We start from the raw sequence: 144,179 nt of genomic DNA, 5'->3' as shown, positions 1-144,179 counted from the left end.
GACATAATGTCATTTCTCTGATGCTATGTCTTTATTCTGTTCAGTTTTTATTAACAACATGCTTTTTCAGTCAGAAGCCTGAAAGCACAGGCTGCAAAAGTGCCCTGAGTTTAACCACTTTAACTTTCCCTAACTGTCTGTGATCCATATTTACTTTCCTTTCACGAAGGACCCCTGCGATTGTAATTGTATTAGTAATTATTCACTTAACTCAGTTATAAGGAGCTAACTGCTCCCTCAGTGACAGCTTTCGTTGCTAAAAGGCAATTCATTTCTGAGATGAAATCTAATTAGAGGCAAATGCTTAGAAGAGAAATCCTTTCTGGTGATAATCTTATTTGCCAGCATTAACATCCCAGCTGTGGCTGATGTTTGCCCATTATGACAAAATGTTTGTACTCGCTTTTGTAGTAATAGGAAGTGCACACACACTTCTCTCAAGCGTTTGATTGCATCACCTGCTAGTCATTCACCCTTAAACATCTGTTCAGCGTTTCCAGGCTTGGGACAGGTTTGGATACTAGAGTTTCATGTTCTTATTAAAAAAGAGTTTCATTTATGGAATAATATTCAGTTCTGTAAATGGTTCTTGCACAATCCGAACGAAATATGGTACTCTTTTATATGATGCGTATAAGGTCTGGGTTTTGACACAATGATTTTTGACTCGATATTGATTATTTTTTGTATATATATCAGGTACAGTATGTGGCAAATTTTTTTCAAGGGAAAAATAAATCTCTCAACTAATGCTGTAAAATATACACTAGAGTCGGTACTACGTTACTATAATATTGAAGGTTAAAATTAACTGATTTTTATACAAAAGCTTAAGCTTACCAATTCGTTTTTAAAATATGAACTTTTAAATGATGGCTGTCTCTAGAGTAGGGTTGTCAAAAGGTACCAGGTTCGGTACTTTCGGTACTGAAATGTTAAAAACGTATATTTCCCGCTCACATTTGAGCGCTGTTGAGCCGATTTTTAAACATTGCGTCTATCAGCGGATCCGTCTATATGCAGATCTATTAGGGATCCGCTGACACACGTGGCTTTCAAACGCTCCTGTTGTGCTTATGTGTGAGCGCTCGGTGAGGAGCGTGAAGCACTTATCATTGTAGCCAATCACAGTCATGTCTGTTGAGCGTGTGAACACTATGGCCAATCAGCAATGTTTAAAAATCGGCTCAACAGTGATCAAAAGTGAGCGGGAAATGGATGTTTTCAGTACCAAAAGTACCGAACCCGGTACCTTTTGACAACTCTACTCTAGAGTTAATTGGAGTTAAGACTAACGAGTTTATGGTAACCGAATATGGTTTTTCTGAGGTAAATGTGACATTACCTAACATTTTTTACAAGCTGTTGTAATGACATCTTTCCATGGTTGCAATACTGATTGAGCGATTACATGATTTACTAAGATGACATACCTTCGGCTTCGGATGTTTATTCCTGTTTATTCCGTGTTGAAATTAAAATTAAACTGAGGAGCTACAGCAATCTGTCACTCCACATTAATCGGCATCAAAACTAATGGCTATTTATTGTTTGAATACTGTAGTAAAATAGACAAAATTTGTTTCATATTAACAGTAACAAAGCACAAAGCTTATTGCGATTTATTGGATGGGAGGAGTGCTACAATATTCCATTCATTAACTGAAAACAGGCCAGACTAATCGATTCATGGGATTTGAGAATCAATATCGTTTCGTAAAAATAAGAATCGATTAAAATCGAGAAATTTATTGATTTATTTTTTTTGCCCAACCCTAATACTTATTCATCAGCACTGCGAAACCGTGACTGAATCTAGAGCTTGAAACGGTCTGTGGATCTGGTTTTTATTTGCGAATCAAAAACATACAGCTTATTCCGATTCTCACATAAATTATTATTCCGAAAGTTAGTTCTTGGCAGCGAATCAAAAGTATACAGTACATTGCAACCAGTTTTGTCAGATTCTTAAATTAATGACTCTAATGAGTTGTGGTTTTTAGCAAATCAAAAGTCTCGATTATCGAGACTCCAGATCAAGTGATTCTAATGAGTCAATTCTTTTTAGTGAATCGAAAACATGTTGTGCAGCCAGTGTTGTCCAGTTCCCTAATGAATGTCTCTGAGTTGGCTATTTTTAGCAAATCAAAAGTCTGCAGTGTAACCAATGTATTCCGATTCCAGATTTTTTAAATTTTTCCAAATCTGATATTTCTAATGAGCCAGTTCTTTTTAGTGAATTATAAACATATAGTGCAACCAGTGTTGTCCGATTTTCGAATGAATGACTCTGAGTTCGATTACTGATTAAAGTTGATTCTTTTTGGTAAATCAGAAACATAAATTGCAACCAACGTTCTCTGAGACCATTTCCTGAATGATTAGTTCATTTTAGTGAATCGGTAGTATGTTGTGCAAGTATTTTTGTATATTTATTTTTTTCCCTAATATCTGTTCTTTAAAAGGACTGAAATAACAGTTAATGGAACCATTAATGAACTAGTTTTCAGGTCCTTCATGACTTTTTACATGTGAGTTTCTGTTAGTAAACTTGCATTTAAAAGCAAAGTGATAGTATGTTTGCTGAAATTAAGTTTGAACACAATGTACATGCTTTATGCATAAATCTCAGTCTTGGAAAAGCATCTGTGGCACATGTGTACAGTATCCATGTGATTAACTCAGTGACACAGATACGCTCTTCACACACAAGTAACAGCTTTTAAATGGAAGTCATCCATAAGAAACCAGGGCCATTGGGGAGGGCCAGCAGAGGGCTCTGATTAATTCAAATGTGTCCGGCGTGGCGGCGCAGATTGGAAAGTTCCCCAGCGTGCCGAAGGGGGCCGAGCCAATGTGGTCAGCCGGAACGGCCGGCCCAGCCTTCCCAGGACCCCCCGTTTCCTCTCCATCACTGTCAATAAGGCAAACTGCGGCCCCTTACATCATTTAATTTACTATTTCAATGATTACATACCTCATTGCCTTGCCATTGTTTCGCTGATTGATTTAATTAAGTTTGGATTAATCACGGCAGGTGATATTTAATGTTTCGGAAGAGTGTGGAGAGTGAGAGGCCCGAGATGGAGAAAATCACTCTATGACACTTCACTGAGCAGGAGGTCACGAGAAGATTAATACGCCGTATGGACAGGGGTTAAAAAATAAATTTCACTCATGTTCTGGCTCTTTGGTTTTCTCTGCTCTCTTCATTTTTCCCCATCTTGTGCCATTGGCCTCCCCACCCCATTCTTTACCTTTTGTTGATTAGTTCTCGCAGGATGTGAAGCGACGGTACGCACAGGTCAGATGAATTATGACGGCAGCCTTTCAAAGGTGACCCAAAGCACTGATCTTGTGATCTACATGTGAAGCGCTTTTCTCTCCGATCATCCTCCTGATGTCTGTCCGCTCTCTGCTGCTTCTGTCTTGATGCCCATATGATGTCTACATCACATGGGACAGGTCAAATAATGTGATAATGTGAATGCATTCCCGCATTTGACATGTGACAGTATGAGATATATGTTGAGATGACAGTGGAAGTGCTGCTAGAATAGCACAAAATGGCATCAAATCCACATGATGAGTACAGAAATAAACATCTACGGTAGATATTAATGCATTTTGTTAATATCCTAATTCCTTCACAGATTTGTTCCTGAGTTTCTTTTTTTAAAGCTATGAGAAGCCAAAACATCACCTATGATGGTTTATCACATTAAACAATTGCAGTTTTTGGAGTGGTATGGTTCACAAAGGACTTTCTAATATCTGTGCACTCTTAAAGGGATAGTTCCCCCAAAAATGACAATTCTGTCAATAATTGCTCACCCTCTTGTCGTTCCAATCCCGTAAGACTTTCGTTCGTCTTTGAAACACAAATTAAGATATTTTTAATGAAATCCGAGAGCTCTCTGACCCTCCAAAGACAGCATGGGTCCTATTACGTTCAAGGTCCATAAAGGTACCAAGAACATCAATAAAATTGTCCAAGTGACATCAGTGGTTTAACTTAGATTTTTTGCGCACAGAAAGTATTCTCATATTCTTCATAAAATTACGATTGAACCACTGATGTCACATGAACTATTTTGTTGATGTTTTTTGGGTGATCTATCCCTTTAAAATACAGGTTCTTTATTGGCATTGATGGTTCCATGAAGAACGTTTAACATCCATGGAACCTCTCTATTCCACAAAAGGTTCTTTATATTAGAAAAAGTTCTTTAGGTGATTCACATGTTCTACACACAAACGTTCTTTTAATAATTCTTCACTGAAAGGTTCTTCAGGAGACCAAAATGGTTCTTCTCTGGCGTCAGTGTGAAAACATACATTTTGGAACATTTATGTTCAGATGCAACTTGTACATGAATTACACTTTCAGAAAAAAATCTACAAAAATGTTTCACCTTCACCTTGTCAGTGGGGTAGTATTTCCCCTTAAATTTAAACCTTAAAGGGGGCATATTAGTAAAATAAGACTCCAATATACTCACTTAAATTAATAATATGCATCCTTAAAGTTGTAATTCAAACAAAAATTTAAATTAATTCGTTTCATTCCAAATTTCAGAATAGTTTTATCCACAGAGTGAAATTCAGTGGGGTCCACAACAACATTGGATCACACTGACTTGCATTGTTTGAACATAAACAAAACGTTAAATAATGTCAAAATATCTTCTTTTGTGTTCCACAGAGGAAATAAATAGTTAATAAAAAGAGGAAATAAAATGTTTGGAACCACATAAAAGTGAGTAAGTGATAAAGGAATTTTCTTTTTTGTTTGAACCTTTAAACGATTAGTTCACTTCTGCAATAAAATTACCGGATAATTTACTCACCCCCATGTCATCCAAGATGTTCATGTCTTTCTTTCTTCAAATGAAAAGAGAGAAAAGTTTTTTGAGGAAAACATTTCAGGATTTTTCTTCGTGTAGTGGACTTCAATGAGGATCAACGGGTTGAAGGCCCAAATTGCAGTTTCAATACAGCTTCAGGTTCCCAGCAGATGAATAAGGGTCTTATCTAATAAAACGATTGGTCATTTTGTGAAAAAAAAAAAAAAAAAAAGTATACTTTTTAACCACAAATGCTTGTTGTGCACTAGCTTTGCGATGCACTTTATGTAATCATGTTGGAGAGGTCACGTGCAGTTAGTTCTTTGTCTGTGTACATCCAGTTCAAAAAGGTAGGGTAGGATGAAAAACCCATCTTATTTTCTCTTTCAACTTCATAATTGTCTGACATTGCTGTTTTATCATTTTTTGTGAAGGGCTTTTGACTTTCTTTGCATGTTTGCTTTGTAAACACTAGGTCGGTATCACGTGTGCATGATTACGTAATGCGTGCGGTCAAACTAGTGCAAGATGAGCATTTGTCGTTAAAAAGGGTATAAATTTATTTATTTTTTTAGAAAATGACTGATTGTTATGCTAGATATGACCGTTATTCCATGGCTGGGATTGTGTAGAGTCCTTTGAAGCTGCACTGAAACTGCAATTTGGGCCTTCAACCTGCTGATCCCTATTGAAGTCCACTATATGGAGAAATATCCTTGAATGTTTTAATCAGAAACCTTAATTTCTTTTCGACGGAAGAAAGAGAGAGAGGTGACCATCTTGGATGACATGGGGGTCAATAAATTATGTCCAGTCAAAAAGAAATTAAGGTTTTTGAGGAAAACATTCCAGGATTTTTCTCCATATAGTGGACTTCAATGGGGATCAGCAGGTTGAAGGCCCAAATTGCAGTTTCAGTGCAGCTTCAAAGGGCTCTACATGATCCCAGCTGAGGAATAAAGGTCTTATCTAGCAAAAAGATTGGTCATTTAAAAAAAAGTATATACTTTTAACCAGAAATGCTTGTTATGCACTAGCTCTGCGATGCCCATTATGTAATCACGTTGGAAAGGTCACGTGCAGTTGGTTTTTCATCTTCATCCAGCTCAAAAAGTTAGGGTAGGGCGAAAAACTCATCTCATTTTTTTTTGTAAAGAGCATTTGACTTTCTTTTTGTGAACTCTGGGTAGGTACTACTTTAAAGCTGCACTGAAACTGCAGTTTGGACCTTCAACCCATTGATCCCCACTGAAGTTCACTATATGGAGAAAAATCCTGGAATGTTTTCCTCAAAAACCTTAATTTCTTTTAGACAAAAGAAGGACAGACATGACCATCTTGGAAATTTAAATTCTCAAATGAACTAATCCTTTAATATGCACCTCTTAGGGGTAGATAAGGGTCAAAAGTTGTACTATCTTTGAGGGTACTGTCTTTTTTTTTCTTCTGAATGTACATAAGAACGCTCCATGAATATCTTAAATATTCAGCACCTGCTAAATGCTTAAAAATGCTTTGCCTTGCAATGCACTCTTCCATTGGCATTAAATTACACTGATGTTTACAAAAATCCAGTTGAGATGCCTGTGCAATGCCACGCTGATGTTAACACAGCACCTGTTACCACAAATCGAGGGCAAGCCTATCCAGCGCAGAACAATGGGAGGAGTAGGACAATCAGGGCCAGAGGTAAATTAAAAGGTTTGCAATGATCCTTTGATGAGACCACATGGCACAGCTAAATGGAGCAGTCTCTCCCTTATCAGAGCCTAAATCAGCCTCTTCATGAGGCTCAGCGGCCCCGAGCGCACGCCGGACGTCAGACAATGGCTCTTGAGGTGTTGCTGAGGGAGTCCCTCGACTCGTGCCACATATGTCCCCAGCTGCGTTGCCCTCTCATCAAGAAAGTCATCTTCGGCGTGCCGCTCATTGTGGCTTTACAAGGGAAAGCTTTGAATGTAATTATTTGTCCAGGGTTCTGATATCATTAACATTGTAATAGGGCATCTGTCAGTGTTATACCCTGCTGCTCTAGTTAAACTTGAGCCTTGTGCTTTTCTATCTACGCGCGATTCAGTCCATTAATTAACCTGCGGTCTCGCTCGACCTCGAATTCCCTTTACGCGTCACGACACGCGGCGCGTGTGACACGCACGCCACTCATTAACTCCTAATTTAACCGTTATAATTTCTCATCCTCCCTTGTTTACCACAAACAGGCGTAAACATGATTCAGTGAAAGCAATATTGTGCTAATATTTACTAAAAGAGTCTAATGAGCCATGCAAATTATGTGTGTAATTTACGGTTACAGCAGCTACCTGTCATTTTTATGAGAATTTTGATTTAAAACCTTTCAATAGAGATACCATTTCCTGTTATGGATGTATTAGTAGAACAGCTGCATTTGTAAATATGAGAATAGGAGCTTGGTATACAAACAAACCGCCTCGGTGGGATTGTTGTTGACAGGGTTTCATGACTGACGAGCTCTGCATTTGACGTTCGTTGTTCAGCGGTGAAATATGGTTTTTCAGTTGATTATATGTCCATATAAATAATAGGTGAGGCCAGAATGATCATTAAATCATTACTAGGGTCCAAAATGTTCATTAAATCATTCCTAGGGTCTTTGTTTGTGTCCAGATGAACACACTTCTATGGGCCATCTGTTACTTGCGTCCTATCTATTTTCTCCTCAGACTGCTGAAACTGCTGAACCATGCACGGCTTGGCCCCGTCTCCTCATCACCATAGAGTCATTACAGATTTAATGTTCTCCAGACCATGCTGTGCTGTTAATAGTTTGCTAAACGTACAGTTGTGATTGCTGCAAGATGTGCCGTATTGTCATCGGGGTAAATAGACTGAAAGAAACTATTCAGTAGTAACTATAATGAAAGGGATAATTCCATAAAAGGTGATATTACTGTACATTTTATTTTATTTTATTTTAAAGGATCCACTAGACAAATAATGCTTATAATAATATATGTTATAATTTTAATATATGTTGATTGTTCATGGTGGAGGTATTACAAGCTTTGTGCTCAGGTTTTGCAACTACAAGGTTCTTTGACGACATAATTCTGATATTTCTACAAATATTTGGTTTTATTTTTCAGATTTTGTTGTGCAAAATGTCTAGACATAAACATAATCTCTAGAGCTGCTCTGCGAGTCACTTCATGTGCATTGTATCATATCTAGCAACCTGTCAAAATAAAAGTTCAGTTTAATTTGAAAAACTGACAGAAATATGTTACTTAATGTAATAATAGTATTACTACTAATAAACTTGTTATTAAAACATTATTTTTAAGGTATATTATTTACCAGAAAGATTATTTACTAGAATTTATTTACCAGAAAAATGTAAATACACAACACAGTATTTTGGGAATATATATGTATATATATATATGTGTATGTATTATTTTTATTATATGTATGTATTATTTTTATTATTATTATTATTATTATATTTTTATAAAATCAACTAATTAGAGATGGTTTTGATTATTAAAATTTGATGAAACCATTAAAATGGAATCCTGAAAAGTATTAGAAAACTGAATTTGGTCAAAATAAAAACTGATTTTGAGAGAAAAAAGCATGTTTCATAGAGGCTTACAAATATAATTTTTAATAAATTAAACATTTTTAATAAATTGTTGTTAAAACGTGTAAGTTTCCTGACATCATTTAATTAGACATGGATTTTGATTGATATATTTTACTTTAACCATTAAAAAACTTGGAAAAAAAATTGGAAAAAAAAAATTTGGAATTTTGGAATTTGGAAAAAAAAAAAAAAAAGTTGGAAAAAAAAAATAAAACGTGTTTAATAGAGGCTTAAAAATGTAATTTTTGTTTCATTTTTAATAAATTGCTATAAAATTGTGTAAGTTTCATGATTTTAAAATTCAAAAAAATGAAAATAAATAAATAATGGAAATTTGGGATAAAAAAACAGAATTTGGGCAAAAATAAAACAGATTTTATAAGTTATAGATTAGTTCCTTGTGTAGAAATTTGCACATATATAGTAAAGAGAAGAATAAAAAATAAATAAATGAACTCAATGTAATTAAAAAGACAAATAAAATATTTTATTTTTATTTTATTTTATGTATTATTATTATTATTATTATATAATTTGTATATTATACAAAATATTTAAAATGTTCCTGAAGTATACTTGCAATAGTTCCACTTAGCACAATCAAATATATTTAAGTATACCTTTAGTTGGACTTCAGCACTACTTCCACACAATTAAAGTGCATTTTAGTAGACTTTAAATATACCAGTTTAGTGTACTAAAAGTACAATTGCAGGATATTTTTTAAGTGCATAATATGTAATGTATTTGTAGTATACTTATGATGAAATAAATGTGTTTATTTTTCACTAGGGTACCTTTTTTTCCAGGAAATCATATGTAGCTGTATTTAACACAAAGTTTATGGTGTCAGTGGGATTAGAGACAGATCAAGGCAGAGGAGAGATGTCAGTGAGACTTCTCTTAGAAATGTGCCTACAGGCAAGCTAAAGGTCAAAAGAAAAAAAGTTATCCATTTTTTTCATTGCACCCCAAATAGAGACTGGAAACAAATTCCTCCCTGAGTTTAATCTCAAAATAATGATTATGCACCTGTGTGTGAATAACTTTGAATGTGGAATAGAGGAGGAGGATACATTTCGGGATTCATTTAGGCCAGGGGCAGGCGACGGCGCTCAGTGGCTCCGAGACAGCAGAAAACAGAGCATTTACGCAACACAGCCTGAGAGATTAGAATATATGTGTGCATTTATATTGCCTCCTTTGGTGTCTCCTAAATTATTCATATCATCCAGATCAATTCAGTCAAAATGTGTTCTGTGACGGAGGTCGTGCATCTAACAGGGGCTTTTCCTCTACCTTCATTTCACTGTAATACAGATCTCTCCGATCAGTGGCCGACGCACGCCAGAGCTGTTTCTAAATTACCTGCGGTTGTGTTGACATCAATATGTGGATATACTGCAAACGTCTTTGTTTTGCAAATACGCGAGGTGACGGTAGTTGAGTAGAGAAGGACCCTAAGAGGTTTCAATAACGTTTGATAGACATGAATGAGAGCAGTCGGGCAGAGGACTTATTTGAGATGATGTCTAATGGGGTGAATCGTTTAAATGGGGTGTAATGTGAGGTGATGGCAACCTGTGAGCTAGATAAATGTAATGGGATATAATAAACAAAGCTTAACATTTCAGCAGTCATGGAAGTATTAAAAAAAAAACTATTTTATACTATAAATGTTTTTTTTTTATTTTAAAACAATTAGATTATGTGGGTGATTTATTGTATCTGTAGGGCCTTATGATTTAGACACGGAATCCAGTCATAAAAGCTAGTACTACTATTACTACTAAATTATTTACCTGAATTTATTTACCTGAAAAATGTAAATAAGACAAAAAATAAATACATACAATAATAAATAAATTCTTTATAAAAATCAATTAATTAGACACTGATTATAAAACAAGCAAACAAACAACAACAACAACAAAAAAAAAATGGCATACAAAAAAATTAAAATGGAAAAAAATGGAATTTGGAAAAAAAAACTGAATTTGGGAAAAAATAAAGCAGATTTCATAGGGCCTTGAAAATGAAGTTTTTGTTACATGATTTCAATTAATTAGACGTGTTTTGATTATTATTCTTGTAATTTAACCATTGAAAGAGAATCTAGAAAAATTAAAAAAAAAAAAAAAGGGAAATTGAAAAAAATTAAAATTAAAACGGAATTTGGGAAAAAATAAAATGAATTTCATAGGGCCTTAAAAATGTATTTTTTGTTAAACTTTTAACAAGTTGCTATTAAATTGTGTAAGTTGCATGATTTCAATTAATTAGACATGCTTTTTGATTAAAAAAAGCATTAGAAAAATTAAAAAAAAAAAAAAAAAAAAAAAAAAAAAAACGGAATACAGAAAAATTAAAATGGAAAAAATGGAATTTGGAAAAAAAAAGACAGAATTTGGAAAAAATAAATCAGAATTTGAAAAAAAAAAAAAAAAAAAAAATAACACATTGCATGGGGCCTTAAAAATTCATTTTTTGTTAAATGTTTAACAAATGGCTCTTAAATTGTGTAAGTCTCATGATTTCAAATAATTACACATACTTTTTGATTAATATTTTTTTTAATTTAACCATTAAAACAGAGTCTAGAAAAAATTAAAACACACACACACAAAAAATGGAATACAGAAAAATTAAAAAGGAAAAAAAAAACGGAATTTGGAAAAAAAATAGAACAGAATTTGGGGGAAAAATGATTTAATAGTCTTAAAAGCAAATTAAATTTTGTATGTTTGCATAATTTCAATTAATTAGACATGCTTTCTGATTAATATCTTTTAATTTAACCATTAAAACAGAGTCTGGAAAAATTAAATAAAAAAAAAAAAACGGAATTTGGGAAATAATAAAGCAGATTTCATATGGCCTTGAAAATGAAGTTTTTGTTAAACTTTTAACAAATTGCTATTAAATTGTGTAAGTTGCATGATTTCAATTAATTAGACATGCTTTCTGATTAATATTTTTTTTATTTAACTATTAAAACAGTCTAGAAAAATTTGTACTGTAAAAAAAAAAAAACAGAATTTGGAAAAAAATAAAACAAAATTTGGGAAAAAATAATACATTGCATAGGGCCTTAAAAATGCATTTTTTGTTAAATGTTTAACAAATGGCTCTTAAATTGTGTAAGTTTCATGATTTCAAATAATTACACATACTTTTTGATTAATAATTTTTTTAATTTAACCATTAAAACAGAGTCTAGAAAAAATTTAAATGCAAAAAAAAAAAATAGAATACAGAAAAATTAAAAAGGAGAAAAATGGAATTCGGGAAAAAATAGAACAGAATTTGGGGGAAAAAATGATTTAATATTCTTAAAAGTTAAAATTTTGTCAAACATTTAACAAAGTGCTGTTAAATTTTGTATGTTTCATTGTATTGTATTTCATTTAATTAGAAATGCTTTTTGATTAATATTTTTTTTATTTAACCATTAAAGTCTAAAAAAATTAAATAGGAAAAGAAAACGGAATTTGGAAAAAATAAAACACTTTCATAGGGCGCTATATCTGACTGAATATTCTCTCTCTCTCTCTATGTGGTTAAGACTTTAAAGGCAAAGATAGCGCATATAAATCCCAGGCAGTGTGCCATCGTTCCTTATCTTCATTACCACATAAATATAGTTGTTGACGTTCCCCGGTAGATCAAGATGTTTCTGTAAGGGGAATAAACTCTGTTACTGACACCTTGATTTTTAACATGTGAGCAAATAACTGGGAACTATGAATTTCTGAAGAGGAAATAGATTAGATCATTAAATGTGTTTTCCGACTTGCCGGTTCGGCTTCCCGTGCGCGTCATTCACGTCATCCGGCCCCGTGCCCCGGAGCTTAATAGATCTCTGTGAATCTACTCCTGGTGTCAGAGTGGGCTTCTGTCATCTCTTTTCGTCCTCTTCGTCCCAGCTGAATTTATCTCCCTACGGACCTAGCTGCCCCCCTCCCTGCTGGACAAGTGTCCTGCAGATCTCCAGCAACGTCTGTAGTCTTCATTACTCCTGACCCCAGTTTGGTCATCAGTCACTTAGTAAAACAAGCCCAGAATTGGTCCTGACTGTGCTCCTTGGGCTCTGTGTGTGATGGGTTTCAGATCCAATTATCTGGCCCGTGAGCATGACAGACACCTGGAGGGAGAAACTCGGCGTGTCAGTCTCACCTGTCCACTGACTGAGTCGCCCTGTCTCTATTTCTATCTTCCACTCCTGTGGGACCAAAAGCCTTTTCCCACACAATTACAGGTGTCATTTTGTCCTTAAAAGTAGCTGGAAATGGATTCAATTGTAGTCAGTAGTAACGTTGACATTTAAAGACTAAAAGTGAGAAATTACTTAAATATTTTCCCCCCTAGCCTAAAAAAGGCCTACTTAAGACATGGACTGCACTGTATTAAAAAAAAAACCAAACAAACAAAAAAAACAATAATACTAATAATTTATTTTAGTATTTTAAAAATTAAGTTATCATGTGCTTTTAATTATTATTCAGTTTAATCATAATAATTTAATAGTTTTTAACATAAGGTGCCAATCATCAAAATTGTATTTTTATTATTTATTATATATATTAGGGTAAACTGGTCTATTAGTTTTTAACAGATTTTAAGTTATGCACTTTTAATTAACAATTTAATATTTTTAAGGTAAGTAGCAATAATGATTTTTACATGTAGATCCAATTATCCAAATATTATTTTAATTTATTATTTTATTTATTAATTTACTCAACAGCTAATTTAACAGCTTTCATTTTATTTTCTGTTTTTAATTAGAATTCAAATATGTTTAAATTCAATAATAATTTTTAGCATGTAGATCCAAGTATCCAAGTATCTAAATATAATTTATTTTATTTATTTACTCAACTTTATGGTAATTTGTTGTATCTGCTTTTAAAAGCTTTTAAGTTATGTGCTTTAAATTATAATGAAGTATGTTTAAATTCAATCATAATATTTTTAACATGACATATAGGTCAAATTATTAAAATAGTAATTTAATTATTATATTATATTTATTTAACTTAATTTTATGGTAAGTTAAGTTATTTTGTACTTTTAATTAACACAATTCAATATTTTTTAAACTTTTTTTTTTTTACATTCATGATTTTTACATGTAGATCCAATTATCCAAATATTATTATAATTTATTATGTTATTTATTAATTTACTCAACAGCTAAATTAACAGCTTTCAAGTCATTGTCTGCTTTTAATTATAATTCAAATACGTTTAAATTCAGTAATATTTTTTATCATGTAGATCCAAGTATCCAAATATTATTTTAATAATTTATTATATTTATATACTCAACTTTAGGATCATTTATTGTATCAACTTCTAACAGCTTTTAAGTTGTGCTTTTAATTATAATTTGGTATGTTTAAATTCAGTAATAATATTTTTAACATGACATGTAGATCCAGTTATTGAAATATTAATTTAATTATTATATTCTATGTATTTAACTCAACTTTATGGTAAATTACTGTATCACATTTTAACACAGCTTTTAAATTATTTTGTACTTTCAATTAACACAATTCAATATTTTTAAACTCAGTAACATTAATCATTTTTATATGTAGATCCAGTTATTTAAATATTATTTTAATTTATTTTTCATTTAGTTAACTAATTTTAAAAAAGTTAATTTAGCAGCTTTCAAGTTCACTAATCATTTTTATCATGTAAATCCAAGTATCCAAATTTTTTTTGAAATAATTTATTATATTTATATACTCAACTTTAGGTTTATTTGTTGTATCAGCTTTTAACAGCTTTTAATTTATTATGTGCTTTTAATTATAATTCAGAATGTTTCAATTCAATCATAATATTTTTAACATGTAGATCCAATTATTGAAATCTTATTTTAAGTATTTGTTATATTTATTTACTCAACTTTATGGTAAATTATTGTATGAACTTTTAAAAGTTTTTAAGTCATTATGTACTTTTATTTAACAAATATTATTTTCATTTATTATTCATTATTCAAATTACTTACATTAATAGAATTTAGGTTATGTACATTTAATTAACAATTCAAAATTTTAGATCCAATTATCCAAATGTTATTTTAATTTATAATTTTATATATTAATGTACTCAAAAGTTAATTTAACAGCTTTCAAGTTATTGTATTATTTTAATTTTAATTCAGTATGTTTAAATTTAATCATAATAGCAGTTTTTAACATGTAGATTGAATCATCAAAATTTTATTTTAATTATTTGTTGTATATTTATTCATCTTTAGGGTAAATTGTTGCATCAACTTTTAAAAGATTTTAAGTCATGTACTTTTTAGGTTGTTTCAATTCAATAATACATTTTTAACCTAAAGATCCAAGTGTCCAATATTGTGTATTCCTGATGTGGTTGAGCAAACTTTGTCACCACTAAGTTTGATGAATGGTCACCACAGTTTTTATTAATTCTCAAGAAGATAATAAACATGCTCACAACAGCAAGTTAAGAAAACATTTCAGCTCCATCCTCTGCTTCCTCCCATATTTTTACAATATCCTTCAAATGTTTGATTCTCAGTTCATTAAGGCATTTAGTCAACCTGAGACAATTGCCCTTTAAGATTTTTTTTTGTCCCGTCCTGAGAAAGAATTTTATCTCTCTCCATCCAGACGATAAGACCTCTCAGTGATGAATCCACAATTATCGATGGTTTCATATAAGCAGTGAACTTCTCCAATCGCCCTACATGGTAATTGTAACAGAAGTCATATGCATAAAATTAATTATACCGAACCATAAGGGCCATAAATCAGTTCACTATCAATTCCGGGAAAAATGTTTCAAGCACACATTCTTTTACATAGTTCAAGGTAAAAGAAGGAGGATTTTACCCTCTATCAAATGATCTTTAACAGTGTCCAATTAATCTGTCTGTCCATCCTTTAAAGCTGAAGTGTTTTTAAATTTTTTTCAATGTTAAAATACTTTCCTCCATCAGCCATTTGTAAACTGATTATCAAATATTGCTCTGTTTATTTGCGAATGACATGGAAACGAATGACTTTTCTTTTTCAGCCAATAGTGCAATGTTCAGGTGACTTGTTCGAAAAAAAAAAAATAAAATAAAATAAAATAAATAATAATAAAAAAAAAAAAAAAAATATATATATATATATATATATATATATATATATATATATATCTTTCCAATTCTGTTTGATGACGCTAATGCAGAAGTAACTAACTTTACCTTTAATATCTAGAATTTTAATCACACATTTTTTTCAAGCAACATCTAAGCTGTTTTATGAAACTATCTAGTCAGTAATTAAGCAAAAGTAGACAATATCCACAGTAATAATCAGCGTAAACATGCATTTGTAAAATAAACAAAGTACAGTTCAGTTGAGGTCAAAAGTTTACACCCCCCTTTCAGAATCATTCAAAATGTTAATTGTTTTACCAAAATAAGAGTGGTCATACAAAATGCATGTTATTTTTTATTTAGGAGAGACCTGAATAAGATATTTAACATAAAAGATGTTTACATACAGTCCACAAGTGAAAATAATAGTTGAATTTATAAAATTACCCAGTTCAAAAGTTTACATCCCCTTGATTCTTAATACTGTGGTGTTACCTGAATGATCCACAGCTATGTTTTTTGTTTAGTGGTTGTTGTTCATAAGTCCCTTGTTTATCCTGAACAGTTAAAATGCTCACTGTTATTCAGAAAGATCCTTCAGGTCCCACAAATTCTTTGGTTTTCCAGCATTTTTGTGCAATTGAACCCTTTCCACCAATGACTGTATGGTTTTTGAGATCCGTCTTTTCACATTGAGGACAACTGAGGGACTCATATGCAACTACTACAGAAGGTTTAAATGCTCACTGATGCTCCAGAAGAAAAAACCATGCATTGAGTCGGGGGGTGAAAACTTTTGAACAGAATGGAGATGTATAAATTTTTCTTATTTTGCCTAAATATCATATTTTTTTTATTTAGTACTGCCCTTCAGAAGCTACAGTAGATACTTACATCTTTCCCAGAAGATAAAATAAGTTAAATTTACCCTTATCCTAAAATTCCAAAAGTTTTTACCCCCCCAGCTCCTAATGCATCATGTTTCCTTCTGAAGCATCAGTGTGTTTGAACCTTCTGTAATAGTTGCATATGAGTCCCTCAGTTGTCCTCAGTGTGAAAAAATGGATCTCAAAATCATACAGTCATTGCTGGAAAGAGTTTAAATACACAAAAATGCTGAACAACCAAAGAATTTGTGGGACCTGAAGGATTTTTCTGAAGAACAGCAGACAGTTTAACTGTTCAGGACAAACAAAGGGACTCATGAAAAACTAACAGTAAACAAAAAACAGCTGTGGATAATTCAGGTAACAACACGGTATAAAGAATCAAGTCTATGTAAACTTTTAAACTTTTTTTCTCCTGTGGACTATATATTTTATGCGAAATATCTTATTCAGGTTAGTACTAAATAAACAATAACATGCATTTTGTAAGATCCCTCTTATTTTGGTAAAATAATTTACATTTTTAATGATTCTGAAAGGGGGGTGTAAACTTTTGACCTCAACTGTATTTTTATTATGCTCAGTGAATCTGGGGCCTCTGAGGGTGATTTTGGATATCATCCAAGTGTTTTAAAGAAGAGTGATAGACAAAGAAAAAGAGAACTGCAAATAAAAGCGAGCAACAACTTTACAATAACTATTGCACGCTTCCAGCTCATTCATTTTCCATTTAATTTTTATTTGATGCATTTATTTTAACGAGACTTTGCAATACAGTTCATTTCAGGTGCTGGCTGTCCGCAAGTCCAATTACTGGAAAGTCATTTATTCTGTCAGACTAAAAGGAATCTAATTGCCTAAACTGAATGCCTAATGAGCACTTAGGCAATTAATTCCCCAGCTGCTGAAATCTGTATATTGTAACCTAATTGAGTCATTTCACTTTAGCACTTCCTTTTACAAATGATATCAAAGAGTGTAATTTCACATTGAGAGGCAGTAGATCATATCTGGTCTGGTTTTATGAGACTCCGGCGGTGTAAATTGTGCAATTCTCTTATGCTGAAAAAATAAATAAATGTGCGTATTAAATCTAAATCTCTCTTTTTGCACAGTTCTGATTTAGTGATGTTTATCAGTGTCTATAACGCAGGCCGTTTTCATAACAGACACATTTTGATGTTGCTTTACCACAAACGCATCTACTCTTTCCTGTCTTAGCTAAAACTAACACGTCATATTACAATAATATTAGTTCAAGTAGTAAGAGGGGCTATTCCAGCCTTTTGAGCCTTGTCAACTAACACAAACTGAAGAGTTTATAATTGTGAGTGTTTGGTATTTTAATGAGGTGTCAGATTGTTGAGTCATTCCTTGCATTTCATTGGTTCGTGCGCTAAACATCTCAACTCTCTGTTTTGATAAGATGATAGAGGAACCCTAAGACTGTGGGAGTTTCTGTTGAGACACAAAAATGAGTTTGAACTTGTGATTATAAATGTGCAATTTGTGTGTTTTTTCTTATAACTGAAACTTATAGAAAATGATACAGTATGATTTCAAATTTTGGGTTTAGTATGTTCTTTAAAATTTAAAAAGGAAATGAAAAATACAGGAAAACAGTAATATTCAATATATTTTTAAAATATAAAATAACTGTTTACTATATTAAAATATTGTAAATTGTAATTTATTTCTGTGATGCAAAAGCTTTTTTTAGTAGCCATTACTCCAAAGAACAGCATTTATTTGAAATTTTATTTTTGTATCACTTTTAATCAGCATGGCTGTATTAAATAAAAAAAGCTAAATAAATAAAATAAAATAAATAAATAAAAACAAATAAATAAAAACTGTCCCCAAACATATGCATGCTACAAAATATATTTATATAATTTAATAAAAAAAAAAAAAAAAAAAAAAAAAAAAAAAAAAAAAACTAAATAAATACCTCCAGAAAGTTCATAAACATTGAGCCTCCGTGCACAATAATGGAAATGTTTTCCTCCCTCGGTTTGAGATTTTGTCTTGGTTCTTTTTACATGGTAATTTTTATAGGGCCACTTTAGCGAAATGCCCTGCCAACTTCCCTCTGCAAACAGCAAAGCCCTCTCAAGACATTTAAAGCTGGATAAACTCCTCTAAAGGCTTTAATTATCTTAATGCAGCAATTTTACAGATTATTTAAAATGCTGTCATTTACTTTAGCTTTTCACGAGGGGGGAGGGGTCCGGTGGGTCAATAAAACAACGAGCGACAGAGGCTCATATCGGAGATACGTGATGACACAACTCTTGTGTTAAACTCTATGGATCAGCTGTATCGCTCTGTGGGCATCTAAGGGACCTCTTCCCGGTGAGGAAAGTAATTGATTTCAATTCAAATGGGTTTCCTATGAGGATTTATACGCTGGATGGTTTTATGAGGGTTGCGAAGGAAAAGTGAATAATGGGCTCTTTTATTGTTGCATTTAACATGTATGTTAAAGCCACGATTAATCAAATGCGACAGCCATGTAATTTATCATTTAATTTTGTCACATGCTGTGCAGGTTGTGTCAGTGTATTCATAAGAAGGGAAAAAAAGCAACAATAATACAATAATAATGTTTGGTTTAACTTGGCTGCCCACTTTGAAATTCAGCCGAAAATATACAGAATTGTATTTTTCCTCTAAGCCTGTTTTACATGACCCCTCATCTAATACATAAACATGGCTAAGACACATTTTGATATGGTCCAGTCCACACCTTGGCAGTAATCTGGAGGATTTTGGTCATTTAGGTTCGTCATGCATGTGCGTATGAAATTTACATACACAGATGCTCACATAATTGTACATGTTCTCAGCTTATCCAGTGTAAGACATTTGCTGCTTGTAAAAATCATGTTCGCTGAATGAAATCCAGTACTTTCTTTCTAATTTTGGGATGCTTTTAATTTTGGGGTCTATATAAAGTTTTTTTTTATATTAAAAGGAGTATTTGAACATATTTTATGCAGATTATAAGCAAAATTATATATCTTGAATACTTTTCGTTTATTTAATTAATTTCATGTACTTAACATGAAACATTTGTAGGGCCTTATGATTTCTGTGATGCGGACAGAAATGTTGGATGAATAAATCAAAAGTGGGTGAGTACAAACAGAAACTTAAAGGTCTTTACAGCAACACGTCAAAATAAAAGTTCAGTTTAACTTGAAGAAACTGTGACAGAAATATATTACTATGTAATAATGTAGTACGACTGCTAATAATAATAATAATAATAATAATAATAATAATAATAATAAAATTATTATTAAAACATTATTTTTAAAGAAATTTACAAGAAATATTATTTACCAGAATTTATTTAGACAAAGAATGTAAATACACAACACAGCATTTCTGGAAAAAAAGAAAGAAAAAAAGAAAGAATACATTATTTTGTAATTAAATCAATAAATTTGAGATGCTTTAGATTTTTAATATTTACCAGTATATGAAGAAAATAATGATACATTATTTTTAATAAAATCAGTTAGAGATGCTTTTGATTACTAATAATTAATAATTAACAGTATTTCTGAAAAAAAAAAAAAAAAGAAATATTTTTAATAAAATCAATTAATTAGAGATGCTTTTGATTATTAATATTTAACAGTATTTCTGGGGGAAAAAAATAAAATAATTAATTATTTTAAAATAAAATCTATTAAAAATGCGTTTGATTATTAATAATTAATAATTTAAAAAATTGTTTAATAAAATCAGTTAATTAGATTATAATTAGATTATTAATATTAATTAGATTATTAATATTTCATATTTAACAGTATTTCTGGAAAAATAAATAAATAAAATAATATATATATTTTTAAAATAAAATCAATTAAAGGTGCTTTTGATTATTAATAATTAACAATTAACAGTATTTCTGAAAAAATATATAATAAATTATTTTCAATAAAATCAGTTAATTAAAGATGCTTTTGATTATTAATATAGTTAATAATAGTTTATATTTAACAGTATTTTTTTTAAAAATAAACTCAATTAATTAAAGATTATTTTGATCAATGCTTTGACCATTAAAATGGAATCCAGAAAAAAAATGTAAAACAGTATTTGGTAAAAATAAACCCGAATATGAGAGAGGAAAAAAACAAACAAACAAACAACAACAATAAAAAAACACAATTCACAGGCCCTTAAAATTAATTACTTTTTTTAAATTAAGTAATTTTTGTTAAACTTTTAATAATTTGCTCTTTAATATTGTAAGCTTCAAGATTTCAATTAATTAGACATGCTTTTTGATGAATAAAATTTAATTTAACCATTAAAACTGAGTCTACAGAAATTGAAATGTAAAAAAATGTAATTTGGGAAAAAATAAAACTGATTTCATAGGACCCTACTTTTGACCATTTGACTTCTTTTGTTATTTTCTTCACTGATTCTAAAAATCTTCATTCTTATTTTGTGAAACAATTTAAAAACCATTGTAATATTTTAGAACTCAGCAAAAGTTTATTCTGTGTTCTTTCCTAGATGCAGAGCTGTATAATGCTCTGAAATTATAAGCATTGTAAGCCATTTATTAGATGATATAAGATCAAATAAACCACGTTGTCAACCAGTATGAACCTCAGATGTTTGACCATCATGGCGGCGTGAGCTCTGAAGAGTGCGATATCCTGTGATCCGCAAGCCAAGCGCAGGGCATTATACCACACAATTGAATCCATTATAGCACTCAGAGTTACAAATTATCATTGCTCTCTTCTCAGCTGAAATCATTTACAAGCCAATGACCAGGCAGCACACTCAATCCACAGCGCAGCATTCCTGACTGTGAGAGCTCGGGGACGTCACCCGGGAGAATAAAGAGAGCGAGACAGAACACTGACCACTGAGTGAGCCCAATGACCAAAGCCTTACAGGAAATTATACGACTGCAATGAGAAGACGCAACAATTCGTTCCCATTCTGTGTGGCGGAGAGAGAGAAAAAAGAGATGGTGGATCTCTTCAAATGTCTGCACTGTAAGGCTAATTTACTTAATGAATGCTTCCCTCTCTTTTGTCTCTGAGACAACCCCCTCCCCGCACATAGAGGACCACCCAAGAGGGCCGCGGAGGCAGGTACAGTGGCATTGTCCGGGGTTCAGAAGTTCACACTATCTGGAAGCTGCTTGACTGGACTCTAGGAGCATCATTGTTGTCTAGCTTAGAATAATAAGAGAGGCACTTGTGACCCACTATCAGAAGTATTAACATATTCCATTAAGTCAGCTCATCCTTCCTCTAGTTGAATAAAAATTGACTTCTGAACCTCCGCCAGAGTTTGGCAGGAGGTGTTTTATTTGGACAACCCTTACGGTTAAAAGCCGTAGCGTGAGGTTTTTTAGAACGGGGCTTTCAGGACTCTTTTTACAGAACTCAGCCCATTTTCAGTCTGAGGAGAAAATGAGTGTATTAAGGCTTCATTTGATTTAGTTTGGATTTTTTTTTCTCTGCTGTGCAGTGCTAACAATGCATGTACACATTTTGAAATGGCAAATAGGTTGATTTCAAAATGTATATATGTTTTCATTATTCAATGGCTATTTTTTCACATGACAAATCTGAAACAACTAACTTTTTTAGTTTATTGAAAAATGGCTGTTTTTATACTATCATTTCAGATTGATTATTATTTTACACATAAAAATTATAATCCTGAAATATCAGACTTATCTTATTTATTGTCATTATTTATTTATTTTTTTTATTTATTACCATTATTTTTTAAAAAAATAAATAAATAAATGAGAAATAGGGGAAATAATAAATTATTATTATTATTATTATTTTTACGTTATTTATTTTTTCACATGACAAAAGATATAAAAACTGAATCTGATATTTTTTATATATTGTATATATTAATATATTATAATATATACATTTTTAAATAGCTATTTTTAGTATTATTTCACATTCATTATTTTTCATATTAAAGTCATAAAAATATAAGACTTAAATTATTATTTTATTTATTGTCATTATTATATTTGTTCATTTATTTTACCATTATTTTTGTTATTTAAAAAAAAATAAATAAATGAGAAATAGGGAAAATAATGAATTATTTTTTAAAACATTTTTTACATTCATTGTTTATTCTTTCACATGTATTATTTAACATTTATTTTATTATTATTATTATTATTAATTATCAGACTTAAATTATTTTATTTATTGTCATTATTATATTTATTTTTTTACCATTATTTTTGTAATTAAAAAATAAATAAATAAATAAATGTAAAATTGAATAATATATATATTTTTGTTTTTACATTCATTATTTTTTCACATGACAAAAAATAAAACAATCCTGAAACATCTGACATATTTTTTATTTATTATATAAATTTAGATATTACAATAATATCTAATATATAAAATATATAAAAATATATACAATTATTTAAATTATTTAATTCATAATTATGTATTCATGAAAATCCTGACATATCAGACTTAACTTATTTCATTTGTCATTATTGTATTTTTTTTTAAACCATGATTTTCATTATTGAAAAACAAAATCATGAGAAATAGGTTGTTTTTTTTCACATGACCAAAAAAAAAAAAAACCTGACTATTTTTTTTGTTTTATTTTATTGTAATTCATGTATTTATGCTTTAACATTATTTTTATTATTAAGAGGAAAAAATTATAAATGAGAAATTTCATAAAATAAAATAGAAAATACAATCAGGCTAATGTTTCAGTTATTTTATGTAATTATATTTCAATTTAATATTTTAATGCAATAAAATCTTCAATTTAATAAAGCTTACAGTAAATCAAATAAAAAAATAATGTTCCATTTGTTCTACTTTACATTTAACAGCCTGTAGGAGAAGGAAATCTGGCACATGCGTACACCTTATTTACAAAAGCGAACCAGTGAGCTATTAAAAATTCTTTTGGTCAAATTATGGTTTGCATAAGTGGACCTCCACATGATCCAGCCCTGGCTCTTGTTAAAGCCACTGTTTAGATACTATAATTTCATGACTGGTTAACATTCATTACCGCAGGATTTCTTTTTCATTGATGGGTGAAGGGGAAGGGGAGGGCAGGGGGGCGGAGAGAAAAAGGCCAGTTTAATGTGTCCCATTCATTACACTGTCTTAATTCAGCCAAAGAAATAACATACAATTTCTGCGGCCACCAGACAACCCAGACTTCATTTAAAAGGCTGTATCGATAGACCCGCTGTACTCCGGTGTCTCCATATTGTACGTGGATTGCTCTGTGTGCGTTTATGCAATGCATTAGAGCGCCCGCGCTCTTTAATTTTATTATAAAATCAGAGCTGTGTGTGTGTGAGTGGGTGTGGAGGAGGCTCGGGGACATCTGCTCTTCCTTTGGCGTGGCAGCGAACACAAAGGCCATCAAAGTGACAGAGGTTAAGTCAACCCATGGCATGGCAGCTGCTCACCCTCCCCATACATATCACCCTCTTGCCCATTCATAGCTCCCCTCCCTTAGAAACTCCCTCCACGTCCCCCTGATGGATTGTCCCTAATATCATTAGCCTAAACATTCAACTAATTATACCGAGTCTCGTTTTGGTCAGACACTTAAAATCTTATAAGTCACCTTGCGCTTTAATTCATTTATTAAATTTCCTGAAACAGGATTTACATACAGTGCCGGGCGGCTGATGAGTGTAAGGCAAGAAGAGAAAAATCAATTAAGACTTAAACTGTTTGCCATTTATTTAACCAGGGGGGACAAGCACTGCATGCATGGGAGTTAAATCAATTGCGTGAGGCTTTTCAAAGGGAGGGTAAAAAGAATTTAAATGGAGGTTAATAGGCCTCCGCAAAGTGTGTGTGCAGCACAACTGTCTGCAAATGCAGGTTGTTTAACCAAGAGCAACAAATGTGGCTTATATGCTTTTCAGAGTAAAATATGCAGTGAAATGTTCAGCGTGTAGTCCAAAACACACATTTGTTACTCATTCAGAATAATAGACTAGCGGGGTGTCTGCGTTTAGTCGGTTGTTGACAGATTGTGTGACCATGTATTACATAAGCATGGTCAAAATTAATATAAAAAAAATGAAAAATAACATGGCAAGTCTGATCAGTTTTTTTAAATCAATGTTTATTGGCATATTTGTTATTAATATTATTATTATTATTATTATTATTATTATTGACAAAAACAAATGTGTTTATGTAAACGTGCTACATTATAATATTATTATTATTATTATTATTATTGAGACAAAAACAAATTTGTTTATGTAAATATTACACAAATATTATTATTATTATTATTATTAAGACAAAAACAAATTTATGTAAACATGCTACATAAATATATTATTATTATTATTATTAAGACAAAAAGAAATTTATGTAAACATGCTACATAAATATATTATTATTATTATTATTATTAGGACAAAAAGAAATGTATGTGAATGTGCTACGTAATAATAATAATAATTATTATTATTATTATTATTATTATTATTATTATTATTATTATTATTATTATTATTGGGACAAAAACAAATTTGTTTATGTAAACGTGTTACATAAATTTATTATTATTATTATTATTATTGGGACAAAAACAGATTTGTTTATGTAAATGTGTTACATAAATGTATAATTTATTATTATTATTATTATTATTATTATTATTATTATTGGGACAAAAAACAAATGTGTTCATGTAAACAAGCTACATTATTATTATTATTATTATTATTATTATTATTATTACTGGGACAAAAACAAATGTGCTTATGTAAACATGCTACATAAAATATATTATTATTATTATTATTATTATTAGTGTTGTTGGGACAAAAACTATTTGTTTGTGTAAACATGTTACATAAGTGTTTATTATTATTATTATTATTATTATTATTATTATTATTATTATTATTATTGGGACAAAAACAAATGTGTTTATGTAAACGTGTTACATATATAATAATAATAATAATAATAATAATTATTATTATTATTATTATTATTATTATTATTATTATTGGAACAAAAACAAATGTGTTTATGTAAACATGCATTATTATTATTTTGTTTTATTTGTTTTGTTTTTTGTTTGATTTTATTGTTATTATTATTATTATTATTATTAATAAATAAAGTATTTTATTATGTTGTTCCTATTATTTATTATTATTATAATTATAATCATTATTATCATCACCATCCTAGGTCAGAAGTATTTGCTGAATGTAGAATTTTTAAGATAATATCTTGAAAAATAATAGCAATAGTAAAGTACATTTTACACTAATAATAAGGTAAAAAGCAGTGCATAGTGAAATATTTAAATCCTAAAATGTATGTATTTTTATTTATTTTAGTAATGTATTTATTTGTAATGTACTGTTTTTAATGCTCTTTTTATGTATTTAAAATGTTGGTTTTGGGTTTGAGCACTTCTATTTTCACTGGGCTGATGTCCTTATGAGCCAACATGTTTATTTTTGCTCAGCCAATAAATAACATTTGAGATAATTTGCTATAGTGGTTTTGTAATGGCATTCTGAATTTCACATCAGAAAGCTGTGCATTTATCTTGACATTGTGCCAAATTACGGAATATGGACCCAGTACAAGTCTCAGTTTGGGGCGATATAAAGACTTTCAGTTCCATACACTGCCATCTATAGTTTACAGAGAGAACTACAAGCTGATTTTTATATATCAAGTTGACATTATGGTTTTACACTTTGTCTGTATGTCAGTGTGTGTATAGGCTGAATGCATTTTGATCATATTTGTTAGTCAAAAATGCACAATGTTACAATAAAAGCACCTTAATTTATTTAAATCCTAAAAATATATTTGCAACTATATTATTTATTTAAAAAAATGACTAAGAGAAATATTTGTTATACATAATTATACAAATATTAGCTACATTGTATTATTATTATTATTATATAGAAACTTATATAGGAATGAATAGCCAGTTATAGCATACTGGATAGCACTAAAGCATACTGAATAGATTCCTAAAGAGGAATATAAATAAGTTTTTTCTTTTTGAGTGGTAAATCTGTGTATGGCAGATGTTGTCATTGAGCCTCTTCAGTTGTGTGCTTTTCATTTTAAAATGTCATAAGTGTATGCCATGTGACAGCAGACTAAATTGCATGATTTAAGGTTTGATCCGTGTAAATCAATTGAGCCCATGAGGGCAGGTCAGGCGATTAGCCAGTGTTGTCTTTGAAAGTAAATTCCTTACAGAGCAGTTCAGACTGTTTCTTTGAAGAGCTGAGTCACTCAAGGAATTAACATATCGACTGTTGCATGACATTTTCATGTTGTGCATGCAGTCGTGAGAGATAAAGCCTAATACAGAACGGATCTAAGATGTTAGTACTGCAGGAATGATTATTTATTTATTATTATTATGTTCTATTATGTTTCAGTAGTTGATTGGTTTTGGTGCTGATGCAAGATTGAATGATTGATTTATATTCTGAAAAAAACCCAATAATAATAATAATAACAATAATAATAATAATAATAATAATAATAATTAACTATTTTATTTATTTAATAATAATACATTTATGTAACATGTTTACATAATCACATTGTTTTTTGTCCCAATAATAATAATAATAATAATAATAATAATAATAATAATAATAATAATAATAATAATAATAATAATAATTAACTATTTTATTTATTTAATAATAATACATTTATGTAACATGTTTACATAATCACATTGTTTTTTGTCCCAATAATAATAATAATAATAATAATAATAATTATTATTATTATTATTATTATTATTATTATTATTATTATTATTTATTTCTATTTATTATTATATTAACAACATAATAAAATATTTTATTTAATAGTAATAATAAAATATCTATGTAACACGTTTACATGAACACATTTAATCAATAATAATAACAATAATAATTCTTATTATTGTTGTTATTTTAATTCATTATTATATTAACAACATAATAAAATATTTTATTAAATAATAATAATAATAATAAAAATAAAATATCTGTGTAACACATTTATATAAACACATTTAATCCAATAATAATAACAATACTAATTCTAATTATTGTTATTATTTTAATTCATTATTATATTAACAACATCATAAAATATTTTATTAAATAATAATAATAATAAAATATCTATGTAACATGTTTACATAAACACATTTCTTTTTGTCACGATAATAATAATAATAATAATAATAATAATAATAATAATAATGACAACATAATAAAATATGTATTTATTGATTATTACTTATGCAACACAAATAACACATATTTACATAAACACACCACTACTTCTTCTACTACTAATTATTATTATTATTTTTATTATTATCAAAATAATTATTATTATATTTATGTAATACATGTTCACATAAACACATTTGTTTTTGTCCCAATACTAGTATTACCACTACTACAACTACTAATTATTATTATTATTATTATTATTGTTATTATTATTATTTATGATCAGGGACCACAAAACCAATCATAAGGGTCCATTTTTTATTTTTATATATCATCTGAAAGCTAAATACTTAAGCTTTCCATTTATTTAGGTAGTTTGTTAGGATATGACAATATTTGGCCGAGATATTGAAAATCTGGAATCTGAGGGTGCAAAAAATTTAAATATTGAGAAAATCGCCTTTAAAGTTGTCCAAATGAAGTTCTTATCAATGCATATTACTAATCAAAAATTAAGTTTTTATATATTTATGGTAGGAAATTTACTAAATATCTTCATGGAACATGATCTTTAGTTAATATACTGCAGATTTTTGGCATTAAAAAAAATTGATAATTTTGACCCATACAATGTATTGTTGGCTATTGCTAAAAATACAACCGTGCTACTTAAGACTGGTTTTGTGGTCCAGAGTCACATTTATTATGTGTTTATTTGTTTATTTATTTAAGTCACAAATTGTCTATATTGTCTGTGATAATTTTAATTTTTATTGAGAACTCCTAGTTATAAGATCTGCACTTGCAGCAGACATTACATAACAAGCAAGGGCCATTTCATCCTCTCCAGGCCGGGCATTTAAAGAGATATTTGCCGCTCTCAAGCGCACCTTTGTCTCCACAGCCGACAAGAGACATAACACAAAGACAGATCAGTCGCGTAATCTTAGCCAGCAACCCTATCACCCACACCGCAGAGAAAATCATAAATTTCTTCTGTCTCTCTGTCTGGTTTCAGACACATATGTGGAGCAGAACTTGGTAATAAAAAGTGAGGAAGGTCCAATTAGGGCTTCAGGCAACAAACACAGACGCCCCCCTGTGAGGATCAGTTCTGAGGGAGACGGGATTGTCACACTGGGTATTCAAATAGACTTCCCAAGCCCCTCCATTGGAAAACTGACTTTGATGTAAATTTGTGGACGGATGTTCATCACTTGAGCATCGTCTAAAGCAAACACGAGAGGACATTTTCGTCTCTGAGCAAACATCGCAGAGCCTTTTATGTCCTCAAATAGGGCAGTTAATTTATCAGCGAATGTCAAAAGCAGGTCATTTTTGAATCCCAAGATGCACGTGACAGAAAAATGAATCGTACACAAGCATAACATTGTAAGCAAGATATTTACATGCCCTAGAGAGAACGGCGTAGCTGTCCAAAAATAGCACCGGACAATAACCGTCCACTTGCCAGCAACGTGTTCATTTTGCGCGTTTGTTTATTATGCATTTGGGACGAAATGTGCCATGTTGATTATTGTGGAAGTGCGACGAACGACTAAGAGCGTGTTTACTCAGCGTGGCCATTGAAGATCATGGACTTTGATGAGGATGATAATTTCTCAGGGGGGGTGTACTTCTCCGGGAATCATAAAAACACTCAATGGGAACGCTTTCAAACGGAGGTCAGGCCTGCAATAATATTTTCCCTGTGCGATGATGGTTCTTTCCTGCACGGAGCGGCCATCTGCGAGATGTGAATCCAAAGCTGAGTAAACTTTTTCGTGGAGGAGGTTGGAAAAAAACAAAAGACATAACAAAAGGGCACGATCTCCGTCGGAGTGTGTGTTTGAATGTATGTGTGTGTTTGAGTGAGAGAGCTTTGGCTACGGACAAGACCCTCTTGACGGTGCTGCGGCAGTGACATGGCATTGCTTATCTGTAGAGGCTCATCCAGGGGCTTAGATCACGGTTAGGCCCGGGCATTTGTTCTGCCGCCACCTCTTTCTCCCCCCTCATGTCCTTTCTCATTATTTGCGCTCCTTGACTTTCTAGCCTTCGGTGGGATGAATCCCTATGTGGAGCTTAACGCATCCCAGGAGGTGAACTGCTCTAGGAGGGGACACGTGAGGCACACATCAGAGTGACAAGACCAACACGCTCTCCTAACCGGCCCCATGAGATGGAGCGCCTCTGTCATCAGCAGGGACAGCTGTGAGTTAAACGCAATTATGGATGCAATTAGTGGAATGATCGTTATGTCATACAACACCTTGGAGGAATGTCACACAATCATTTTTGGCTGTGTGGAATCGCATCAGTTCACATATACTAGACTCTGGTGTGTCTAATTTAGACTTAAAAGTGAAGTGTGTGATTTTTAAAGTATGTGTGGTGATGTCAAAACATTGCTTGTTTGTTTAGAGTGTTCTGCCAAGCTTGAAACAGCAACACTGGATCAACCAATGGCACAGCTTTGGGGCGGGGCTGTCTGTTTATTTGACCAATTGTGGATGCTGAGGTATGTTTGTGAAACCTGTTGAAAACAGTTATTAATTCGACGCTATCTCACAACCAATTTGTGGCTAGTACATATGAATTCGTACAACCTCACTCGTATAATTTTGTATGATTTTCTAGACCCCAGTGATGGGTAGGTTTAGGGGTGGGGTTAGGGGTAGGTCATTTGTACGAATTCATACGAATTGGGGAACTCGTAAAATACATGCGATTTATCAAAAATCGTACAAATTCGTACAAGTGAGGTTGTACGAATTTATACCCAGATAGCACACATACGTCTGTAAGATGTCTGTTAAAGATCTCTTGATCTGGAAAGCATCTGCTGTGTACAAACGTCTGGCAGATGTCTGTAAGATGTCAGTTTTACTTACATTCTGAATCATAAAAATCTTGAAGACATCTAATAGATGTCTATTTGACATCTGATAGGAAACGTCCAATAGACGTGTTGCAGATGAGCTAACTACGTAAAAAATACGTCTTGCAGATGTAAATGCAGACGTCAATAAGACGTCTCCGAGATGTACGTGTGCTATCAGGGTACGAATTAGCCACCTCGTAAAATATGTACGAACTGCCATAATTTCATATAGGGATGCATGAAATATTGGTACCATCGGTTTGCCATGTTCACGACAAATTTTCTCTGAGAAATTCTACAGAAATGTCAACTTTTGGTATAGTAAGATGTCTTAAAAGATGTCTTTTTCTACCATTTAAACTTAGACCACATAAATTACCTTTTCACTTTATGAATACATATAAGTGACAGCTTAATGATTTTTTTTTAAATATTTTTTGTGCAATTATTTAAAGACCACATGTACCATTTTTTTGGCACTGGTGTTGCCTTTTTTTGCCAATATTAAAGGTTTTTATGGTTTTGTGGTACTTGGAATTTTGTATAATTAATTTAAAAACAAATATTGCCACAATAATGGCTCAAGAAGTTGTAACTGTTCCAAAAACATATTGTTACATAAAATATAAAGAAATTGTAACCCTAAGTGTAATGTTTCTGTAAAGGCTAGGGACAAAAAATGGACATTTCCATAGAATGACCCATAAATCTTAATAACAAAAGTTAACAGATACAGACCCTTATCTGAATGACCACATGCTTAATTTTCCAAAAAAGACTGCCATCGGTTTTAACATGTCAGCTAATCATAAGTGACCAGTATGCAGTTAGAACAAACTGCATTCTGGGAAGTCTACAGTGGCTTGGATTTGTTATCTGGTGATATATTAGACACCTTTTTAATTAATTTTAATTAAATATTTCCTATTTAATTGTGCATGATCGTTTGCTCTATATTTAAATTGTATGATTACATGACAACAATGCACTAAATTCATAGTAAGTTTTTCCTTGTTCTTTCCTTCACTTTTCAAATATTTTGAAAACAATGTTATCTCATGACCAATACATACATATTTTACGAGGTGGCTAATTCGTACAAATTTGTACGACCTCACTCGTACCATTTTGTATAATTTCTGTGATGGTTAAGTTTAGCGGTGGGGTTAGATGTGGTCCTTCGTACAGATTCCTACGAATTTGCAACCTTGTAAAATACGTACGATTTTTCACCGGTTGTATGAATTCGTATAAGTGAGGTCGTACAAATTAGACACTTAGTCAAATTATCTACTAATTGCAGTGAGCTCGGGGTGGTACAGACAATAATTCTTTCAAAACAACTGATAAAAAACTATGTATTATGCATCCCAGGCCAGTAGTTGGCAGCGCCACTTTATAAAGAAACTCACGCATACCTATAGTCAGAACACATAATACTTGCACATGACATCACCGTCTTCACAAATTAGCGTTTTTGCAGTTTACACAGGGACGATATCGGTATCGCTTACAAAAACTTGCACTTTGAAACTGATTTTCAAAACTTTCAGTCCCCCAAAACGCCACTGTAGTGTAAATTAACAGCCCAGCCACATAAAAACTTTTCAGTTTTTAGCTGAAATCTGTTTTGTGTCAATGCCCCCTTAGGATACTGTTGATGTCATCAAAAACTCACGTAAAGTTGATCTTTAAAAACAATAAAAATGTATTAACATCATTAAATGTAATCTTTAGCTGAAAATAAATATCCATTTTTATTCGTATATTGTAAGTTTTCATAATGTTGCGATGTCCAAATGCACTTGTAATATTTAAATGTATACAATTTATACAAAACTTTTTTTTTAATCAAAATAGTGCAGGTTTTTAAGACTGGCTGTTACATGAAATAATTTATGGGTTTATCAGTCAGATTTTTAACATTAATTCATCCCTAACTCCACTGGTAGTGCAAAATTTACACACTTTTAACATACAATTTTTACATTTTTACATTAAGTATAATTGAATGCACCTGTAGAGATAAAGCTTTATAACAGCTTAGGGTTAGTCACCAAAAAAATTAAAATGCTGTCATTAATTACTCACCCTCATGTCGTTCCAAACCCGCAAGACCTTCGTTCATCTTCGTAACACAAATTGATGTATTTTTGAAGAAATCAGAGAGCTTTCTGAATGTGCATAGACAGCAACGCAACTGACGTGTTCAAGGCCCAGAAAGATAGTAAGGACGTCGATAAAATAGTCATCAGTGGTTCAACTGCAGTTTTGTGATGCAAGTGTAATTAATTTTTCATTTTTGGGTGAACTATCCCAGTTTCTAGCCAGCAATATAAACATTCTTATCACTTCAATGAAACATTAGGGTCAAAATATCCATGCAATTTCAATTTAAAGCCCATGAAACGCAACATATCTACTAAAGTGTGTTGTGTGCAAAACCAACCATGAACCTCCACTGGTATGAATCCCCCATAGCAGAGGCCTAAATGGCTTGAGGAAGGGAGGGAATTTCTCCAGAGAAATGTGATTTTTCCAGAGCAGTCCACTGAGATGGAAGATGTGGGTGGATGGCTGGCCAGCAGTTTGACTGTTTGATGTGGGAGGTCTTAACTTCACCCCGCTGGGTCGGACCCCGAGACTTCTCATTAACCGTGTCATCAAAGGCCCCCGGCCCAAGTAATCATAACATTAGCGTTGACATTACCACACAGCTACAAGCTTCTTTTGAGCGCTCCACAAACATGCCTGTGCCGGCTGAGTCATTCCTCCGCAGCGAGGGAGCTAGAGCTGAAGCAAACTACGCTAGCCTGTGCTCTGCACGCTTCATCGAGAATACAAACACTTACATGACTGCGGACAAGCACGTAGTGCCGCTTTCTGAAAGCGCTAAGCTAGAAGAGTACCTCTCTTTGCACTGCCCTTAATTAAAGCAACAGTCATTGCGAAACGGCCCTCGGAGGGATCAGCTGTCAGGACTGGTCGGACAGCTCTGGGCTCCTCACCTACACCGTTCCCCATCCATTACTCCTTTCTCCCATCACATATGCTCCCATCTCCCGTTCAGAGGTCGATGGGGTTCTTGTGTTCGTACCTTGCTTTTAAGCCATCAGACACCCCCATGGGGCGCATGAGGAAGATATATCTCTGTCACCGTCCCGGGAAGGACGTGAGTGCACCCATCAGTTCGGCACAAACCATGTCCCGCCGTCTCTTTTGGGAAACTATCGAGGTAGAGAAACCAATTAGAGAGTGTATTTGCCATTAAAGGACACATCTGTGACAAACCCGGCCATGGGGTCGCAGGTTTATTATGTCATCACCCCGTGCGCCGGCCATTATTATAAATAAGTGTCCATGTCTGGAGGTCACGGATGGAAATGGGATCTAGTTTTTGTCCGATTATGCCAATGGCCCTCTAAGTGCTTCATTATGATCGTTCCACTCAGATTCATATTTAATTCCAACCTGGAGTTTATCCGTTTAATGGGAAGCATTAAACATGACCCGCAAAGATCACCAGGAGAGGGAGAGAACAAGAAAAGGTTACGGCCAACCCGTCTCACGCTGCTCGGAAAGTCTTTACACATGTTTTCCTCGGTCCCGGAAGACGTCGACTGGACTTTGATTTGAAAGACAAACCCCTGCTCTCAACAGGCTCGTCATTGTTCCCTTTGAAAAAGCGGCTCCCCGCGTGCAACTATCAAACGACTTTTTAAAAGGTAATTAAACAGCAGGTCTCCTCCGCCGAGGGGCCGATGAGTTTCACTTCATTAGCATCACTGTGTATATTAACTCTTTGTGCTGCACAATTATAGAATTATGGACTGCCATATATGAACGTCTCTAGCTGCCCAGTGGAGGAAATGAAGATTTGAGGGGGGAAATGTTCATCTGCAGGCACCTCTGCAGACTATTTGTTATTCATAGCCTGATTAATGATTTCTTTTTCAAAAAATATCACAATAAACTCCTTGGGCCACTGAAAATAAATACACGTGTTTGATATGAAAATAACACCTTTGGAGCAGTACAGAGAAATTTTTGTGAAAACAACTTTCATGATCAAGCAAATGATGCATGTCAGTCATTTCAGTCATGGGTGGTTTAATCTGAAAGGGTATACAGTGAACCCTAAAAAGTATTTTGGACATTTAAGCCACAGTTAAATATAAAATATAAAGTTTAGGGTTGGTAAAAAATTTTTTTTTAAAAGAAGCCTCTTATGCTGACCAAGTCTACATTTATTTGATCAAAAATACTGTAATATTGTGAAATTCTGTTACAGTTTAAAATAACTATTCTTAATATATTTAAAAATGTCATTTATTCCTGTGCTGGCAAAGCTGAACTTTCAGCACCCATTACTTCAGCCTTGAACGTTGATCTGCAGATCAAGAAACATTTCTTCTATCAATGTTGAAAACATTTGTGTCACTTAATATTTTTCTTTTCAGGATTCTTAGATGAAGTGTTACATTTGATACATATAACGTCCTTGCTGACTAAAATAATTAAGTTTTAAGTTCCTGGGGGAAAAAGGGGGGAGACCTTGAAGGCAAAAACACTGTTTTTCCATGCACCTCTCAAGTGGTTTTTTTTTTTTTTTCAGACTAGTGGAAAGAAAACATCCAAAAGACACTGTTAAGTGTTTCTTTTATAGCACTTTATCTATTTGTGTCATTAGATTTCAGTTACAATTCATATTTTTAAAGACTTTTGCTCAAAATGAGTTTTTTTCCTCCTACACTGAGCCATAAATCTCCTCTTCAATAGCACTTGCACACACCAAACTTAAATTTTTTATTCCTGTCTATATCCTAAAGGTTTTTACAGATGGATTTGTTCATACATAATTTTATACAACATTTTGTTCCCCCAAAAACTGTAAAAATATAATGTTTTCTGTCTGTTCTAAGTATTTTCTGAATTATTGAGTGACAAACTGAGATAACCCAAATTCCCTCTGTAAAAACATTTGACTCTAATATAAAAAAAAAAAAAACAATTAAACAAGAACATTTTTGAAAACTTGTAATACAAAAAATGTTTGCAATTATCAGTATAATCAATCGACTGGGTAAATACGGTGATAACTATTAGTTATTTTTTTTACCTTACTCACCTGCAGTGTCTCGCCTTAAACAGTGGTGTCTGTGTGTGTTTGTGTAAGTGTGTAAAAATACATTAGAGCTGTCACGATTCCTCGATTCAATTCGAGTATTCAGTATTAAAGTATTAAATATTAAAGATAAAATAGACATTGAATTAAATGTTGCTTAGTCAACATTAAACAAGCCTTGTAAAGTGTAAAAACAATCGTCAGGACGTTGGCGCCCTCTGCAGTGATTTATTATAATTTATAATGTACATTAGTTCTATTGTTTATAATACATTATGTATTTTAACAGTTTTGTTTAATAAAACCAAATGATTATGCTACGCTTTTTAATACTTTATTTGTACTAATAATAATTACGGCATTGCTATTGCATATGTATTTTAAGTCATGTTATAGGCTATTGTTCTCTTAGGTTTATTACCACACAAACATTCATTATAATTATATGATTACTCATTGCGATTAGTCGTCAGAATAATCGACTCATTACTTGATTACCAAAATAATTAGTGACAGTCCTAATCTAAAGTAGGGCAACTTTATAGCAATCTACAAATTAAAAACACTGTCCGAACGCACTTTTCTTTCAATTTATGCCAGTGGCAAGAAATTATAGCAATTTAAAGTAACTCCAAAGCATATTTTAATGGCCGTTTCAGTGCATGTCTCATATGTGTTTTATGCCGTGCCCTTTATTAGTATGTACCATGTGTCCAGGAGAGTGTATAGGCTGGCTGACCCCAGTGCCGATCTACATACAGCTTAGAAAGCAAAGCAGCTCCCTCCATCAGCATGCAGTGACAGCCTCCTCTGTTTAATGCACTCCCTCAGTTTATAAATGCCCAAAGTGTGATAAACATTTCTGCCGGGCCGATGCACAGGTCAGGTGCTCGAAGGTGTGGGTGGTGTAGCCTCCAGATAACCATTGGAAAGAAATATGCAGCTTTTGGTCATTGTACCAGACCAGTTGTACTGTTGTACCAAGGATGTACAGTTTGCATTTTGCAAATCCTATGGCTACTGTGCCACCGTTTCCCAGTGCTCCATACATAAGAGAACCAAAATGAGATGAGGAAATTGTTAGAAGGGTGATGCATTATGGGAAATCTACATTGTAAAGGTCTTGACAGTTGACAGATGAGCTTTCATTTGAGTAAATCCAACCACGGAGGCCAAGATGTCAGCTCCCTGGAAACTAAAAGACAGTCTACAGACATCTTCATAGCAGCTATGACGGTTCACTTGTTGATTGCTTTTAAATTCTGCTTGATTGATGGTTCTAATGAATCTTTATGCATTAAATATGTCTATGTCAGGCTCACATGTGTTAGTGTAGAAAATCTAATGACATAATTAATGTCTAAGTTTAAAAAGAGAAAACAAAGACGAATGGTTGCCAGTAATATTATACAACCTTGATGAGCATGAAGCAACTTCATTATTTCCTCAGTGGAATTTTTGCTTTCTTCATCAGACAGCTGAGGCATTAACTTATGGTCTTATTTTGACTTTGGTGTAATAATATGGTGAGATATAGACAGTTTAAATGCTCTGACTATTTACTTTTAATGTAAAGTCTGTTTTTTATGACCGTAGGTGCTGTAAGATTAATTGAGTTGTGGATGTCTGGCTTTCAAAGCCGGTAGTAGTGAGGAGGGATCCTGGATCAGCCAAAGCAAAGAGACAAACTCATTAATATATGATTAATAGTAGCTGGCAAGGTGATTAATTAGTGTTTGTGACAGTAAACGTTTACCAGGCTTTTATGTTTTCCCCCGGAATGTCAATTTGTCTCTCCTGAACGTGTTTCCCCTCCCAGCAACTCTTGTGAAAGAGCACACAACTTTGCATATTCTAGTCTTGTCCCATTTCATTCTTCCCCTGCCCAGAACAGCAGCCCGGGAATTAAACGCCTCAAACATGATTGATTACTTTTCTTTTTTATTTGCAAGCTGAAAATCCAAAGTGGTTGTTTTCTTTCTTTTTTGTTTCTTTTTTCCTTTAGTCCACCTCTTGTTTTTCTTTCTCTGTCGTTGGTTGTACTTGTTCCTCCTGGTCTTTTTGGGGACCCGGGCTCATTGATACAGGAATGTCTACCGGCTCTCGCTTTGCGGTAGGATTGATTTGAGTCACTGCAGGAGGAAGTTTGTGTGTTTTTCCCACAGGGGCCCTTGTCCTGACTTTGCCCTAGACTCACAAATACATGTGTATGTGTGTGTGAGGGTTTACTTAGCTATAGTTTAGGGACACATTTGTACCCAAAAGTGAGTAAAAGAGGACAAAACATTGCTTTGGGGACATTCAGGGACATCGTCAGTTGGAAAAGTTAGTCTTTAGTTACAGAGGTTCAGATAAAAAGAAAAAACGGCAAGAATTAACAAATTTGACGTCCAAACATTTGAATGGTAGAAGAACAGTGAAGGGTTGTTTTTGTAGTTTTGATTATCCTCATCTTCAGAACACAAAATTAAGATATTTTTGATGAAATCCAAGAGCTTTCTGGCCCTGCATAGACAGCAATGCAACTGACACATTTAAGGCCCAGAAAGGTAGTAAGGACATCATTAAAATAGTCCATGTGACATCAGTGGTCCAACCATAATTTTATGAAGCTATGAGAATACATTTGTACATTTTAAAGTTTAATTATTCTATCTAATGCACTTTGAAAGTTCAAAATTAAGAGCTCCCAACCTAAAAGTCATTGAATTGACTTGTACCTGAACTTTAAAGGGGACTCAACCTTCTTTTTATTTGTGGTATACTGTCTCAGTCTAAATTACATTCACACTGGTGTTTTAGGACGCCAAACAAATTAGAATATAATAATAACAACCATTTTATAATATTGTTATTCCTATGAAAGTAAAAGCTATATATTGTAAAACAATTGCAATATAAAATAAATGAAAATGAATATTTCATAGGTATATTATTTTTGCTTTACAATACAGTAGGGAAAATACTTCTACAGGAAATATTTCTTTCCTAATTTCTACTTGAAAGAGATATTTTGAATTTGGACTGCATTTAAACTAGGGCTGGGCGATATGACCAAAAAATTATCACAGTAATAATAATAATAAGTCAATATTGATAATTATCACAATAAATGTCACACTTTTATTTCTTTCAGGTTTAAAGGCACATTTTTGCTACAGTGTGAAAGTTGTAAAAACCAGACAGTTAGTTGTTTTTTGAAATCTTTACTCTTTTTCCAGTCATTTTTCCATTACAAAATAAATATCTTAAGAGAAAAAAAAATAATTTCTTAGTTTTGCATGTTTTAATGAGTAATATTGTTTCAAATCAAGAAACAGGTTTGTGTTACCTGATAATATTGATAATATAATTTTTTATTGTCTCTTAAAAATACACATTTGATAGTAGCTTGAGTTAAAATGCAGATGTAGATTTATTTTCATTATCAAAATCAGTAATATCTGTAAAAATTGTAGCAACCTAATTTTTATTTGGTGAAATTAAATTATTCTGACTGTTTGAGGGGTTTTTTTTTGTTTGTTTTTTTTTTTGCTCTTCCATAGTATAATCCATAGCTCATGATAATAACAGTTAAAACCACAAACAGCACCTCAGTACCATGGTAAAAATGTAATATGGTTCCTTGGTATCTGTATGAAAAACAGTAGTCTAAATACATTTAGTATAAATGCAAATGATATAGCTTAATCACAAAAAATACTGTAATTATATTCCATTACTCCTCTTTCAATACATTTAATACATGTCTACATTAATAATATATATAAGACTCACAGCACATGTAATAAACAAGTTCACTGCATTCACTGTGAACGGAAACGTTCTGAAGCGTGGAAAACTTTGGATGACATACTGATCGCCTTTGAAACGTTCAACGAAAACAGACTTGATGAAGGGATTAAGCTATATTGTGCTTTTGATTTTAGTTCATTTGACAGATACTGTGCCAAAATGGCCCAAAACACATCTTTAGAGACCTTTTTAAAAACTATGCTTTTTGCTTAGAAGACCTATCGTTTCATAAATAAAATTACGTTTGGACCACTGATGTAATACAGTTGTAGCTGAAGTACAAAGGGTGGAATGAAAAGTTTATTTTCAAAGCAAATGCTTTAAAACAAAGGCATGACAAAGTAAGTGTGACGTGGGTTGTTTTATACAAATGAGGTTATCACTAATTTGATTATGTGGCATCCTTTCACATGAATTGTAGGAAGAACAGCAACGAGCAAGAGACCTACTAAACATTTCATTGGCCTAAAGAGGCCTCAAATCATTATAAAACACACATTTGATACCGGCACAGTAAACCATTTAATACATTCACTTCAGTGAGCCATTTACCAGTGCCATTAAACAGCTCTGTCACTCTGAGATGGCATTCTCTGTTTGGACATATGGCCATGAATAGTTACGGTTTTGCATTGTGACCGTGCACGCAGATGGGCTTGCGGTTTGACGACGCGCGCCACTTTCTCTGATCCAGCGTTCTTCATAAAATGACTCTGAACTGCAGTTCTCTGTTGAACAATAAAGACAACAGCATAAATTTGTTTGTTTATAGCTGTACATTGCAAATTAAGACTCGCCATTAATTGAGAAAGTGGCATCTGTTCGCTTTATTCTGACAAAGCTAGCAGGTTCCTAAATCTTATTTTGTATTGTGGTTCATCTTTTATTCTTGTTCCTCAACTGACAGTGATTTGAAGCATCGCTGTGCATGACTGTCATTTTGCAGGCCACTTCTCACTCTTTTTGATGTCGTACCATCTTTTTATGTCTTGATGCACTCAGAGCCTTTATTCCGTCGTTGCAAGCGCACGTCAACTATACGAAAAAGACAAATTCATCAGAATATATGGCTTTTAATGTAAAAGCCAATCATCCTTCCTATCGTTTTTATTGAGTTTGCAGATCGGATTGACGCAGGCCGGGATCAGGGGGCTAAGAGGATGGCCACCAGTACAGGACGTTTGGCTCCTGCCCACTTATACAATAAAAAGCCTTTTCTGGGAAATTGTTCAAAAAACGGCAAGACTTTTCATCGTGGCTGCAGCACGGAGTAACTTTTCTTAGATTATTTTCATTGTTGATAATCTCTTTAACTATAGGGGTGAGTCGCTACACCTGAACCTCTTTGCGGCAATGGCGTGGACGTTAATCCCATAATTCTTTGGGAGGGCAGTGCTACTTTCCCCTTTCACATGCCTATGTATGTCGCTGCAGAAGGAAAGCATGAGAAAAGTAGATTGAGAGTGGCTCCATTTCATTTCAATAACCCGCATCTCGCTCTCTCTGCTAGATACATCCACATTTCACAGCAGAAAAATGAAAAAGGTACTGGTAATTTCTTCATGCATAAATTATTACAGTTTACATTGATTTCACTTTAACTCTAAAACACAATCTAATGCTTCATTCAAAATACAGGGAGAATCAGTATGAAAAATTCACCTTTGTTCATTTAGAACACAAATTAAGATATTTTTGATGAAATCCAAAAGCTTTCTGACCTTCCATAGACAGCAACAGAACTGACACGTTCAAGGCCCAAAAAGTTAGTAAGGGCATTGTTAAAATAGGCCATGTGACATCAGTAGTTCAAGCTACACAAATACTTTTTGTGTGCAAGGAAAATAAAACTTTTTATTTAACAGCTTCTTCTCTTCGTGTCAGTCTTAGATGCCAAGTCTATGTAGTGCCATATTGTCAGTATAATTCATATTTTAGCTAAGGAAGCAGCTTATGATGAGCAAGCTATTATGTAAAATAGCATTCAGTTCAGTCAGCAACACGTGCTACAATACCAGTCAAAAGTTTTTGAACAGTAAGGTTTTTAATGACTTCTGCTCACCAAGCCTGCATTTATTGGATGTAAAGTACAGCAAAAACAGTAAAAATGTGAAATATTTGTACTATTTAAAAAAAATGCTTTCTATTTGAATATATTTTAAAACGTAATTTATTCCTGTAATTTCAAAGCTGAATTTTTTGTATCATTACTCCAGTCACATGATCCTTCAGAAATCATTCTAATATTATGATTTGCTGCTCAAAAACATTTATTAGTATTATTATTATTATGTTGAAAAAAAGGTTTCTTTGATGAATAGAAAGTTTAGAAGAACAGCATTTATCTGAAAAAAAAAAAAATACTGACTCCAACCTTTTGAACGGTATAGTGTATAATGTTACAAAAGTTTTTTTAATTCAAATAAAATGTGATCTTTGGATCCCTCTATTCATCAAAGAATCCTGAAAAAAAAAAATGTACTCAGCTGTTTTAAATATTTTTAATAATAATAATAATAATAAAACAAAAAATTCTTGAACAGCAAATCAGCATATTAGAATAATTTCTGAAGGATCATGTGACTGGAGTAATGATGCTGAAAATTTAGCTTTGATCAAAGGAATAATTTACATTTTTAAATATATTAAAATAGAAAGCAGTTATTTTAAATAGTAAAAATATTTCACAATATTACTGCTTTTACTGTGTTTTGGATCAAATAAATGCAGGCTTGGTGAGCAGAAGAGAATTCTTTAAAAAACAATTAAAAATCTTTTGACTAGTAGTTTATATTGGTGCTTTGGTTTATTGTGTTAGGAAACAATTCAATTGGACAGAATTTAATGATTAGTAAAATGATTATTAAAATAATATTACAACCATGTTATGACAGATCAAAGAAACACTTAATAGTCAATTAGAAATGAAAAATTGCTGAAAATTTACTCTAAGGTCATGCAAGATGCAGATAAGTTTGTTTATTCATCAGAACAGATTTGGAGAAATTTAGCATTACATTATTGTTCACCAGTGGATCCTCTGCAGTGAATGCATGCCGTCAGAATGAGAGTCCAAACAAAAATAAAAATATCACAATAATCCACAAGTAAAACACATGTCTCCAGGCCATCAGTTAACATCTTCTGAAGCAAAAAGCTGCATGTTTGTAAGTAACAAATTCATTCTTATTGCAATTTAACTTTAAATGGTAACTTCTGACCAAAATATGGGTTGTTTTTTTAATTATCAGTGATGTGTGCATATTTACCTCCTGATTCAGATGCATTTTCACTAGAGAAAGCATGCAATATGGATAGAGGACTTGTATTTTAGCCAGAAGCAACAGTTTGAAGTTAAAAATTTGTTAATTATGAATTACAAAAATGCATTTCTCTAAATCAGTTTTGAACTCATTTACATCTTGGATAGCCTCAGGGTGAATGCATTTTCAGCAAATTTTCTTTTTTGTATGAACTATTCCTTTAAGAAACCGCTTGTTGTTTTTCCATAAAACAGAAAAAACTTTTGTGATAGATTTCTTTTAAAAATGAAAAGAGAATAGAAGCTGTGTTTTTAATAACGTACTTGACATCCAAGCGACGTAATACCGGTGAAAATTAAAACTCTTCTGCCACTTGCTCACTTTTATTAGGAATCCTAAGATTGCTTTTGTTCTCCAGCTGACATCATATTTGAGGCTTGGTTTATTTTTGTGTGGAATAGGGTTGTTCGTAACAGTCCATGCAAATCAAAAGCCTTGATTTATGCACCTTTCTAGTGGCGGCTGGAACATTAAATTTAATTTTGCTGTTGCAGCCGGGTTCCACCTTGCGCAGGCTTGACACGGTGAACTGGGCCCGCCGGAGCACAGGAATTCATTACTTCTTCCACAATATGCGAAAGCCACATTTGAATGAAACATTTGTCTCTTGTCAGAACAGTGTAAGATCTACTCTCTCTATACAGATATATTAAAAATAGGAGGGGAGGAAGGCCTCGCACTTGACTGTAACAAAGCTAGAAGTCGCATGGCCTTGGCACATTAGAATAAGGCTTGTTGGATGTGGGCTGGGAAACAATCTGTTTCTTGTCGTGATATTGCATTACTGTTTCGGAAAAATAGCACCAAGCAAAGTAATGAGATTTGTTTTCCTCTCCTTGTTTAGTTTTGCATTTTAGAGACCTGGAGGCACACTGAAATACAAATTTCATTAAATAAATACGAGACTTTAAGGTTCAGTAACTCTGTATCTCTTATTTAATGATATTTGTTTAATTTTAACAAATTGCAACAGTAAGGTACATTAGTCGTTTAATCAATATTTTTTACTTTTTAAAAAATTAAATAAGTTGTAAAAGAGAAATAGACAAAATAAGGCAGTATTACCAAATTTTAAGATGGTATGTCATTTGTTAACATTAGTTACATTAATATTAACGAACAACGAACAATACATTTGTTATGCTATATATTAATCTTTATTAATGTTAGTTAAAAAATATACAGTCATTCATTGTTTGTTCATGTTAGTTCAGAGTGCATTAGCTAATGTTAACAAACGCAACTTGTGATTTTAATAATGCATTAGTAAATGCTGTAGTTGTCATTAACTAAGATTAATAAATGGTGTAGAAGTATTGTTCATTTTTAGTTTAACTAATGTTAACTAATGAACCTTATTGTAAAGTGTTACCTGTTAAAATAAAAAAAAATTATAAACACCAATAACTTGCCTAATAAATAACAATGTTAAACATGCACTAAATAATTGAAATAATTTACAATAATGATAAAATAATGTAGCAATTTATAAACTCAAAAATTATTTGTATCTTTATTTATCTTTCATAAGATACTGTATAAGTTGTGTTTTTGATTCACTGGAATGAGATTCAAAGAACCGACTCATAAGAATCATTCATTCAAGAGTTGGACTACACTGGTTATGCCATATACTTCTGATGCTAAAACAAATCATCACATAAATCATCTGTTCATCAAAAAGATTACCCTCATGTTCTGTATGTATATGTGACCCTGGACCACAAAACCAGTCATAATTTTTTAAAATTGAGAACGAACAAGCTTTTCATTGATGATTACACGTATGTGCTGTATGTATATGTGACCCTGGACCACAAATTGCAACAGTAAGGTACATTAGATGTTTAATGAATATTTTTTTTGTTAGGATATGACAATATTTGGCCGAGATACAACTACTTGAAAATCTGGAATCTGAGGGTGCAAAAAAAACTAAATACTGAGAAAATCGCCTTTAAAGTTGTCCAAATGAATTACTTACCAATGCATATTACTAATCAAAATTTGAATTTTGATATATTTACAGTAGGAAATTTACAAAATTTCTTCACTGAACAAGATCTTTACTTAATATCTGAATGATTTTTGGCATAAAAGAAAAATTGATAATTGTATACCAATGCTACTTAATACGGGTTTTGTGGTCCAGAGTCACATATGTGATCTATTAAAAAGAACCTGCTCATAAGAGTAATTTGTTCAGGAATCGAACTGCACTAGAGTCATTGGTTCAAGAATCAAAATGCACAGGTCGCGCTGTCTATTTCGCACTGTATATTCATTAGCAGTGTTGCAGCGCTGCTGAATAGTAATCCAGAAAAATCTGTCAGAGTATATTAGTGTTATATCTGTATCGGCGGACAAAAAGCACATGTGAGAACCGTTAACGGAACCGAATGCTGTTCTGCGCGGCTCTAGATTGCGTCCGTATGCTGTTGACTGGAAAGCAGCAAGGTTGATTACATGACCAGTGTAGTATGGCAGGGTGCCACCCTTTGATAAAGTGAATCCTTCATGCATGCACAGTGATGGCTGTTGACTTCAAGGGCATGCTGAATATTCCAATTGACTACCCACCCTCCACTAACCCTGACGATTGTTCCATGTGACCCTGTATGGCAACAAACACCCTGAAAGCCTAGGTAATTCAGATTTAGGCCAAACATATGACTGATGGTGTTCTTAAACAATTGAAGTATGCTTTTGTGGCTGTGTGCTACTTAAACCCACTTTAAGAGAGTGTTTATACTTATTTCGATTATAAAAATCCTTCAATTTGGCTGTTGGTTTCTGTAATATAGAAATGTAGTTGCTTTCTGAATGATTTGCAGCACTGAAATGTCCAAAAGAGCAATATTGTCTTCTTTTTGATATGGATAATCCTCTTGCTTTTAGAGGCAGGTCTTTCTCCTCCATCTCGCCTGCTGTGGCTTTCCGATGACTCTGGATCCCCTGGGCCCTTTCATAGCCAAAGTGTGCAGCCGACGTAAGGATGCAAATGACTTTCCAAGGTCCTTGTGATTGCTCATTAACTTTCAGCAGGCATAAGTCCTTACTTTATTATTGACTGCACAGAATACACAATACACTGACCTCTGCCACACGCAACTAAATCTCTTCCTGCCAATCCATTGCACTGATTTCTGCAACCGACCAGAAAACTGCAGCCAGCAGTTTAGTCACCTTTAGTGTTAATGTGGCTGCCTCCCAGGCCCTTCTACAAAATCTCTGGACACTTATACTTTTTAATCAATTTTATTCAAATTTACAAGTTTTTGCAAGACTTTCCTAATCTGGTATTTTGGGTGAGTTTATAAATATGAAGTATCTTACAAGCATCATATCAGATATCTATGACGGCATTTTAGTGCCATGTAAAAAAAATCTAAGATTACGATATTAAAGTTGTAATATTTTGAGAATAAAGTCAAAATATTTTGAGAATAAAATCAAATTTTTTTCAAATATAAAGTCGAAATTTTTCAAGAATAGAGTCGAAATGTTTCAAGAGTTAAATCGCAGCAATTAAAGTTATAATATTTTGAGAGTATAGCCTGTACATGCAAATGACCAAGATTGGGAGCACCTGAAGAAGTTGCCAGGCCACCAGAATTTATTTGAATATATATGGGATTATTAGCAGAAATCATACCATGTGTCATACTCTCAGGGACAGTATGCTTGGAAATAATATTTCATGTCTTCGTTTGCATTCGATATTGGTAGTGCCCAGCCCCCTGGTAATAGTAATAAGCTTTGTGCTTTTGGTACCTTTAATATAAAATAAAGTCTCAGTTTATAGTGAAATACAAATAATGTGTCTTACAGTAATGTTTTTCAAGATCTTTAATGTGGCATGATTCTCATAATTCGCGTAATTTTGACTTTGTCCTCAAAATATTTTGACTTTATTCTCAAAACATTAAAACTTTATTCTCATAGTTTCAACTTTATTCTTGAAATATTTTGATTTTATTCTCAAAACATTTCGACTTTATTCTTGTAATTTCGACTTTATTCTCAAAATATTTTGACTTTATTTTCAAAATATTTTGACTTTATTCGCAAAACATTTAGGCTTTATTCTCATAATTTCAACTTTATTCTCGTAATTTCGACTGTATTCTCAAAATATTTTGATTTTATTCTCAAAATATTTAAACTTTCTTTTTGTAATTTCGACTTTATTCTCAAAATATTTCAACTTTATTCTCGTAATTTGAACTTTATTCTTGAAATATTACAACTTTAATCTTGTAATCTTACATTTTTTATTATTTTTTTAACGTGACACTAAAATGGCATTGTAGTTATGAGATGACTGTTCAAATTTTTTCCCACACGAATATATATTAGGGGTTGATCGATATGTGTTTTTCAGGGCTGAAGCCAATACTGATTATTACAGATCAAGTAGTCCAATAACCGATATTTTGAACCAATATGTGTCTGGTGTACATATGGAAATAATGTCAAAATTAAAGGAGAAGTCCACTTCCAGAACAACAATTTACAGATAATGTACTCACCCCCTTGTCATCCAAGATGTTCATGTCTTTCTTTCTTCAGTCGTAAAAAAAAAAATGTTTTTTGAGGAAAACATTTCATAATTTTTCTCCATATAATGGACCGATATGGTGCCCAGAGTTTGAACTTTCAAAATCGTTTCACCAGATAAGACCCTTCTTCCTCGGCTGGGATCGTTTACAACCGCATTTAAACTGCATTTTGGAAGTTCAAACTCAGGGCACCATATCAGTCCATTATATGGAGAAAAATTCTGAAATGTTTTCCTCAAAAACGCAATTTCTTTACAACTGAAGAAAGAAAGACATGAACATCTTGGATGATAAGGGGGTGAGTACATTATCTGTAAATTGTTGCTCTGGAAGTGGACTTCTCCTTTAAGAATAACATGGGCTCTGACAAAAGCTTTCTTTAAATGTTTTAAAATAATTTTCTTGGCAAATAACCGATACCGATAACCATAAAAATACTTAATATTGACGCAGATAACTGGTCGACCCCTAATATATATCTTCCCAACAATGTATAAATTACTCATTATATCATAGTAGATGCTTGCCATTGATTTCTTTTTTAGCCAGATGAACGGAAATCATATAATAATGAACGAAAATGAACAAATAACCTAATTTCTTCACTAATCCTGAATGCTCTTCCACTAGACCATGAGGAAAAAATGTTTGAAATTCTTCTGCTGTTTGGCCAACTCTAGCTACTACTTCAAATATTTACTGAAAGCAAGGGGAATTTCAGCAAGGCATTATAAATCTCCCGGCTCGGCCATGTTCTGGATCCCCGCGAGCACTGCGCTTATGCAGATTAGAGGCGGTGAATCAACATATTAAAAGCACCTGACATTTGTCCTGATATATTGAATCGTTAGCGCGACAGAATCACTTAAGCTGGATCTACTAACATCAAGTTTCCTCTGGTTATTGACCTCTGCACAGCAGCCCTGACAAGTGGAGCTGCAGCAAAGTTCATTAATAATGTGAAATAAATCAATTGTGCAGGAAATAGAGGAATCCCTGTAGCGGGGTCATTTCGTCCCATCTTTTGACCATGTGTATTGGTGCGCTATGACATCTTACCGCTCGCGTTAAATATTCGATGCGCAAAGACATTTATGGGACACGAGCGTGCAGATTACGTTCAGGTCCCTTTCACTTCTGAACCATGTGCATGTCAGGTAAAATTCTCTATGAGTGTCGTAAAACGAATAGATTTCTTGGAATATGAATAAAAAGTGAGGGTTATTAACTCAAAAGCATTGCCAGGGTTAAAACCAGTCTGTCCAATCCATCACACGGGTCATCCCTGGGTTTTTAAACTCAATTCTGAAATGGCCTAAAGTGAGTAAGTTTGCAGCGGTGCATCGAGAACGTCTGTGAAATAGATAGATGCTGAGGGTAATATTTCGTGTTCGCTCAAACTTACTGGCAGAACTGGTTTTCTCGGGGACAGAATATGAACAAACACTCCTGCAAAATGAAGATGAATACCAAGCCAAAACCTCTGTTCATTCATCAGTCATTTTGCAAGTGCATCACAGGATAATAGCAGTAATGATTATCGGCGTGGACCAGCAGAACGAACGGTCATGTTATATGAATTGTAGCACCACTCAAATAATCCAGAAATCCAAACAGTGCAGTAAACATTAAAATGCCATATTTACTGCGCTAGTTGAGATGGATATGATCCTATTATCCTCCATTACGCGAATGCAATATCTAATGACTAATGCCTAAATTGTGATGCTTGACAAAGTCCATTGTGTTTTTGCTTATACAGTTAAGAAAATAATCCTAATGGACAGAATCAGACCGTTTATCATGAAGAAAACTACATTTGGAGTTCTAACGATTGTGCCAAAGCGGTCATATTAAAAAATTAGTGTCTCTTTCTATGTATATTTATTATTTTTTACCCAGAAGAAAAATCTTTTGCATTTGTTCTTTAAATCTTAAATGCATTTTTGACATTTATTCTTCATAGCACAGTTGAATCTATCTTGTATGTTCTTATATAGTGAGAAAGACTTTAAACAGAAAGACCATTTTGAAATCTATTACCGTCTTCCTTTCTGCCTAATTAGTGGTTTTTGTCACAGCAAAAGTGGCACACTCGTTTTTGCAGCTTGTCTGTCTCCCACTTTCATTTCTTCATCATTCTTCACTCCATCGATTCCTTTTCTTCATCAAGTGCCTGCAAGGCAGTGTGAGCTCTCTTGGCAGCCGGCAGCCCAGAAGCAGACGGAACTGCAGTGTCAGCTAGTCGAGGCGTCCTTCAGCACTCCCTGTCACCGGAGGAATGAAGGACGAAGCCGCTGACAGAAAAAGAACGTGGTGGGGGGGAAAGGGAAAGGATCACTTAATTTGTCATTCCCACTTGGAAACAGAGCGAAAACAGTAGCTAATACCTCCATGGTCGGAGAATGAGATTAGGATTAGGATTCAATCGGTTTTTAGTGATGGTTCGGTATCATCATCAACAGAAACTGTTAGAGACGTTGTGTTACAGTTGAGGTCAAAAGTTTACACACACCTTGCAGAATCTGCAAAATGTTAATTATTTTACCAAAATAAGAGGAATCATACAAACTGCATGTTACTTTTTCCATTTAGTACTGACCTGAATAAGATATTTCACATAAAAGACATTTACATACAGTCAACAAGAGGAAACAATAGTTGAATAGTTGATTCTCTAAACTGCCTGCTGCTCTTCTAAAAAATTCTTCAGGTCCCACCAATTCTTTGGTTTTTCTTGATTTTTGTGTATTTGAACCCTTTCCAACAATGGCTGTATGATTTTGAGATCCATCTTTTCACACTGAGAGACTCATATGCAACTATTGCAGTAGGTTCAAACACTCACTGATGGTCCAGAAGGAAAAAAAAGGATGCATTAAGAGCCGGGGGTGAAAACTTTTGAACAGAATGAAGATGTGTACATTTTTCTTATTTTGCTTAAATATCATATTTTTTCATTTAGAACTGCCCTTCAGAAGATACTTACATGTTTTCCAGAAGACAAAATCAGTTAAATTGACCCTGATCTTCAAATTCCAAAAGTTTTCATCCCCCAGCTCTTAATGCATTGTGTTGAAGTACTTGATGTACTCAAACTATAACTGAAATAAAAATGAATAAAAACTATATAGACATATTAACAAAAAATGACAAAAACACTAAAATTGTAACTAAAATGAAATTGCAGACAATAGAAACAAAATAGAAAGAAAAAAATCTAAATACATAATAATAAAAACTATAATAGTATCTCTATAATACTAAAATAACACTACATAATTATATATGTGTGTGTATTTTAGTATAATTATTTATTATATAATAGCAAACTTTTTTATTGCTTTTTTAGGGTAGGGTTTATAAGCTAATAATAATTTTATTTATATATATATATATTATTCTTAATGCTTAATGCATTACATTTTTTTTCCAAAGCATTTTTGCAATGATTTTTGTGATGGTGATTATTAGTGATTTCATTGTTCCAGAGGAGGACATGGATAATGGCTTTTCATCTTTGTGAACTGCTGACTCAGCCTTTTCTCGATTCTCGGTCCATTTTGTTTTGATTGACCATGGCTAAACAACATATTTTGCTCCATTTAGTTGATTTATTTAATGGCAGAAAACTTACTAACATTGTTTTCATGAGTTTGACCCCCATTTTCTGTGCTGCAATTTTAAAAGTGCAGTCCATTGTAGTACAATGGAAAATAATGGACTGTAATATAAAAAAAAAAAAGGATATGACAGAGACAGCAGTGGCAGTCACTGGCTGATGACTTTACATCACTACTTTTATATCTGTGACTAAAACCTATACACCTAGAAATTAGGAACTAGAAACATACTAGTACTCATTTTCTGCTATCCAGTTAACCTGTAACATCCAGTGTCAGTTGTTTAGGAGGTAAAACAATAACAAATAACCATCCTGATAAGTGCTGAATTGTTGAATTTAAGGCTTAAATAGCCGTTTCAGTCAGGCAGCACTGCCAGGTAGGCATCAGCACAGTGTCCTAACAATTCACAGAGACAAACACCACAATAGCTCTGAAAGAGAGACTTAACACCATCTCACCTGACTATCCTCGGACGTGCACGAGAGCTCAACTTGATTAGGAAGAATGGATCTTAATCCCAAAAAAATAGTGGAGCCACATGTAATCTTGGTGCCTATGTACTCAAAGCAGATTGTGAGGGGAGAACTAAAAGGAAGAGACATTTAGGGCCATCAGATGGACCCCGATACTCTACTAGCATGCTTTGAGCAGTGAGCTGAATTTTAACACAAAGAGCTGAGGAAAATATGTTGATTATATATTCAGACAACTAAATTCATTAGATGTGTGAATGGACATCCAGAAAAGACAATGAATGTCTTTGTAATGACTCACTTTTGACAATTTTCTGTTGCTGTAGATGTTTTCCCACTGCATCTGTGCACAATACAGTGGCATTAATTAATCCTGATTATTGCTGCAGGGGTGGTCATTGTGTCTGATTGAATGGTAGCATTTACGGTCAATTTAGCAGCGTCCTTATCAGTGGCCATTGGCCTCATTTGTAAAGGCCTAATTAGCTGTGAAATACATGACAAGTCAATTGTGGTAAAGGAGGACACCGAATAAAGCAGTGATCGGGCAGATGTCTGCATGCAGGAGATACACTTTAAGTGTTGTTGCCAAATATGCAATCAACAACAACAATACAATGTAGAGAGATAAAGTGTTGCATTGCCTACCTCACCTGCAAATAAATAGTGCTAGATTTTTACAGTAAACTAAAAATAATTTTGTCTTAGTTTTGAGCATATCTTTTATAATTTTGCAGTTTTGTTTATTATGCACTGCTTATTGTTCATGTAGCGCTGCTGAGTCGGGTTGCCAGGTTTTCACAACATTTTGAAGGGGGTGCCCCGGTAAAAATACACCATTTTTGGTGGGGTTCCCCTCATAAACTTCACAACTCGCGAAAAACAACCCACGCCAACAGTGTTAAAGTAGCCAAAAAAAGGTGGACTTGGCAACACTGCTGCTGACTGGAGCACGTCAGTGAATGTTCTGCATTTCGCTCTGAAACTGGCAACGCATTGCCTATATTTAAGCTTTCATTTCGAATGGAAATACAACTTATACAGTATTACAGTTAGTCGATCTAACACTGTAATTGTGAATTAACAGCAGTAAATCATGTCAGTACACAAATGGTAACCTGAACTTATTTACACAGTGCATTTTTTATCTTGGTCACACATGAGCACCGCTTACAGTTGAGGTCAGAAGTTTCTAAAAAGTGCCCACTGTTCTTCAGAAAAATCCTTCAGGTACCACCAATTCTTTGGTTTTTCAGCAATTTTGTGTATTTAAATCCCTTTCCAACAATGACTGTATGATTTTGAGATCCATCTTTTCACACTGAGGACAACTGAGGGACTCATATGCAACTATTACAGAAGGTTCAAGCACTCACTGATGCTTCAGAAGAAAAAACAATGCATTTAGAGCCGGGGGTGAAAACTTTTGGAATTCTGGGAAACATGTAAGTATCTTCTGTAGATTCTAAAGGGCAGTACTAAATGAAAAAATATATATATTTAGGCAAAATAAGGAAAATGTACACATCTTAATTCTGTTCAAAAGTTTTCACCCCCGGCTCTTAATGCATCGTTTTTTCTACTGGAGCATCAGTGAGTGTTTGAAACCTTCTGTAGTAGTTGCATATGAGTCCCTCAGTTGTCCTCTGTGTGAAAAGATGGATGTGGATACAGCTGTGGATCACTGAGGTAACAAAACAGTATTAAGAATCAAGTGTATGTAAACTTTTGAACAAGGTCATTTTTATAAATTCAACTATTATTTTCTCTTGTGGACTATATGTGAACATCTTTTATGTGAATATCTTATTCAGGTCAGTATAAAATAAAAAAATAGCATGCATTTTGTATGATTCCCTCTTATTTTGGTAAAATAATTAACATTTTGCAGATCATGCAAGGCGTATGTAAACTTTTGACCTCAACTGTATGTGCACCCCTGATTATAAATGTCTTTACTGTCACTTTTGATCAATTTAATGCATCTATTTTGAATAGAACTATTCTTAACTTAACTTCTTTCAAAAACATTAAAAAATCTGAATTATTCCAAACATTTGACCAGTCTGTCACTGATTGGATGCAGTGAGGTGTCTATGGAAAGAAAACAGGCAAGCTCCAGGCTTCAGCAGGCCTCTGTTTACTCAAGCAGGTGCTACGAAATGCTCTGCGCTCGGCCCGACATCTGTTTGCCATATAAAACTCCAGGACTCTATCAACCATTTATGTACATAAATGACATAGAAATACAAACATTCAAATTTCACCTTGAACTGCAGCTATTTTAAGCATTACGACTCAATTGCTGTTTATAGCAGCTAGGGAAAAGAATGTGGTTTTGGGGGCAGTAGAATAGAGTGGAAATATGAGAATACAGTCAAAACAATATTTAATGAACATAAAAAGCAGTTAACTATAGTGTTATGCTTAAGGATCCAAAAACTGTTTTCTTTTAGTTATAGAAAACAGCACTCATGGAAAAGATAGAATATGAATTAGTTATACTCACTGTGCTGAATCGGGCATAATTTGGATAGACGGTTTAAACTGTTGCATTTGGCAGGCCCACCCTGTGCCCCTGGCAATAAAGCACGGATAGCTGTATCTCTGCTCAGTTTTGGTGGCGAACAGAAATTTATGAGGCATCTGATCCATCTCTCTGGCTCGCCCATCTGCCCAGTACAAGCTATTGGCAACAATTCCACAATGGCACAGCTTGCAAATGTGCCACAGAACAAGAAATTTTAATAAGTGTTCAGCACTTTTTTTGTCAACAGCCTCATGTTTTTAAATGGTGTTCTCCATAAAATCAAGTTTGATTTGTTTTTGACATACATCTTACTAGGAAATTAACTAAAGCTGTAAAACTTATGTTGAAAAGAACACAATCAAATAACCGAGATTGGAAATGGGCACAATTTGTTTCTGCTTTCTTAAAACTTCTATAGTAAAAATGCACCAATAATAAAATTCTGGACAGTACGCCGATAGTTATATATTATTTATCATTGTTAGAAATAAAATGCAATACAAATAAAATAACATAAACAAATCTAAAATTTTCATACTGTACACTCTATTCTAAATTTAAAAAAAGAAAGAAGTCTCAGCATTCTTTTTATTTTTACTTATACAATTTTTACTTATACTTTTACTACTACATATATATATAACAACAGCGTTATTATAAAATAGAGATTTTATTGAGATTTTATTATTTTTCATATATTGCTGATTATTTAGATAAATAGTAAAAATACACATTAGACTGTACAGTGTGAAAATGTTCTATTCATTTATTTTATTTTATTTTATTTTATTTTTTATTTTTATATTTATTTTAATTTTATTGAATTTTATTTCTAAATAATATATAAAAGAAAAAGTTTATATATATATATATATATATATATATATATTTGACAAAATATACCATTTCAAATATGTAGAATTCTTTAAATATTATCATTTATTGAATATTATTATTATAAAATATTATTAGTATTATTTTAATATTACATTTTATTATATATTATTATTTGTATATAAAATATTCATATTTTTGTTATTTGATATTATTATTTCTCTCTCTATATGTATACATATATATATATATATATATATAATTATTATTATATTATATTTTATAAGTTAAAATAAAACGAATGCTTTACTTGAATAATATGAACTTTAACTTAACTTTTAATTTAACTTTAACAGTATGCAAATTTTGTATCCATTTATTTTATTTGTATTGAATTTTATTTCTATCAGTAATATATATTATATAAAATAATATATGAATATATATATATATATATATATATATATAAAATGAGATATTGACATTTATATATATATATATATATATATATAATAGTAATATTTTACAATATATACAATCTTCTATGTATATAATTCTATATATTATAAAATATGAATATTTATGTGTGTGTGTATATATATATATTTTTTGTATATATATATATATATATATATATATACATTTTTTACAATATATATACAATTTCTGTGTATATGTCTATATGTATATAATTGTTTATATTATCAAATATGTTTGTATGTTATATTTTCTATTATATTTTATTATTATATGATATCGTATCATCATAAGAAAACATGACAGCACAAAAGAAAAAGTGGACACATATAAATAAATATACACATATACACTTTGCTTAACTACTCTTTAGAGGTTGCGTTGAATGAAATCTCAGTCTTTGACTGTAGTGTTACATTCTTCAGGACTGAAAATCATTGTTGATTTGCTGCTTTTTTGACAGAATCAAAGTGTCTGAGAGCAAACGATATTTACTCTCATCAAAGAGCAGCAAGGCAAACATGACTAACGCTTTGGACACTCTAAAGGAAAGAGAAACAGGGAGCGGGCTTGAATATCTGGCTGACTGGGCCCTGTGCGGGACGTCCTGCTGGGTACCCTGTTTTCTTTCTATACAACTGGCACTGCAGTGCATCCCTCAGCAGAGGCGGCCTGACCCCGGCTCACTGTGCTCGGTTTATTTGAGCTGCGTCGTGTGCGGCGCGCAGGAATCTAACATGGCCACCCCTGCTCACGGTCGGCCCCGAGACGCTCTGTTTAAGCTCTGCCGTGGGATCTTTGCGTTCGGAGCGCGCCTACTGAGTGTTTGTTTGACGTTTGTCATGTGTTTGTGCATTTATGTACATAGAGGACGTGAGGGGATTGGATTACGGTGGCTCTGAAAAGACACAAAGAGGAGATTGCATGTGATAAGACAGACAAAACTGCAGGATATCACACCAGAAATGAGCATTTTTATAGTAAAATACACAACCATTCAAAAGTTGAGAGTCAATAAGATTTGTTTTTTAGAAAAATTAATACTTTTATTCAGCAAGGATACATTAAATTGATCAAAGTGAGAGTTATGACACTTTTTGGGATTTCTTGAAAAAAAAGTATCATAGTTTTTACATAAATATTAAGCAGCACAACTGTTTTTAACACTGATAATAAAAAATGTTTCTTGAGTAGCAAATCAGCATATTAGAATAATTTCTGAAGGATCATGTGACGCTAAAGACTGTTTTAATTATGCTGAAAATTCAGCTTTGCATCACAGGAATAAATTACATTTTAAAATATTTTAAAGTAGAAATCAGTTATTTAAATGTGTAATAATATTACTGTTTTTACTGCATTTTTATCAAATTAAATGGTTGAGCATAAGGGAATATATATATATATATATATATATATATATATATATATAACATATTTCTCTTAAAATATATACGTACACTGTAAAAAATAAAAAAAACGCAATTTGTTGAGTCAGCTTAAAATAATTTGTTACCCTGCTGCCTTAAAATTTTAACTTCAGTCAAGTTTAGTTAACTTGAAATGTTAAGTTGTACTAAGTAACAACTTAGATATTTGTGTTTGCTAAACTTAACAGATTGGTAAGAAACCCAGCTGCCTTAAAATTTTAAGTTGATTCAACTCAAATATCTAAGTTGTCACTTAGTATAATTTAACATTTCAAGTTGAATAAACTTTTTTGAGTTGACTGAACTTACAAAAGCCAGGTTACAAATAATTTTAAGTTGGCTCAACAAATTGTTTTTTACAGTGTGTGTATATATATACATATCACAATTAATCGTTTGGCAGCACTAACAAAAAAATCGTACTGACCCCAAACTTACAAACATAACGCACCATTTCTATCTGCAAAAACAATTTCTTCTGCACAGTAAAGCAGTCGTTCGCTGTAAAAACGAAAGCGCTTGAGTTTTATTTTATCTAGAAGTATCATAAATCGTAGGTAGCTACTTTCCCAGAGGTCGGAGTTGAGAGGTCATAGGGCTGTTATCATGGTCTACTTTGTTTAATTAAGCAAAAATGAAAAGTAAGGCCTGTGGCAGCATCCTGAATCATCTTGGGTGAGCGCCGTGGCAGCTGTTCAAATTTCTGCTATGGAAATGCTCAATATTTAATACATCGATTAGCATTAACAGCTCGAGCAGAACTGTCTCAATAGTTCCATTATTATTTGATATCTCTCGGCAGAGCAATGAGAAGTGGCATAATGAAAGGTGGATCTCTATTTCAACCTTGAAGGGGTTGGGCGCCCTGCCAGTAATGAAGACGTATTAAACCTTAATGTAACTTAATGTAGCAGGTGTCTTATATATAATGTACAGTAGCTCTTTCTAAAGCATTATATTCGTCCCTACTACCTTAAAAGCCACTAAATCTTGTGGGCTAAGTTCGTCTGGCTATGATTTCCCTTCATTAATCGATAGAAAAATTGTTAACACACCTTAACTGGGATCCATTAGTCTGTCCCCAGACAATAAATGTGCCAATGTAGCCCAGCGGGGAGTGCAAACTGCCTGGTGCACTCAGGTTAATGGCGAAAGTTGAACAAGTGACCACTTAATCTGCAAGGACGTCATATTTAGCAGCAGTCTACTCTCTGCGGGATGTCCAGGATTGAGAATCATCAAGAGAGGACGCTGATACTTTCATACGTCCACTTCCGGGTCTCATCAGGGTCTAAAATAATCCTCAACTCTAACCTTTCTTTTATGTAGTTTAATTACATCAGACTTTAGTTTAGATTCACTTCCAGAATAAGAAATTTCCTGATAATTTGCTCACCACCATGTCATCCAAGATGTTCATGTCTTACTTTCTTCAGTCAAAATATTAAGGTTTTTGAGAAAATATAGTGGGATCAACGGGCAGAAGGTCCAAACTGCAGTTTCAATGCAGCTTCAGAGGGCTCTACACGATCCCAAACGAGGAATAAAGGTCTTATCTAGCGAAATGATCAGTCATTTTCTAAAAAATATACTTTTTAACCACAAATGCTTGTCTTGCATTAGCTCGACTTTATGCATTACGTAGGCATAAGTACCGACCCAGTGTTTACAAAGCGAACGTGCAAAGAAAGTCAAACGCCCTTTTTCCCAAAATGTAAAGCAATGATGTTGAACGATTTTGAAGTTGGCGAGAAAATGAGATGGAGTTTTCCGCCTTACCCTACCTTTTTGAAGCTGAGTACACAGATATTAGATACACACTAATTGCGCAACCTTTCCAATGTGATTACATAAGGCGTGAAGTCAAAAAGCGTCGAAAAGCTAGTGCAAGATGAGCATTTGTGGTTAAAAAGTATATACATTTTTATTTTTATTTTTTTTTTAGAAAATGACCAACCATTTTGCTAAGACAAGACCCTTATTCCTTGACTGGGATTGTCTAGAGCCCTTTGAAGCTGCATTGAAACTGGAATTTGGACCTTCAAACTGCTGATCCCCATTAAAGTCCACTATATGTAGAAAAATCCTGGAATGTTTTCCTCGAAAACCTTAATTTCTCTTCGACTGAAGAAAGAAAGTCTATTGGATGGAGTATGTAAATTACCAGGAAATTTTTGTTTTGAAAATGAACTAATCCTTTAAGTACGTTTTATATTGCTGAAATGTTCTTGAACGGTCTTATCATTTAAGGCAGAGTATGAACGCGCACAGCACTTTTCACTGTCCATGTTTTGACAGAGGTGAGCTGCTATGATGCATGATTTCAATACTCTTCCTCATCTCAGGGTGACCACTGGAGGACAAATGACACCTGTTTGTGACAAAATCTCTCTCCCATTTATAAACCTTCGAGCTGGTGTGCCGAGATATATTATTTCTGCGGTCATTATCCCTGAAATGCTTTAAATGGTTATCTTTTGATGTAAAAAAAGAAAACATAACTTGATAAAAAATAATAGACAAAAAATACACAACCATTGAGAAGTATAAGCTCAGTGAGATTTGTTTAATGTAAATACTTAAAAATTAAAAAAAAAAAACGTAAAAATTGTTCTCTTCCAAAATAAATATTTTCTGATAATTTACTAACCCCAGTGTCATTCAAGATATTCATGTCGTTTTTCTTCAGTCGAAAAGAAATTAAGGTTTTTGAGGAAAACATTCCATGATTTTTCTCCATATATTGGACTTTAGTGGTGGCCAATGGGTTGAAGGTCCAAATTGCAGTTTCAATGCAGCTTCAAATGGCTCTACACGATCCCAGCCGACGAATAAGGGTTTTATCTAGCGTAACGATTGGTCATTTTCTTAAAAAATTAAAAAATTGATTTATATACTTTTTAACCACAAATGCTCATCTTGCACTAGCTCTGCGATGTGCGTCTACAGCTTCACGCATTACATAATCATGTTGGAAAAATCACGTGCGGTTAGTCATCTGTGTACTCTGGTTCAAAAAGGTACGATAGGGCGAAAAAAGGTCATCTCATTCTCTTCCAACTTCAAAATTGTCCGACGTTGTTTTACCTTTTTTTTTGTAAAGGGCATTTGACTTTCTTTGCATATTCGCTTTGTAAACCCTGGGTCGGTACTGTGTGAGGTCGAGCTAGTACAAGACATGCATCTGTGGTTAAAAACTATATCAATTTTATTTATTTATTTATTTTTTTTTAGAAAATGGCCGATCGTTTCGCTAGATATTACCCTATTCCTTGGCTGGAATCGTGTAGAGCCCTTTGAAGCTGCATTTAAACTGCAATTTGGACCTTCAACCCAATGATCCCCACTGAAGTCCACTACATGGAGGAACGTTTTCCTCAAAAACTTTAATTTCTTTTTGACTGAAGAAAGAACGACATAAACATCTTGAATGACATAGGGGTAAATTATCATGAAAGTTTTATTCTGGAAGTTAACTAATCATTTAAACTGATCAAAAGTGAGAGTAAAAAAATTTAGAATGTTTATATATCTTCTCTTTTAGAATGTTTGTCTTTCTTCATAAAATTAAGGTTAAACTACTGATATCACATGGACTATTTTAACAATGTCCTTACTACTTTTCTGGGCCTTAAACGTCTCAGTTGCGTTGCTGTCTATGCAGGGTCAGAAATCTTTAGGATTGTATCAAAAATATCTTCATTTGTGTCCCAAAGATGGGTTTGGAACAACATTAGGGTGAGTAATTAATGACAGTACTTTCATTTTTGGGTGAACTATCCCTTTAAATCATAAAAATCTTTTAAATATTACAATGGGTTATGTTAATATTTTTTACTTCAATATTATAGCATCATTCTGTGAAAACTCCCAGTTACCAGTTTTGGAAAAAAAGAGAAATGTCCTATTAATTTGTGATTAAAAAACAGAAAAAAGAACTTTTAAGGTAACCATTACCTTAAAAGTGTTGCAGTGTTTCGTCTAACACCGAACGAACAGCTGCTGTATGTCTGATCAGGCCGGCCTGTGTGAGAGTATCCCCATAATTGAATTTGGTCAACCTGTTTTGCTCTCCCTCTCTCGCTGCTGAAGCCACTTAGCGGGCTAATTATTATTGGGATGAGTCAGCTCCAATATATCGCATCCCCAAAAAAATCCATGGAGAATATCAGTGGATATCCAGAGCGCAGGCAGTGTGAAAATTAGATCAATGAGAGAATATATGTGACAAAGGGGTAATTAAGTGGTGTCATGCTGCCAAACCTGATGGGGACGAGAGAAATGTGTGAGGTAATTCCATTTACTTCGTCTTGGATTGTGCCCCATCATAACTGCTAATTCAATTGTACATTCATTCTGCCAACTCCTCGCCATTAAGCGTGCGTTTAATTGCTTCCATAAAGCTTTTAATATGCAGCGCACAAAACAGAGACATGACATCCACGCTGCAGAGCGCAGCTGCCCTGCCGGTCGTTACGATAACATTGGATAGGTGCCGGGAGGAGGGGTCCGGATTCAAATATATCTGTGTTACACAAACATCTGAGGCCACTTCGTGTCCATAATTCATCTTGGGCATGTATATATATTGTCCGCGCACAGAAAGAGTTGTAACGGCCCGCGCTTTTGTCGTCTCTGCCAGCAAAAAGCGCCTTATCTTGTCACTAGACAAGAGCTTAAGGCCGCCTCGGCGCACCGGTCCTCTGATAAGGGACAGACAAGGGGAAGGGAGGAAACATCAGACGCAGAAGGAAGAGGAGGAGGAGGAGGAGAGATAAAAATCCGTGTTCAGGCATCGGTCTCCGCTTGACAAACAGGCCACACATTAAAGCCGAACAAAGGCGACAGACCATCAATTCAACGATATGTACACAATCATTACAGCGAGGAAACAAAGGCTGGTGTCAATTGCGCCGGCGTTCTGCGCAGTCTCTCAAATTAAAACCTTGTAGCGAAGCGCATCTGATGGCAGGAGCTATTTAGCGGCAATATTTTACGGGGCAGCCAATGAAAAGCAATAACTGTTTTATTTAATGTATCTGCTCCTGGCAGCTGCTCGGGGGAAGGACGCTTAATAGAAGCTGTCCATCAATGTCAGGGCTGGGGCAATAAGAGCCCCTCACTGCAATAAACATGAAGAGAAGATAACGTTGGTCCTAGCTGATCAGTGCCTTGTTAACTTCCAGTCTAGCAGGCCCCGTTTGTCATTTTATTTTGTAACACTCATAATTCGTCATGCTAGATGGCTATCGGAGCGCTCGTGCTTTTTTGCTTTCTTCTAATTTGCCCCCTGAGGAGAGGTGAGGTGAAAAATAGCACAGGAGGAGAACAGCCACTTGTAAATAATGTACATCATCCTGACACGACGGATCTATGGGCAGATCAATGTGTGTGTACTGTGAGGGGATTTGCGTACGGGGCGCGTGTGAGCGATCGGAGGACGCCCGGGGCAGATGGAGACATCTGTTGATTCTGGAGATACAGGATGTTTACACCTAGGACAGAGAAATCTCTCGTTTCTTCAGTTAATATTGGGAAGAACATATTGGCCATTGCTCAAAATAGATAAGTGAGTGTTTGTCCTGACATGGGGTCACTTTGGGCTTCAAACTTTACTTTGTGGCGGCGTTTCGATTGGTTTTCTTTCTTTGGTTACACCAAAAATATATGGTAGGTTGGAGTTATGGCCAGGTGATGCCAAAATAAAAGTCATCCATGAATAAGTTCAACATGGATCGTTTTCACAGATTGATAATGAATATCCGCCTTTATCCTAAATATGGAACATTTTTAATTATTTATAAATGTATTCATATTATTACTTTTAATTTATTATTTATTTTTGTATAAATTATGACTTTTTGTATATTATATATTTTTGTTAATTATTTGTTGATATGTTTCAAATTGTTTTATATAAAATTTTATAAACATATTTTTTAAATATGTAAAACAGTCTTTCACAAAACAGTCTTTTTAATTTCTTATTTATTTATTGTATTTAAACAAAATTATTGTATTATATACAACTTTCTAAAATTAATATTTCTTCAATATTTCTTATTACAGAGAGCATACTGCTTATTATTGTTATTATTATTATTATATTACAGTGTAAACCATCTTTTGTGGTAATGATTTTTCTTTTTTAGATTTAATCAAGAGCTCTTAACATTTTGGCACAATTTATAATCATTTTGTATTTTTTTTTTATTAATTAAATATTTTTAGATTGATTTTTATATACTGTAATATTATAAATATATGAATTAATAATAATAGTATTATTATTATTATTATTATTATTATTATTATTGTTATTATTAAATAAACAATTATAACTGTTTTAAAACAATTATAACTGTTTAAATTGATTTATTAATATGTTCAAAAATTAGTTTTCTAGAATATTATGTAATTTTTTTTATTAAATTGTTTATTTAAATAATTGTTTTTATTTTAATATGAACTTTTTATATACAGTAATATTATAAATATGTGACCCTTGTAGATTTTTCAGTTTTAGATTTAGTCAGGAGCTCTTAACATTTTGGCACATATTATAATCATTTTGTATTTTTTGTTTTTAATATGATTTTTTTTTTATATATATACAGTAATATTATAAACATATGAAATATTATTAATAATAATAATAATAATTATTTTTTTTTTTATTATATAAACAATTATAATTTTAATAACAATGATAACTGTTTAAAATTATGTATTAATTTATTACAATTATATTCATATTAATTATATATTAATATTAACTTTTTATATAGAGTAATATTATAAATATGTGACTCTGGAACACAAAACCAGTCATAAATAACACAAGTATATTTGTAGCAGTGGCCAAAAATTGTATGGGTCAAAATGATTGATTTTTCTTTTATGCCAGAAATCATCAGGATATTAAGTAAAGATCGTGTTTAATGAAGATATTTTGTACATTTCTTACCATAAATATATCAAAACTTGCTAAGAACTTCATTTGGACAAATTTAAAGGTGATTTCTCAATATTTAGATTATATATATTAGATTTTGTTATAGTAGGTCTTAACATATTTACACTTCTGTCATGTTCCCACCACATCCAGTTTGGTGTTTTGATTTAAACACAAATAAACTAAAGTAACCATAGACTGTCTAGGAGACACCACTTTAATCTTTATAAAAACCTTCACCCAAAGTCCTCTGTCCCAACGGAGTGGAGATTAAATGCTTCTTCACATTAGTAATGTCAGCACAAAATGATTATCTTCTCTGAATAATTTATCCCCTTGCACAGAGTAATTTCCTTATCTTTCGTTTTTTTGCCTCTTTTACTGCAGAGGAAACGGTAAATGGCTGTTAGTCTTCAGAAAACCAATGGATCGTCTTTTACATCAATCAATTAAAAAACACTTACCTCACACTCAACATGATTTATATCTTGTTAATAGAATTGTCTCACCATATCCCTGTATTATTATACCTCTAAATTCCATTAGCTATTTGCTTAATGCTCAATTTAAGACTGACCTCTAAGGGGAGAGAGATAGCCGTATTAGTCTAATAATAGTCATTGTACACTGAACCTCTTTCTGGGAATGCTGTAGGTCAGGGCAGCGAGAGGTCTCTGGATACGCTGAATAAAGCGCCCATCACTGTGACCTCTCTATCAGAGTACACAAACTCCCTGTGCTTTAAAAGAGCATCAGTGTGCGGCCATCACACCGTGAGATTGATTTCCCACCTTATGGAATTCAGAATGCGGCACAGCAAACATGGAGGCGCTGCCGGGCATGAGCTGATGTTTTCAAGATCGCTGGCTGGGAATTTATTGTCCATGATGTTTCTGTGAAGATGCATGTACATTTCCATAACCCTGTAGATCTAAATACAAAAACACAAAAATCCATGATTTTGGATCGTTATTTAGCATGCAAACAAACCCAGAGCGGGAGCGTTTATACAGTATTCACCTCTAATGGTTCCATGAGTGCCTTTAAAACTGTATTCCACTGAGTGCCCTTGACACAGTTGCATGTAAGATAGGTTTTAAATATTCATTACAGAAGGCCCTAAAGACCCATCGCCATCCCGTACCCCAGGGACGAGGCAGCGCTGCTGCACGGGCAGAAGTTAAAAACTACCGGATAACATCATCCAATAATCAATCACAGAACTTGTCCATGATTGCAATCGTTTATTACTTTAACATGTTGTATAACATTTCAATACATTAAGTCAGAATTAACAGAGGATAAGGCATCAAAGCACTCAGTTTTCTCCACACAGTTGAAGTGAAAGTTATACTTCATTAATTCATTCATTCATTTATTAATAGTTTATCGCAAGTGTAAAATCTGAATTAAAAAAACTTTAGATTTTCTATTTGTTGACTTCTTAAAAGCTCTTATATGCACATACATTAAGTTAAACTAACACATTTTAGAAAATTTATGAAAGTCTGTTTCCGTCACATGATAAAAATTTTTAAAAAGGTAACTGCAATATTTTATCTCATAATTTTGAATTTTGATATACACTTGGATTCAGATATTAACTTGCAATTGTGAGTTTATAACATGCAATTCTAAGTAGCATTCAGTAATAGTTTATTGTAAACATAACATTTTAATTATTTTTAAAGGGCACCTATTATGCAAAATTACAAAATTGAGAACTTACTTAGTGCTTAGACAGCGCTTTCTGATCGTGTGCTTTGGATATGTGCATCCAGAAAAACACAGCCCTGTTTTGGAAAAGAAGGCGGGGAGCAGCAGCTCATTTGCATTTAAAAAGACATGCACTAAAACAGCCTGTTTCTGCTTCCACTCAAAATAGGCATTTTCAAAATGATATGTGACCAGGGACCACAAAACCAGTCATAAGTGTCAATTTTTCGAAATTGAGCTTTATACATCATCTAAAAGCTGAATAAATAAGCTTTCCATCGATGTACGGTTTGTTAGGATAGGACAATATTTGGCCGAGATACAACTATTTCAGTATATGGAATCTGATTGTCCAAAAAAATCAGAATATTGAGAAAATAGCCTTTAAAGTTTTCCAAATTAAGTTCTTTGCAATGCATATTACTAATCAAAAATTAAGTTTTGATATATTTACAGTAGGAAATTTACAAAATATCTTAATGGAACATGATCTTTACTTCATTTCCTAATGATTTTTGGCATAAAAGAAAAATCAATAATTTTGACCCATACAATGTATTTTTGGCTATTGCTACAAATACACCCCAGCGACTTAAGACTGGTTTTGTGGTCCAGGGTTACATATAATAAATGATCTGTGGGGTATTTTGAGCTGAAACTTCAGAGACATATTCTGGGGACACCTGAGATTTATAAGGCATCTTGTAAAAAGGGGCATACTAGGTGGCCTTTAAAATATTTTCTGTTTGTTCACTTCTTAAAAGCTCTTGCACATACATTTAGCTAAACTAACGCATTTTATACAATATTTTGTGTTATTATTTAAATAAGTCATTTTTTAAAGGAAGTCTATTTCTGCCACGATTTTTAAAAAAAAGGCAATTGTAACATTTTGTCTCAAAGTTCTGACTTTTATCTTGTAAATCTGTGAGATCAGATATTACTTCACAATTGTGGGTTTATTCTGAGTAGAAAAGTCAAATATAAATTTGTATTTTTTTTTTTTATAAACTTCTGTATAAAATGCTCCTGCCTTTTATTTATTATACATTTTCTAGGGATGAGAATCGGAACGAATTTAACAATTCTTCCAGATTCCAGTTCTCAAATGGATCTGTGAATGCTTCTTTTTGTAAGGAATAACTGCAATTCCATTATAAGTAATTTTAAAACTTAATTTTAGTTGTAAATTTAGCTGTAAGGTGCATGCATTTAAAAACTAAAAAAAGGTAACACTACAACATTTTATCTCACAATTCTGACTTCTTTCTTGCAAATCTGTAAGAGATAAACTCAGAAGTTAGAATTATGAAATATAAAAATGTCAGAATTGTGAGATAAGATGTTACAATTACCTTTTTGTTTTCCATGTAAATGTGGAATTGCAAAAAAAAAAAAAAAGAATTTTAAGTATATGTATCCCAATTCAGAATTTTTGCCATGATTGAGAGAAAAAAAATTGTTGCAGTTATCTATTTTATTATTTTTTTTTTTTTTCATGGCGGAAACAGGCTTTCTTAGTTTTTATTTAAAATGTCAGAACTGTGAGATACGAAGTTGCAATTGCCTTTTTTATTTGACATGTAAATTGGAATTGCAAAAAAGTCTGAATTTTAAGTTTATGTATCTCAATTCTACATTTTTGCCATAATTGTGAGAAAAAACTGGTCTCAATTATCCTTTTAATTGTTTTATTCCATGGCAGAAACAGACTTTTTTAGTTTTTACCAAATATTGTGCCAGTTATCTCCACTATAAACTATAATCTAAAAAATGCTAAGTTTAAAAACAACCCAGCGCTAAGTGAAATATGGACAAACCCAGTGATTGCATTGTTTTGACCCAGCTGTTGGGTTAAATTTAACCCAACCTTCTGGGTAGTTTTATTTAACTTAACTATTTCTTAAAAATAACTTGCTTAAACCCATGCATGAACCCAAACATTTATTAATATGTTCAATGAATTAAAATTGATTAATAAGTAGCATAAATAATAATGAAATAATAAACATTTTTAATTGCTTAATTAATAAATGTTCACCTGTTGATTATCGCTGATGCTTCTAGTAATCGTGTGTCTGATTTTTAATTTACAACCTATTTTGGGTTCATTTCAAGCCAGCCATTTAGTAATTTTGAAACGATTGTTAAATAAACCTACCAAGAAGGTTGGGTATTATTTGTGAATGACTATGTAGAAGTCTTGTAAAACATTTAATCCTTAAACGTGAATATATTATAAAGAGAAAATCTTGGCACCAAAAGATTCTTTTGGTGCTGCACACCTACTGAATAACAATTTCCTTTATTTTTGTTCACATCTTGTCTTGAATCTCCGCCAAGAGAAATACTCTAATGTATATTTCTATAGGGAAAGCACTGTCAGAATCTCACCGAGCCTTCTTTTGCATTCCATCTTGTACTGCAAACAAAGTATTTGTTTAATTTCTAAGACTTCTCATTTATTTTCTCTCACTAAAGAAACAAGGACATACTCAAGCGAGGTAAACTACAAAAATATGTACGTATGACGCACACATACTCTTCCAACCCCATTCAGCGGATCCTGCTTTTCCCAGCACTGCCTAATGGAACATACTGACGGCAAATAAATATTCCACTGAGGCCGTTTCATGTAGAGAGGGGTTTTGAATATCAAATCTGGGTTTTGATCTAGTCAGATGATCCGTACAGTAATAACAGGGCAGAGACAACAGCTCCCCATGGATAAAACACAGAGCTCGCAGACTTTAGCCAAACGCTGACCACAGTTATTAGATTAGTGTAAATCTTCATGGCATGATCAATAGCAACGTGTTTATTTTTGTGCACTGAGTTATTCATTAGAAATTCAAACAGCCTTAAAGAGGCTCATTAGGATCTGATTTGCTGGGGCTCACAGAGACTTATTGCCCCATTGTGGAGAAACAGAAAAGGCCACCGGAGACAGCAAGGGGTAGATCCTTACAATGGACAATTTGTTCACATGCCTCAGCTATAAAAATAGGAGGAATGAAACTTAAGATGGTGTCTGTGTGTGTGCAAACAAATAGTGACGCAATCCTCCTGTCTTTTATTTGTTATACATTTTCTAGTAGGGGTGTGCGATACATATTTCATCTACGATAATATCGTAATTGTTGTTGAAACTGTATTTGGGTTTACAATATCTATTGCAAAAACCAAACAAAAACACCCATAGCGCTTAGATTATACTACTGCGCATGCGTATTTAGAGTTTGCGTGTTCTCAGTGTGATTTAGTCTATTAAATACATTTTGAATGTGCCCAAAATTCAAGATAAGAGGGCAAATATGCCCCCGAATCAGTTACTGAATCAGTCAGCCATTTGAACGAATCAGTTGAATGAACGAATCAATGACTCACTCATGCAATGATTTGCCGCCACATACTGGCGATTTTTGGGTTATATTTAAAATATATTTTCCCTTTTTCCCCAAAAAATCATTTCAGATATCGCTACTGAATTTTATTTTTTTAAAACATCAAAACATTATTTAAGCATTTGTAACTGCAGGTTAAATGCATTAATGTCCTGTATTAAACAGTTCGTGTGAAAGCATCTAAATGCCACCTCAGATGCAGATTCTGTCCCACCTGATAAAACCAACAGAAATTTTGTTGATACTGATTTCATTTGATCGGTAACAGCCCTGCAGTGTCTTACTATTTATGGTTCATTGTAGGAATTTTACACAAATGATGCGTACATTTAATCAGGTTGAAAAATGGCCTTATAAAGGTAAAAAAATAATAATAATAAATGCCCATAAAAGGTCAAAATCAATTTAAACTTATTGGAAAAGTTACTCCTGCAAACTAACCACCGCACATATGAAGAATATCAAAAGATAGACCCAAACTTGCCAAAATACCAGCACAATAACACACTCAGACACACTCAAAATATCGTCTAACGTTTGTTAAAACAAAATTCCAGAAAATATCGAGGTATCATTTTTTGGCATTGTCGCAGACCCCTATTTTCTAGGGATTCTTTATGATTACGGTTTCCCATAAATGATTAAGAGTCATTTTAAGAAAAAAACTGCAATTCCATTGTCAAATGATGACAATAATTCAAATTCTAAGTCATTTTAAAACTTAATTTTAGTTGTAAATTTAGCTGTAAGGTGTATGTGTTTGATTTACAGCCATTCATGTGCGAATCGGATATTGGATTCACTAAAAAGAACCGACTCGTTAGAGTCATTTGCCTATGAGTCAATCTCCACTGGTCCGTTGTATGTTGTTGATACGCTAAAAAGACGCATTAAAATCGTTCGTTCGGGAATCAGACCAACATGATTGCTCTGTATGCCTTTGACTCACTAAAAAGAACTGCACGTACGTATTCCGTCCACATTTGCAAAAGAATGCACGTGCGAGAACTGCTCGGCTCCGGTATTTTTTATTAATGGAACCATTTCGGAACGATTAAACCTAATTATCTGTGTATTAAAACGATCCAAGAGAATAACATTATATTTATGAGATGTGATTTCAAAACAGGACTTTAGCAATGCATGCTTTTGTAATTACTGATAAATGCAGCTCGTTTTGAAAGGCAGGTCTTAAAAGCTATTTTGTCATTATCACATTATTGCATTACCATTACTCGGTGTACAGTAGCCAGTTCAGATAATTCAATTGAATTGCATTAGGGAGCTCAGATCCCATTTGACTGGGGAAATGGAACATTAATTGGCATTTGTTCAAGCCAAACAAAGGACACCAAGGGAATATTACCAAATTAAAAGACTTTCAAACGCAGAGAATAAATCTTCAAGGACTAGCACAGCTTTGAAAAAATGACCAAACACACTAGAAAAATGTTTTTAAAATAAGAGTGGTTCATGAAAGTGCACGCAGCGAGGATTACATTTATAATTCGCAGACATAAAGGGCCCAACCCTCACGTGCGACGGCACTTTATGGGGTGTTGCTCTACAAAACCTGACAATTAAACAACAATTTTAGCTTGTTTTCCGAACGCAGCCTTTTATCGCAGACTGCGCTTGCGGGAGGGAAAGGGGGGAATTTTTTTCCACCCCTTTTTTCACTTTCCATCTCGGTCCTCCTCAGTGAATTGATGGAATGACCTGGACTTGATCTTTGAGGTCAACATGCCTGATGGTTCCTGCAGATTGATAAATTGATTCAAAACTATTACCATGGTAAAAAAGCAATAAGGTCATAAAACTTGCATTGGTCCAGCTGAGTAAATCCGGGGCATTTTGCCGAAGGAGTGGCACCCGCGGATGGGAGCATGCGTCGGAATGAGAGAGCGAGAAATGACTTTGAAGAGCTCATCATCTCCAATCTATTTTTCCCACCCGTGCTTCATGCCGCCGCATAGAGGCACTTCATTACAGGGGAATAACTGTACACAGCCCGGGCCGCCCGCCTGCCTCCTGCTCCTCTCGGCTCCCCTGAGGGGCTTCAGGTGCTTAATACCTCATCACTGGCTTCATTGAACGCTTTAATCTGCACTCCTGTGATCAATAGAATCCCGCTGTAAATTAAAAGGGCCATTCCGTGTAATCAAACCTGTTAATGCTCATTCTGAAAACCATTATTTGTGGAAGGCATTTAGGGGGAATTGCCACACTGACAAGCCCCCTTGCTCGCAGAGATTATCAGAGGACAAGGATTTGGACAAAGACAGAGAGAAGGATGAGAGAAGGGGGATCCAGTCTGTCCCTCGCCGCCGTAACGTGCCCTGCAGACAGAGAGAGGGATTGAGGGAGGGCGAACGCAGCGAGAAAAACACAGGCGCTGGAACTCAGTCTAGCGCAGAACATAATGGGAGGATGGGCGAGAGCGGAGATAAGTTTAGAGAGAAGGGCCGCCTGTCTGCTCGGGCCTCGCCGACACTCATACGCGCAGAAAATGAAATTTTCGAGCCTGCCATTTCTGCGGCAAATTCAATTACGCCAGCTGCTTGTACAAAGAGCTGTAGCTTCCTTGGGCCTGAAATTGAAAAAAGCCAAGTGCTGATGAGATGGTGAATAACTGGCTCGGGCTTTGATAGCAGACAGGTGAGAGAGTCTCCCAAAACTTAAAGCATCGCACTGAATATTGCTGCAGTAAATACTAAATGTTGACAAACCCACTCTCTTATACAAACACGATGCGGCGTGTGGCGCAAAATATCGGCGTGAGGTAAATAATGTGCTGTCGTAGCATCTCCTTTTTGATTTTCCACATGAGCACGTCACTTACGCCGCACCGCCGTACCGTAAACGCCAAGATCTGCACGGCAAGCCGGCGTAAAATTAGAGACCTTTCTTGTAATCCTAATTGTTTGTGCAATTCGTAGTTTTTCTCACGGTGCGTTGACATTCCCAGCTGCAAAATAGCATTTCTGATTCTAATTTGAGAGAAAATCCTGCAGGGACTTCATAAGAAAACTGCCATTTAAGGCCGACAAGGCGAGAGGAGAGGAAAGCTATTACGGCTGTATCTTAAAAGGTCAATTACATTCTGTATAATGACTTTGACTGTTTAATCCAAATGTATGAGTCTCTTGCTAAGCCTTCTTCTGACATTGATAGACTTGAGTGGCAGAGAAGGATCTTCTCCTGTCAAGGCATCAGCGACTGGGAGATAATGAGAAATGGCACTTGAAAATTTTCCTCGCTTGACAGCGACTGCTGTTCTCTTTCTCTCCTGATCAGCTTAAATGTTTGACTTGCGGGGATCAAGCGGCGGGTTTTGTTTGCCGCGAGGCTAAAATGGTCTGCGGTGCGACCCGAACAACAATTTCGCCAGATATCATCTCTCCCCTTCCTGTATTTTTAATACGATGTTTGCTCTTGCGACGACCCCCGATTGCAGCTCCACCATCTCATCTGCAATGTAAGACAATTTCCGCACCTGAAAAGAAACTGTCTCGAGTCAATAGACTATAAATTGCTCTTGGAAATGGTGTGATCTTAAATAAAGGCTGTTTGCTTTGTCCCCCTCCTCAAAGGTCTGACGCGAACCCCCCGCCTTTTTTAATCATTTGTATGTTTAGCTGTTTGGTCAATTTACTTTGCCGCCGTGATGTCTCACGGTTAAAGGCCATCAATCACATTCGTGGTGAGAAACATCTCCCGCTACAATATTACAGGTTATTAAAAGGATGATGAGAATGCAGCCACATGGGCAGGCAAATGCCCTTTTTCTCATCTTCTGAGAGCGTGGCCCTGAGATAATCTAGTGATTCATCTTCGCCCTGCCCATCAACAAGTGGCAGTGGGCTCAAGTCCCCAATAATGAGCTACTCTGTCCATTTCACCTTCTAAACACAAACATTAGCCACATCGCATTCTCTCAGTCGACTTACTACACAGGGATCCTGTACTCGCTCCAGCTACCGCTGATGCATTTCAATTGATCCGCTTCATGAAGGTTATAACTAGACGTGAAGAAATTCAATCTGTGACAAGCTATATAGCAAATATTCTCTGGGCACACAAATAATAAGACTTTTGAAAGCACTCTCTAGCCTTGTCAGATGCCACTTGTCTGAAGATGATTTAGACCTCGGCTTGATCAAAGCTTTGATCTGAGTGTCAGTTTACAAGCTGTCCTTTTCTGCTAAAGTGACTCTTATCAGGACATATCCCGATGAGAAGGATTTTTACAAGGCGTTGCGCAAGAAATGCGGAGAAAAAGGGAGATTTCACGAGTGACTGTTAAACGCTGGGAGGAGATACAAAACATGCATTTAATTGAACTTCTCTTCAACTTTGATGTGGCACAATGCAATTAGATCTTCCTTGTCGGTGATGAATTATTCCCCTTCTTAAAATATGGGTCATAATCCAAAGGGAATACATTTAAATTTCAAATTACCTTATAGAGCTCTTTTTTAGAAGATTGATGACATTTTTTTCTGGCTTTGATTAAGGTTTTGTGAAATTGCTGTGATTATTTAACACTTAGAAAAGTCTAGAAAATTAATCATTTTATGAAGTGATATCATTTGATATTTAAATAAGACAAATGATAGAAGTCATCTCACTGTCTTTAAATAGGACGTATAAGCTAATATTTCTTTTATCACTATACAGGATATTAATAATAGAATTATGGATTCTCATACAGTCAATCATCCAATCATTTGAAAGCTGAATACATTCAAACATTCGACACATTTGATGAGCTGAATGTGTAATGACAATGTCATATAATTATGTCTAATTCTGTTCCCCTTACTAATTTCGTTTTTTTTGCAACCGGGTTTGCAACATGTGAAACAAACTTGCTTCATTTTGATTTAACTATTCATTAGAAGAACCAACTAATCAGTCTGGTAATCAGACTACACTGATTGTGCTGTAAGTTTTTGATTTACTAAAAAGAACCGGCTTATAAAAGTCATTTGTTCATCAGTTGGACTATTCTGATCATAATGCATGTTTTGGATTCACTAAAAAGAAGCAGTTCGTAAGACTTACTCATTCCCGAATCGGACTACACTGGTTGTGCTATAAGTTTTTGATTCACTAGAAAGAACCGGCTCATAAGAGTCATCTGTTTGTCATTTGGATTACTCTGATCATACTGCATGTTTTGGATTTACTAACAAGAACCAGTTCATACGAGTTACTTATTTGTGAATCAGAATATGCTAGTTGCGCTGTAAGTTTTTAAATCACTAAAAAGAACTGACTCATAAGAATCATTTGTTCGTCAGTTGGACTATTTTGATCATAATGCATGTTTTGGATTTACTAAAAAAGAAGCAGGTAATAAGAGTTACTTATTTGTGAATCAGACTACAATGGTCGTGCTAGAAGTTTTTGATTCACTAAAAAGAAGCAGTTCATATAAGTTACATTTTTGTGTGTCGGACTATTCATGAATCAGACTACACCGGTTGTGCTATAAGTTTTTGATTCACTAGAAAGAACCAGCACATAAGAGTCATTTGTTCATCAGTTGGACTATTTTGATCATAATGCATGTTTTGGATTTACTAAAAAGAAGCAGGTAATAAGAGTTATTTATTTGTGAATCAGAATACATTAGTTGTGCTGTAAGTTTTTGATTCTCTAAAAAGAACTGACTCATAAGAGTCATTTGTTCGTCAGTTGGACTATTCTGATCATAATGCATGTTTTGGATTTACTAAAAAGAAGCAGGTAATAAGAGTTACTTATTTGTGAATCAGACTACACCGGTCATGCTAGAAGTTTTTGATTCACTAGAAGGAACCGGCTCATAAGAATCATTTGTTCTTTTGTTCGTCAGTTGGACTATCATGATTATGCTGCATGTTTTTGGATTCACTAAAAAGAAGCAGTTGATAATAGTTATTTATTCGTGAACTGGACTACGCTGGTTGTGCTGTAAGTTTTTGATTCACTAAAAAGTACAGACTCAGAGTCATTTGTTCATCATTTGGACTATTCTGATAATTCTGTATGTTTTGGATTCACTAAACAGAAGAGGTTTGTAAGAATTAGAGGATTCACTAAACAGAAGAGGTTCATAAGAGTTACTTATTCATGAATCAGTCTACACTGGTTGTGCTGTAAGTTTTTGATTCACTAAGAAGAACCGACTCATAAGAGCCATTTGTTCATCAGTTGGACTATTCTGATCATGCTGCATATTTTGGATTCACTAAAAAGAAATAGTTCATAAGAGTTACTTATTCATGAATCGGATTACACTGCTCGTGCATTAAGTTTTTGATTTACTAAAACGAATCAGCTCATAAGTTATTTGTTTGTCAATTAGACTAAACTGTTCGTACTGTAAGTTTTTGATTCACTAAAAAGAGCCGGCTCACAAGAATCATTTATACGTCAGTTGGACTCTTCTGATCATGCTGCATGTTTTGGATTCAATAAAAAGAAGAAGTTACTTATTTGTGAATCAGACTACACTGGTCTTGCTGTAAGTTTTTGATTCACTAAAAAAAAGCAGTTTATCAGATTTATTTATTTGTGAATCAGACTACACTGCTCGTGCTGTAAGTTTTTGATTCACTAAAAAGAACCAGCTCATAAGAGTCATTTGCTTGTCAGTTGGACTATTCTGATAATGCTGTATGTTTTGCATTCACTAAAAAAACAGTTCATAAAAGTTACTTATTAATGAATCGAACTACACTGGTTGCGTTGTATGCTTTTGATTCACTAAAAAGAACTGACTCATTAGTTTGTTTGTCACTTGGAGTATTCTGATCGTACTGCATGTTTTGAATTCACTAAAAAGAAGCAGTTCATAAGAGGTTTTTATTCATGAATCAGGCTACACTGGTCATGCTGTAAGTTTTTGATTCACTAAAAAGAACTGGCTCATAAGAGTCATTTATTTGTCAGTTGGACTACTCTGATCATGTTGCATGTTTTGGATTTGCTAAAAAGAAGCAGTTCATAAAAGATACTTATTCGTGTCAGACTACACTGGTTGTGCTGTAAGTTTTTAATTCACTAAACATAAGCAGCTCTCAAGTTATTTGTTTGAGAATCAGACTAAACTGGTTGTGCTGTATATTTTGATTCACTAAAAAGAACCGGCTTATAAGGGTCATTTATTTGTGAATCAAACTACTTCTGGTTATGTTTTAATATTTGTTTGCATGCATGCTGCAACGATAATTCAATAAAAATGATTTTTTTTACTATTAAATGGTGATGCACAGCCTTTTTATTGCATCACATTCAGTGCATACTGCATACTCATATTCACAAGAAGGTAAAATATGACTTTTGCCATGGCGCTGAAGCAAGGGAGCGTAGGCAGGAAACATTGCTTATAATACACAGTCACAGCCTTCCAATGTCAAACAGACATTGTATATAAATACATATCTGATTTCTGAGCATTTCCTTTTAATAGCACGTTACAGTAAACGTCCCCCATTCATTTTAAACTCCTATATTAAGCAGGTCTATTCTATCTGTACACCAAAAGAGTAGAAATAGATAATCTAATTTTCTGCTGAGCGATTTGTCTCCAGAAGGAATGTTTGTAACACAATTTGTTATAAAAATCCCTGGGCTTTGATAGATTTATAACAAAAGAGCAAAAACGGACGGTGCCACTATCGCTCCCCTGACCCCATAAATCACATCTTTAGTGACCACATATTAAGTGCTTTTCTCATTCCCCGCCCATTAAAAGTAAATAATCTGCAGAGAATGAGGCATTTGCTAAGGAGGCATCCTATTTTTCATACGTGACAGTTATCTGAGGGAAGGTGTGCAGGTGGGACGGGAGGTGGAGCAGAATGATGATGTCAGATTAGGGACGGCGGACGCAGAGTCTCACATCCACTTCGGCCGCGCGTGTATTTATAGAGGAAGGAGAATTTATTGGTGGCTGGTTGCTGGCGATGCAGTCTGGCACATTTTACATCCTAAACTGGATCATCATTTAACACTGATGACACGTAGAATGGTTCGGCGTTACCCTCTCCAGATGTACATCGCAAATATCTTGCTGAATGTGTTCTGGCTTCCTGTTCATACATCTTGGGTCACCATAAAAGTGTAGTAAGTCACGTACATCTGGATTGAATAATTCCACATATTTATAAAATGAAGTTTCGCCCCAGCAAGTGAAATGAGATGCAAACTGCATTGGTGGAGGCGACTAATTAAGTTCATTAAGTTAATTATTTTTTCCTCCTGAGCAAAAAGGAGAAGGAAATAGCAACCAATCGCTAATTAAGTCTCCCCCCCCATCATATTGGGAAAAAATGAACATTATGCGGCTACATCGGTTTCATGTTGTTGCATATTCATAGCGTTAAATTAATTTAATACCTCCCACATAAATCATGCAAATTTATGAAGTGAAGGTTTCATTTTATTGCACCATATTAAGTCATGTTCGATGCACAAGGTGGCTGTGAAGTGAGACATTACTCAAGGTTAGTCCGTGTTATTTATGACGTATCTGTCAGTTAATACTCAACTGGCTTTTATTGCACTTTAATGTGCGAGGAAGTAATAATATGAAGCGCAGTTATGAGAGTGATGATGGCACAGATGTGTTGGACGGCAGGGCCAGTGATATCTCAGACTGATCAGTGTTAGAGCGCTGCGTAATAGTTTTTAACCCTCATGCTCTGTTTGGGGGTCATTAAATAATTTTCTTCAATTCTCTGATTGGTGTGGATTTTATTTATTTTGTTTGTGTATTTATTTTATTTTATTACTTTAAAGATTGAGACTGAGATCATTGTATTTACTTTTACAGTATTATTTTAAATGTGACAATACCACTGCAGCTGAAGTTGACACTGAGAAGCTGTCAGGGTTGCCAGGTGTGCACACAAAACCTGTCCAAATGTTACTCAAAACTAGCCCAAAACTACCCTAATCGCATTTCGAGGGGGTCCCCATGTTAAAATATTTTTTTAGTTTAATCATTTTTTTGATGTCTATAAAATGTATTAATTTTGATTTTATTCTCTATTTTATTATATTACTATAATGATTGAGACTGAGATGATTTTATTTGCTTTTATAGTATTGTTTTAAATGTGATGATTTCTGTGCAGTTAAAGTTAACACTGCAGTAGCAGTCAGGGTTGCCATGTGTTCACACAAAACCTGTCCAATTGCTACTCAAAACTCGCATTTCGAGGGGGTCCCATATTTTGGGGGTAAAATACATGTTTTTTGGCAGGGTTCCCCTGGTAAAATTTGCATTCCAACGGATAAAAATCATGGTATTGGAATCGTTTCAACCCACAGCAACAGTGTTAAAGTGTTAAAGTAGCCCAATTCTGCAGGAAAACCACAGATTTGGCAACACTGGTAGCAGTGCTGTTTTAGTATCATTGAGATACTATAATAGTTTTATTAATATTTCCAAAAAAAATTTGTTTGTTTTACCTTTTTTTCGTTACTTTTTTTAATGTATATTCAATTTATTAATTTTGACTTTGATTTTTTTTCTCAGATTGGTGTGGATTTTTTTTTTTTTTTTTTTTTAGTTATTTTGTGTTTTTTTCATTCATTTTTAGAAATTAATCAGTTTTTATTTAGATTTTATTCTCTGGTCTTATTGGTATAAGATTAAATAAAATTAAATTAAATTTTTATTTAATTGAATGATTGAGACTGAGATCATTTTATTTACTTTTACAGTATTATTTTAAACGTGTAGTTGAAGTTAACACTGAGTAGCAGTTAGGGTTGCCAGGTTTTCAAAACAAATCTATCAAATTGCTTCTCAAATGTAGCCCAAAACTAGCCCATTCATGTTTCGAGGGGGTCACCTGTTAAAAATTGCTTTTGGGGGGGGTGAAATACATGTTTTTTGGTGTAAAATTTGCATTCCAGGGGATAAATATCACATTATTGGAGTCACTTTTTCACTTGATGAATTTTAGTAATTTTGAGGGTTTTTTTCATTTTCATTTTTTTTTTTTTTGTCTATACAATTTATTAATTTTTATTTCAATTTTAGTCTCTTATTGGTGTGAGTTTTATTTTATTTTATTATTATTGCATTTTATGTTTAATTTTAATTTTTGAGTAATTTTGTGTTTTTGTCATTTTCATTGGCTTTTTTACTGTCTATATATATTAATTTTTATTTAAATTTTAATTTATTACATCAAGTTAAACTAAATGACATTGAGAAATACCTTGCCAACCAGCTGAAATAAGTTCAAGTTTTATTTATATTGCATTGCATTTCAGTTAACATTTATCTCATGTAACTTTTTTGTGGTTTTATTTTTAGCAATCTATACTAACCCTGCTGTGTGTATTATGTACAATCCATAATGACCTGTTTCACCATTATTGGAAAATAATTATTTAAATGAGTGAATTTATGTGGCAGTGTTACACAGAATCCAGTTTCACTTTTTAGCGGTTTGCCTTGGCTCACATTTTGTTTGAAGACAGACAGAAAATGGCATTATTATGATATATCTGAGTTAGTTTTTCCAGCCTTTATTATGCAAGGTGAAATAAAATCCCTGCAATCCTCAGGGGATCTGCCATCTTTCCAGGTTAAACATTTGCCAGATCACATCCTCTCACCGCCGTTCTTTTGACTGGGAAACCTCAAAAGCCTCCTTTGAATAACTGGCTCCATACGTGGAACATTTGGCATATGACCAGGCCGAGCACGCCGATTATTCGTCCCCGGAAAAATGAAAAGCTACTTCATAAGACCCCTGGTTTGGGTCATAACACCACGATTGTTCTTAACTAGTGCGAGTGAGAGAATCCAGCTGGGTCATATCTCCCTCATTAATGAGTCATTGGGGGACCCTGTACCATTACTATGATCCGGATTGTGCACTTGCTGCAATTTGCCACGATTAATGGAAGAGGGTCAACCCGGGTCACTTTCAATTTCCACCCAGAGGGGCGAGAAATGGAAACAACTCATTTGCACAGATTTGAATAATTTGCCCCTCAAAAAAAAAAGAAAAAGAGAGAGAAAGAAAATATGGGGCGAGGAGAAAGAAAGAAGCGAGGTAGAGGACTCGAGCGCTGTTGCACTTTGCACAATAATAAGCCGCGCCGCCGTCGTCGGCTGGCACAAAGGCAATAATGAATATGATGGAGGATATGAATCCAGATGTGGGAATAAGGCTCGCCTTTCTCGGCGCAGTCTCACTTGGGAGCGTCTGCTGCGTCTAGTGAGCTTTTAAACTTATCATAAATGTATTAAGATTGCACCGGGCCATGAAACAGCTGTACACAATTAATCTTCTGCAAATCTTATCTGAAGAATTGCTTTCAGCGAAGTAACATCTGCTGCGAGAGGCGCTTATTCATGGGCGACGCGCGCCTGCCACACTTTTATGCGTAGGGCACGATCATTGCCAATGAAGTAAAAATTCATCGTTTTCCCTGTTCGGTAAAAATAACATTCAGCAGCATTAAAACATCATCCATCAACATTGTCTTGGGGGCTCCAAACCCGTCGCAGCCCGACAAATTAAAGAGAATATTCATTTCTGTGTGAACTTGCAGTGTGCGGCTTCACTGAGCTGAGATTTTCTGCCTCTGTTTTCATTTTTTTCTCTCTTTGGAGAAGATGAAATTGAAGCAGTGCATTTCAATATCAGCAGCGCTCCGGCGCTTGGGCCTCGTGCAGGAAGTACATAGTGTGACTGCCATCATTGTCTCTCTGTGACCTAACAAGAGCCTTTGTTTTTGCCTGTGATGTGGGGAAAAACACATTATTGCATTTTCAATACATTTCATAGTTAATCTTAATAAAGCTAAACAATTAAGCTAAATAAAAGTTTTTTTTAAAGAAGATTTCGGGGTCAAAAGTTTGGGTATTTTTTATTTTATTTTATTTTAATTTTATTACTATAATGATTGAGACTGAAATCATTTTATTTGCAATTACAGTAATATTTTAAATGTCACAATACCACTGCAGTTGAAGGTTCATCTTAGTATCATTGAGATACTTTTATAGTTTTTATTAATATGTTGAAATTGTTTATTTATTTATTTATTTGTAGATTTTTCGTTTAATTTTAATTTTAGCAAAAAGTGTGTTTTTGTCATTTTTATTAGTGTTATTGAATATCTATACAATTTAATAATTTTTATTTTTATTTTATTGTATGATTGGTGTGGGTTTCATTTTATTTTATTACTATAATGATTGAGACTGAGGTAATTTTATTTGCATTTACAGTATAATTTTTAATGCGACAATACCACAGTAATATATATATTATTTCATTATTTTAATGATTGAGACTGAAATAAATGTATTTGCTTTTACAGTATTATTTTAAATGTGACAAAACCACTGCTAGTTAAAAGTTAACACTGAGTATCAGTGCTATTTTAGTATTGTTGAGATACTACTAAATAAGATTGTATTAATATTTTGAATTCCTTTTTTTTACATTTTTCGTTTGATTTTAATTTGAATAATTTTGTGTTTTTGTCTTTTTCATTGAAATTGTCTTAAAAATGTCTATAAAACTAGTTAATTTTTATTTCAGTTTTATTCTATTATTGGTGTGAGTTTTATTTATTTATTTATTTTATTACTATAATGATTGAGACTGAGGTCATTTTCATTTACAGTATTATTTTCAATGTTTTTTTTTTCTTTTTACTTTTTGTAATTTAAAGTAAGATTTAATTTAATTTAATTTAATTAATTTCATTATTTGTTGTAAGAAACAACAACAAAGCAAGGACACATAAAAGATTTCTATTTTCAAAAATGCTATTCTTTTGAAATTTCTGTTGATTAAAGAATCCTGAAAAAATGGTTCCACACAAATATTAAGCAGTTTTCAACATTGATAATAATAATAAATGTTTCTTGAGCATCAAATCAGCATATTAAAATGATTTCTGAAGGATCATGTGATACTGAAGACTAGAGTGATGATGCTGAAAATCAGCTTTGCCATCACAAGAATTAATTACATTTTAAAATATATATTTAAGTTATTTTAAATCGTACATTTCACAACATTACTGTTTTTGCTGTGAGCATAAGAGACTTCTTTTAAAGGCATTGAAAAACTTACCAACGGCAAACTTTTGAATGATAGTGTATATTGAATATATATATATATATATATATATATATATATATATTATTTAAAGCAATAGTGCAAATGATGAGTTTGCACTCTTTAATGGGCAAGTATTTAGTTCCACACTGACAAGTTGTTCAAAGTTTGAGAATCACTCTTGATCGGTCACATGACGGGTGGGCAATCAACTAAACCAGAAGAGGAAGAGAGAACTTTTACGCACACGCTACGTCTTTTATCTTCTCAACATTAATTACAATCATGTAATTTCTTAATCCCCAACTGTCGGCACCTCACAGATGGCAATATTATTTACAATACACAATGTTGCTTGGAACCCGGCCAGATGCTGTCTTAATATGGATTTGATCATCTGTAACTTTGGCAGTTTGTCAATTAGTCAATTTTTTTGCAATATGAAGAAAAAAAAAACAATCTGTTCATTCTCTATTTTCTTCAGCCTGTCCCATCCTTTGTAAACTGATACAAAGAGTCCTTTGAATTAGGGAATGAGAAAAGGGGTAATCAAAACAAATGAGTGTAATATAAAAAGCTGAGGTTAATAATATCATAATGACCAGGTTAAAGGAAATTAAACAGTACTTTTGCAATTTAAGATGTTTTTCTCATGTTTGCTGTTGGTTGCTCAACTTTCTTGATAATCTGTAGACGTTATACATATATATTAATATATCACTCATATTAAAGTTGAATTCAATGGAAAGTGAAAAGAGAAATAGCACTGATAATCAGAAAACGATCATTTATTTTGCGTGCTATCCGGTAGGATCTGTACCTGCTGAGGCTGTGCGGGTTTATGTTTAAAGCTCAACGTGTATTGTTCAATGTGACATGGTCAATTCATCATTAGTTTTGAGCGGAGAACGGATGAGTACACTTTCAATTTAGTTCACAGCCTTTCTTCATTCATCATGCCTCCTCATCATCCATCATTTCCTCCCTTTGATTTGTACCAAAAACACACTTTCATAAGTTTAATGCAATTAATCATGAGGCAGGATAATTTTCTATTAATGGACCACAACCATTATTTCATTATTCATTTGATGAACTTGCACAGTGCGTTTCACGGAGGTGTGATTATAAGCACTGCTCACCAAGCATGAATGTGTGCCACTCCACATCTTTGTTGCTGTTTCTTAAATGGCTCCGTGTACAATGTGCCCGCGCCGCCGGCTGACTGTAGCTTTTGTCTTCATATAACAAGTCCTGATAAATTGGAAAAGTTGCAGGCATAGATGAGAGCTGACCCGAAAAACAAAAGCAATCACAGTAAAGGGTAAAACGCCTGGAACGGTGAACCGCGACAGCTCTCGCATTCAAGGTGAAATTCTGCCTCCCTCTCCATAAAAAGAGAAACATGCATACGCACCGAAAGCAACAATTTATGATCTTGTTACTTGAGCTGAATCATTTCAAACCGCCTGCTTTCTTTGAAAGCCATCAAAGTTATTTCTCAGTGCTGACACAGAACTAAAATCTAATTTTAAAAATAGCAAATTTGACTCCTTCCTTATATGTAATAATTTACAACAGTATCTAGAATCCTGCTGTTTTATTTAGTCTATTTTATATCTACTTTCAGCCATTTAAACCTGGTGTTATTTAAGTGTCATTTAGATACTGTTATAGTTTTTATCATATTTTGAATTTCAGTTCAAGAAATTTATTTCAGTTAAGATTTATTTTATTTAACATCATTTTTAATGGTTTTTGTTTTAGTTTTAGTTAATAATTTCTATGCCGCAGTTAGGAAACTTGGTGACACTTTACAATAAGGTTCATTAGTTAACATTAGTTAGCTAATTTAGTTAACATAAACTAAGAATGAACAATACGTCTACAGTATTTATTAATCTTAGTTAATTTGAATTTCATCATTTAAACTGCAAAAAAGGCTTATCTTACTTTGTATTTTTGTCTTGTTTTTAGTCAAAATATCTAAAAATTCTTGAATTAAGATGCATTTAATTGATAAGCAAAATTGCACAAGATATTTCTATGCCGCAGTTAGGAAAACTAGGAACACTTTACAATAGGTTCATTAGTTAATTTAAACACTTACACTGCAAAAAAAAAAAAAAAAGGCTTATCCACGTATTTTGGTCTTGTGTTTAGTCGAAATATTTAAAACTTCTTAAATTAAGATGCATTTACTTGATCTGCAAAATTACATAAGATATTTAGTCTTATTTAATTATTTAATCATCATTTATTCATTATTATTTAATCTTATTTAATCTCTAATTAATTAAGCTAATTTTGCTTAAAAGAGTATTTCACTTACCCCACTGGCAGATAATTTAACTTTTGTTTTTATCATTTATTTTATTTTAATTAACATTTATTTTATTTAACGTAACATTTTTTTTATGGTTTTTGTTTTAGTTGCAGTTTTAGTTAATAACGCTGATTTCTATGCCTCAGTTGGGAAACTTGGTAACACTTTACATTAAGGTTCATTAGTTAACTACTTTAGTTAACATAAACTAAGAAAGAACAATACGTCTGCAGCATTTATTAATCTAAGTTAATATTAATGTCAACATTTACACTGCAAAAAAGGCTTATTTTCATATTTTTGTCTTGTGTTTAGTCAAAATATCTAAAAATTCTGAAATTAAGATGCATTTAATTGATAAGAAAAATGACATAAGATATTTAGTCTTGTTTCCAGGGGAAAGAAAAAAAATTAATTAATTAATTAAGTTAATTTTGCTTAAAAGAGTATTTCACTTACCCCACTGGCATATAATTTTACTTGTTCTATAATATATTTCATTTTAGTTAACATTTATTTTATCTAACTTTGATAACACTTTACAATAAGGTTCATTAGTTAACATTAGTTCATTACTTTAGTTAACATGAACTAAGATTGAACAATATTTCTACAGCATTTATTAATCTTGGTTAATATTAATTTCATTATTTAAACTACAAAAAAAAGGCTTATCTTACTTCGTATTTTTGTCTTTTTTTAGTCAAAATATCTAAAAATTAAAAATTAAGATGCATTTAATTGATAAGCAAGATATTTAGTCTTGTTTCCAGGGGGTGGGAGGCACTAAATTAAGTTAATTTTGCTTAAAAGAGTATTTCACTTACCCCACTGGCAGATAATTGTACTTTTTTTTTTTTTAAATAATTTATTTAATTTTAATTAACATTTATGGTTTTTGTTTTAGTTGCAGTTTTAGCTAATAACCCTGATTTCTATGCCTGAGTTAGGAAACTTGGTGACACTTTACATCATCTTATCTTCGTATTTTTGTCTTGTGTTTACTCAAAATATCTAAAAATTATTAAATTAAGATGCATTTACTAGATAAGCAAAATGACATAAGATACGTAGTCTAATGATATTCAGTGTAATAAAAAAATACAATATTTAATCTAATGAAAAAAAAGTCTAAAAAAAAAAAAAAAAACTAAATTAAGTTCATTTTGCTTACAAAAAATATATATAATAATAATAATAATAATAAAAATAAATAAATTACTTGTCTTAAGCAAAATGAACTTAATTTTTTTCAAGACTAAATATTTTGTCATTTTGCTTATCTAGTAAATGTATCTTAATGTAAGAATTTTAAGATATTTGACCAGATATGTTAAGACAAAAATACTAAAATAAGCCTTTTTTTTTTTTTTTTTTTTTTGCATTATTATGCATTATTAAAATCAAAAGTTGTGTTTGTTAACATTAGTTAATGGGCTGTGAATGAACTTACATGAACTAACAATGAACGACTGTATTTTTATTTACTACCATTAATAAATGTAATCTTAAATTAAAGTCTATTTGCAAAAATGGATAACTCAGTTTTTTTAATTTTCAAAAGTCATGGTTTTATTATGTCATCATGTTTTTATTGTGTTAGTTAGCTGTATTTTTTAGTTATTTGTACTTAATCAAAATAACCCAACTGCAATTTAAGATTAATTGTAATGCATAAAAAAACATGCTTTTTAAAAATAGTTAAAACCCAAATGTTTTTGCAAATAAACTCTTCAAATACTATAATAAATGTATTGTTCATGTTAGTTAACCCATTAACTGATGTTACCAAATGACACCTTTTTTAAAGTGTTACTAAAAACGTATACACCTTCAACTTAAGCAACGATGCTGTATCAAAATTTCAGCTGATTATAAGAACATAATTATTTTTCAAACTGAATAGTCTCGAATCTCGCCGCAGATCAATCAGCCCTCAGACTCAAAGAAGTTCAGACTCCATTTTAGCTCAATCAAAAAGGGAAAGAAAAAAATCAATGTGGTCCAATTATAGCCAGTTTCATTAACGTATGTTAATCAGGTAGAATTGCAAATGAGAAAGGCATATGATTTCCCTTCTTGCATCCTGCCAATATACAGTAGACAGTGTTGATGAAACATCATCAACTGCATATTAACCCACCTGTTGATTTTAAAGTTAATGAAATCTATATATGCAACAACTGGACCACAAAACCAGTCATAAGTAGCGTGTGTATATTACACCGCATGGGTCCGAATGATCAATGTTTCTTTTATGCCAAAAATCATTAGGATATTAAGTAAAGATCACTGTCTGTGAAAATATTTTGTAAATTTCCTATCGCAAATATATCAAAACTTAATTTTTGATTAGTAATATGCATTGCTAAGAACTTCATTTGGACAACTTCAGGGCGATTTTCTCAATATTTAGATTTTTTTTGCACCCTCAGATTCCAGATTTTCAAATAGTTGTATCCTAACAAACCATACATCAACGGAAATCTTATTTATTTAGCTTAATCAATCAATCAATTTCCAAAAAAATTACCCTTATGACTGGTTTTGTGGTCCAGGGTCACATATATATTTCTATATATTACATGCCGCTGTTTGATGCATTTAAACAGTTCTGTTTAGCTTAAGAATGAGACTTGAAAGTCTTGAAAGATTTTTTTTTTTCTCCTGGATTCACCATGTTAAAGCATCATACACATCCTTTGGTTCCAGCTACGGTCCAGGAGAGGACATGTCTAAGACTACGACAAAAGCCGAGCACACTTCTTTCATTGTATTACTTTTTCCTCTCAGTCACAGCGCCAGCTCTTTGATTTGGACCGTATGTGTTTTCGGTAATCCATTTTTTTCAGTCAGATCTCGCTGGAAACAAGCAAAGAATCATCAATTGTGAAGTGCACTGCTCAAATAAAATATGACATCATTAAAAGCCAATTTAAGGTAATTTTTCTTAGATAACTGATTGATTTAAAATGCAAAGAAAGGAGTAAATTAGCAGATGCATTCAGGTTTTATCTTAAACCGACTCTGTTTGAGAAAAGAGAGTCTGTAGAGACTTCTTCCAGTATTCCTCTATTGATTTTTCCCTCCGAGACGTATTGTACCTCGAGATCTCATGCATTAGTGTAGGAGGTGCACTCGAGTCACAGAAAAGATGGTAGAACAATGTATTTAAAAAACATCGGGCTCTAACTAATGGGAGGTCCTCGGGAGAAGCGAGGTCATTTACCCTCGTGATTAGGTAAGCCAGTCAGTTCCAGGCAAGCTGTGATTTAAAATGATGTCCAGCTTGAACTACATTCTCCAGGAAAATGATCTAATTTAGTGATTTATTCATATTTACTGAGTGTACTGGCATTGCATTTGTATAGATCACATCTGGGTAAAAACAGAAATCGGGCAAATCGAATCAAAATACAGAGACGTGGCCGCCCGTCGCGCGGAGTCTACATCGGAGGCTCTGCCGGGGTCACTTCCATGCTTTTTATGATGTCGCTTTGAAATCTATCCGAATCACATTAAATTGGATATAAAGATGTGCAGACACATACATCACAGTAAATGGTGTGCCAGAGCACTGCTCGTGGAGAATCCCACCTCAACAATCAGGTTATAAAATCGGCTTCAGATCCGATTAATAATTTACAATCCTGTTAGGGGAGAACAAACATTTCTGTTCAAGCAATTTAAGTTGCAGGACTGTTATTAAAGCCCGCCGCTGCCTTTCACGGGGGCTGGAGGATCGTCTGGGGATCGCAGACGGAGAGAAAGAGAGCGAGCTAAGCCCGCTCCCAGCCTTCTGTGCCAGAGAATAACTATGTTCTATTTCACACTCTATGCTTTCTTTATTAAACTGCCATCGCGGTAAGCACATATCGCTCACCGTCCCCTCTTTGAATTTACCGTGACTTCTCTCCTTTTCCCGTGCTGCTGGGAAACTTTCTGTCCACTTTCCGCAGCGAGATCTTAGTGCCTAATGACTTTATAATGGCGGACGTTTCAATGGAGCTCTAAGTAAAATGAGCTGGTGCTCCTGCAATCAAGAGCTCAATGGTGCTTTGTGCATCACCCATCACTAATTGACACAAGGGAGACAGATTTGCCTTTTTCGCCGAGGGCTGAAAAGGCTTAATGTAATTGTTGCGTGTTTACATTCTACGCTGGTTTCGCTCACAGCGCGTACTTTGAGAATACGACTGATTCTATTATAGGACTGCTAAATATCATGTTACTGATGCTTGGAGAGATGAATATTTAATTTCATTATTTTATTAGCAAAAGCAATCATTATAGTGAGCTGTCTGATGTGGCTTAAATTGTCTTTCGCTTGGTAACAGTGACCTCTAGTGTCCACACAGGAACAGCCCACTGGACCTGAGAAAAGTGTGAGCAGCTCTTTAAGAAATCATGTAACAGGAATACATTATGAACATGCACAAGTGGATATTTTAACATGCAAATCTATAACTCCCAGCAACGATTGAGAACTATGTGAAGATCTGAGTGTTTTTAAGATATATGTACACATATAAAACTTGTCCGAACAAGTTCGGATCCCAAGAAACTTTTTCCAGTTAAAAAATACAGCTGAATCAAAAGGAGCAACGTTGCACAGCATCGGGCCTGTGTTGAGGGATGATTGTGTTTGTGAGCTAGAAGTGTTTCAGACTTCAGATAGTCAAGTTCATAAATAGTGTGAGATTAAATTTTTAGGCGGGACCAACGGAAGATTCTTGACAGTCTGAGCCTACGATCATACTGCTGTACATCTTCTGCTGCTCCTCCTTAAATGACTCTTTTACCTTTTCCCTCTTTAGTCCTCCATCCCTGCAACACAATGAAACTTTGTGAATATCAAAAATTTGTGATAGACTCACATTAGCCGGGCCAGTATCTGGTCATGTTGAGATCATCATATTTGCCATCCACTAGTAAATATACATTTTATAGGAATTCTACAGACAATTTGCAGTGCCTTGCAAAAGTATTCATACCCCTTCATTTTATGTTGCAGAGTTACGTTAAAATGCTTTGAATTACTTTTTTTCCACATCAATTTACACTCCATAAACTAAAGCAGAAAACAGGTTTGCAACAACTTTGCAAATTTATAAAAAATAAAACACTGAAATATTCATACCTTAACTCAGTACTAAGTTGAAACACCTTTACAGCCTCAAGTCTTTTTGGGTATGATGCGACAATTTCTGCACATGTGTATTTGGCAATTTCTGCAGTCTTATGTTAAAATGCTTTAAATTACTTTTTTTCCACATTAGTCTACACTCCATACACCATAATGACAAAGCACAAAACAGCTTTGCAAATTTACTAGCAATAAAAAAACTGAAATGATTCCATTGCATAAGTATTCATACCCTTTTCTGGGACACTTGAAATTTAGCTCAGGATCATTCATATCGCTTGTAGATGTTACTACACTTAGAGTGGAGTTAACCTGTTAGCCAAATTCATTTGAATGAGTGTGATTTGGAAAGGCACACACCTCTCAATAAAATAAATAAAATGCATATCAGAGCAAAAGCCAAGCCTGAGGTCAAAATAACTACCTGTGGAGCTCAGAAACAGGCTTGCGTTTAGGCACAGATCTGGTGACGAGTTCAGAAAAAATTCTGCTGCAGTGAAGATTCACAGAAGCATGTAGTATTCATTATCCATAATGTAAGATGCTTGGAACAACTAGGACTGTTCCTAGAGCTGGCCTCCTGGCCAAACTGAGCAATTGATGGAGAAGAGCCTTGATTAGACTGGTGACCAAGAAGCTGATGGTCACTCTAGTTGAGCTCCATGATCATAAATGCAGATGAAAGAAGCTTACAGAAGGACAAACATCACTGCAACACTCCACCGATCTGGGCTTTATGGTGGTGCGGCCAAACTCAATCCTCCTCAGTGAAGGAACTTGAAAACACACTTGGAATTTGCAACAAAGCACCTGAAGAACTCTCAGACTGTGAGAAACAAGATTATCTTGAACCTCTGAGGTCTGATGAACCTCAATTTCAAGCATCATGTATGGGGGAAACCAGGCACTGCTCATCACCTGCACAGTACCATCCCAAATGTAAAGTGTGCTGGTAGCAGCCACATGCTGTGGGGCTGTTTTTCAGTGGCAGGGACTAAGGAAGTCATTACAGTAGTAGGAAAGCTCAACACGCGACATATTGAGACAGCCTTAATAAAAAAAAACCCAGTCCAGAGCATTCACAATCTCAGACTGGGCAGAAGGTTCACCTTCCAACAGAACAATGAACTTAAGAAAACAGCAAGAGTGGCTTATACACAACTCTGTGAATGTCCTTGAGTGGCCCAGCCACAGCCTGGGCTTAAACCCAATCAAATATTTCTGGAGAAACCTAAAATTTGTCTTCCAGCCCCCATCCAAGCTGACAGAGCTTGAGAGGTGAAGAGGTGGCGAGAAGAACAGCAGATATTTGCCAAATACAGATGTGCAAAACTTGTTGCATCATATCCAAAAAGACTTGAGGCTGTATAGGTGCTTCAACTAAGTACTGAGTTAAGGGTGTGAATACTTATGCACTGTACTTATTTCAGTGTTTTATTTTTAATACATTTGCAAAGTTGTTACAAATCTGTTTTGTGCTTTGTCATTATGGAGTATGGAACGTAGATTGATGTGGGAAAAAGTAATTTAAAGCATTCTAACATAAAGCTGCAACATAACAAAATTTGGAAATAAAAATGAAGGGGTATGAATACTTTTGCAAGGCACTGTAAATGCATGTCTACAGTACACATTTAATCATAATGTTTTCTTCAGAGTAGAAAATTATAAAGTAATTATAATTATTATTTAAAAAAAATAGTAAATAAGTTACCCTTTAATAAAGTAATTTTTGAATATAATATTTGTGTACAATTGAAAAAATATGTAATTTTTTAGCTTTTTCCCACTAATATTTGGTTGTAATATGTTGCGTGGGATTGTCTGTTCTTACCAGGACAAATCCACCAGTCCTCCCTGTTGTGCTATAGCTGATTTCACTCTGTTAGCGAAGTGAACAGCATCCTCTCCATCCTACAAAACACAGATTCAGATATACACATACAATAAAATGATCTACCAGTCAAAAGGTTTAAACACATCTAAAATTCTCAACAAAGTCATTAAAAGTAGTGACACAAATGAAAGTGAGGGGATGTATCTTACATTTAAGTTTCTTTAAAGTAGTTAGTAGTAACTCTATGCTTATACTACAGTACTGCATGCTCTGGTGCATTCTGGGACGTTTTTAAACACGACTGAAGGAATGTTAAAAAAAAAAAAAAAGCCAAATATATGAATCTAATCAATTTAGTGTTTTTACGCATTTTACATTTATTCCAAAATAATAACTCAAGTCAGTAACAATATATGTAATTTGTGAACTTATGTTAAGCTATTCTTTTTAATAGTTATTTTTAATTTTTGGGATAATCAGTCATCAAAGCTTGCTAAATATTGGTCACAGACACAGAGATTTACTTTAAATTTCACCAAGCTGATTACTCACTAAAAACTCCCCAAGATCATGTTTTCAGGCCATTTTATGTCTTATTCTGCCGTAACAAAGTGGTTATATCTAAGTGTGCGAGTTGTTTACTTACTTTTTAAATTCCCATTAAAGCCATTACATTGTTCATTCAGACTGATTTGTTAATGAACCAGTCACAGCCGAACATAACCAGTCATGTCCAATCATATCGAGGCACTGCCTCCTCTCACGTGACTTTCGTTCTAAATTACCCCCCACAAAACTCACCACACACTTAAAATATCAATGGGCTCAGGGGAGGTGAGAAAGATGCGGACTCCTGCTTTAACTTTACCTGCTGGCATTGCTTTTGGACAATGTTTTGAGTGATTTATACACTTTGTTTTACTACGAATTGTTTTCTCATCCAATATTTTGAGAAGAGACTGTATGCTTAATGTTTATCGTTTTCCTCAAATATCAGAAATGACCCTAATTTATTTTTCTGCTTAGGCTCCAGCATCCCTGTGATCTTACACAGGACAAGCAGTTTGGAGAATGGATAGATGGATGTTACTGCTTACCTGTCGAGTCATAGGTGGGAGGTACCACACGTTGCACACGATGGCCCAGCTTGTCATCATTCTGAGGATGTAGCTCACCATGTTGTACTTGGCACTGTTCCAGAAGGCATCTCCAAACTGAGGGTCATACTGAAAGAGAGAAGTACATGAGGTGTGTCCCTTTCAGAGGGTAACCGTAATACTCCTGTAGGAAAATACTGGGTTGTTGGTATTCGATACCTTGATTGCTACTGGGTATATAGTTCCACCAATTTCAAAGCTTCCCTTCTTGAACATCATGACTGATGTATTATTAATGCAAGTTCCTACAAGAAACACAAAGACAGACCGTTGGGACTTCGGGAATAACAAATGACAGAGATTTATTTAAAAAAAACAAAACATAGAATATAAAAAGGTCATTGCGACTTTTTATCTCAGAGTTCTGACCTTTTTTCACAATTGTGAGATATCTTTTTTTTTATTCCACAGTGGAAACAAGCGTCCATATTTATACTTTATTTTACAGTAGATTGATACTGCATGATTACTGCATTACTAAAGACTTGCAATAGGACACAATCACATGAATATAACTTTTACCCTCTGGGAAGATCAGGATTGGCAGCTTAGTTTTATCAGCAATATGGTCTTTCAACCTGCGAAAACAGCAAAATTGAGGCTTTATGTCCCAAGTGAGGACATGTTATACTCCACAAGACTGATCAACACACACTTTGTCACCTTTTGGCAACCGCATGGCGATCTTTCATCTCGGATCTCTCAAACCACACATGGGGACAGGACCGCACCATAGACCTCTGGATGACCCCCATGAGGCCTCCATGAACTTGACCTACCTGAGGAGAATGAAATTGAGTTAAAGACACCTGAGACCTTCTCCAGACACACAATGTCACACAGCTGATATAGTCAGCGTGACTCACCATAGCATAACATCCATCATTCGCCAGAATGACAATGTCAATCGGGGAAGTGTGGTTGGCAACACAGATGCCTCCTTTTTTCGGCCGATTCTCTCTGTGATGCATCCCATGAGACAAATATAAAAAACAGTGGTCATTTGACAACATTAGTGGGTGTTAAAAAGAAAGAGGTGTGTCATGGGCTGATGAATGACAATGAGACATAATAACGATCCCTGTCTCCATCTCAGTTTTAATAAATGCATTATAAGAAGGGCCTGGTTTTGACACATTTCACGATTCGGTTCAATTCTGATTCACAAGCTTACAATTCGATTCAATATAAATTATTTTGGATATAAATCAAGTACAGAACATGCTGGAGTTATGGTCACCGAATAACGTTATTTTAACGTTTTTTTTTTAGGTCAATGCAACGTTACGTGACATAGTTTACAAGCTGTTATATTGATGTCTTTGTGTGGTTGAAACACTGATTGAGCGATTGCATGAAACAGAATATGGATTTCGGTAAGTTGTGCTCTTTCTTTTAACAAACCTTGTCTATTCATGTTTATTTTGTGTTAAAACTGGTATTAAAACTGCGGAGATTATCAGTTTATGTTCACTTCGCGCCTCTCTTGAACTGAGCCACAACAGCAATTTGTCACTCTACATCAAACAGCAGCAAAACGGCATTTATTGTTTGAAACCTGTAATAAACCAGACAGAATTTGAAATCTGGGACTTTGTTTCATATCAAAAATAACAACACACAAGCTTATTGCAATTTACTGGATGGGAGGTGCACTAAAATGTTCAATTCATATAACTGAAAACAAGCTAAACTAATAGATTTTTGGGATTTAAGAATCGACATTGTTTCATAAAAATGAGAATCGATTGAAATCGAGAAAACAATATTTTTTTACTCTGCCTTAATTATAAGCCATCGTAATTTCTAGCAATTCTTACTAAAGATCTCTTATTTTGTTGCTGAATTTCTTGTATCCACTTTAGTCATTCTTTAGCTGCTTTTATTAATTTGCTTTATTTAAACTGTAAAAAAAGAACTTTTACGCATGTTTTACTTCCTAAAAGCACTCAAATCAGCTAAAAAGTACTGCAAAGAATATGTAATATGCCAAAACAGATATAAAAATATATGCACAGACACTATAGGCTATATATTGTTTTCACAGTGAATGACGTTTGATGTATGCCAAAAAGTTGGCATACTGTTTTTGAGACCTGTTTTACATCTGCACAGGCGACCGTTGGAGAAAAACACAGAGAAGCAGAGTGAAACCGGGGACAGTGAGACAACGATCAAATGGGAAAGACTGGGATAAAAAAAGAAACAGTGGCTCACTTATTATGATAGCGGATGGTAGCAGACAGGCCTCTGGCACATATTCTGTAGCATGTAATATGAACCAAATCACTGAGCCAGTTCTTCACACTGAAAGAGACACAGAGCTTTTCTGTTAGGATGTGCAACTCTCAAAACTCAAAACTCTCAAAAGAATTTCTTAAACATGAAATTAAATATCAGAATTTCATCCATATATAACAAACTTGTTTGATCTGGTTTGACTTATTATTATTATTATTATTCAGTCAGTTCATGAATCAAGGACAAGAGAATGTGATATAATTAATTACATCATGCAATATTAATTACTTGCTGTTAGGAAGCAATCCAACAAGGGTAGTTCCTATCACCAACCAACTCAATCCAATAGCAGCCAACGTGATCCTATTGCAAAAAACAACAACATGATTAAATATACAGTACATATGGGTATATCACAAATAACAGATGTAGGTCTAAATTCCAAGTCACAATAATGAGAACTGGGTGTGGGAAATGTTAAATACACTACCAGTCAAAAGTTTTTGAACAGTAAGATTTTAATTTTTTTTTTTAAAGATGTCTCTTCTGCTCACCAGGCGTGCATTTATTCCAAAATACAACAAAAGCAGTATTTACTGAGAAATATTTTTACTATTTAAAATAACTGCTTTCTATTTTAATATATTTAAAAATGTAATTTATTCCTCTGATCAAAGCTAAATTTTCAGCATCATTACTCCAGTCCTCAGTGTATCATGATTCTTCAGAAATCATTCTAATTTGCTGATTTGCTGCTCAAGAAACGTTTTTTTTTTTTTTTAATCAATATTTAAAACAGTTGAGTACATTTTTTTTCAGGATTCTTTGATGAATAGAAAGATCTAAAGATCAGCATCATCTTTTGTAACATTATACACTATACCATTCAGAAGCCTGGAGATTTTATTTTATTTATTTATTTATTTATTTATTTATTTATTTTTTTATTTATTTTTTTTTTTTTTGTGGGAAGAAATTATAGAAATGAATACTGTTATTTAGCAAGGATGCTTTAAATTAATCAGAAGTGATAATAAAGACATTTATAATGTTACAAAAGATTTCTATTTCAGATAAATGCTGTTCTTCTGAATTTTCAATTCATCAAAGAAACCTGAAAAAATCTACATAGCTGTTTTTAACAGTAATAATAATGATAAATGTTTTTTGAGCAGCAAATCAGAATATTACAATGATTTCTGAAGGATCATGTGACTGGATTAATGATGCTAAAAATTCAGCTTTGAATTCACAGGAATGTATTACATTTTTAAATATGTTCAAATAGAAAACAGTTATTTTAAATAGCAAAAATATTTCAAAATTTTACTGTTTTTACTGTATTTGGATCAAATAAATGCAGGCTTGGTGAGCAGAAGAGACATCTTTAAAAAAAAACATCAAAAAACTTACTGTTCAAAAACTTTCGACAGGTAGTGTATAATTTCAAAAAATATTATTACATTGTAAAATAGATGTTTCCCATTTTATTATATTTTATAATGCAATTTATTTCTGTGTAATAAAGCTGAATTTTCAGCATCTATTACTCCAGTCTTCAGTGTCACATGATCCTTCAGAAATCATTCTAATATGCTGATTTGGTATTCAAGAAATATTTCCTATAATTATGTTTTTGTGGAAACCATGATACATTATTTTCAGTGACAATTATGAGTTTAAAAGAATAGCATTCATAATGTAAAAAAGCACTTTTGATCAAGTGAATGCATCCTTGATGACTTAATGTCACTTGATGAATGAAATATCACTCCAGTCTCACCTGAGAGGCAACAAGATACAGTAACGTATAAAAACTCCCAGGCCCCATATGACAGTAAGCCGCACGCTGATATAACGAAAGTTGATGTTGGTCCGTGTGAGGAGGTTCCAAGAAGCCAGTTCCTCAGACGTGAAGCGCTGAGTCACCTGATCCTCAACAATGTTCTCAATGCCTTTCTTACAGAAATAGAAGGCATCACACAGCGTAAAATCTCCCCCCGCCAAATTTTTTGGATGGGATCGTCGCAGTTGTCCGATCTCCTCCTCCATAGAGCCATCATCTTTCTCGATGATCCCTGAGAACACATTATGAATTTGATATGAGAGCAGATAGAAAGGGAGAAAACTGCACAATGCTTGCATTTTTTTTTTTTTTTTTTTTTTTTTTGGTTTGGATATAATAATGCAAGCATGATTTCATGTGTGTCCTGAGCTCTGGATTCAAGCAAAAATGCTGTGTCTGAAGCTGGGTAAAGTTCAAAAATAAGTTTAACTGAAATTATGAAATCCACCACTTGCTGCAATACCAAGTACAGTGAATTCAACAGACTGACCACGACTGACAGGGATCAGGCCAATAATAAAAGCATTTAAAACATATGTTCTTACTGAATATAAAAAGCTGTGTCAGCTAAAACAGAATGTTTATGACTTTTGTTAACATATGAATATACTGCATTAATGCTTCAAAATAAATAAGCAGGATTTTTTTTTTTATATTATTGTCTAATATGCAGCATCAATAATTCCAAAGAGGAAGCTGTGGCTTCACATGACATTTGCATGAAATCTAACACTTGTTTTTTATGCACATGATATTTTGCACAAATATTTTAGCATTGACAGACATCCTTATTTCACTCACCGTTGACTGACTGTGATGGCAATTTTTGCTGTTCCTTCTGTCCTCTTTGGATCCTGAGAGTCGCCCACTGCCACAGAACACAAGTTTATTTTCAGGTAACCTTTAACACAGTGCTTCCTATATTCAGGGATCGCTTAACCTGTCATGTACAAATCAAAGCTCAATGTCCTGTCTTAAATTAAAAAAACTAAAAGCGAAACTTCTGGCAATGCCTTTTGACCCTCTTTTGCAAGTTTGTCTTGGCATCATCAGCTTCTGTCAGGTCTAGGTAAATGAAAAAATTTTATATAAGGCAAAATATGATCAGCAATTCGATATGATTTAGATCCTTTACCTCTAGTATTTTAACCAGCACCTTGATGTAGATATCTGTGAAGCCCAAGGACACGCCAAACATGGCAGGTAACACGATGAGCCCCGCTACTATGGACATCCACACCTGGAAGAGTACGAATGCAATGTCCCAAGCACCTTCCATCTCTCTGCTCTCCTTCCTGTCAGTCTACGGGACGAGGCTTTGGGCTCACCATCTGCTCAAGCGGGTGAAGGTAAAAGCCAAAAAAGAGGTGGCTGTGTGTTTAATATGTCGTAATCAGTGTTAGTACTGCCTCTGGGGATTTTTCATGTGGTTGGCCTGTTTCTGTATTACTATACAACATCTGACCTGCTTATTGCTGAGTTTAATTTGACAAGTGTGACCCTGGACCACAAAACCAATCGTAAGTAGCACAAGTATATTCGTAGCAATAGCCAACAATACACTGTACGGGTCAAAATAATCAAGTTTTCTTTTATGCCAAAAATCTTTAGGATATTAAGTAAAGATAATGTTGCTACATTTCCTACTGTAATTATATAAATTTCCTACTGTAAATTAAAATTTTACTTAATTAACAAAAATATTATGTAAAATCAAACTGCTACTAAGAAACTTTCTTAATATTTTTTGTCATTTTATTTCATATACTTTTGTTTTTATTGTAGTGATGGCTAATAGATCAACATGTTTATTATTCTATTGGTAACAATAGCTGTAGTAATTTTATTTTTATTTTATTTTAGGACATTTGTGCCTAGTTGTAGTAACTATGGTATTTTTATTATTTTTTTCAATAATATTTGTGGCTAATAGATGTTTTAACTGTGAAATTTATATTTTATTTAATTTATATGACATTTGTGGATAGCTGTAGTAATTATTATGATATTTTATGATATAATATGTGACCCTGGACCACAAAACTACTCTTACGTAGCACAGGTATATTTGTAGCAATAGCCAAAAATACATTGTATGGGTCAAAATGATCGATTTTTCTTTTATGCCAAAAATCATTAGGATATTAAGTAAAGATCATGTTCTATGAAGATATTTTGTAAATTTTTGTAAATTTTTGTAAATATCTGAATTTCCTACTGTAAATTATGATTTTACTTAATTAACAAAAACATTATGTAAAATCAAACTGCTAATAAGAACCTTTCATAATATTTTTGTCATTTTATTTCATACACTTTTGTTTTTATTGTAGTGATGGCTAATAGATCAACACATTTATTTTTCTATTAGTAACAACAGCTGTAGTAATTTTATTTTTATTTTATTTTATGACATCTGTGCCTATTTGTAGTAATTATGATATGTCTATTGGTTAATTTTAGCATATTTGTGGCTAATAGCTGTAGTAACTATGGTATTTTTTTATTATTTTTTCAATAATATTTGTGGCTAATAGATGTAGTAATTATTATGATATTTTATGATATAATATGTGACCCTGGACCACAAAACTAGTCTTACGTAGCACAGGTATATTTGTAGCAATAGCCAAAAATACATTGTATGGGTCAAACTGATTGATTTTTCTTTTATGCCAAAAATCATTAGGATATTAAGTAAAGATCATGTTCCATAAAGATATTTTGTAAATTTCCTACCGTAAATATCTGAATTTCCTACTGTAAATTATGATTTTACTTAATTAACAAAAATATTATGTAAAATCAAACTGCTAATAAGAACCTTTCATAATATTTTTGGCATTTTATTTCATACACTTTTGTTTTTATTGTAGTGATGGCTAATAGATCAACACGTTTATTTTTCTATTAGTAACAACAGCTGTAGTAATTTTATTTTTATTTTATTTTATGACATCTGTGCCTATTTGTAGTAATTATGATATGTCTATTTTGGTTCATTTTAGCATATTTGTGGCTAATAGCTGTAGTAACTATGGTATTTTTTATTATTTTTCAATAATATTTGTGGCTAATAGATGTTTTAACTGTGTAATTTATATTTTGTTTAATTTATATGACATTTGTGGATAGCTGTAGTAATTATTATGATATTTTATGATATAATATGTGACCCTGGACCACAAAACTACTCTTACGTAGCACAGGTATATTTGTAGCAATAGCCAAAAATACATTGTATGGGTCAAAATGATCGATTTTTCTTTTATGCCAAAAATCATTAGGATATTAAGTAAAGATCATGTTCCATAAAGATATTTAGAAAATTTCCTACTGTAAATATATCAAAACTTACATATAACAAAATATATCAAAAATTACTAATATGCATCGCTACGAACTTCATCTGGACAACTTTAAAGGAGATTTTCTAAATAATTATTTAATATTTTCCAACAGATGCATCTCGTCCAAATATTATCCTATCCTAACAAACCATACATCAATGGAAAGCTTATAATTCAGCTTTCAGATGATATAAATGTCAATTTTAAAAAACTGACGCGGTCACATATGTGATGTAAGACATTTGTAGCTTATTTCCTTACTTCAGCGGAAACTCTTTAAGGGTCTCCGTAATGTATTAACCCCTTTAAGTACACGACACTCTTTCCTTAAAGTGTATCAGAAAAGCATATTATCTAAATACACTTCTACTAGATGATTTTAGCTAACTATAATGGCATCTATAAAATATTTATCGAAACTTTCAGGGCTTGAGTTGTCCGTCTCCTTTCCGTTATCAGAAACCGCTGTGCCATAAGAGCGTAACAACAGTATCACATGAGCAGTTAAACAACAACAGCCCAACAATGATTAAGATTCAATATAACACCTTCACAATACCTCGATAACATTCATTTCTTCATTCCAGACGTCTGAGGTTGATGTATTATATATTGTATGTCCCAAAATCCTTAAACTATGTCCGAAAAAGTTCTCGTGTGACTGGATACAAAGTTCGGACACATATGGATATAAATGATGTATTAGCGCCACCTAATGTCACGTTATGAAATGTGTTATCAAAATAGTGCAGTTTACAACCATAATAAACGCTTTATCCGTCGTAAAAATGTCGTTTAACGATACGTTAATCCGTTGAAATGCTTATTTGTTTATTTTTTTGTATTGTTGTAATTATAATTCGCACCGTGGGAAGTAGCGACAGCAACGAAATCTTGCTAGCTTAAAAATTTAGATCCAAAAATCCAAATGTTTCTCTAAAAGTCGCCTCAAAACTAAAAAATATGGTTTAAAACCACAAGTAGTTTCCTGAAAACTTACATCAGTGCTAGTTTTATAATGTATAACTCGTAATTCCTCCGCACCATGTGGTGGCAGCATATGTTAGTGCTAAGGTGTAAACTGCCGTCTCTTATGCAGAGAATAACTAAACGAAACCTACAAGCGCAGAAAGTTTATACATGTATCCTGGAAACTCCTACTCAAAACTATGACGTTGCGATAGTTAACAAACGGTTTAGTCCAGAAGCATGGAGGAATTTAACACAACTGTCCGTATATCTGGTTTCGTGTTGAGCTCACTGATGTTTCATCATTTGAACAGTGATGCGGATGTGGTAAGTGGCAAAAGATCACAATGTAACATATGATTCTTGCTTATGAATCAAATTGCAAACTAATAAGGCTTAACTAATGTATGCTAAGCGTTTCCTCAGTCCCATAACTTGTGTTTACATCTGCGCTGTGTTTAAAGGAAGGTCTTATTCTTGGAGAGAGTGTTGGAGAGGAGAACTGTAGGATCACAGACTCACAAATTGATCACATACAGTTTGAGCACACCATAAGTAAGTTGACTCGACTTAGTTTATATTTTCATAAAATAGTCAAAATACTAAACTCACAGCGTGCTTAGAAGGAACATATTGCACGTGATCAACGATAAGAAATCGACCATAACAACAAAGCACTGGTGTCATGATGTTTTCTCTTTTTCAGATATTCAGAAACACATCCCTTGTAATAAACTCCACAGGTAGGTTTATTTTCATAAACCTATTTTTATGTAAAGCATTGGTTCTCAACTTGTTTGCTTTTTTGGACATCAATTAGTGACCCAATATGGATGCAAAAAAAAAAAAAAATCAAGTATGTACTGAAAACCACTGATATAGAGACTTTAAAATTTTTTATTTACCATTGCGTCAATCCTCTTGACAGCTTCTACGGTAATGTTGGCGATGTGAGTGAGGAGAAAATAAGACAGATTTTGTCTGATTACAAAGAGGTATTTCCTGCTTTTTAAAACATTTGCTCATTTTCTCTTGCTGAATATATCCAAAATGTGATTTGCATTAACAAATTGTGTTTTTCTTCTTTCTACACATTTTCTTGCGTCCAGGAGAATGTGATTGGTTGGTACAGACAACGAAGAAACACCAGACAGCAAATGACCTTCATGGAACAAGTGATTCATCAGAATATGAGAAAGATTCTGCCCAATCAGGAACTTGTTTTTATGCTGCTCACACCCTCTCAGGCAACAGCATCAGGCTCCACCCATCGCCTTGAGTTCTCAGCTTTCATTTGGCACAGCAGGTGAGATTTGAGGATTTTACACTCAGTTCTGGAGCACACAAACATTCAGCCGACTTTTGAAGCTTAGAGAACTAATGTATTTATTAATGAATAAAGCATATATTTATTATCTCCATGCAGTCAGTACATCAGCATCCCTATCTTGGTGAGCAACCTGGGAAACCTTGAACAGCAGGACTACTGGAGTGTGTCAGGCACATGTTCATCTTTAGGAGAGAGTCGAGCTGTTAATCGACACAGGTACTTTCAGAATATATGTTTTAACTGCAGTTAAAGGGATTGCCCTTTAAAGGGATAGCCAAGGGACACTTTATTTTTGCTTGGAAGATGATAAAATGACAAAAAACATCAGATGGACTTACAATTAAAGGGTTAGTTCACCAAATAATGAAAATTCAGTCATTAATTACTTAATTGTTTCACCTTCAGAACACAAATTAAGATATTTCTGAAGAAATCTGAGAGCTTTCTGACCCTGCATAGACAGCAATGCAACTGACACGTTCAAGGTCCAAAAAGGTAGCAAGGACATCATTAAGATAGTCCATGTGATATATAGTCCATCAATGGTTCATCCTTAATTTTATGAAGTTAAGAGAATACTTTTTGTGTTCAAAGAAAACAAAAAATAATGTCTGTATTCAACAACTTCTCCTCTTCTGTGTCAGGAACCAGCGTTCTGACCCTGTACATAAAACAGTCTTCGTAAACATGTCTGAAGATTTTAACAGCAATTTTTTTTATCCAGCTTTACTTATTTTAACCAGAATATACAGATGATGAAGTAAGAGATCGCCAGCTCCTGCATCAGCAGCACCACATGTATGCGTTGTGATAATCTTGTGAACACACGTTGAAGACCGACACAGAAGAGAAGAAAATGTTGAATAAAGTTATTTTCATTTTCCTTGCGCACAAAAAGTATTCTCTTAGCTTCATAAAATTACGGTTGAACCACTGATGTCACATGGACTATTTTAACAATGTCCTTATGTGTTCAGTGTACCTTTCTTGGCCTTGAACTTGCCAGTTGCTTTGCTGTCTATGCAGGGTCAGAAAGCTCTCGGATTTCATCAAAAATATCTAAAAGGAGAAGTTCACATCCAAAACAAAAATTTACAGATAATTCACTCACCCCCTTGTCATTCAAGATGTTTATGTTTTTCTTTTTTTTTTTGAGGAAAACATTTCAGGAATGTTCTCCATATAGTGGACTTCTATGGTGCCTGTGAGTTTGAACTTCCAAAATGCAGTTTAAATGCAGCTTCAAAGGGCTCTAAACCATCCCAGCTGAGGAAGAAGGGTACAATTTCTGTACTTTTTAATCTCAAATGCTTGTCTTGTCTATCTCTGCGTGAACTCTGTATTCTAGTTCATAACAGTTAGGGTATGTCAAAAAACTCCCATCTCATTTTTTCCTTCAACTTCAAAATTGCCCTACATCGCTGTTTTACCTTTTTTTTTGTAAAGGGCGTTGGATCTTCTTTGAAGTACTGGGTCGGTACTTCTGAAGCAACGTAGGGCTATTTTGAAGTAGGAGGAGAAAATGAGATGGGAGTTTTTTTTTACCTACCCTAACTGTGATGAACTAGAATACAGAGTTCACGCAGAGATAGACAAGATGAGCATTTGAGGTTAAAAAGTATATAAATTATAAAATATATAAAATGACCAATCGTTTCGCTAGATAAGACCTTTCTACCTCGGCTGGGATCATTTAGAGCCCTTTGAAGCTGCGTTTAAACTGCATTTTGAAAGTTCAAACTCACAGGCACCATTGAGGTCCACTGTATGGAGAAAAATCCTGATATGTTTGCCTCCAAAAACATAATTTCTTTAAACTGAAGAAAGAAAGACATGAACATCTTGGATGACGAGGGGGTGAGTACATTATCTGTAAATTTTTGTTCTGGAAGTGAACTTCTCCTTTAACTTGTGTTCCAAAGATGAACGTAGGTCTTATGGGTTTCGACATGAGGGTGACTAATTCATGACAGAATTTTCATTTTTGATCTCTTTAAGGAGGTACATCTATAAGTTAGAATATCGAAGAGGTCTGGAGGATCATGACATAGACGACTATTTTTAAAACCACATATCAGCGCACATTTAGGAATCCTTAATGTTTTAAACTATGGGTTTCCAAATTCAGTCCTGGAGGGCCATTTAGCTCCAACTTCCCTCAGCAAACCAGCCTAAAACTCTGCAGGACACCAGCCCTCCAGGACAGAATTTGAAGACCACTGTTTTAAATAAGAAAAACACTTTAGGAAAGCCTAAGCAACCACATAGCAATACCCTGGCAATGCATGAGCAGGTACCACTCACATTTCGTTCAGAAAATATACAAATCTAGCTTTTCTTTAGAAGTGATGAATTGTTTTTTCTTATCTCTCAGGACAAAATTCTTCTGCTCAGGGGATGATTTAAAAGAGGTCAAAAATATCAGCAACATGAATGATGCTTTGTTAGGAGAAATGCAGGTTGGTATCCAAATTTTTTTTTATTTTTATCAGTTGCGAAATTTTATCCAGTGTGAGTTAAATATACATAAATCATATGAAAATTTCATATTCATCTTTTGTAAAACAGAAAGTGTGTGAGGACGTGGAGGAGAGTGAAAGAGCAGTAGAGAAGCTTCAGGAAGAAATCACACAACTCAAGGAGGCGATCAAGAAACACTCAGAGAAAAACGAAAGTAAGATCTATTATCCTCCAAGGCACCCATGTAAAGTATAAAAATCCAAGTAAAAAAATTTCCTGATAATTTATTATCTGTAAATTGTTGTGCTGGAAGTGGACTTCTCCTTTAAGGTTTTTGAGGAAAACATTCCAGGATTTTTCTCCATATAGTGGACTTCAATGGGAGCCAACGAGTTGAAGGTCCAAACTGCGGTTTCAGTGCAGCTTCAAAGGGCTCTACACGATCCCAGCTGAGGAATAAGGGTCTCATCTAGTGAAACTATTGGTCATTTTCTAAAAAAAAATATAAAATTAATAAACTTTTTAACACCCCAATGCTCATCTTGCACTAGCCCGACCTCACGCGTTACATAATCACGCACATGTGACGTAGGCAGAAGTAAACCAGTGTTTAAAAAGCAAGCATGCAAAGAAAGTCAAACGCCCTTCACAAAAAAGGTAAAACAATGATGTCAGATGATTTTGAAGTTGGAGAAAATGAGATGGAATTTTTTCCCTACCCTACCTTTTTAAACCAGACAAAGACTACCTTTTTTTTTTTTTTCAACACAAAGAACTAACTGTGTGTGACTTTTCCAACATTATATAGACATATTTTTTTGTTTGTTTTTTTTAAATGACCAATCATTTCAGTAGATAAGACTCTTATTCCTCATCTGGGATTGTGTAGAACCCTTTGAAGCTGTATTGAAACTACAATTTGGACCTTTAACCCGTTGGTCACTATTGAAGTCCACCATATAGAGAAAAATCCTGGAATGTTTTCCTCAGAAACCACTTCCAGAACAACAATTCACATATAATGTAGTCACCTTATCATTCAAGATGTTCATGTCTTTCTTTCTTCAGTTGTAAAGAAATTGTTTTTTGAGGAAAACATTTCAACATTTTTCTCCATATAATGGACTGATGCGGTGCCCAAAGTTTGAACTTCCAAAATGCGGCTTCAAATAATCCCAAATGCGGTTGTAAACGATCCCAGCCAAGGAAGAAGGGTCTTATCTAGGGAAACGATTGATTATTTTCATAAAAATAATACAACTTGTATAATTTTTAACGTCAAATGCTCATCTTGTCTTACTCTGCCTGAACTGTTTTTTTTCTGGTTCATGACAGTTATGGTATGTCGAAAAACTCCCATCTCATGTTCTCCCTCAACTTCAAAATCGTCCTATATCGCCATTTTACCTTTTTTGTTAAGGGTGTTTGCAGAGTCTAGCTCGGTACTTCTGCAGCGATGTAGGATGATTTTGAAATGATTTTTGAAGCAGAGGGAGAAAATACAATTTGAGTTTTTCAACATTCCCTAACTGTCTTGAAGCAGAATACACAGAGTTCAGGCAGAGCAACACAATACAAGCATTTGAGATTAAAAAGTATTTAAATTGTATTTAAAAAAAAAAAAGTTAATAACCGATTTTGTCTGGATCGTTTGGGATCGTTTGAAGCCGCATTTAAACAGCATTTTGGAAGTTCAAATTCGGGGCACCATAGAAATCCACTATATGGAGAAAATCCTGAAATGTTTGTCTTAAAAAACATAATTTATTTACGACTGAAGAAAGAAAGATGAATGAACATCTTGGATGACAAGGAGGTGAGTACATTATCTGTAAATTTTTGTTCTGAAAGTGGACTTCTTTAATTTCTTTTCAACTGAAAAAAGAAAGACAAACATCTTGGATGATATGGGGGTTAGTAAATTATCAGGAAATTTTCATTCTGAAAGTGAACTAATCCTTTAATGTTGCTGTTGTTACCCTATGAGTAACTGTATAACATTGCCTTTCAGTCCAAAAACAACCCTCTCCAGATGAACCCAAAGAGAATGTACTTCTGTGCTCAGCTCTCAAAACACTCTTCCCCGACACACCTTCATTACGGACACAAACCCTCACTGTTCAGGGCTTCCCTGTATTAGAACTGTGCTGTAATACTGACCACAACATTGATATTCCCACCAAGCTGCCTCTGATTCTGGAGAATCAACACAGCAGGAAGAAAGACACGGCCCCCAGACTCAGGAAAAAATGCCTCGTTGCTGGTTATCCTCAAAGACTTAAAAGAAAGAGGAAAATGAATGAAACCAGCGAGTCGGCCTCCGAGAGCGGGTCAGATACAGAGATTGACATAAACGGACAGAGTAATTCTCCTGTGTTTTAAAGTATACATCTGAGCCTGGTTTTATTGGTACAACAATGTAGCCACGACTGGAAAGCATTACACATTTTATACCTGGAGGTTGCCTTTATCTTAATATGCGTGCTCAACTTAAGTTGAGCAATTTTGTTAATTGTTTAATATCTTTTTTTTAAGCTTATTTTTTGTAAATCTTGAAATTGAAAATTAAATACGCAATTCACATGTGGTGTTTTAATTTAATTTAATTTGTTTTCTCATTATAGTAGTATAATACTACAGGAAATTCTGGTTCATCAGGTTATGTTCCACTGTTTATTGTTCAGCATTTTATATATTTTACAAACAGATTTACAGAAACAAAAGATGGTCTGCTGTGTCTTCATACAGAACCTATTCAGAATGTTTGATACCACAAATATCAGGGTCTTTAATAAACTGTGGATCCTTCAGAGTCACTGACATAAAACCTGTGAACATCACAAAGACCTTTGTTAGTCAAATACCCTGGTTTTACTGTACATCCACGGATACTGTACTGAAAGCACATGCGTATTTCATTAAAAAAAAAATCAAAGCATTCTTTACCCATTGAACGAGCTTTCTTGATTGCCTTTGATACTTCTTTCTGCTTTCGACCACACAAGCCTGTGAGCACAATTATGGTGTCCTAAATTACTGAATCACATTTATATAAATATTAATGTGAACATCTCAACTCGATTCTCTCACCTGTTATGTGTCTGCCGTATATTCTGCCAGTGTGTGGTGAAATAAACTGGGACAACAACTAGAGAAAAAGAGCATTTTGATTATTTTGCCAATAAAAATATTTATAAGTGATACTAACATTCCTGTTCATTTGACCAACCTGAACGTTTTTGAAGTCTACAGTTACATTGCACAGGATGCAAGTTTTCGGGGGTGACTTGAAAGGGTTTTCCATTTTAATAGGCTGGGAAAGACATGTAATATTAGTGCAAAAATGATTCAAATAGTTTCAAAGAAGGCAAAAACGCAGGTAAAAACTTACCATGTCATCTTTCTTTAGAGTTTCTTGCTGAGATGTTCTCAGACTTCTTATGCATTGTGCTGGAATAAACAAGAGATCTTATATTTTCTTTTTACATCTAGATTATTTAAATAATTACATTACAAATGTCTATTATTGATAAAGAAGACGTGTGCTTTTCATAAACGTGCTTAAGAGAATAACGGAATGTCGTGGAAAACATTTTTCATACACAAGACTGAGAAAATAATGTTGTAGAGATACCTGTAGCTCTAGGTGTGACCGGTTGCTTGGGAAGAGCCTGTAATAACAGGCGACTGCAAGAAAGGGCAAACATTCGTCGATGTATTCAGGAGGCCACCATGACAGTTTCTGCATGCTTCTTCTGCAATGTCGTTTACAACGGTTATGGTTACGTTTGTTGCAATCTACCGCCACCTACAAGACCGGAGGACGCGAACCTTGCTTCAAAATGAAAATCGTTAAATATTTTCTCTTTAAATAAATAGTGCATTTACATATTAAATAATAGAATAGATAAAAGTACAGAGGTAAATACAAATAAAATAATAACAATTTGTATAAAAAGCTTTAGATTTTGCATCCTTGAAAAACTCGCAATCAGAGGACGTTTAAATACATTTGGAAAACGTTTTTAGTTATTGATATATAATAAGTGATCATTTATATAATATTTCACAGATGAAGAATCAATGGTAAATAAAATTAAATAATATTTTAATAATAATTTAAAAAATAATAATAATATTTTGTAGATTTTATGGATCGTTCTGGATTCTTGAGCGACTTTTTTTGAATGAGAACATTTAAATGCATTCAAAAACTTTTTTTAGTTGTTTTGGTTTAACAGTTTTAGTTGTAGAAAAATTCTCTGATAAAGATTCAATGGTAAATAATAAAAACCAAATATTATAAAATAATACAAGATTTGTCTTACAAGCTTTTGTAGTTTTATTGATTTTACAAGTGTATGGGTCATTTTGCATTCTTGAAAACATTGCAATCAACTTTTGTGTCTTTTGAAAAGACGTTTCAATAATTAGAAATCAGTGAAAAATGAAAAATAAAATAAAATGTGACCTTGGATCACAAAACCAGTCATAAGGGTCAATTTTTCAAAACTGAAATTTATACATCATCTGAAAGCTGAATAAATAAGCTTTTCATTGATGTATGGTTTGTTAGGATAAGACAATATTTGGTCGAGATACAACAACTAAAAATCTGGAATCTGAGGGTGCAAAAAAATCTAAAGATTGAGAAAATCGCCTTTAAAGTTGTCCAAATACAATTCTTAACAATGTATATTACTAATCAAAAATTAAGTTTTCACACATGTACAGTAGGAATTTTACAAAATATCTTAATGGAACATGATCTTTACTTAATATCCTAATGATTTTTGCCATAAAAGAAAAATCAATAATTTTGACCCATACAATGTATTTTTGGCTATTCCTACAAATAAACCCCAGCGACTTAAGACTGGTTTTGTGGTCCAGGGTCACAAATATGGGATTTATATAAAAAGCTTTTGAAGTTTTATAGTTTTTAGCTTTTTTTAGCATTTTCTGAAGTGTTTATTCGAATCATACTGTTAATTTAACAATTTTGTTGCTAGATTTGGCAACTTTTCTGACTACACTAGCAACATTTCTTTTCTTTATTTTTATTTTTTTTTAATTTTTTTTGTAAAAGCACCTAGCAACAAATGTTTAAAAAATGTATTTGGCGCATGCAGACAAAACGCTGGTGAAAAGTTAATACAGAAAATTCCTTCATATTAACACAGTACACTGTGCCATAATTTTATGGACTTCTCTTGGTGTGTGTTATTTAACTTGCGACCAATACACTGCTATAATTGTAAAAATGTGTAGTTTGACTAATTATTTAGAAAATACATAAAATGTAATTGTTCAAAAATAATTAACTTTTCAAAAATGTAATGTTTTATTTAAAAAAAAAATAAAAAAATATGTAATAAAAATGCGTTTATATGTCTATTACTTTTACAAATAATTAATATTAAATGTTTATATTATTTTTTACAAACAAATCTAAATGAATTCTATTCTTTGCTGAGATTTGAGTAATTTCTTTGTGTATTCTATGCAATGATGCAGTTTTGCATCATGGTTACATCACCATCCAATCATGTCACAACGTCATTTAGCAACATTTATAACAAAACGACGTGTCTTTACCAACTTTACCTGAAAATAAGTCGCCAACACTGATTTCTGTGGATGACAGAAGGGACTTTTATCTGTCTTCACCTTTACCATTTTGCGTTTTAACAGTCACGTGGTCCAAAGGCGAACTCCCATTGGTCATCTCCATCAGTTGTCTTTTCGAAAGTCCTCGTTATTTGGATAAACATCGGTTAGTGTGTGACCGCTCACTATTTTAATGTTATTTTGTGTAATAATAACGTTTATTTGGTTGTTTTGTAAGAGTTTTGATGGACTGACTGTCTAAGGATAAATAGCATTCCACACAGATTTGGCAATGGATGAATAACAACTTCGGTGCTTTCTTTTGGTTGTTGTCAGTTACTGTCCCTTCGTCAGTATTATCACGCAATGCTGTTATATCAGTGTGTAGAGCCTTTACAGTAGTAATGTTTACTGACAACCATATGCACGAGATTGTGGTTAAGCGCAACACTTCATCTTCAAGGAAGAGATCGAGGGATGGCATGAGAAGTCACATCACTCCAGCCAAGAAGCGGTCAAGTTTCACCTCAGAAACATGCTCTACTGTCGAAGAACACACTTGTACTCAAGACATGAGTGAGAATAAAGACACAGAGCTGGTAAGCAGCCCCTTCTTACTTTCATTAAAACATTTACATTGATTTCAAGCATGTCATTGGTGTTTCTTTTCATATCCAGTGCTGCAGTGACAATGAGGACTTATTTGAAGGTTATGACAGCATTGTGGGTGACAGCTCCTTTCTGGCTAAGCTTGAAGACGTGGAGCTCCAGATGAGGCAGTGTCACGACCAGCAGACTCCGAACGCATGTGAGGATGATCTTTCAGACTCAATCTTAGCAGAGGATTTCAGAGACTCGCCACCTAGAGCTTTGCCGAGCTCTCAACTTGAATTTCAAAGAGCTGTCATGACACCACACGAAAGCTCTTCCAGGGGTGTACATAACACCTCTACCCCTGATTTGACGAATCTCAAGTCAGCGGTCAATCATGCAGATCTCAATGTCAACAAGCCGCCCCCAAAGGCCAGAAGAAGCATGAAAGATCATCTTAAGAAAGTACTAATAGACAATGCAGCAACATCCAGTACTGTCTCCAAGACGGTTCAACAAAAGGAAGCCGTGATGACGGAAGAAATGAGTTTCGCCATGCAGGCCATGGAGTCCATGTCAGCTGAGCAAGACCTGGGGCCTTTTTTTGGTCTCCCATCCAAAGTAAAAGACCTTATTTCAAGATTAAAAGGAATCAAGGACTTGTATGGTAAGTGTTTCACATGCTTTCCGTTTCAGTTTTGGTAGATCAGTGTTATCCTCTTATTTTCTATTCTCTTTTGATTTCAGAGTGGCAGAAGACATGTTTGAGCCTGGATTCGGTGCAGCAAAGGAGAAATCTCATTTATTCTTTACCAACAAGTGGAGGAAAGACTCTAGTGGCAGAGATTCTTATATTTAAAGAGCTCTTGTGTAAAAGGAAAGATGCACTGCTTATTTTGCCGTATATATCCTTGGTTCAGGAAAAGGTATGTCTTATTTATGCGTTATCTAAACATTCAGGCAATAATTATTACTGTATTGATAACTTACTCATTTGCCTTTAGGTTCGAGGGTTATCTGGCTTTGGAATTGAGTTGGACTTCATGGTTGAGGAGTATGCTGGCAGTAAAGGGAAGTTTCCTCCGGTCAAGAGACGAAGTAAAAACTCTCTGTACATCACAACTATTGAGAAAGGACACAGCCTTGTCAACTCACTGATCGAAAATGACCGTCTAGACAATATTGGTCTGGTTGTTGTGGATGAGGTATGTAACACAAACTTTTATTATTATTATTAAATTATGCTTTCTATTGTGTTTCAGTTTTGTTTTTTGTACCAAAAAGTCTGGGGTCGGTAACATTTTTTTAATGTTCTTGAAAGAAGTCTCACCATATTATGCTTGCCAAGGCTGCCTTTATTTGACAACAAATACAGTAAAAACAGTAATATTGTAAAATATTATTACAAATTAAAATAATTTTTGTCAATTATAACATATTTTAGAATGTAATTTATTTGTGTTATGACAAAGCTGAATTTTTCTTTAGTCTTTAGTATCACATAATCCATCAGAAATCATTCTAATTTGCTGATTTTTTCTTATTGTAAATGTTGAAAACAGCTGTGCAGCTTTAAATTATTGTGGATTTTTTAAGGATTCAGCAGAATTTATTTGAAATATATTTTTTTGAAACAATTTAAAAGTTTATCTGCCATTTGTGATCATTTGAATGCGTCTTTGCTGAATAAAAGTATTAATTTCTTAAAAAAAAAAAAAAAAAGAAGTAGTGTACACTACCGTTCAAAAGTTTGGGATCAGAAAGATTTTTCATGATTTTTAAAAAAAAGTCTCTTATGCTTATAAAAGTTGCATTTGTTTGATCACACATACAGAAAAAAAATAAATATTATTGCAATTTAAAATAATAGTTTACTATTTTAATATACTTTAAAATGATCATTTATTAAAATGTATAATTTATTAATAATTTATTCCTGTAATGCATTGCTGAATGTTCTGCTTTTCTGTGTCACACGATCCTTCATAAATCATTCTAATATGCTGATTTATTTTCAGTGTTGGAAACAGTTTTTGCTTAATATTAATTTGTAATATGTGATACTTTTTTCAGGATTACTTGATGAATAAAAAGTATAAAATAACAGCATTTATTTAAAAAAAGAATATTTTGTAATATTATACACTACTGTTCAAATGTTTGGGGTTTAGTAAATTAATAATTTTGTTCTGCAAGAATGTGTTAAATTAATAAAAAGTGATGGTAAAACCTTATATTGTTAGAAAAGGTTTCTATTCTGAATAAATGCTGTTCTTTTTTACTTTTTCTTTATCAAAGAATCATGAAAAAAGTATAACAGGTTCCAAATAAATATTAAGCAAAAACTGTTTCCACCATTGATAATAAATCATCATATTGTTAATAAATCAGAATGATTTCTGAAGGATCATGAGACACTGAAGACTGGAGTAACGGATGATGAAAACTGGCTTTGCATCACTGAAATAAATTATATTTTAAAGCATATTAAAATACAATACCATTTTTTTTTAAATTGCAATAATATTTCACAAGATTACTGTTTTTTCTGCATTTTTGATTATATAAATGCAGCCTTGATGAGCATAAGAATTGTCTTTAAAAACATGAAAAATCTTACTGATCCCAAACTATTGAACAGCAGTGTATATAAGCTTTTCAAATGAATGTTTTTCAGCTCCATATGCTTGGTGATGGGAGCAGAGGGGCAATTCTTGAAATGACTTTGTCAAAGATTCTGTACAAGAACAGTGAGTATCCAAAAACTCACATATGCAGTACTCTATCTGTATGATCCTCACTCATCACAGATCATGTTAACTCCATTGTTTTTTCTCCACAGAAACCACCCAAATTATTGGAATGAGTGCAACACTAGGCAACGTGGGAGATCTTCAGACCTTCCTGAGAGCTGATAACTACACCAATAGCTTCAGACCTGTAAGACTGTGACTGTGATTCAGTAAGGCTTTAAATTAAACCAACCATTTCAAATAAATAACTGGTGATTCTATAGGTTGAGCTGAAGGAGTATGTCAAAATAAAGGACAGCATATATGAAGTTGACCCAAGGGAAGAGACATGCTTCAGTTTCTCACGACTTCTGGATTTTAAGGTATTGATGATCTCTCATGGCCAAAACCCCATACTCTAACAATTTTTTTTTTTTTTTTTTTAATTTCAAACAAACTTAATAAGATATCGATCTGCTGAGCTCACTGAACCTCTCTATGATGGACTTTCTCAGTACTCCAGTGGAATGCAGAAAATGGACCCTGACCATATCATAGCACTGGCTACTGAAGTCATCCCTCAGCAGTCCTGCCTCATTTTCTGTGCCACCAAGAAGAACTGCGAGAATCTAGCTGGAATGATCTGCAAGTATTTAAATAAGTGAGTAGACCTTTAGAGTCCTTAAAGGAACACTCCACTTTTTTTGAAAATAGGCTCATTTTCCAACTCCTCTAGAGTTAAACAGTTGAGTTTTAGCATTTTCGAATCCATTCAGCCGATAGTTTACCCAAAAATGAAAATGCTGTCTTTATTTACTCATCCTCATGTCATTCCAAACCTGTATGACTTAATTTCTTCAGTGGAATGCAAAAGAAGATATTTTTAAGGATGTTGGTAACCAAACGATTTTGGGTCCCATTGACTTTTTAACTATGGTCTAAAAAATACTATACTGTGGACGTCAACGGGACCTAAAACTTTCATTCGATTTTCATTTTGGGTGGACTATAATTTTAAAGTGCTTATAGATTTTGTGTGTGTGTGTGTGTGTCATCATTGGTTTATGAAATACATTTTTTTCAGGGAGTTTTTAAAACACAAGGAGACAGAGAAAGCAACTCTTCTTAGTGAACTGAAGAGCAGTGGGAATGGATCCTTGTGTCCTGTGCTGCAGAAGACCGTGCCCTTTGGCCTGGCCTACCACCACAGCGGTCTGACCAGTGATGAAAGGAAGCTGGTAGAAGAGGCCTATTCCACAGGGGTGCTCTGCCTCCTCACCTGCACCTCTACTCTCGCTGCTGGCATCAACCTTCCCGCACGCAGGTTTGTCTAGGCCTATGCTGAAAGCGCAGAAAGTGATCAAATCAAATCTGATCAAATCAAAAATACAGAAAATAACTGTACTATTATAAAATATAATTACAATTTAAAATAACAGTTTTGTATTTTAATATATTTTAAAATATAATTTATTTCTGTCATGCAAAGCTGAATTTTCAAATTTTCAACATCATTACTCCAGTATTCAGTGTCTCATGATCCTTCACTCTGATATGCTGATTCTCTTATCAGTGTTGGAAACAGTTGTGCTGCTTAATATTTTTTTGAAACCTGTGATAATTTTTTAAGATTCTTTAATGAATAAAGTTTAAAAGTACAGCATTTATTTTTAATTGACATCTTTTCTAACAATATAAGTCTTTACTGTCAGTTTTTATCAATTTACCACATCCTTGCTGAATAAAAGTTTTAGTTTCTATCAAAAAAAGAAAGAAAAAAAATACTGACCCCAACTTTTTGAATGGTAGTGTATATTGTTAAAAAAAAAAAAAGATTTGTATTTCAAATATATCCTGTTCTTTTTAATGTTTTATTCATAAAAGAATCCTGAAAAAAGTTTCACAGGTTCCAAAAAAATGTTAAGCAGCACAACTGTTTTCAACATTGATAATAAATCAGCATATTAGAATGATTTCTGAAGGATCATGTGACTCTGAAGAATGGAGTAATGCTGCTGAAAATTCAGCTTTGCATCACAGAAATACATATTTTAAAGTATATTCAAATAGAAAGCCATTATTTTAAATTCCAATAATATGTCACAATATTACTGTTTTTCTGTGTGTTTGATCAAATAATGCAGCCTTAATGTGTATAAGAAACTTTTTTTAAAAAAACATTAAAAATCCTACTGATTCCAAACCAAAATGTGCTACTTCTCAGGGTGATTCTGCGGTCCCCATATGTAGCTGCAGAGTTTTTAAAGAGAAGTCAGTACAAACAGATGGTGGGCAGAGCGGGACGAGCAGGTATTGATGCCATGGGTGAGAGCATCCTAATCCTGCAGGACAAAGATATACCCATGGTAAAGAACACGGATTCCTTAAAAAAACACATTCATTGAATATTATATTGTGTTATACTATATTATATGTCTGGATGTGTTTACTGCAGGCCAAAAAACTGCTGTCTGCACCGATGGAGAAGTGTTACAGTAACCTGCTGCATGATGGAGGGAGGGGCCTCCTCAGTCTCGTCCTGTCACTCATTGGACTAAAAGTATGCTAAATGTTTTGATGTAATGATAAGTGAGAAATTATGTCTAGTGCAATGTGCAAGCACTAGCATGATTTTTTTTTTATTTCAGATAACTACAACTGTAGAGCAAGTGCGGGATTTCATGAAAGGCACACTGCTTAGTGTGCAGGAGGCTCATGTCAGTCCAGAGAGGAGTTTGTGGGATCTTACAGTGGAGTCTATAGAGACACTGAAGCAGAAAAGCCTCATCGAAGTCTCTGCTGATTTAAACAACCAAACCATTCTCCAAATCACCAGACTTGGGAGAGCAACATTCAAAGGTAAAACGGAGTATGGCATGAGGATTTAATGAGTAAGAAAGGATTCTGCATACTTACTGATTTACCACATGGTGGCAATATGATCCAGTTAAAAAATGATACACATTTCTAGTCTTAGTTTTTTCATAGTCTCCTTTTTGTAATGTTTTCCATTTAAATTTGTACTTGTTTTGTTCAGGTTCAGTAGACCTAAGCTACTGTGATCTGCTCTACCGAGACTTGTCGAAAGGCCTGGAGGGTTTGCTCCTCAATAGCTTTCTACATTTAGTGTATCTGGTCACTCCATATGACATGGTGCATCAATGCAAGCCAGATTGGATGATCTACTTTAGGCAGGTGGGATGCTTTCGTCAAGTAAAACCTGTTTTAGTTACACAATACAGTATAAAAGGCTCAGTTTGATTTTGAAAGAACCTGCTTATGTTAATCAAGGATGTATTTATTTGATTAAAAATAAAGCAAAAACTGGATTATTGTAAAATATTATTACAGTTTAAATATGTTAATACATTTTATATACAGTAATTTAGTCTTCAGCTTCACACAATCATTCAGAAATCATTATAAAAATGATTTTTTTAGGATTCTTTGATGAATAGAAAGAAAAAAAAAAGTAACATTATTGTCTTTATTGTCACTTTTGATCACTTCGGTGCATCCTTGCTAAATAAAAGTATTAATTTCTTTAAAAAATACTTAAAGGAATAGTTCACCCAAAAATTAAAATGGTCATTAATTACTTACCCTCATGTCGTTTCAAACCTGTAAGACATTTGTTCATCTTTAGAACACAAATTAAGATATTTTTGATGAAATCTGAGAGCTTTCTGACCCTGCATAGACGACAATGCAACTGACATGTTAAAGGCCCAGAAAGGTAGTATTGACATCAATAAAATAGTCAGTGTGACATCAGTGGTTCAACCTTAATTTTATGAACCTATGAAAATAGTTTTTGTGTGCAAAGAAAACCAAAATAATGGCTTTATTCAACAATTTCCTCTCTTCCGTGTCAGCCTTCAACGCATGTTCAGAAAGGGTCAGAAATATCTCAGATTTCATCAAAAATATCTTAATTCGTGTCCCGAAGATGAACGAGGTCTTACAGGTTTGGAACGACATGAGGGTGAAAAATTAATGACAGAATTTTCATTTTTGCATGAACTATGCCTTTAATGACCCCAAACTTTAAACAGTAGTGTGTATTAACTAAAAACTACTTTTAAAGTTATATAGACTGCAGCAGTGTTTGTATTTTGTATTAATGTCACTGACATACTTTAGTCTCAGCTGTGTATTCATACCTCAATATAAATGTTTCATTGTACCAGTTTACGAATTTGTCGGCTGCTGAGCAGAAGATGGCCACTGCAGTCGGAGTGCCTGAAAGTTTCGTAGCTAGAAAGGCAGCGGGACAGAGCGTGAGGAAGGTTAGCAGAACAGCATTCCTTTCATATTTAGAATACCATACTAGCAATTCACAACCTTTTACTTTTTTTTCCGTTTGTTTCAGATTAACAGGTGTATTAAGCCTAAAACTGCTGAAAGACGATATCCTTAGCTGACAATGTTTAAACAATTTTAAATGTCTTGAATATAGTCTTACTTGTATCCTAATCCTCTTAAAGGATTTGCAGTGTTAATTTGCAGTGCTAAATGTGCATTTAACCCTACTTAAGTTTCTAAGGTGAAAAATAATGGTTTACTGTGACTTAAAGAAGAACTCCACTTCCAGAACAACAATTTCCAAATAATTTACTCACCCACTTGTCATCCAAGATGTTCATGTCTTTCTGTCTTTAGTCGTAAAGAAATTATGTGTTTGAGGAAAGCATTTCAGGATTTTTCTTCATATCATGGACTTCATTGGTGCCCCGATTTTGAACTTCCAAAATGCAGTTTAAATGCAGCTTCAAAAGGCTCTAAACGATCCCAGCCGAGGAAGAAAGGTCTTATCTAGCGAAACGATCAGTCTTTTTTTTTGAAAAATAAAAATTTGTATATTTTTTTAAGCACAAAAGCTCGTGTAGCACAGGCTCTGGGATGCGCGTTCACGATGCAACGAATTAGTGATGGGTCGTTCTTGAACGATTCGTTCATTTTGAACAAATCTTTAATGTGACTCGGGAAGAACGAGTCATCTCGGGGGGAGTGATTCATTCAGTCACACATGCGCAACATCTTATTAGGTTCTGTACTGGAATTAGTTCACCTGTTTCGAGTCTTGGGGTTTTTCGAGTCATTCGTTCATCTTATGGGGCTGTCACATGATGAACGATTCAAACCCGAAAACTTGTCCGATAAGAGGTGAGGTGAACTAATCATAGACTAAAGACCCATGTAAACAATGAATTAATCTTTTCTTATAGCATTATAGTTTTGTCTTGTTTGTGTAAGCAGTAGATGTGTTAGGGTAGTAACATGTAACATTTTAATTATATTTTGCTAAAATGAACGAAATGACTCGAAAAAAGATTCGGTCATTTTGCTGAACGAGACTCAAAGGTCCGAGTCGGTAAAATGATCCGAACTTCCCATCACTACTACGAATCGCATCTAAGTTCATCGTCTGTGTACTCCGGCTCAAAAAGGTAGAGTATGGTGAAAAACTCCATGTTATTTTCTCCTACAACTTCAGAATCGTCCGTAGTCATTGTACCTTTTTGTTTGTAAACAGTGTTTGACTTACTTGCACTTTCTTAGTCTTTGCGCGTTCACTTTGTAAACACTGGGTCTGTAGTTCCACCTACGTTCTGCATGACCTTTCTAAGTGATTCAATAGCACGTAGCGTTGTAAACGCACATCCCAGAGCCTGTGCTACACAAGCTTTTGTGCTTAAAAAGTATACAAATTTTTATTTTCAGAAAAAAATTACTTCATTTCGCTAGATAAGACCCTTCTTCCTCGGCTGGGATCGTTTAGAGCCCTTTGAAGCTGCATTTAAACTACATTTTGGAAGTTCAAAATCGAGGCACCAATGAAGTTCATTATATGGAGAAAAACCCTGAAATGCTTTCCTCAAAAACCATAATTTCTTCACGACTGAAGACAGAAAGACATGACAAGGGGATGAGTAAATTATTTGTGAATTGTTGTTCTGGAAGTGGACTTCTCCTTTAAAGTGAATTATTATCTGAACTGGATTTCACAATGATGGTTTTTGTTCCTGTTTCTCTTACCTGTGTCTCAGTCTGTGGACATTGTGGTAGTAAATAGGTTGTATCTAGCTCTGGTGCTGTACTCCCTACTGAAGGAGACAAACTTGTGGAACGTGTCTGATAAATTTCAACTGACCAGAGGCTTTGTACAGAGTCTTCTCAGCTCCGCTTCCGCATTTGGCTCCTCTGTGCTGCACTTCACAGAGGTTAGGGCACATCCAGGCATCTGCATCTGTTCATATCTTACAGTCATTAATGGATACTATGAGATTTGTCTGTTCATTTCAGGAGCTGGAGGAGTTTTGGGCCTACAAGGCTCTTCTCTCAGAGCTGACCCGTAGATTGACTTACTGTGTGCAGGCCGAGCTCATTCCACTCATGGAGGTGGCTGGAGTCATGGAGGTGTGTGTTGTCGACTGCCAGACTCTCTAAAATAACTATGACCAGAACATTTGCTTGAGAGCTCAGTTATTTTTTTCTTCAATTCTCTTTTATTTCAGCATCGTGCTAAGCAGCTGTATAATGCTGGTTACAAGACACTGGCACATCTTGCCAACGCAGATCCAAAAATTCTGGTCAAAACTATTGAAAACCTCTTCACAAGACAAGCAAATCAAATTATTGCATCAGCAAAAGTAAGTATAATATTGCACTATAGAGTAACATTATATTTCAAGCTTAGCTTTTCCTTTTAAGTTCATCCGGAATAAAAATTGTTAGCATTTATTCACCCTCAAGCCAAACCTGCATAACTTTCTTACTTTTGAAAAATGTTGGTGTTTTTATTTTCATGCATTGACATCAAATGTTGATGTTGGGCCTCAAATAAAATCAAAAAAAGGATCATAAAGGTATTTTCTCACATGATCCAAGCATGCATTTATTTGAACCAAAGTACAGCAAAAACAGTAAAACTGAAACATTTTTACTATTTAAAATAACTGCTTTCTATTTGAATATATTTTAAATTGTAATTTATTCTTGTGATTTCAAAACTGAATTTTTTGAATCATTACTCCAGTCACATGATCCTTCAGAAATCATTCTAATATTCTAATTTGCTGCTAAAAACAGTTATTATGTTAAAAACAGCTGAGTAGAATTGTTTTCAGGCTTCTTTGATTAATAGAATGTTCAGATGAACAGCATTTATCTAAAATAGAAATCTTTTGTAACATAAATGTCTTTATCATCACTTTTGATCCATTTAAAGCATCCTTCCTAAATAATTTCTATAATTTCTTTAACCCCCTTGAACAGCAAATCAGCATATTAGAATGATTTCTGAAGGATCATGTGACACTGAAGACTGGAATGACTAAAACACTGCACAGTGCTGCATTTTGGCCTTTCTCAAAGTGCGTTAAGGCTAATTTTAGGATGTTTTTGGTGATTTTGAATCATTTTTGTAAATATAGCCAATGCATGCAAAATCCTGACTAGCACATTTAGGAAATTCTTCATTCCACATCAGAAAGTAAGTCATACAGGTTTGGAATACCATGAAGGTGCAAAATAATTTTTATTTACGGGTGAACTATACTTTTAAGAGAAAACAGTTGTTTATTCATGTAAACTTTTAAACTGTATTACTGTAATTCATTTTCAGATGTTAATAAAAGAGAAAGCAGAGGCTCTGCAGGAGGAGGTGGATGACCTACTTATGCTGCCATCTGATATCCCATCTTTGTAATTTTTTTGTTTATTTATATGATGTAAATAGCATGTACATTATTTAATCTACCTCGCATTATATAAACTGTTGTGTGCCTATACGTCTGGCTAAAATAAAAATGGAAGTAACCTCTTTTTTTAGCAGTATCCCTGTTACTCATTTTCATGATCATGTGGGCTTTCTGTGTCATAAAGACTTTATAATCAGTCAGCCACAAAAGGGAAACAATCACAAACAGCATGTTACAATTCCAGCGCTGACTCTGATGTTGTGAGTTCCAGCCAATCAGGTAAGGTATGCAAATAAACGAATCAGCCTGAAGCCACGCCCAGGAGTCACTAGCGTGAGATATTTTTAAAGAATTGTCATGAACTGGTCTAACAAGAAAGAAGGAAGTTGGTTTGACGGTGACAACAACAACAAATATATATAGAAGTGTTTCGGATGAGTGTGAAACCGACGCCAGCAAAGCTTGAGTGAGGACACCGGCGGATGAACAGATGAAGTCTGCGGGCACGGCAGTTTCAAGGATTGTAGCTCTTGTTCTGTTTGGCTCATTGTGTGTCGGAGCCAAAACAGTGATATCTGTTAATAATGTTCAGTCAGTACGTGTCGATCTGGATCTGTCTAATGTGGCCCGACGGGTGGATGAAAGGTTTCTATCTGTGGCCATAGATGCGAGTTTAATCGCCGAGGAGAAGTTCATGAACCTACTGAAGTAAGTCCTTCAAAACTTTTCTTAAACCAGACCTCAAGTGAATAAAGTAGTGATGTAACTTTAAAAGAAGTGATGTGTGTGTTTATGCAGTTCACCAAAGTTAAGAACTCTTGCCAAAGCCTTGATCCCGGCGTTTCTGCGATTTGGAGGTACCAAACAAGATTTTATCAAATTCAACCCACGTGGAAGATATTTTCAAGCGAGGGACAACAGCAGCAGCGCTGTTCTAGGTAAACTTTTTCTCTTAGCATCAATGCATGACTTAAAACTTGTTAAGTAAACCACATCCTTTAGCTGATAAAGCTGACTGTGGTGTGTTGTCATCTGACTTTAACAGCATGACTTTAATGAGGGAACAGTAAACCGATTCACACAAACACCCTGAACATACAATGCACCTTCATAGCCTGATGTATCTAAGACTAGTTGCCCCAACATTTATTTAGAGAGTATATTTCCGAGAAAGTTTTGCAGTGACTTGTAACCACCTGGAATGTAGTGCATCACATAATTTTGTTTCACATTTGAACTGAACTGAAACTAATACAAAAACTTTGGACTTTCTTTCTTTCTTTCTTTTTCTGTCACACACACATTATGCAGTTGAGGTTAAAAGTTTACATACACCTGGCAGAATCTGCAAAATGTTATTTTACCAAAATAAAAGAGATCATGCAAAATGCATGTTATTTTTTTTATTGGGTACTGAATCTGAATAAGATATTTCATACGAAAGATATTTACATATAGACCCTGTTCAGAAGTTTACGTTTGATTCTTAATAGTTTTTACCTGAATGATCCACAGCTGTGTTTTTCTGTTTAGTGATAGTTGTTCATAAGTTCCTTGTTTGTCCTGAACAGTTAAACTGCTACTGCTGCACTTCAGGTCCCACAGATTCTTTGGTTTTTCAGCATTTTTGTGTATTTGAACCCTTTCCAACAATGACTGTATGATCTTTTCACACTGATGACAACTGAGGGACTCATATGCAACTATTACAGAAGGTACAAACACTCACTGATGCTCCAGAAGGAAAATGAGGATGTGTACATTTTTCTCATTTTGCCTTAATATCATATGTTTTCCATTTGGTACTGTCCTTCAGAAGCTACAGAAGATACGTACATGTTCCCCAGAAGACAAAATATGTTTAATAGGTTTACAATTTACCCTGATCCTCAAATTTAAAAAGTTTTCACCCCCTGGCTCTTAATGCATTGTGTTTCCTTCTGGAGCATCAGTGAGCGTTTGAACCTTCTGTAGTAGTTGCATATGAGTCCCTCAGTTGTCTTTAGTGTGAAAAGATGGATCTTAAAATCATACAGTCATTGTTGAAAAGGGTTACAATACACAATGCTTAAAAAACATGGAATCTTTGGGACCTGAAGGATTTTTCTGAACAGCGGGCAGGACAAACAAGGGACTCATGAACAATCAACACTAATAAAACAAAACAAAAAAAAAACACACACACACACACACACAGCTGTGGATCATTGAGGTAACAACACAGTATTAAGAATCAAGTGTATGTAAACTTTTGAACGGGGTCATTTTTTATAAATTCAACTTTTATTTTCTCTTGTGGACTATATGTACACATCTTTGATGTGAGATATCTTATTCAGGTCAGTGGTAAATAAAAATTAACATTTGACACAAAAAACTTTTGACGTCAACTGTAAATTAAAACAAATAAACAGTATAGATAGATAGATGTGTATGTGTGTGCATGTGTTAATTATTTTTATTATTAATACTATTTTGGGATTTATTTAATCAGTCAAATCTACTGTTATTCCTACAGGAAAATTATGTGAAAGACTTGAATTGCCTCCATTGCTGGAAAACAGGTTAAAGCAAGAATGGGTTGTACAATCAAAGACTTTACGTCAGGAGGAACTGGACGGAAAATACAAAAAGACAAAATTCTCTGGTAAGTTTAATTTCACTTCTTTTAAATAACTACTAATTACCTAATGGGGAAATTATTGTGAGTCAGCACACCAAAAAACGTTCTCTTCTTGTTGCAACAAAATTCCGCTGACCCACAATTTTAAATATCAGAAAAAGTAAAGTTATATTTTTAATGAAAAGTCTTCTTTACAAGTAAATAACCATTACTTACACTATCAGAATAAGATTTTTTTTTTTCTTTTTTACATTATCAGTGCAATCAATATATTTATTAAAGCCAAGTATGAACCTCATCAAGTCAGTTTTTTTTACATTTATTCCAAAATAATAACTCAAGGCACATTTTAAACAATATATTTTATTTGCAAACTTATATTCAGCTATTCTTTTTAAGTTAACTTTTAACTATTTTTGAATATTTGGGATCATCAGTCACCAAAGCTCTGCAAATACTGGTCACAGACACAGAGATTTACTTTAAATTACTCACAAAAAAATCCTACAGTCTGGTTATATCTAAGTGTGAGTTGTTTACTCACTTATTAAAATTAGTCTTCCCATTAATTATATTGTCCATTTAGACTAATTCACGAATGCAGAACACGCACAAACACGCACAAACACGAGGCAGGATTTATCGCATTAACCAATCACAGCTGAACACAACCAGTCATATCCAATCATATCGCGATGGAGGTTTAGCCTCCTCTCATGTAACTTTTCCCCATTCATTTTCAGTCACCTCCACCAAACTCACTGCACACTGTAGGGGGTCTGTTAAAACCCATCATCATCTGACCCAAATCACTCTCACATTGACCCCGGGCCATCTTTATTGTTGAACCCAGTAATGTATTCTGATTTTTACTGATCATTATTGTGAAAGTAAAGTCAAGTGTCTGTGTTTCTCGCAGAATATGCAGTTGATCTGCTATACGCTTTCGCGAACTGCTCTGGTTTGGACCTCATCTTCGGTTTGAATGCTTTACTTCGAACCAGCAAAAACACGTGGGACAGCGCAAATGCAGAACTGCTGTTGAAGTACTGTGAGTCCAAGGAGTATGTGATGTCCTGGGAGCTGGGGAATGGTAGGACTTGGGATCTTTCATTTGACGTGCACATGTACCTAATAATTTTGAAATGATTATCTGTTATTTGAGTTGATGCCTCAGTATTAAATCTCTTGTTTCAGAACCCAACAGCTATGAGAAAAAAGCTGGGATAAGAGTGGATGGGTACCAGCTCGGTCAGGATTTTGTCCATTTGCATCAGATCCTTCAGGAATCTGCAATCTACCACTCAACAGGACTGTATGGACCAGATGTTAGTCAGCCACGAGATCACCGCAAAGATTTGTTAACAGGGTACGTGTGCAGAGAAAATAGGTCTTATATTTTTATGGATTTCCAGAGACTCATCTTGTCTGGATGAGTCTAATGCATGTGGGTGTTGTGGAAGGGTAACAATGTTGAACATTTACTTTTATAGGTTCTTGGAGACTGGAGCAAAAGCTATTACTGCATGCACCTGGCATCAGTAAGTTTATTTTCTTTAACAAAATCAGAAATAAATTAGATTTGCTTTTTATGAGTCTTTGTATTGAACTTGTACTTCTTTTTCTACTTAACAGCTATTATGTAAATGGAAGAGACACGTCTTTAGATGATTTCCTTGACCCTGAAGTGCTCGACACTCTCGCAACAAAAATTAACGAGGTTCTTGAGGTACCAATGCAATTCTGCACAATATATTAAAACAAGAAGTCTTTTGTGGCATTCAGATTTCTCACATTCAGCAGTGAGGAATGTCAGACAATGACTGAAATTAATTGATAAACATTCTGCCTTCAGATTGTTCAATCTGTTTCTCCGGGGAAGAAGGTTTGGCTAGGAGAGACGAGCTCAGCATATGGTGGAGGTGCTGTTGGCCTCTCCGACACGTTTGTAGCTGGTTTCATGTAAGTCAAAAAAATGTATAGATGAAAGTTTGGCAGTTACTTAAAACGTCCAGTGTGTTTAATGTGCAATCAATCAGTCTATACAAATGGCAATGAAAATGAAAGAAAATAAAAAATGTTTAACTAAGTTATTGACATATGTGTTAAAAAAGGTTTTGCATTTAAGTAACTATCATTTAAATAAACAGTTTAACATAATTAAAATATAAAAATATATAAATAAAAACGTTAAAAAATTAAACTACTTTTCAAAAGTTTGGGATTTTAATAGTTTTTTTGTATTTGAAAATGTATTTGAAAGAAGTCTCTAATGTTCACCAAGGCTGCATTTATTTATTTATTTATTTATTTATTTATTTATTTAAATAAAAAAGTAATATTGTGAATAAATAAATTATTTATAAATTTTATATATATATATATATATATATAATTTATTTATTTATTTTTTAATCATTATTATATATATTTATATCTGTTTTGTTTATCAAAGGTGGCTGGACAAACTGGGGCTTGCTGCCAAGCTCGGTTTGGATGTCGTAATCAGACAAGTGTTAATTGGTTCTGGCACGTACCATTTAGTAGATGATAACCTAGATCCTCTTCCAGTAAGTGTTTTTTTTTTTTATGTGTTTGATCTTTGGTACATAACTTCTGTATCGGTCCAGGAATGTGGACAAGTCCATTAAATTTGGTATTTTAAACTATTTTACACATATGACAGGATTACTGGCTATCACTGCTATACAAAAGGCTAGTTGGTCCAGAGGTCTTAAAAGCACAAGTTCCTGCGAATTCAGGACAAAAGAAACCAATACGGGTTTACCTTCACTGCACCAACAGAAAAAGGTACTTGTGTTCTCATTCACAATGATTTTTTTTTCTAAAGAAAGTTGAGTTAACTTTTAAAAGGTTAACATTTTTACATACAATATCTTTTTCTTCTTCAGTACATATTATAGACCAGGTGCTGTGACCTTATTTGCCTTAAACCTAAACAAAAATGAAGTCACGATTAGTCTGCCTGCACATATAGCCAACAGCACAATTGAAGCATTTGTGCTACAATCAGCTGAGGAAGGCGAACAGAGTCTATATTCCAGGTAAAGTCTCATGATTTCACAATGTTTGGACTATGTAATACAATCATCTTGACAATCATGCCACACAACACTTTATTATACATGTATTGCCTCATATTATTAGATAGACTACACAGAATATTTAACTTTAAACATTTAAATAGGTAAGCTGTCGAGATTATTATTTCAAATGGGTCAGAAATATAATTAAAATAGTATAAAAAAAAAAACAGAAATATGACCATCTATCCACCGTAGTTTTCCTGTAAGAGTGGGCATAGCCATTTGTAAATGTTATGGGTCTGGCTTCAGGTCTCATCTGTGTCCAGCTATTTTTAGCTGTACAAAACAGTTTGTTTTACTGTTTGGTATTGCAAATTGGTGTGTCTTACAATATTATTTTAATGTATTATCTTAATTATGAGTACACTGGTTTGTAGTGCAAACAGCTTTACTGTTTACTGCGTTAGTATTTTCCTTAAAGAACCGGAAGTCGCACCATAGGGTTAATTTATTTATACGCCCCATGACGCTTTATGCAAATTATGAACGCAACACTACGTTTTTTAAAAACTGGATACAGTGAGATGGCATTATTTTACTTACGCTTAAACCATCGAGCTTTAAAATGACATTTAAAAGTGTAAAAGCATTAACAAGGTACTTTTAACACACTATGTATAACCCCCAAATCGCAATTCTTTAACGGAGGAGTAAAATATAACTGTAGAAATACGTATCTGTATTATGTAAAAACATACATTGCCTTTAAAGTAATTTACGTCATTTTGACAAATAACGTTAATAAATAGTATTTACCTGTGAAGAGAAGTGACAATTTGGGGAGAAAAACGAGAGATTCATCGTGCATTCCAGGGAATTATTAGTTGTGTATATATATCGTAAATTAAATCAGGAGAATATTATCCTTTTCATACTATTACAACGTGGATAATCACGTAAAAAACAGTGCAGCAACTGAAAAAGCTCTTGCCATAGAATTCCTTGTTATAAAATACCAAGCGTTATGTTATTCTCATGTCTACAAAATAAAACATAAGGGCTAATTATCAACTCATTTAGTCAAACAGAAAGGTAAGCTTTATTTGTAGGGCAACCTTATGATTTGAAATGACTCGTTTCAGTCTTTGAATAGAAGTTACCCAAACCGGAAGTACCACCCATAATTCAAAACGCAGGCTAGGCTCGTCAGGAATAAGGTGGATATGCTAACTGTTTATCGTGACATTAAAATCAAAGTTTAAACCCTCGTTTGCATGTCCACATGTTCTTGTTCAAGAAATTACAGTTGCTGTAGCATTTTTATCATAAAGAAGTGGCCAAAAATTAAAGATTAAGTGGACATTTGAATTAAATGTTGTTTAGTCAATATAAAACAAAAGTGTAAAACCAATCGTCAGGCCGTTGGAGCCCTCTGCAGTCATTTGGTATTATACATAAGGTACGCAAGTTATTATATTGTTTTATTACATTATGCATTTTAACGGTTTTGTTATTATTCCCTCATTGCTATTATATATGTATTTTAAGTCATTTAAAGTATATTGTTCAAAACAAAAACAGTATCTGATTACTTGATTAATCGTCAGAATAATCAACCATTTACTCAATATAATCGTTAGTAACAGCCCTAAATGGTTCTTGGTTCTTCCCTTATTTATTCATACTGATTTGAACGTCAAATGAAAGCCAATAGACATTATGCATCAAATGTTGTAACCCTGAGATTGTTAAATCCAACTTTTTGTCCATTTTCCAGGTCAGTCAAATTGAATGGACAAGTACTGAAGATGGTTGATGACCAAACACTTCCTCCACTGAAGGGACGTGAGCTCCCGCCTGGAGAACACATGAAGCTGCCTGGGTTCTCATTTGCATTCTATGTTCTGATAGAAGCACAAGCTCCGGTATGCAAATGAGCTCTCATAAAGACTGCTTTTTACTGGAGAATCAGGGACACGAAATGCGTGGTGACAAAATATTTAGCTGTGACACTATTTTATGCGAGGGAACTTCAAACTTGAATGAAACAAATCAGTCTTTTAATATATAATCAACATTTTTTATTTATGAAAATTCATATTTATTACAAATATCAAGAACTTGTGCAATACTTCACAAACAACGTGCACTGGATTTGATCTGTTTTACATCTGTTCAAATAAACTGATTTTAGTCAAAGTGCTCGTTTGTCAGCATTTTGTTTGACGTCGAAGTGATTCGTTATTTTCCATGCAGACATGCAGCGCTCTGTGCTTATAGCAATCAAGCCTTTTGATTCTTACTCATTTTCTGTCTGTGTGATTCACATCTTTGCGTGTTCAGCTAAATTTAGAGAGCTATATATCATAACATGATTTAGAGTTTTAAGAATCCTCTTAAGAGAACTCATTGCACTTGTTAATCTGTGCGTGATGATTGTAGCAGAATCAGTGTTTGAGGAATGAAACATCTGGGATGAGTGAAAACACAGCTGGTATAAATACAGATAAATATTCCTTGACTTTGGCTGCTTATGTAATTGGTGAAAAAAGTTTGATTTATTTAAAAATATAGAGGAGGACTGTTATAACATGACAAGTTTTGTCATTTAAACTGATTGGAAAAAGCATGGAAAGGACATTATGACCTCATATAAAATAAACCACCAGGATATGGATTGTTATTAAAAGAAAAGCTATTTTTATGAAGTAATGACTGCAGTTTTATTTAACCAGCCACCTGTTGGTTTGCTAATAAGGATTTAAAATGTCCTTTGTATAGATTTCCAAATAATAGCAAATTATTGAACATTTTATTTGCTTAATGCCCAATTTGTGTTTAACCAAGTGGACAAAACCTTGCAGTAGGTTGTATTCCCCACTGGGTGGCGATGTTTACCACTGTTGAGAGCCTGACTGAGAACAATTTTGGATGCCACATTACATGATTTATAAATTTAGACCACAGACCTTTAACACCACAAGCTTTATTCATTGTTGGTTTCAGTTTGGGATAAATGCTTCACCTTTAATGTGGCATATCCTGTTTTCCCAAAGGCTGAAGAGGTTCATTACAAAATTCTATGTAGGATAAATCCTGTAGGTAAGGGAGCCTATTAAAAATGCTTTGGTAAATCACAATTATTACATAAAATGTTGAAATTAAGAGAAATTGACCGATTTCATAATCTCATAAATTTGTCAGTTTTTTGTCTTAAATGATTAGATCACTTGCAGAATAAAAAAATGTTTTAAAAAAAGCTTAAAAGCTGCATTGAAACTGCAGTTTGGACCTTTAGTTCATCCCCATTGAATTCCATTATATGGAGAAACATCCTGGAATGTTTTCCTCAAAAATCTTAATTTCTCTTCATCTGAAGAAAGGAAGACATGAACATCTTGGATGACATAGGGGTAAGTAAATTGTGTGTTAACTAATCCTTTTATGTAGATTTTTTATGTCATAATTTTGACTTTCTCATCATTTTCATTCATAATTATTATTAATGTCATAATTATGACTTATTTCATAATTATCTCTCTCTCTTTTTTTTTTTACTTATGCCTATTGTTTTCTTTCCTATTTCATATTTTTTATTTATAAATGTTTATTTATGACTCATAACTTTAGACTCATGTGACTTTTTTCAAGTCATGATTTATTTTATAATTTTGTCTTTTTTCATCTTTTAATTATGATATTCTATCTCATAATTTTGACTCACAATTTATATAGTCATAATTAGTTTTTCTTATAATTTTTACACTTTTTATCCCATAATTATGACGTTTTATCTCCTAACTTTGACTTTTAATCTTATAATTATGACTTTGTATCTCATAATGTCATAATTATGATTTAGAAAAGCATCAGTTACTTAGATTTTACTCAGATTTTAACTGGCTGGTGAAAATTGATAATGTTTTATAAGATTTTTTTATTTCTACTTGTTTGATTCTTAAATACTAGTGCTGGGCAATGATTAATCGCATCCAAAAATAGAAGTTTTTGTGTACATAATGTATGTGTGTGTACTGTGTATATTTATTATGTATATATAAATACACACACATGCATGCATATATTTAAGAAAAATAAGTTATGTTTGTATATTAATTTATATATAATATACATTATATGAATATAAATATATACTGTATGTCTTTACTGTGTGTCTTTATATATATATGTGATTAATCGTTGCTAGCACTATTAAATGTATAATATCCAATCAATCTGTACTACTATCTAAGCACATTTCACTGAAAATCACAGTTTATGTGGCTCTCTCATGAACAAGCCTTGTCAGTGCTAAGCTGAGGAATAAGGCTCTTATGTATCAAAATTATCAGTCATTTTCTAAAAAAAAATTACAATTTATATACTTTGTAACTACTAATGCTCATCTTGCATTAACTCGACCTCACGCATTACGTAATCACGCACGCGTGAGGTAGGTAGAAGTACCAAAGTGCTTACAAAGCGAACGTGCATAACTGTTTCGTATACTTTTTCTTTGTTTATTTCTACTTGTTTAATTCTTAAATGCATAATATGCAATCAATCTGTACCACTTTCTAAGCACATCTTACTGAAAATCACAGTTCACTTGGATCTCCCATGAACGAGCGCAGTAAACCCTGCGGTGTCTGTGCTAAGTTGAGCATGGCAGATGCTGAAGGGGTCGTTGTTTGCAGTGGCCCTTGATAATACGCGGCTTGTGTGCGACGAGGGGAGCAAACTCTGGCAACCCCTGCCAGTCACACATCTTCTCCATCTCCCATGAGAAATCCCACGGCCAATGAACACAAATCCTCAGTCCAGCAGTGTGCTGTGTCCACAGAGCCCTCTCAGCTTCATTAAGAGGCACCGTCTGGAAACATGAGGGGATTTAGGCTGCGTCAGAGATTCAGGCTACCCCTTGGGCAACCAGGACTGATGTATTTCTATACTAATGACTCAGTCAGCCAGGAGGTTTTCGACCCTTTTGATGCCAAGGGCACACAAATATGTTGCGCTTTCATTTTCTCCTCTTTTATTTATTTTTTTGGTATATAATCGCGCTATCACACTTTTTTCACAAACCATTTTTTTTTTTACTTATAAAGCCAGTCAATATAATATAAATATGTGACCCTGGACTACAAAACCAGTCGTAAGTAGCACAGGTATATTTGTAGCAATAGCCAAAAATACATTGGGATTTTAAATCAAGATCATGTTCCACGAAGGTACTTTGCAAATTTCCTACCGTAAATATATAAAAACGTAATTTTTGATTAGTAATATGCATCGCTAAGAACTTCATTTGGACAACTTTAAAGGCAATTTTCTAAATGTTTTGATTCCAGATTTTCAAATAGTTGTATCTCAGCCAAATATTATCCTATGCTAACAAACCATACATCAATGGAAAGCTTATTTATGTAAATCTCAATTTAAAAACGGACCCTTATGACTGGATTTGTGGTCCAAGGTCACATAGGAATTTATTAATCTCATAATTTCAGTCTTTAAAAAAAAGCATGAACTTTGACAGCTGTAAATACTTTTCTTCTCTCTCTCTCAAATTGTTTGTTGATCTCTTGTGGTTCAATAATCTAGAAACTTTCTGACCATGATTTTTTTCTTTTTCATTTTTCTTCTATTTTTTATTTCTTTTTTCATCAAGGTGTCAGAGTTGCTGCTCCTCTGCTTCAAGATTATATTGTATGATGCTGGGTCATTGATTTTTCAGCACTCAATAAAATCTTTATTTTATTGAACGTGTTTTAGCCTCTCTCTAAGCCTTGCTGCCATTCTTTGCCTACGGCTATACGTTTCGGAGTCGAGGGGTTTCCAATAGGTGGTCTAAAGCAGAACTGCCAGTTATTACTTGATCCCAAGCTATTTTTCGTGTGTGTTTAAAAAAAAGGAAAGAAAGAAAGACAAAATGTGTTTAACAATAATATAATAGTTATATATCAAGTAATAAGTTCACCCCCCACAAGTTGTCCCCCCACACTGAGGTAAAATTAAAATATAATGCACAAATGAAGCTGTACATCTGTGATTTAAAGAAATAAAAACAGATTATCCAAATGGTTTTTGCAATGTAAACATCAAATTTGTACAGTCAAACCAAAATTTGTTCAGACACATTCAACATTTTTCACGTTATCACAGTTTATTCACTATAGTTTAGAAAAGGGTAATAAAATATGACAAGAACTCAAGAGTTAAACTGTGTTGGAACAAATTCATCTTGATAATGTCTGATAACTTTGACAGAAAAGTGTCAAGTCAAATTTCTGGTCCCAAATTTTGATCAATTTTACTGGTAGTCCTCTGTATGAAGAATTTTTGGGTATGTCGCTGTTTACTTTATTTTGCTACACTAGGTTTTTCACAGCGATGCCATAGAAGAACCATTTTTGCTTCCACAAAGAACCATTCAGTCAAAGGTTCTTTGAAGAACCAGGTGTTTCTTACCTTTTTATAATCTAAAGAACCTTCTTTCACCACAAAGAACCTTTTGTGAAGCATGCTGTAAAAAACAATTTGTTGAGTCAACTTAAAATAATTTGTAACCTGGCTGCCTTAAAATTTTAAGTTCAGTCAACTCAAAAAAAAAGTTTGACAACTGTGACAACTCACATATTTGAGTTGAATCAACTTAAAATTTTAAGGCAGCTGGGTCACTTACCCATCTGTTAAGTTTAGCAAACACAAATATTTAAGTTGTTACTCAGTACAACTTAACATTTTAAGTTAAATAAACTTATTTTAGTTGACTGAACTTAAAATTTTAAGGCAGCAGGGTAACAAATTATTTTAAGCTGACTCAACAAATAGTGTTTTTTATTTTTTACAGTGCAGGAAGGTTCTTCAGATGTTAAAGGTTCTTTATGGAACCATTTAGACAAAAAAGCTTCTTCTATGGCATTGTGAAGCACCTTTACTTTTAAGAGTGTATCCTCACTTACATAAATGTGACCCTGGACCACAAAACCAGGGTCAATTTTTTGAATTTGTTTGAGCTTTTTGAATAAATAAGCTTTCCATTGATGTATGGTTTGTTAGGATAGGACAATATTTGGCCGAGGTATTTTGAAAATCAGGAATCTGAGGGTCAAAAAATCTAAAATATTGAGAAAATCGCCTTTAAAGTTGTCCAAATTAAGTTCTTAGCAGTGGATATTACTAATCAAAAATTAAGTTTTGATATATTTACGGTAGGAAAGTTACAAAATATCTTCATGGAACATGATCTTAATATCCTAATGATTTTTGGCATAAAAGAAAAATTGATCATTTTGACCCATACAGTGTGTTTTTGGCTATTGCTACAAATATATTTTTGTTTTTTGGTCCAGGGTCACAAATGAACTATATATACTGTACCCATTAAATTACATTTGGCATCTGAAGAATTTTTGGTTTGACTACGAATTAATGTATTACATTCACGTCATTTTATGAAACTCTGAATTTTATACAATATGTATCAACAGGAATCATTTGCCTATTAACCCTTTAATATTTTAGTAATCATCACAAATTATGTATCATTTGAAAGCTTAGAAGCCCAAGAATCATCCTATGAAAACCATTTTAAAATCGGACATTGTGTTACCATGGAAATGATACTGTAAAATCTTTTGGAGGTCTCCTCCCCCTTAGCAGTGGTGTCAAGTGTCATATTACAAAATGCATTATGGTCTTTTAGAATCCAAACTTTTTATAATCTTGACAAAAAACATGTCATTGGAAAGGTCTGAGTCTCAGGATTTCATTTTTGATGGTTATTTTGTGATAGAAGTAAAATTGAAAGAGAAATTTAGACGTGTGTGACAGAAAAATGCATTTTAAAACATTCTATAGAGTTTGTATGGCACCCGGTGACTGTTTGTGGTATAACGCCCTAAACAAACTTTTACAGGAACCTCAATTTTTTTCACATCAACTTCAAATTTGGAACCTAACTTATTTAGACATAAGGCTTCAATTTGATATCAAATTCAGGGTAAAACCTGTTATGTAAAATATGTATTTTATATAAAATATAATAAAAATGGTACAGTGCATGTTCTTTTTAGTAAATTTAAACTTCTATAACTAATTAATATATATATATTTTTTTTTTTTTTGAAAAAATTCCACATCTGGCATAATCTGCTGACTGTCTTCTTTAAAAAGAGACCAACCTTAGATCTGTATTCCAAAATGTTCATGAATTATTACAACAAATTAAGTTCGGATAGTGCACTTTCAAGCCTATTTTAAAAAATGGGGGGTGACAGTTAAAGTGTTAAAAGTTAAAGATCTCAGCTGCTCTAAACTAATGTAAAACCTCATAGTAAATGTTCATTCACACAGAAAGGCGGAGAAAACTCACTAGCGCCTCCCACAAGGTTCAATAATCCCCAGCCAGCCCGTCACTCCCCTCTAAACTTGAGGAAACCCGAAGGTAAACTTTGGGAAGACTTGCTGAAAAGTTTTTAGCACCTCAATGTAGTCGTTTAATAAAAGAATCGCTTTAAAATGAACGACATGACACCTGAAGCAACAAGGAGCACGAAGTCTTCGCTTTGACGCGCGACGCAAGTACAAATGGACAGAACGCGCAGGTTCATTTTGGGAATAATAACAGGTACTATCCACCATTGTTAGCTTTTTCAACGCCTTTCACTGTGTTTTGTTCGTTTGCAACGGCTACAGCACATATTACGACGCTGGAGATTGTAGAAGTACCCGTTCGCCAACTTTTCCTTCTTTATTTACTTGTATTTATGAATGTGGTCGTGACACAAGCAGCGGGTGCGTCTTTGCAGTCGTTTAGTGTCTGACTTCTTTTATAATAAATACTATGAAAGGTTCTATTTTTAGCCAGTTTAGCTCATTAGGAGCCATTCCATTGGTTAATCATAGAGGGAGGGATTTCAAAGTGTAACTGCAATCAGAAGGCCTGTATAATCCAGTATAACATTTTCCTGGAATGCTGCAAAGCAATCAAATGCCAGAGTTCTGCAGTCATGCATGGTGCCACCTGTGATTTGTTTGTTGTCTGTCCTCAGCTGTTGTCCTATGCAAATACTCCCAAGCTGAATGGAATACCACAAAGCCACCAGCGAATAGGACTGTGTCCTACGATCACCATGACAACTGCAGCAACTGCACAGGTAAATACCATTGGCACCCCTAGTGAATGCATATCAAGCCTTCGATATTTTCCATATGATTCGCCTCATGCAGAAAGCATATGTTTCAAAGCTGTGGTGAGGTTCGACTACCACCGGCTTTGAAGAGGTGAGATGTAACACTGTGTTTCCCCCTGTTGTGTAAATAAAAAATGGGCTTCCCTGGGCATGACATGAAAGTCTTGATAGCTTGACCACCTGCTGAAGAGATAAATAGGATATTAAATTAAAAGGTTTTTTTCCACAACATGAAAAAGTTTCACTGGTGGTGTTTGAGCACCGCAAAATTCTCCAAATGCATTTGCCTAACATTACATGAAGGATATTATAATCTGTTCGCTGAGGAAAATTGGGCTGTTATGATAATCACCGAGCTTCTTAGTCCCTTTTAAGCCTTGTAATTTTATTTAAGAAGCGATAACGTGCCCAAGCTCAAGTTTAGCATCTCTGTATAGCAGGTAATCCTCTTTGACTGAACTGGGATCGTGTTACGTGTGGCCAGAGGTGGTAATTAGATCCCTTTCCATTCAACTTTTAGTTCATTCTGAAGTCAAAGCTCAAGTTTCAGTGTTTGTAGACACTCTCTTTTCTTCCTCAGTCCTTTGAACTGAATTTGGCCTTTTCAATTGGCTGATATAATATTGTACATAATATTGTAAAAATATAGTAAACAGACAACCCTGTATATTATGGAACCCTGTATATTATATTATTTTTAGTTATATTAAGTTTTTATTAGATTATTAGTGATATTGTGTGTCTTTAACAAATCTGAAAATTGTTGTGTAATTTTCATGCTGTACACTATAGTGTTGTCATGATGACTAAATTCACTTGTAGCATTTAAAATGACTGATTTTAGTTTTTGGTGTTTGTTTTTAATTTAATTAGACAATAATTTAGACCTTTGTTACTTCAGGCCTTTATGTATAATGGATTATGAAAGTAGTTTTAATGCATTAATTATGCTTTGTAATGCTCCTTAAAATGCATTGTACAATCTTTGCACATTATGAATGATTATGATGCATTATATCTTTTAATAGCATGAACCTAATTACAGACAAGATTTTTTTTTTTGTGAATCCCTACTACATTTTACTTAACAGTTTTTATGACTAAATACACCAATTTTATTTAACAAGAATGCATAAAATTGTTTTTTAAAGAAAGTCTCTTCTGCTCACCAAGCCTGCGAAGTACAGCAAAAACAGTAACATTTTAAAATATTTTTATTATTTAAAATAACTGTTTTCTGTTTGAATGTATTTTAAAATGTAATTTATTCCTGTGATTAAAGCTAAATTTTCAGCATTACTCCAGTCTTCAGTGTCACATGATCCTTCAGAAATCCTCCTAATCGACATTTTTTTTCAGGATTATTTGATTAATAGAAAGATCCGGAGATCAGCATTTAACTGAAATAAAAAGCTTTTTATTTCAGCTTTTGCAACATTAACATAATAATTAAATTGTGAATTCAGTTATCATCATATCACTATAATGTACAGCATGAAAATTACACAGCAATATTCAGATTATAAATCTATATAAATGTATGAGAAATTATACAAATGTATATTTTTATTTAGCAAGGATGCTTTAATTGATCAAAAGTGATGAAAGACATTTATAATGTTACAAAAGATTTCTATTTCAGATAAATGCTGTTCTTCTGCACTTTTTATTCATCAAAGAAGCCTGAACAAATTCAACTCAGTGCCTTTCAACATAATAATAAAAATTAATTTTTTTGAGCAAAAAATCAGAATATTGCAAAATTAAAGAAAATTGCAATTATTTAAGGATCATGTGACTGGAGTAATGATGCTAAAAATTTGGCTTTGTAATCACAGGAATAAAAACTTTGAACTAAAAAACATTACAAATCTTACTGTTCAAAAACCTTTGCCTGGTAGTGTGATATTAATTGAATTTTTTCAGTAATCAAAGTATAGTCAGCATGAATAATAAGAATAAATGTTTCTTGAGCATCAAATCAGCATATTACAATGATTTCTGAAGGATCATGTGACATTGAAGACTAGAGTAATAATGCTTTGATGCACTAATGCATTTTAAAATATATGAAAATAGAAAACAGTTATTTTATTATTGCTATTTATTTTATTTATTGCTATTTTTGATTAAAGAAATGCTTTCTTGAGGAGCATAGGACACTTCAGAAGCATTAAAAAAACTTGCAAACCCCTATCATTAATTACTAACCTTCATGTCGTTCCAAACTCGTAAAACCTTCATTCGTGCTCTTTGGATATTTTTGATAAAATCTGAGAGCTTTCTGACCCTGCATAGACAGGGTGAGAAATGAATGACAGAACTTTCATTTTTTGGTAAACTACCCTTTTAATGGCGACATGTAACCCTGCTTTAAATCTGTGCAGACTCAACTGATGACCCCAAATGGAGTGGACACTTCTCTATGTGTCCAAAAGAATACAAGCATTACTGTATCCATGGTGTTTGCCGTTTTGTAAAGGAGCAGAACACTCCTTCATGCAGGTGAGACTTTGACCCGTCCGTTACTCAACCAATCAGGGCTTGAGAAAATTTTGAATAATTCGTTTTAAATTTTTTTTTTTGTACAGATGTGAAACGGGATATATTGGAACTAGATGTGAATATCTTGATCTTGCTTACCACGTAGAAGAACGAAGGAAAATAGTCATCGCGTGTGTGGTCGCAGGATTGGTCTTTCTGATTGTGCTCATCGTCTTCATATGCGTCTGTACACAGTGAGTGATGTGTTACATTATTAATACTTTCATAGTCAAGCTTAAAAGAGTGTTTTTTAACCTTGAGTGTTTTTCTCTTGCCTTGTTTCACAGCAAACGATATAAACCATGTAGAAAAAAGAAGACAAAAAAGCAAACAAGTGATGAAGATGAGAAGCTCAATTCATTAAACACACATGAAGCTTTAGCTGCTCCAGTCGACACATCTGACACAAATGCTGTATGAAGTGAGTGTGTTTATTTATTCTCTTGCCTCATTCAGTTTACATTAACCATGTGGTGCATTAGGGCCACTTACTGCTTAGATCATGTAAACCAGAAGCACTTAAATGGTTCATGACTCAGATTTTACACTGGATATGAACTGCCAACCCAATGCACTACCATAATTGTTTATTATACAAAACAGAACAAAATATCCTTGAAAATAAACGTTGAAATTGATTCATTGTTTTTATTGGTTTCTTAATGTCTATTTTTGTTATTTCATGCAGTCTAATTCAATGCATAAAATGCAATGTGGTCAGTACAAACCATGTCTGTCTTTGTTACAAGTGAACCTGTATTTAATGAAGTACAAGTTGTATTTTCTTTCATCTTGCCTTGTTTTGTGCATGCTTTTTGAGGATGTTTGACAAAATCCACTTTCAGAACAACAACTTACAGATAATGTACTCACCGCCTTGTCATCCAAGATGTTCATGTCTTTCTTTCTTCAGTCATAAAGAATTCATAAAAAAGTCATAAAAAATTGTGTTTTTTGAGGAAAACTTTTCAGGATTTTTCTTCATATAATGGACTAAAATGGTGCCCCGAGTTTAAACTTCCAAAATGCAATTTTGCAGTTGTCCCAAATGATCCCAAATGCAGTTGTAAATGATCCCAGCTAAAGAAGAAGGGTCTTATCTAGCAAAACGATCAGTTATTTTCATTAAAAAAATACAATTTAAATACTTTTTTTTTTTATCTCAAACGCTCGTCTTGTCTTGCTCTCTCTGAACTCTGTGTATTCTGGCTCAAGAGAATTTGGGTTTGTCGAAAAACTCAGATCGTATTTTCTCCCTCAACTTCATAAATCATTTTGAAATCATCCTACATTGCTGCAGAAATACCGACCCAGTCTTTACAAAGTGAACATGCAAAGAAGATCAAACACCCTTAACTGTTTTTAAGTTTAGGGAGAACATGAGATGGGAGTTTTTCGACATACCCTAACTGTCATGAACCGGAAAAAACAGATGTCGGGAGGAGACAAGACGAGCGTATCGCTAGATAAGACCCTTCTTCCTCAGCTGGGATCATTTACAATCGCATTTGGGATCGTTTGAAGCTGCACTTTGAAAGTTCAAACTCGGGGCACCATCTCAGGCCATTATATGGAGAAAAATCCTTAAATGTTTTCCTCAAAAAACAGAATTTCTTTACAACTGAAGAAAGACATGAACATCTTGGATGACGAGGGGGTGAGTGCATTATCCATAAATTGTTGTTCTGGAAGTGGTTTCTCCTTTAACTGTTGTCATTTACTCTCCCTCATGCTTTTTCAAAGTTTTCTTCTGTGGAACACAAAAGATGATAGTTTGAGAAATGTCTTATATATAATAGAAATCGATGGTCACCAAAACGTTGTGGTTACCAACCATCTTTAAAATATCTTCTCATACAGGTATGGAATAACATTAGGGTGATTAAATAATGACAGAATTTAAATTTTTGAAAGTACTATGCTTTTTAGTAAGGGAGGGTTAAAAAAAAATCAATTTCTAGATTCTCATTTTCACAATACAGTATTGATTCTTAAATCCCAAGAATCGATTATTCAAGCCTGTTTTCAGTTAATGAAGGGAACAGTGTAGCACGCCTCACATCCAATAAATCGCCGTAAGCTTTGTGATTTGTTACTTTTGATATGAAACAAAGTCTCAGATTTCAAATTCTGTGCATTTTATTACAATATTAAACCAATAAATACTGTTTTGGCGCTGTTTAATGGAGTGACAGATCGCTATACCGCCTCAGTTCAGGAAAAGCGGAAGCGTGAAGTGGACGTCAACTGATTATCTCCTCCGCTTTGGTACAATTTCAGCACAAAATAAACGTGAATAAACACCCAAAGGTACGTTAAATGAAAGAGTACAACTTACCGAATCCATATCATGTCTCATGTAATCGCTCATTCGGTGTTTCAACCGTGGAAAGACGTCAATATAACAACATATAAACAATATGTCTCGTAACGTCACATTCCCTGGTGAAAAAAACAGCATATGCTGGTAGGTAGGTTTTGATGCTGGTTTAAGCTGGTCCTTAGCTGGTTTATGCTGGTCCTTGACCAGCAACATGACCAGCAAAAACCAGCAAAGGACCAGCTTAAACCAGCATCAAAACATACCTACCAACATATGCTGGTTGTTTCACCAGGGTTTACCTCAGAAAAAACATACCACATAGTCAGCAAGAAAAATCCTCTAGAGAGAAGCATTTGGCTAAATATATGTACTATATAACATTTTTTATAATTATTTTATTGTTTTTCAATATTTAAGAATAAATCCGTTAAGTTGTTAATGACGTCAGCCACCATTCAAATGTTTATATTCAAAAAACCAAACTGGAGTAGAACTACAGGCTAATTATATCATTTAAAGTTAACTTTAGCTTAGTATTTATAAGATGAACCTTTAATATTATAGTAATGCAGTACCAACTTACTCTCATGTATGTTTTACAGCAGAGATGAGATTCTTTTTTTTTTCTTTGAGAAAAACTTGTACTGTACCTGATATACACTACCGCTCAAAAGTTTGGGGTCAGTAAGACTTGTAATAGTCTTTAAAGAAGTCTCTTATGCTCATCAAGGCTGCATTTATTTGATTAAAAATATAGAAAAAAAACAGTAATATTGCAAAATGTTTTTACAATATAAAATAATGTTTTTTATTTTAACATACTTTAAAATAGAATTTATTCCTGTGATGAAAAGCTGAATTTTTATCAGCTGTTACTCCAGTCTTAAGTGTCACATGATCCTTCAGAAATCATTCTAATATGCGGATTTATTATTAGAATGATCAGTGTTGGATAATATCAACAGTTGTGGTGCCAAATATTTTTTGGAACCTGTGATTTTTTTTTTTTTTTATTGTTTCTTTTTAAAAAAAAAAAAAAAAAAAAAGAAACAATAAAAATGTACTGACCCCAAACTTTTGAACGGTAGTGTATATCCAAAATAATCAATGTTGAATCGAATTGAATCGCGAGCTTGTAGAGTATGTTGTTTTTTTTTTTTTGTCAAAACCCATCCCTACTTTTTAGTATCATAAAATTTGATTAGATGTGAAGTGTTGACATCAGAACAAAAAAAATGTTTGTTTTTCCCTGCTGACCTATCAGTATCATGTTCTTTTTTATTAAACAAAATACCACACTCTTTATCAGATTACATTTTTGCTCCAATCCCATTTTTGAAGTGATCCGCATTCAAGCTCTATAAAATTGAATGGCATTCTTTCCACGCCGCACAAGGACATTGACCTGTCATCCTTTAGCATTATAGAAACACACAGCAGGCTCTATAAGTATGGAAACAATAAGCAAAAAGTCTGATGTGTGTGGCTGATTAAGATTTTGGTTGCCAGGCAGCCGGGAGAACTTTTCACTCAAATAGATGGATCTAATGATATTTTTCTTTCAGTGAAACAGTGAAGTGATCCTGCCAGGCTTGGTAATGGCGTGATTGTGGTGTGGAAATAAGGACTTGTCCTGCCGAGTGATGAAAGCGGTGCTTTACGGTAATCCCGAGTGGACTTTAAATGAACTTTGAAGATATGGTGTGTCAGGCAACCTTTGCCATTCTCTGCGCTACTGTTTACCTCATTCTTCATGCCACACTTTTCAGAAGAAAAGTTGGAGATGAACCGAACGTATATGCTGAATGAGAACGTGTTTTATAATTCATATAATTCAAGAGGTGGCGTGCATAAGCTGAATGCAAACAAAGCTAATTATAGGCGTATTTATATTGCATATAATGCACAGATAGGTGCAAAGATATTAAGTTAAATAATAAATTGTTATATTCACAGATTCTGGAAGTAGTTCTCCCAACATCATTGGACCAAATTTTCCCTTAGCTTTGATTTATTTATTATCATGTACATAGAAAATATGTTGGTTGTTTGGTGTTAAAAAGAGTATATTTTAGAGTATAAATTGTGAAATTATTAATGTGATAGTGTATTTTATGTGTTCATTGATGCAAAAAAAGCGAGAGAGATAGAAGTATTAGCCATAATAAAAATGTTTAGAAAAATGTAGATAAAAAAATAATACCTTTTTATATATTTTTGTGAGTATTTAGTGAGGTACAGTTTGGAAATATTTGATGACAAACTTTTTTCCCCCATTTTGACCATGATTTTGATTGTAAGCACTAAAAACATTTGAGAATTTCTTTGAATGCAAGGTGGTATTTACTTCACACCATAAATTACCATACTATAAAATGTCTTTTTCTCACTCATGTCAGTATTTTTATTACTGTAGTGTTGTGTTACACCAGAAGGTTTAATTTGCAGTGGGTGTTCCATTGGTTGCATTTTTGTGGTATTGTAAGTGCTTGCATTGTGTTCTGTAAACAAGGTGAATGTGGCACATAAACCGATCATTTCTTCACACCAAGGTGAAAAATGTCCATGGAATGTGCAAAGGTGCTTAGCTAGAATAAACTCTCCACCAATCCTGTTTCCAAGAAATGTTCCATCTACTTTATTGTTTGTTTTTCGCCCTAGTTACGACTGCCCTCAAACATCCAGTCTGTGGGATTATTTAACCTTTATCATTATAGATAAAGCTTTGAAGAGCCGTCTTGTCTGAAGAACTTTTATTACTCATAAATTTTTGAATCCTCAGTGTGGGTTGACGCCAATAGAAACTGGCTGGTGTGACCAGACCTCGTGTTTTGAGCACAGCCATAAATAGCTCGCCTTTGCCTGATGTCAGGGGTTGGAGAACGACAGGAATCCAGCACCTCAGCTGGTGGGTTCTTGTGAGGCAGATGTTTTTCCATGATATTTATCGAAGCTGTGTCAAATGTTTCATCAGAACATCACTTAACCAGACAACTGTATACAAGCCTTTCTTCTTGATACTTTCAAAAGCCATAGAGATTTTAAAATCAGTTTTGTTGCAAAGGCCGTGATAGATTATGTGAAGATCTGAAGGCCTTTTGAGGTTCCGTTCCAGCTAGCATAGCATAACTTGTGACGAAT

At 33.7% G+C, this 144,179-nt stretch overlaps 6 protein-coding genes across 8 annotated transcripts; 4 read left to right on the top strand and 2 right to left on the bottom strand.

The window, feature by feature from the left end:
• Nucleotides 1–86,103: 86,103 nt before the first annotated feature.
• gpat3 (glycerol-3-phosphate acyltransferase 3) lies at nucleotides 86,104–100,614 on the bottom strand. Its single transcript, XM_051093296.1, has 13 exons — nucleotides 100,469–100,614; nucleotides 97,695–97,890; nucleotides 97,361–97,427; nucleotides 96,497–96,791; nucleotides 95,002–95,076; nucleotides 94,690–94,779; nucleotides 93,339–93,432; nucleotides 93,136–93,251; nucleotides 92,995–93,050; nucleotides 92,632–92,717; nucleotides 92,413–92,541; nucleotides 91,313–91,392; nucleotides 86,104–89,159 (listed from the first exon to the last, which is right to left on the bottom strand). Exons 2-13 carry the CDS (start codon nucleotides 97,836–97,838, stop codon nucleotides 89,042–89,044), a joined length of 1,350 nt encoding a protein of 449 aa, XP_050949253.1. The 5' UTR covers nucleotides 97,839–97,890; nucleotides 100,469–100,614; the 3' UTR covers nucleotides 86,104–89,041.
• A 364-nt stretch (nucleotides 100,615–100,978) lies between these two features.
• abraxas1 (abraxas 1, BRCA1 A complex subunit) lies at nucleotides 100,979–107,113 on the top strand. Its single transcript, XM_051093297.1, has 9 exons — nucleotides 100,979–101,205; nucleotides 101,343–101,433; nucleotides 101,585–101,621; nucleotides 101,807–101,873; nucleotides 101,988–102,184; nucleotides 102,305–102,424; nucleotides 104,583–104,667; nucleotides 104,777–104,882; nucleotides 106,680–107,113. The coding sequence occupies exons 1-9, from the start codon at nucleotides 101,119–101,121 to the stop codon at nucleotides 107,048–107,050; spliced, it is 1,161 nt and encodes a 386-aa protein (XP_050949254.1). The 5' UTR covers nucleotides 100,979–101,118; the 3' UTR covers nucleotides 107,051–107,113.
• A 214-nt stretch (nucleotides 107,114–107,327) lies between these two features.
• mrps18c (mitochondrial ribosomal protein S18C) lies at nucleotides 107,328–108,443 on the bottom strand. The gene is made up of 6 exons (XM_051093298.1): nucleotides 108,303–108,443; nucleotides 108,060–108,118; nucleotides 107,898–107,981; nucleotides 107,759–107,816; nucleotides 107,615–107,674; nucleotides 107,328–107,496 (listed from the first exon to the last, which is right to left on the bottom strand). The coding sequence occupies exons 1-6, from the start codon at nucleotides 108,373–108,375 to the stop codon at nucleotides 107,420–107,422; spliced, it is 411 nt and encodes a 136-aa protein (XP_050949255.1). The 5' UTR covers nucleotides 108,376–108,443; the 3' UTR covers nucleotides 107,328–107,419.
• A 1,924-nt stretch (nucleotides 108,444–110,367) lies between these two features.
• On the top strand, nucleotides 110,368–121,437 carry helq (helicase, POLQ like). Of its 2 annotated transcripts, XM_051093884.1 has the most exons (19): nucleotides 110,368–110,444; nucleotides 110,742–110,877; nucleotides 110,957–111,536; nucleotides 111,617–111,795; nucleotides 111,874–112,074; nucleotides 113,547–113,619; nucleotides 113,712–113,809; nucleotides 113,886–113,984; nucleotides 114,117–114,262; nucleotides 114,686–114,925; nucleotides 115,826–115,967; nucleotides 116,057–116,161; nucleotides 116,250–116,460; nucleotides 116,639–116,796; nucleotides 117,792–117,890; nucleotides 119,652–119,825; nucleotides 119,908–120,021; nucleotides 120,120–120,254; nucleotides 121,229–121,437. In XM_051093884.1, the coding sequence occupies exons 2-19, from the start codon at nucleotides 110,761–110,763 to the stop codon at nucleotides 121,310–121,312; spliced, it is 2,955 nt and encodes a 984-aa protein (XP_050949841.1). In that variant the 5' UTR covers nucleotides 110,368–110,444; nucleotides 110,742–110,760; the 3' UTR covers nucleotides 121,313–121,437. The 2 variants fall into 2 exon arrangements, with proteins under 2 accessions (XP_050949841.1, XP_050949840.1); XM_051093883.1 differs by having other exon boundaries at nucleotides 110,383–110,877.
• A 136-nt stretch (nucleotides 121,438–121,573) lies between these two features.
• On the top strand, nucleotides 121,574–129,187 carry hpse (heparanase). Its single transcript, XM_051093885.1, has 12 exons — nucleotides 121,574–122,012; nucleotides 122,103–122,242; nucleotides 123,823–123,951; nucleotides 124,847–125,020; nucleotides 125,125–125,296; nucleotides 125,421–125,468; nucleotides 125,563–125,656; nucleotides 125,783–125,889; nucleotides 126,383–126,497; nucleotides 126,614–126,738; nucleotides 126,840–126,992; nucleotides 128,752–129,187. The coding sequence occupies exons 1-12, from the start codon at nucleotides 121,795–121,797 to the stop codon at nucleotides 128,909–128,911; spliced, it is 1,635 nt and encodes a 544-aa protein (XP_050949842.1). The 5' UTR covers nucleotides 121,574–121,794; the 3' UTR covers nucleotides 128,912–129,187.
• A 6,179-nt stretch (nucleotides 129,188–135,366) lies between these two features.
• Nucleotides 135,367–143,938, top strand: btc (betacellulin, epidermal growth factor family member). Of its 2 annotated transcripts, XM_051093934.1 has the most exons (6): nucleotides 135,367–135,606; nucleotides 136,031–136,135; nucleotides 138,559–138,676; nucleotides 138,763–138,909; nucleotides 139,003–139,136; nucleotides 142,604–143,938. In XM_051093934.1, exons 1-5 carry the CDS (start codon nucleotides 135,567–135,569, stop codon nucleotides 139,133–139,135), a joined length of 543 nt encoding a protein of 180 aa, XP_050949891.1. In that variant the 5' UTR covers nucleotides 135,367–135,566; the 3' UTR covers nucleotide 139,136; nucleotides 142,604–143,938. The 2 variants fall into 2 exon arrangements, with proteins under 2 accessions (XP_050949891.1, XP_050949890.1); XM_051093933.1 differs by lacking the exon at nucleotides 142,604–143,938 and having other exon boundaries at nucleotides 139,003–139,353.
• The last annotated feature ends 241 nt before the right edge of the window (nucleotides 143,939–144,179 follow it).

This window comes from Labeo rohita, chromosome 21 (genome assembly GCF_022985175.1).
Source record: "Labeo rohita strain BAU-BD-2019 chromosome 21, IGBB_LRoh.1.0, whole genome shotgun sequence".
NCBI lineage: Eukaryota > Metazoa > Chordata > Actinopteri > Cypriniformes > Cyprinidae > Labeo > Labeo rohita.
This window is presented reverse-complemented; position numbering and strand designations above follow the sequence as displayed.

Coding starts and splice junctions, on each gene's coding strand:
- gpat3 (XM_051093296.1), bottom strand. CDS start 97,838: ATGGAAGGTGCTTGGGACATTGCATTCGTACTCTTCCAGGTGTGGATG. Junction 96,792..97,360: donor GCCATCACAGTCAGTCAACG/GTGAGTGAAATA, acceptor ATGTGTTCTCAG/GGATCATCGAGAAAGATGAT. Junction 93,252..93,338: donor ATGATGGATGTTATGCTATG/GTGAGTCACGCT, acceptor CATTCTCCTCAG/GTAGGTCAAGTTCATGGAGG.
- helq (XM_051093883.1), top strand. CDS start 110,575: ATGAATAACAACTTCGGTGCTTTCTTTTGGTTGTTGTCAGTTACTGTC. Junction 119,826..119,907: donor CTGTGCTGCACTTCACAGAG/GTTAGGGCACAT, acceptor TGTTCATTTCAG/GAGCTGGAGGAGTTTTGGGC. Junction 120,022..120,119: donor AGGTGGCTGGAGTCATGGAG/GTGTGTGTTGTC, acceptor CTTTTATTTCAG/CATCGTGCTAAGCAGCTGTA.
- abraxas1 (XM_051093297.1), top strand. CDS start 101,119: ATGGAGGAATTTAACACAACTGTCCGTATATCTGGTTTCGTGTTGAGC. Junction 102,425..104,582: donor CGAGCTGTTAATCGACACAG/GTACTTTCAGAA, acceptor CTTATCTCTCAG/GACAAAATTCTTCTGCTCAG. Junction 104,883..106,679: donor ACACTCAGAGAAAAACGAAA/GTAAGATCTATT, acceptor ATTGCCTTTCAG/TCCAAAAACAACCCTCTCCA.
- mrps18c (XM_051093298.1), bottom strand. CDS start 108,375: ATGTTTGCCCTTTCTTGCAGTCGCCTGTTATTACAGGCTCTTCCCAAG. Junction 108,119..108,302: donor GGTCACACCTAGAGCTACAG/GTATCTCTACAA, acceptor TGTTTATTCCAG/CACAATGCATAAGAAGTCTG. Junction 107,497..107,614: donor CAAGAAAGCTCGTTCAATGG/GTAAAGAATGCT, acceptor TGATGTTCACAG/GTTTTATGTCAGTGACTCTG.
- hpse (XM_051093885.1), top strand. CDS start 121,795: ATGAAGTCTGCGGGCACGGCAGTTTCAAGGATTGTAGCTCTTGTTCTG. Junction 122,013..122,102: donor AAGTTCATGAACCTACTGAA/GTAAGTCCTTCA, acceptor GTGTTTATGCAG/TTCACCAAAGTTAAGAACTC. Junction 126,993..128,751: donor GAACAGAGTCTATATTCCAG/GTAAAGTCTCAT, acceptor TCCATTTTCCAG/GTCAGTCAAATTGAATGGAC.
- btc (XM_051093934.1), top strand. CDS start 135,567: ATGGACAGAACGCGCAGGTTCATTTTGGGAATAATAACAG. Junction 135,607..136,030: donor CATTTTGGGAATAATAACAG/GTACTATCCACC, acceptor GTCTGTCCTCAG/CTGTTGTCCTATGCAAATAC. Junction 136,136..138,558: donor CAACTGCAGCAACTGCACAG/GTAAATACCATT, acceptor AAATCTGTGCAG/ACTCAACTGATGACCCCAAA.